This window comes from Spermophilus citellus (genome assembly GCF_964194105.1).
Source record: "Spermophilus citellus genome assembly, contig: SCAFFOLD_180, whole genome shotgun sequence".
NCBI lineage: Eukaryota > Metazoa > Chordata > Mammalia > Rodentia > Sciuridae > Spermophilus > Spermophilus citellus.
In genome coordinates this window covers 118,157-262,335 of record NW_027672918.1, presented here as the reverse complement: position 1 = coordinate 262,335, position 144,179 = coordinate 118,157, and the positions used below count along the sequence as shown (strand labels likewise).

Here is a 144,179-nt window from a genome sequence, read left to right as displayed (position 1 = left end):
TGGAGTGTGACTGGAGGAAGTGGGGCAATGGGGGCATGGCTTTGGGTATATATTTTGTATCTGATGAGTGGAGTCTCTCTACTTTATGAGCTGCTTCCCCTTGCCATACTCTTTCCACTGTGATGCTCAGCCTCACCTTGAGCCTCAAAGAATGGAGCCAGCCTTCTATGGACAAAGACCTATGAAACCATGAACCCTAAATAAACCTTTCTTCATCAACAGTTGTTCTTGTTGAGTCCTTTTAGAGTCACAGTATCGAAAAAAGCTGACTAAAAACAGGGCATATGCTTTATTTATGGATCAGAAATTCAATACCATAAAAATTTCAATTCTCCCCCAAATTGTAGATTCAATAAAATGTCTATCAAAATCTTGCTCTTTTCATACAAACCAATCATCTGACTCTAAAATGTATAGAGAATTTAAAGGGTCAAGGACAGAGGTAAAACAATCTTAAAAGAAAACCAGAGTGGAAGGATTTACCCAGCTATCTTGCAGGACTGATTACAAAGTTTAAGTAACTTACTACTAAGACACACATATGGTAAATGTAACAGAACAGAATTTCCACAAATGTACAGACACCTGACTAGGGATGAGGGGTGAGAGCAATGAGAAAGCCTGGTCATTTCAATAATGAGTGCTAGCCCAAGTAAAGGGCCATAAAAATGGACCATATGTCTAACTATATAAGTCAAAATAATGTGAACCCTCTGGCAGAAGACTAGGTGTATGACCTATTGCAGTAAGGATTTTTTAAATTGGACACAAAAAAGCACTAGCCATAAAGGAAAAGAATAACAAATAAAATAACATTGAAAATAAAAATATGTCCCCATTAAGAGATAACATTAAGAAAGTAAAAATGCACATTACACTGTAGGAAAAGATATTTTGCAAGTAATTAAAAATTAAAGACAATCTACTTTGTTGTACTGGAAAATAGTTAACAATCCATCCAACTAGCAAAGGTCTCATATACAGAATATGTAAAGAATTCCTGCAAACCAACAAGAAAAAGACAACCTAATAATGATTAAGAGATGAAAAAGCCACACAAAAAAAAGAACGTCTAAAAGGTCAATAAATACATAAGAAAATGCAAAAGCTCTTTAGTCATCCAGTAAATACAAAATAAAACCATAGTGGAATACAACTGCATACCCACCATTAAGAATGAATGAAACTAGAAAAGGCAGAAGATGGCTGAATGGAGGGGTCATTTCCCTAGTGGCTCCATGATGAGAACCAAGAAAAGCAGACAGGCAGCTTTTCAACAAGGTGGGTGAATGATCAAGAATTAGGAGAGACTTTACTGGAATTTAATACTGAACACACAAAACAGTTCAGGGACTCAGTAGATCTTATAAAATAAAATAAGGGGGAAGATCACCAACCCCACATCTACGATAGCAGCCAGAGGTGCAAGCCAGAACATTCCCTAGGTGAATGCAGTAAAGCAATAAAGGAATTAAAGGAAGCCCCATTACCAGGAAGACTAAGGCGTGTCAGGGTACGGAGAACTTAGAGATAGGAGACACTGTTCAAAAACAACACAGTGAGCTGTGCTACACAGTATCTATGTATAGGAGTGAAGCTGCATCTCTATCAGTGGCATACCTGAAGGAGAGCAGAACCATTTTGCAGCCATGACACAGGGACTGGCAGCTCAGGGAACTGATTACTGGCAAACCCAAGCCTGGCCTGAAAAACAAGCTGGGCAAACCCACTGGTTGTGGAAACCCACTTGGCTACTCCCTCCTCCTCCAAACTGGCTGCTTGCAAGACTGGCGGGGAGAGAAGCACATGACCGGGAATTTGAAAGGTTGGGGACAGGAGAGATACAGCTCAGAGACTGAATCAGAGATCAGGAATTGTGGGGTCCACAGGCAAAGTATGAGGCTAAGCACAAACTCCTATACCACACGAGTGGAAACCAAAGGAGATTCCTGGGCGCAGTTTTCCAACATGTACTAGCAATTGCTTGGCCTTGGAGGTGTACTGCCTTAAAATCTCCAGACCAACTGGCACCCAGCTAAGAGAGAAGAGCATACCTAGCCCTATATCCTGCCTCCAGGAGCTTTACATCCAGGACTAACCCTCTCACCCTAGCAACCCCAACCATCCTGAAGGTGGAGCTAGCATCAAACTCCAGACAACCCCACCTAACTGCTGAGAAGAGAAGCTCAGAAACTCTAGAACTCAAAAAAAATGTTCAATTTTTTTACTGAGACCGTTTTCCTTTTTCTTTTCTTTTCTCTCTCACATATCTACCATTTTTGAAACCAAGTATTTTTCATGCAGCAGTTTACTGAGGACTAGGATTTCTGAATAATACAGTATAGTTTTGTTGTGTATTCTTTTAATAATACTTTTTTCTATTTCTAATTTTTTTTTATTTTTACTGTATATACATTTCCTCTCATTTATATGTTTCCCTGAATTCACTTTCTCTCTTTTCTCCTGAAAACAGCCAACCTCTATTAATTCCTCTTGCACACTTCCTATAATTCTTTACTTCTATATTCTCTCCTTCTTCTTCATAAACATCACATCCTACACCACTTCTATTTCTGCTTTGTCCAACATTTGAAATTGTAAACTCTTTGCAAACTTACTGTTTATACTGTAGAACAATAATTGCATACATCATTTTTGTCTATTGCAACAAAACTATAAACATCTTAATAGGAGCTATTTTAGTTAAGGCTGTAACCTGTTTGCATTGGGTACTGTGATTATTTATCTCCCCCTTAAAGGTGAAGTACAGGAAAACTTCAAGGGACTCTATACATCCATAGCACAGAAATTGCCCTGCCTCAGATCCATACTGCTAGATGGGTAGACACATAAACAACATGAAAAAACAAGGTACAAATTGCCCTAAACAAATTCAGATAGTCCAATAACAGAATACAATCCACCAACACCACAGTAGAAGCAATGACAGAGAAGGAGTTTAGAATATACTAGAAATACCTAACATACAGAATAAGGATAAAATTTTTAAATGTGGTAAGAAAAATATCAGATTATATATAGGGAGAAACCAATTAGGATCTCAGCTGATTTCTCAACCCAAACTCTCAAAGCTAAGAGGTCTAGAATAATATATCCCAAGCACTGAAAGAAAATGATGTCTACCAAGAATTCTATATCCAGCAAAATTAACCTTTAGATTATAAGATGAAATCAAAACCTTCAATGATAAACAAAAGCTAAAAGAATTCACAAATAGAAAGCTGGCACTACAAAACATTCCCAACAAAATATTCCACGAAAATTAAAAGGAAAAAAAAAAGTAAAGACCAGCAAAGGGAGGAACTAAAGGAATACTCAAAGGGGAAACTAATTCAAAGTAATAATCAAAATAAACCAAAATTACTGGGAATACAAATCATATCTCAATAATAACCTTCATCGTTAATGGCCTAAACTCATCCATCAAAAGACATAGACAGGATGACTGGATTAAAAAACAAGACCCATTTGTTGAAGAGCCTATATTTTCTCCAATGAACGTTTCTGGAACCTTGTCTAATAGAAGATAACTGTAGTTATATAGGTTAGACTTCCTGTCCTCTATTCTGTACCACTAGTCTAACAATCTATTTTGGGGTTAGGGATAGGGTTAGGGTTAGGGTTAGGGTTAGGGTTAGGGTTAGTTTAAGGTCTGGTATAGTAATGCCACCAGATTTACTCTTCTTGCTAAGGATTGCTTTGGATATTCTGGATCTCTTTTTTTCCAGATGAATTTCATGATTGTTTTTTCTATTTCTATGAAGAATGTCATTGGGATTTTGATCGGAATTGCCTTAAATCTGTGAGTGCTTTTGGTACTATGGTCATTTTGACAATATTAATTCTACCTGAAAACCCCAGTCCAGTTCTCGGCGGACACAACATCTTTGTTGGTATGTGGTGCTGAGGATTGAACCCGGGCCGCACGCATGCCAGGTTTGGGATAGTGCTTTGGAATCTGCTTTCTTCATAAGGATCCCAGGTGTAGATGGACACAACACAATGCCTTTATTTTTATGTGGTGCTGAGGATCGAACCCGGGTTCTGCCCGTGCTAGGCAAGCGCTGTACTGCTGGGCCAAAATCCCAGCCCCCAAAACAATAGTTTTTAAAGATCAGATCACTAGGCAATGCTGAGCTGACGTGGATCTGGGGTGAACAGTCTGGGCCTCTCAGAACACACACTGAGCCCAGATCGGCTGAATTCAAGCTCCCGTTCGCCTGATTCCTGCAGACAAACAGCTGTGACTCAGCACTAATCCATCCGGCTGAAACAACTGGTCAGCCCTTCTGATCTAACGGAGGTAAATGCCTACCGAGCCTTCATAGGTAGTGGCCACAGGTTTGAAACGGGGCCTAGGAGAGACAGTAAGGACCCACCCGTTGCATTGGTCACCCGGTAAAGGGAAACCAACTGTCGCCATTTACAAGAGACACCACCATGGCAGAGAACTGACGTCATCAGACTGCGGCGGAGGAGATAACTTCATTGAAACCTGCGGCTACAGGTGTGTAATTCCCTAGCCTTCCCTCTCCACACATCGGGGAAACCTTAAGGGCCCCTCCCAGCTCTCCCGTGAGCCAGCCCGAGGGAATCAGAGGTGGTGCGGGACTCGCGGCACGGAACTACCGCTCCCACCAGGGCTGACAGCTGAGGTCTCTTGCACCAGCTACCGGGGGCGTGGCTACCAGAGGGCAAGTAAAATTCGCTGAGGATTCTCAGCCCCAAGCTCTACAAACTTAGGGTTTGAGGGAATGGCAAACTGGAAGAGTGTGCCCAGTCATTCATGAAAACAGAGCTCCTGGGAGCAGCAGACCTGGCGTGTAGACAGTATTGTGGTGAGCGGCACCCGTGAGAGGGGCCTGGCTAGAGGAAAAGTGGGAAGTGACTAGACACAAGAGGAGGCCCTAGGCACTCAGGATTGGAGACTCGCCCAGTCTGGGAGGAGCTGCTGCACAGTGATTGGTTCCCGCGTATTGACAGGAGAAACTTGGCCTGGTGGGCACAGTGTCACCTACTGGAAGAGAAGTTAATCAAACTCTAAGACTGCATTTATTAGTTTTTTTTTTCTTTTCTCTTTTTTTTTTGATTTGGGTTTTTCTTTCATTTTCATTTTTCTTGTTTTTTTAAAATTATTTTTTACAATTTTTTAAAATTTTTTTTCTTCTAATTTTAATTTTAATTTTTTTTATTATTTTTTTTAAAAAAACTTTTTCTTTTTTTTATTTCCTATTTTTTCTTCTTGTGTCTTTTCATTTCTTTTCAATAATCTTATCCCCCTTCCTTGAATTCTACCTGCTTACTCTCATTCTCTTTAGTGACTTCTTCCCTTCCCTTCTAATACCTTTCCTCCCAAGCATCAAATAAATTTATAGGAGTAAACAGTAACTCAACAGTCAAACAGAACAAGAAGTAACATGAGCAGCTTCAAAAAGCAAGGAAGAAAAGGAGTACAAACAATGCAGGACAGCCTAAATATTCAGGAGGACCTAGAGTCATCAGAAAAATGGTCATATAAAGAACTCAAGGAACACCTTAGACAGATGGAATGGAACCTTAAAGAGGATACAAGACAGCAAATTCAAGCAGCGAAAGAACACATTGAGAATGAATTACATAAACAGATAAAAGAAGAAGTTAAGCATCTTTATCAGGAGATAGAGATTATAAAAAATAATCAAACGATAATTCTAGAAATGAAGGAAACGATAAACTAAATTAAAAACTCAATTGAGAATATCACTAACAGAGTCGAGCAAGTAGAAGCCAGAACATCAGATAATGAAGACAAAATATATCATCTTGAAAAGAGTCTAGCCAACTCAGAAAGGCTGGTAAAAAATCACGAGAAAAACATCCAAGAGTTATGGGATAACATAAAAAAACCAAACTTATGAGTCATCGGGATAGAAGAAGGTACAGAGATTCAAACCAAGGGAATGAGTAAACTGCTGAATGAAATAATTACAGAAAACTTTCCAGAAATAAAAAAGGAAACAGATTTACAAATTGAAGATGCATACAGGACACCGAGCACACAAAATCACAGTAGACCAACGCCAAGACACATTGTTATGAAGATATCCAATATACAGAACAAAGAGAAAATATTAAAAGCTACAAGAGAAAGGAGACAGATTACATTCAGGGGTAAACCAATAAGGTTAACAACGGATTTTTCATCACAGACACTGAAAGCAAGAAGGTCATGGAACAATGTATTTCAAACACTGAAAGACAATGGATGCCAACCAAGAATTCTGTATCCAGCAAAATTAAGCTTCAGGTATGCCAACGAAATAAAAATCTTTCATGATAAACAAAAGTTAAAAGAATTTGCAGCCAGAAAACCAGCATTGCAAAGCATTTTGAGCAAAACACTACACAAGGAAGAAAGGAAAAGCAATAACCAAAACCATCAGTGGGAAGTGCCTCAGTAAAGTCAGAGGGCGAGGGGAAAGATAATCATGGACAAACAAACTAATTTTTTTAAAAAAAGGATAAATAATCAAACATGGATAGAAGTACAAACCATACATCAATAGTAACTCTGAATGTTAATGGCTTAAACTCTCCAATAAAGCGACATAGGCTGGTATCATGGATTAAAAAAACAAATCCAACAATATGCTGCCTCCAGGAGACACATCTGATTGGAATAAGTTCATTACATTGAACTTATTCATTAAAAGAATAAAAAGTCAAAAAATAAATGACTTTACATTATTCTCAAAGCCCTAGAAACAGAAGAACAAATCAACACCAAATGCAGAAGACAGGAAAAAATTAAAATCAGAGCTGAAAGCAATGAAATTGAAACAAAAAAGAAATAATTCAAAAAACTGACAAAACAAAAAGTTGATTCCTTGAAAAAATAAATAAAATTGATAAAACCTTAGCCATGCTAATGAAGAGAAAGAGAAAACTCAAATTACTAAATTTTACAATGAAAAAGGAAATAACACAACAGACGACTGAAATACAGAAGATAATCAGAAAGTATTTTGAAAATTTATATTCCAATAAAATAGAATATCTTGAAAACATAGACAAATTTCTAGAGACATATGACCTATCCAAAATGAATCAGAAGTACATACACAATTTAAACTGATCAATTTCAACCAATGAAATAGAACACACCCAGTGGCTCATGCCTAAAATCTCAGTGGCTTGAGAAGCTGAGAAAAGAAGATCACAAGTTCAAAGCCAGTCTCAGCAAAAGCGAAGCACTGATCAACTCAGTGAGAGCCTGTCTCTAAAAAAAAAAAAAAAAAAAAAATACAAAAATAGGGTTGGGCATGTGGGTAAGTGGTCTAATACCCCTGAATTCAATCCCTGGTACCCCTCCCAAGAAAAGAGCCTACCAACTAAGGAAAGCCTATGACCAGACAGATTCTCAGCCAAGTTCTACAAGACCTTCAGAGAAGAATTAACACCAATACTGAAATAAAAAAGGAGGGGTACCTTCCAAACTCATTCTTTAAAGCTAGTATCATCTTGATACCAAAACCAGACAAAGACACATCAAGGAAAGAAAACTTCAGACGAATATCCCGGATGAACATACGTGCAAAAATCTCAATACAATTCTGGCAAATCACATATAAAACAATTACCATGACCAAATGGGGTTCATTCTAGGAATACAAGGTTGATTCAACATACTGAAATTAATAAATATGATTCATAATGTCAATAGACTTAAAGACAAGAATCATATCATTATCTCAATAGATGTTGAAAAAGCATTTGAAAAAATATAACACCCCTTCATGTTCAAAACACTAGAAAAACTAGGGACAGTAAGAACATACCTCAATATTGTAAACCCAAGGTCAACATCATTCTACATGGAGAAAAACTGAAAGCATTCCCTCTAAGAACTAGAACAAGATAGGAATGCCCTCTTTCACCACTTCTATTCAAGGTAGGCCTTGAAACTCTAGCCAGTGCAATTAGACAGAAGAAAGAAATTAAAGGAATACAAATAGGAAGAGAAGAACTCAAATTATCACTATTTGCCGATGACATGATTCTATATTTAGAAGACACAAAAATTCCACCAGAAAACTTCTAGAACCAATAAATAAATTATGCAAAGTAGAAGGATATAAAATTAACACCCATAAATCAAATGTGTTCCTATACATCAGTGCTGAATCCACTGAAAGAAAAGTCAGGAAAATTATCTCATTCACAATAGCCTGAAAAAAAATAAAAATGTTTGACAGTCAATCTAGCAAAGGAGGTAAAAGACCTCTAATGAAAACTATAGAACACTAAAGAAAGAAATTGAAGAAGACCTTAGAAGATGGAAAGATCTCCCTGCTCTTGGATAGGCAGAATTAACATTGTCAAAATGGCCGTCCTACCAAAAGCATCATATACATTTAACGCAATTCCTATTAAAATCCCAATGACATTCTTCATAAAAATAGAAAACGCAATCATGAAATTCATTTGAAAAATAAGAGACCCAGAATAGCCAATGCAATCCTTAGCAAGAAAAGTGAAGCAGGAGGAATCATGATATCAAACCTTAAATTATACCACAGAGCTATCATCAACAAAAATGGCATGGTACTGGCACCAAAACAGGCACAAAGACCAAAGGTACAGATTAAAAGACACAAAGACAAGCCCACATAAATACAGTTGTCTCATACTATACAAAAGCACCAAAAACATACACTGGAGAAAAAATAGCCTCTTCAACAAATGGTTCTGGGAAAACTGGAAATCCATATGTAGCAAAATGAAATTAAACCGCTATTTCTCACCCCACACAAAACTCAACTCAAAGTGGATCAAAGACTTAGGCACTAGAACAGAAACCCTGCACATACCAGAAGACAAAGTAGGCCCATTTCTTCACCAAATCAGCTAAAGAACCGACTTCCTTAACAAGACTCATAAAACACAAGAAGCAAAATTAAGAAACAACAAATGGAATGCTATCAAATTAAAAAGCTTCTTCATAGCAAAGGAAACAATCAATAACATGAAAACAAGAGCCTGGAAAATTGGAGAAAATCTTTGTCACCTGCACCTCAGATAAAGCATTAATCTCCAGGATATATAAAAAACAGGGGCTGGGGTAGCTCTACAGGCTCAATGGTAGAGCGCTTGCCTCATATGTGTGAGGCACTTGGTTTGATTCTCAGCACTGCATATGAATAAATGAATAAAATAAAGGTCCATCAACAACTTAAAAAATATTTTTTAAAAAAAGCAAAAAACAAAAATAACCCAATCATTAAATGGGCTAAGGAACTGAACAGACTCCTCAGAGAAGAAGAAATACAATCAATCAACAAACGTATGAAGAAATGTTCAACATCTCTAGTAAGTAGAGAAATGCAAATCAAAACTACACTGAGGCTAGGCACAGTGGCAGATGCCAAAATCCCAGCAGCTCAGAAAGCTGAGCCGGAAAAGCACGAGTTAAAAGCTAGCCTCAGCAAAGCGAGGCCCTAAGCAACTCAGCGAGACCCTATCTCTAAATAAAATACAACAGAGGTTTGGGGATGTGGCTCAGTGGTCGAGTGACCCTGAGTTCAATCTCTGGTAAACCCGCCCCTCCCCCACAAAAAATACACTGAGATTGCATCTCACTCTGGTCAGAATAACAATCTTCAAAAATAAATGGAGGAGATCTAAGATGGCAGTGGGTAGGAAGTTAGCACCTCAGTGACCTCACCGCTGCGCTACCAGTGAGCAAGTTCAGAACAGTTGGATGCTGTCTTGTCAGGAATATTCAGCGAAGTTGGGCTACAATGAAACCTAAGGAAGAGTTTAAATATCTGAGGGGCAGTGATGTGGCTCCGACGCAAGTGAATCTGAGCCAACCCGTTTGTGCAGGTTCTGGCCACAGCTGGAGGTGAGTGAGCATTGCGGAGACCTGCCAGCAGCACAGAGAAATGGAACTTCGGATAATGTGAGGATCTGCCAACCACGCCTCTTCAGGGCACCAGACCGAGATATGAAGTTGGGACTTAGAAGACAAATGGCCTAGATCCACCCTCCTCACCGGACACCCCGGCAAGGAAACTGGCAACCACCATATTAGAGAACTGATGTCATCAGCGTTCAGCGTTTAGGATCGCATGGCAGCGAATTCTGCGACAGAACAGGTGTATGACCCTCAGCAACCCCCCCCCCCCAATACAGCTGGGAAAACTCAAAAAATCTCTCCCCAACCGGCGTGAATATCAGAGCTGAGGGAAACAGAAAAGGCACCTGACCTCCAACTCCCCCTCACACCAGCGGCAAAAGTCAAAACCTTTCTACCCAGCTCTATCTCGTGGCTATTAGAGGAAATCCAACAGAATAGGCTGCCGGTTTTCAACTCCCGCGCTCCACAACTGTGAGGTCTGGGTGATCAACAAACAAAGAGGGTGCCCAGTCGTTCAAGAGAGCTGGGCATCCAGGAAACTGCAGGCCCAGAGCGTAGCTACAGCTGTGGAGAAGTGCCCCAGTAAGCAGGGCCTGGCTGGCAATAGAAGCGAAGGGGCTAGAGACCAGGAGCAACACTAAGCAAAGCAACCGGGATTAGACACCCCGGCTGCGGAGGGAGAGCTGCCTCACACAGATTGTTTCCTACATCCTGAGGGCAGAGACTTAGTCCAGAAAGCACAGCTCCACCTACTGGAAGAGAAGAAAATAGAACTCTAAGAGTGCATTTTTTTGTTAATTTTAATTTTAATTTTTTTTCTTTTTTTCTCTTTCTTTCTCTCTTGATTTCTTCCTTCCCTTTTCCCTACCTTTCCTCCTAAGAATTACTACTTCTATCATGTGTAATTTACTAAATGCAAATAGGTGAATATTCTGAGGCTGTCTATAGTGCTCCTAACTCCTTAGCTACCCCCAAATACTCCTGTCTATTCTCCTGTGAATATCCCCCTTCATGAGAGCAATCCTCCAAAGAAGCTAAGACATACTAACCCCCATACCATCACATCTTCCAACCTAAACATAAAGTTCTAAGACCAAACCTCAGTTTTCTATATGCCATCAGAATCTGTATGCCTTTTATGAAACTAATGAATTTACTTTAAATTACAATTAAACCCAACATCTCTAGACATGGTCTCCATCACAAAGGAGAGATCTCGGAGCTACACAAAACCAAAACAAATTTATAGGAGAAAATAAAAACACAGAAGTCAAACAGAGCTGGAAAGAAACTCAAGAATCATGAAAAAACAATGAAGAAAAGGATCACAAACAATGCAGGACAGCTTAAATTTACAGGAGATGCTAGATGCATCTTTATCATCAGATAAAGAATTCAAGACATACTTGATTCAGATGGTATGGAATCTTAAAGAGGACATTAGACAGCAAATGCAAACAATAAAAGATCACTTTGACAATGAATAACATAAACAAATTCAAGAAGCAAAAGAACAACTCTACAGGGAGATAGAGGTTATAAAAAAATCAAACAGAAATCCTAGAAATGAAGGAAATTATAAACCAAATTAAAAATTCAAATCAGAGTATCACCAGTAGAGTAGACCAAGTAGAAGTCAGAACATCAGACAATGAAGACAAAATATATCACCTCAAAAAGAGTCCAGTCAACTCAGAAAGACTGGTAAGAAACCATGAACAAAACATCCAAGAGACATGAGATATCATAAAAAAAACAAACTTAAGAGTCATTGGGATAGAAGAAGGTATAGAGTAAGTAATAAGCAATCTGTTAAATGAAATAATTTTATAAACTTTCCAGACATGAAAAATGAAATGGAAGTCCAAATCCTAGAAGCCTACAGGATGCCGAATGTACAAAACCACAAGAGTATGACCCATACCAAGACACATTATTATGAAGATATCCAATATACAGAACAAGGAGAGAATATTAAAGGCTACAAGAGAAATGAGGTAAACCAATTAGGGGGAAACCAGTTAGATTAACGGCTGATTTTTCATAACAGACGCTGAAAGCGAGAAGATCCTGGAACAATGTATTTCAAATGCTGAAAGATATTGGGTGCCAACCAAGAATATTGTATCCAGCAAAATTGAGCTTCAAGTTTGACAATGAAATAAAAACCTTCCATGATAAACAAAAGGTAAAAGAATTCGCAGCCAGAAAACCAGCACTGCAAAGCATTTTGGGCAAAGCACTACACGAAGCAGAAACAAAAAACAACCAAAACCAACAGTGGGAAGTACCTCAGTAAATGGGGGGGGGGACTAATTAAAGAGGAAAAACAAATCTAATTAAAAAATAATAAATAAATAAATAAATAAATAAATAAATAAATAAATAAATAAACAAACATGACTGGAAGTACAAACCATATATCAATAGTAACCCTAAACATTAATGGCTTAAACTCACCATAAGCGACATAGGCTAGTAACCTGGATTAAAAAAACAGATCCAATAATATGCTGCCTTCAGGCGACTCATCTGATAGGAAAAGACATACACAGGCTGAAGGTGAAAGGTTGGGAAAAATCATACCACTCACATGGCCCTCGGAAGCAAGCAGGGGTGGCCATACTCATATCGAATAAAATCAACTTCAAACCTAAGTTAATCAAAAGGGATAAAGAAGGACACTATATCCTGTTAAAAGGAACTATCCACCAACAAGGCATAATAATTATCAATTTATATGCACCAAATAATGGTGCAGCAACGTTCATACAACAAACTTTCCTCAAGTTCAAGAGTCAAATTGACAAAAACACAATAATTATGGGTGACTTCAACACACTGCTCTCGCCATTAGACAGATCCTCTAGACAAAAGCTGAATAAAGAAACTATAGAACTCAATGACACAATCAATAACCTAGACTTAACCGACATATATAGAATATATCAACCATCATCAAATGGATACACGTTCTTCTTAGCAGCACATGGATCTTACTCAAAGATAGATCATATATTATGCCATAGGGCAACTCTTAGTAAATATAAAGTTGTGGATATAATACCATGCACCATATCTGATCATAATGGAATGAAACTGAAAATCAATGATAAAAGAAGGAAGGAAAAATCCTGCATCACATGGAAAATAAAGAATATGATACTGAATGATCAATGGGTTACAGAAGACATAAAGGAGGAAATCAAAAAATTCTTAGAGATAAACGACAATTCAGACACAACATACCAGAATCTATGGGGCACATTGAAAGCAGTTTTAAGAGGGAAATTCATTTCCTGGAGGTCATTCCTCAAAAAAAAAGAAAAAACCAACAAATAAACAAACTCACACTACATCTCAAAACCCTAGAAAAGGAAGAGAAAAACAACAGCAAATATAGGAGAAGACAAGAAATAATTAAAATCAGAGCGGAAATCAACGAAATTGAAACAAAAAAAAACATTGAAAATTTGATAAAACTAAAAGTTGGTTCTTTGAAAAAATAAATAAGATCCACAGATCCTTAGCCATGCTAACAAAGAGAAGAAGAGAGAAAACTCAAATTACTAATATACGGGATGAAAAAGGCAATATCACAAAAGACACTACAGAAATACAGAAGATAATTATAAAGTATTTTGAAACCCTATATTCTAATAAAATAGAAGACAGTGAAGACATCGATAAATTTCTTAATTCATATGAGCTGCCCAGATTGTGTCAGGAAGACACACACAATTTAAACAGACCAATAACAAAGGAAGAAATAGAAGAGGCCATCAAAAGACTACTAACCAAGAAAAGCCCTGGACCGGATGGGTATACAGCGGAGTTTTACAAAACCTTCAAAGAAGAATTAATACCAATACTTTTCAAGCTATTTCAAGAAACAGAAAAGAAGGAGCTCTTCAAAATTCATTCTATGAGGCCAACATCACCCTGATCCCGAAACCAGACAAAGACACTTCAAAGAAAGAAAACTACAGACGAATATCTCTAATGAACATAGATGCAAAAATTCTCAATAAAATCCTGGCGAATCGAATACAAAAGCATATCAAAAAAATTGTGCACCATGATCAAGTAGGATTCATCCCTGAGATGCAAGGTTGGTTCAATATACGGAAATCAATAAATATTATTCACCACATCAATAGACTTAAAGATAAGAACCATATGATCATCTCAATAGATGCAGAAAAAGCATTCGACAAAGTACAGCATCCCTTTATGTTCAAAACATTAGAAAAACTAGGGATAACAGGAACTTACCTCAACATTGTAAAAGCTATATATGCTAAGCCTCAGGCTAGCATCATTCTAAATGGAGAAAAACTGAAGGCATTTCCGCTAAAATCTGGAACAAGACAGGGATGCCCTCTCTCACCACTTCTATTTAATTTAGTCCTTTAATTTTAGTCCACTATGAAGTCAAACAACAACAAGTGCTGGTGAGGATGTGGAGAAAAGGGTACACTTGTACATTGCTGGTGGGACTGCAAATTGGTGCGGCCAATTTGGAAAGCAGTTTGGAGATTCCTGGGAAAGATGGGAATGGAACCACCATTTGACCCTGCTATTGCCCTTCTCGGACTATTCCCTGAAGACCTTAAAAGAGCATGCTACAGGGATGCTGCCACATCGATGTTCATAGCAGCACAATTCACAATAGCTAGACTGTGGAACCAACCCAGATGCCCTTCAATAGATGAATGGATAAAAAAATGTGGCATCTATACACAATGGAGTACTATGCAGCAATAAAAAATGACAAAATCATAGAATTTGCAGGGAAATGGATGGCACTAGAGCAGATTATGCTTAGTGAAGCTAGCCAATCCCTAAAAAACAAATACCAAATGTCTTCTTTGATATAATGAGAGCAACTATGAACAGAGCAGGGAGGAAGAGCAGGAAGAAAAGATTAACATTAAACAGAGACATGAGATGGGAGGGAAAGGGAGAGAAAGAGGAAATTGCATGGAAATGAAGGGGGACCCTCATTGCTATACAAAATTACATAAAAGAGGTTGTGAGGGGAATGGGAAAATAAACAAGGAGAGAAATGAATTACAGTACATGGGGTAGAGAGAGAAGATGGGAGGGGAGGGGAGGGGGGATAGTAGGGGATAGGAAAGGTAGCAGAATACAACAATTACTAATAGGGCATTATGTAAAATTGTGGATGTGTAACCGACGTGATTCTGCAATCTGCATTTGGGGTAAAATTGGGGGTTCATAACCCACTTCAATCTAATGTATGAAATATGATATGTCAAGAGCTTTGTAATGTTGTGAACAACCAATAAAAAAAAAAGATGGAAAAGTAAAAAAAAAATTGTAATGTACCCCTGAATTCAATCCCCAGTATCAAAAAAGAAAAAGAAAGAAAGAAAATTTGAGGATGGTGAGGTGATGGAGAATTTCACTATCGTAGATGGTTTTGTGGATGTATATAATAAATTGTTCACTTAAAAATATATAGTGACTATCTGTCAAAAATATGTATATTGGGGGCTGAGTTTGAGGCTCAGCAGTAGAGCACTCGCCTAGCATGTGTGAGGTGCTGGGCTGAATCCTCAGCACCACATAAAAATAAGAAAACAAATAAAAGTAAAGGTATTATGTCCAACTACAACTAAAAATAATATTTTAAAATATGTATTGTTGATTGCACATTGTTTAACCCTCAGTAAAGCTGTTTATAAGTGAATTCCACTATACCAACATCCATCAAGTCCCACAATGTAATTATGTGAATATCTTCCTGATACTTCGGTCAGGTAGGCCAGCACTGGCCACAGTCGTTCATTCATTCATTCATTAAATGGAACTTCCATTAAGCAGCCCCACTGGCAGGATAGAAAGATGGACCTGCTGGGTGCCTGCTCTAAGGGGAGAAATGGATGAGGAAACAGGTCCACATGGTGAGGAATGGGCCCCTGACGACCCACACACAGGAAACCACCAAGGCAAGGAGGAATCAGGGAAGGCTTCAGAGAGGAGGAGGAGGCAATATTTTTATGGGCCTTCAAGAATGTGTAGGAGTTTGCCATGAGTAAAAGGGTTATCTATTGCTGTTTAACGAATTACCCACCACTTACAACTTCAAGGAACTATCTTATTATGTTCTTAAGAGTCTACAGATCAGGGGCAGGAGTTGCAGCTCAGTGGTAGAGTGCTTGCCTTGCACATGTGAGGCCCTGGGTTCCATCCTCAGCGCCAAATAAAAATAAATACATGAAATAAAGGTATTGTGTCCATCTACAACTAAAAAAAAAAACAACAGTAGGTCAGGAATGTGGGCAGGGCAGAGTGGAGGGAGCTTGTCTCTGCTTTTTAGAGTCTGAGGTCTCTAGGAAAACTAGAGACTGGAGCAACTTAAAAACTGGAGGCTGAAATGATCTGATATCTCCCGTGTCTTTCCAGGGTGACCCAGAGAGTGGGACTGCCAGCCCCTCTCCCACAGGTGTGGCATGGGCTCTTTCCCATCAGGGTGCCTTGGAGAGGAAGTATTGCACTGGAGAAGAGGCTCTGCACTGCGTTGTGTGACAGCCATGGAAGTCACAGGCAGGACTCACCCTGCATTCTATTAGCTGAAGCATCCTAAGCCCACCCAGATTCCAGGCGCTCTGATTGGGGAACCCTCCACTGTGTTCAGGGAGTGTCGCTGATGATGAAAACATCTGATGTATCCATGGAACACTTATTTACACATGCCAACACCATTCTGAGCGCTCTTTATGCAGGAACTCATGGAGTTCCCCCATCATTCTGAGGCATGGGGAACTTCTACAAAGTCAAAAATTGGGCAAGCAGGAGAGCTGAGGTTTGTACCCAGGCAGCTGGCTCCAATGTCCAGGCACCAGCCATTATACCACACTGCCTCCTATCAGCAGAGACCAGTGTGGCTGGACCATGTGGCGCCACTGGGGAGGGCTGGAGCTGAGTCTGTAGGGGGGCAGGGAGACAGGGCCTGAAGATCCCTGCCAGACACATGGAAGAGCCTGGAGTTCAGGCCAAGAACAGTAGGGAGCCGTGGAGGGGACTTCTGCAGGAAAACAGCGTGACCAGATCTGTGTCTCAGGATGAGCCCTGCAGGGATGGGCAGAGTGGGAACTGAAGGAGCCAGAGACAGAGATGGTGGGCAAATCAGCAGTTGTTTCAACGGCTCAGGGAGGACCTTGATGTGGGGAAGACAGGACGGGCTCGATGAGAAGTCAGTATAATGAGGAACTGAGGCCTCCTACCAACAGCCTGGAGAGACATGTTGCAGCAAATCCTCCAGCCCCAGTCCAACCCTCAGACAAACGCAGTCCTGCAGCCTCACAAGAGACTGATCCAGAAGCACCCAGCTGAGCCACTCTGATTTCTGACCCACAGCCTATGTGGAAGAGGATTCAATGTATTTATTGTTTTAATGCCACTTTTAACTTCCAGGGTCATTTGTAACAGAGAAACGTCACTAATAGAGCGTTAGAAATGGATCCCTAAATTCCAGTTTGGATGTTAGGTTAGATGAGATTCAAGGCCGGGAACTGTCATGGGGAAGAGGGTAGTCTCCGTTTGGGAGAGGTTGAGCTTGGGGGTCTTGGGTGAAGGTGGCCCATGGACCATGGGTATAAAAGTTTGAAGGTTAAAAGAGAAAGATCAGGAGAGGGAGAGGTGGGAAAAGAAACTTAGGGAAGAGTTCATGAAGCAGAAAGAGCACAGGCCGAGGAAGGGCCCGAGAGAAGACCACAGTGGAGGGGGCAAAGAGCTTTCTCAATTTCCTCTTCTTCTTTCCACCCTACTGTCTGGGGAATGAAGTTTAGAGAAACCCACCTCTAAACATACACTCCACAGAAACACACTTATGGATCCAAGTTGGAGGCGGGGGTTCCTCTTAAGATCCAGCCTCTTCTTGAGTAATTTCAGTGGTGGCAACTTCAAGGGGAGGGAAGGCTCCTTCAAAACTCCACGCAGCATCCACGTGGGATCAACTTGCCTTCCCTGGGTTCTCAAAGCCCAATTTAATCCAAGCTTATTAACACATAACATTTGAATGTGCCTTTTCAATACATTCTGCACTGTGTAAGCATAACAAATTTAATAATATCAGAAGTAAGGATGTCATATGTTATGCTCTATGTCTTCAAGAAGCTCCATCCAGTTGGGGGTAACCCCTGTGGAAAAGAGATTGCTGTAAAGAGAGACAGTTTCTGGTCCTTCCTCACCCCATCCCCAAATCGCTGTATTGAAAGACATCCAAAAGGAAAAAAAATAAATTTCTTAGGTACAAAAAATGAGCTGAAATCTCATCTTCTCAAGTGTTTCTGTGTGGGTTGCTCCAGAAGCAGAGAATGACCTAAGGGTTCCAGTGTATGTTGTTTACTTGGGGCCAGGATGTCCCCAAGGGGAGAGGGAAATTAAGGGGGAGAGGGGCCATCAGTAAAAGATGTATTATGTATCTTACTGTCTATCCTGCGGGGAACTCTGGGACCCAGTATAGGACATGTCCCACTTCAAAATTATCACCAGAAAGGCGAGGGTCTGTCAATCACTGGTTAAGAGCTATTTCCAGGGGCCATTAATTCCCTGGCAGTCCACTGCATTGTGGCAACATTGGCCCTAATTCCCAGATAAAGCCACAGACAAAGGCAGGCAGGCGTGGGCAGCAGAAGTTGGGCTGGTGCATGTTGAAGGGGTCAGAGTGGGGGAAAGGGGGTGGGCACAGACATCCCCAGGATGATACAGCGCAGACCCAAGTGCCCCTTGCACAACCTCCAGCCCCAGGATAAGCTTGTTAGTTCCTGGATTGTGTCAATGTTCAATGCAGCTCTGAATTTTCCTGGGCCAGGAGAGATTCTGAATCTTCAGAGCTAAACCAGCTGGCAAATAATTGTGAGCATTTATAAGGCACTAGGTAGATACTAGTTAGGTCTGGAGACTCAGTTATGAGTCTTGATTTTTGTCCTGTACATGCATACAGTGTGCAGACTGTCACCTAGAGATGGCATGTGAACCTCTAGTGGCAGACAGAGTCACCCTAGGGGGTTGCAAGAACACTTTTAATTTTTACTTTGCTATATATTTATTTTAATGAGAATCCAAGATGTATTTTACCATTCAACTCTAGTTTTGTTTTCCTTTTCTGCAGCACTAAAGATCAAACCCAGAGCTGGGCATGGTGGCCCACGCTTATAATCCTAGTGACTCAGGAGGTTGAGGCAAGAAGGTTGCAAGTTCAAGGTCAGCCTCAGCAACTTAGTGAGACCCCATATCAAGATAAAATATTTAAAAGGCTGGATATGTAATTAAGTGGTAAAGCACCCTTAGGCTCAATTGCCAGTACAAAAGGAAAAAAGGTCCTACCCAGGGCCTCATACCTGCTAGGTAAGTAATCTGCCACTCAGCTACATCCCCAATCCTTGGTTTTCATGGATATTATTGCTTAGGATCTGACTGAGTTTAGAAGGTGAGCCAATCCAAAAGGTTACTAATGGGTGAATGGATAAAAAAAATATGTGGTTAACACCAAACCCGGGTAAATATTAGCCATAAAAAAATAAAATTCTGACACACGCTCTAACATAGATGCCTCTTGAAAATGTTATGCTAGGTGAAATAAGCCAGCCTCAGAAAATAAAATCATGGCAAGATTCCACTTGCCTTAGGTATCTTGAGTGGGAATATTCATGGAGACGAATTAGAATAGATATTACTGGAGGCTGTGGGGAGAAGGAAATGGAGTTATTATTTAATGAGGAAAGAGCTTCTGTTTGGGATGATGGAAAGTTTTGGAGATGTGTAGAGGGATGGTTGTGTAACTAATTGCACTGGAACCTGGAGTGAACGATGGCTAGGGGCTGAGGAGGCTGCTCAGTGGTAGAATACTTGTCCAGCCTGCATGAGGCCCTGGGCTCAACCCCTAGAAACACACACACACACGCACATGCACACACACACACTTGCACACATACAGACACGTGCACACACACACACTCATATGTACACACACATGCACACACGCATGGTTAATCTGGTAAACTTTATGTCATATCTTTCTTACTACAGTAAAAAAAGTGTGAGCAAATGAAAACATTGATCTAAATAAAAATACCAAGTAATGTACACCTGGCAGCGCCCTGTAACAAAGGATGTTTGAGGAACTGGCAGGAGAACTTAGAGGAAGGACAGGTAGGTGGCTGGATGAAGGGTCAGGTAGACTCAGGAAGCAGATCCAAGAATTTGCCAAGGTGAAGAGGGAAGAAAGACATGGCAGGGGACATACTCTCCCACCCTGGGGACAGCGGTGCTCTTCTCTGCTGGAGAGGACGGGGCAGAGCAGGTACCGGTCATCCCACTGGAGGGGTAATGCGGCTGGCTTCAGGCTGCTCAGGGAGCACAGCTCTTCCCCACTTCTGGTCCAACTCATGAACAACGTCAAGTGGCCAGAGAAAACCCTTCAGAAATCAAGGGTTGGCAGCCTGAGGCCACGAGATGGGCACGCCCACCATGGTGAGTGCAGGGCCTATGACAGGTGCCGACCGTGTCCGTGACAATAGTACAACTCCAGGCCAGGAGTGGTGGTGCACACTTGAAACCCAGCAGCGCAGGAGGCTGAGGCAGGAGGATGGTGAGTTCAAAGCCAGCCTCAGCAACTTAGTGAGACCCTACTCAAAATGAAAATCTGATAAGGGCTGAGGATGTGCCTCCATGGTTAAGCACCGCTGGGTGAAACCCAGGTACAAAAAATAAAAATAAAAAAGTGGGGTTCCATCCTGGTAATGTTTTATATTGTGACAAGTTCTTCCTGATGTATGGTTGGGGGAGAGAGGAAAACATCATTCCATCACAGGCTGCTCTGCCCACCATACTCTCCAGGAGTAAGCCCTGCCCCTCCTACCTTCTTTGGCCATGGGCCACCTGAGACTGCGTCCTTGCAATGAGGACACTGGTAGAGTTTCAAGATGTATATTCTTCCTTCCAGTTGATCCCTCAATGCAAAACATAAACATCACCCAGTCCTAACTTAAAGACACTGGCCATGTTGGTTTGTTGGGAGAGACCGAGGGCAGGTAGGGAAGGGGTCTCCAACATGGCACCTACCTGAGACATAACAGATTCCTCCTTTGCGGTGTCCATGCCCTCATACTCTCTCTTGCTCTTCGGTGACCCTGTCTCATTTGTCATCACTGAGAGGATGGATGGTCCCCCATGAGTCTCAGCTCCACAGAGACAAGGCCAAGGCCAAGTCAGTCACAATCACTGCTGTGTCACCACCACTAACCTGGGGCCTGAGGCCATGAGGCACTCAGTAACTACCCATCAAATAAACTCACACCACATGCTGGTGCCTGACCCCGAGCCACAGGCTTGATGACCATTCTCTTAACAAATTACAATCACCCTACGACATAGAGCTTCTGAATATTTTTTAAATTTTATATTGATTTGGGGGCTACCAGGGATTGAACTCAGGGGCAGTTGACCACTGAGCCACATCTGCAGCCCTATTTTGTATTTTATTTAAAGACAAGGTCTCACCGAGTTACTTAGCACCTTTTTTTTATCCTTTAGTTTTAGGTGGACATAATATCTTTATTTTTTTATGGTGAGGAGGATGGAACCCTGTTCCTCACATGTGCTAGGCGAGTGCTCTGTCACTTGAGCCACAACCCCAACCCTTAGCACCTTGCTTTTGAAGAAGCCAGTTTTGAACTCACAATCCTCCTGCCTCAGCCTCCCAAGCTGCTGGGATTTCACATGGGCATCACTGTGCCTGGATTTATCTTATGTTTGAGGCGAGGTCTTGCTCATGTTGACCAGGTTGGCTTCCAACTCCTGGGCTCCAGTGATTCTCGTTGTCTCAGCCCCCTGTACAGCAGGGACAGCAGGGACTACAAGGTCATGCCACCAAGACTGGCTGTTTATTTTTTAAACAAGGCTGTTCTGGAGCTGGGGCTGGGGCTCCATAGTAGAGCTGCTTGCCTAGCTTGCATGAGGCACAGGGTTCAATCCTCAGCATCACATAGAAATAAATAAAATAGAAGTTAAAAAAATACAACAACATGATTAAAAAAAAAAAAACAACCAAGATTGTTCTGATGTCCCAATTTTACAGATGAAGCCTTGGAGGCTGGTGCTGGGTAACTTGCTGTAGCAGACGCTGTGGGTGCTCCACCCATGACCCCCTCCCATCCGGCTCAAGGCCCTGATTGTGCGGGTGGACAGAGAGCTGAGTCATGTTATTGGTATAGGCTGGGACACGTATGCTGGCAGAGGCTCAGCCACTTTCCTCAGTTTCCCGACTTGTCCTGGGGAGTCTGTGTCTTGCAGCATGACAGATGAGCCATGTCTTGCAAGCATTGTAGACTGTGTGTGGACAGTCAAGGGGATGGGACTGGAATGAGGGTTAGCAGGAGGAAATAAGGTCCCTGCGGCCCCCAGAGGGAACCTCAGTTTTCCCACTGTCATTACTGAGTTTGGGCAGCCTAAGCTATCCTGTGTCACAGAATCAGAGCCCCAGGCCCAGCACCACACTTGCCATCCCAAGCAATCCTCCCTGGGAAATCTCCAGTGGGGTGTGCTGGCTGGGATTTTTGTTGTTTGGTTTGGTTTGGTTTTTCAAACACAAAGCAACTAAAACAAACACATAGGAATTAAAACCTCCAAGTGAGGGCAGCCACTGTCCTCAGGTAATGGGTGGAGCAGAGTTGGCCCCTGGGAAGCTTGCCCTGTTGTTCCTCAGTGGAACACGCTGTTGGCCAGTGGACTGGTCTGTGTCAATGAAAACAAGTTGACTTACAAAGTACTAAAATCCCAGATGCGATGTCATACACCCACAATCCCAGTGACTCAGAAGGCTGAAACTGGGGTATCAGGAGTTCCAGGCCTGGCCTGGACAACTCAGTGAGGCCCTCTCTCAAAAACAGAAGTGGCCACACATGTGTGGGAGGCTGAGATGGGAGGATTGCAAGTTCAAAACCGGCCTCAGCCTCAGGGAGGTGCTAAGTAAGTCAGTGAGTCCCTATCTCTAAATAAAATACAAAATAGGCTGGGGAGGTGGCTCAGTGGTGGAGTGACCCTGAGTTCAATCCCCTTCCAAAAAAAAAGAAGGGGGTGAGGGTGTGGCTATGTGGTCAAGTGCTTTTCTAGCAGGTGTGGCCCTGTGTCCACATCCAGTACCAAAAAAGAAAGAGGGAAGAGAGAGATAGGAAGGAAGGAAGGAGGCAGAGAGGGACGGAGGGAAAGAGAAAGTCCTGAAGTGGTGTTGAATGAATGGGTTTGAAATTGTTTCCAACACAGACCGTGACATGGTGCATGGATAGGGGAAAGATTTCTGAGTCTGTCACGCATGTGGCCTGCTGAGGGCCATTGCCAAGTAGGAATGACGCATTGAAATTTCCTTGCCATCGTACCCCATGTTGCTTAGAGGAAGGACTCGTGGAAATGGACTTGCCTTGGACATTCTCTGTGACATTGCATGTATGTTTGAGAAAGGTGACCCTGCTCAAGGACCAGGGTGGATCCAGGTTTAAGGTGTATCCTGCAGGTTTTAGGAAGTATCTGCTCCTTGGGTTTAGGGCATTCCCAGTTTAGGACAATCTGGTTTTAGGGCAGTTCCAGGTTTAAGGTTATTCCTGCTGGGAATAGGGCGTATCCTGCTGCCTGAGTTCCCGTTGAGTTCTCGTGGAATTCAGAAAGTTTTTGGGATTCAAAGCCTGGTGGAGTATGTGAATTTTGCAGGCAGAATCTGAATTTCCCCAGAACGTGTTTGTAGAGGGCCAGTGTGAGTTCGGGAATAAAGAATTGCTGTTTGAATCTACAAAGCTGTGAGTGGCTCATGATCTTGTGCCCAGCCAGACTGCGGCAGTGGCCAAACACACAATTGCCTACAACCAGGCAGCAGAAACTAGAAAGTCGGTGGCCTCCGGGAAAGGCAGGTGGGTGGCTGAGGGCTGTTTTTAATTTTATCCCATATGCATTCATGAGCAGCCAGTGTTTTTAAAAGTGTGTGTGTGTCCTCCTTACAACCCTCTTCCCCATCCCCAGTGTGCCCATGTTCCCTTGGGGACAGGGTACTGTGATACTCCACCTCGACCCCCTCACTCCAACCTGTCCCTGCTGGGTGGTGGGACCCTGGAGACATTCTTGGCCTCTCTGGACTCCCATTTCCCTGTGATACAAGGTGAGACTTGACCAGGTTTCCCACAAGAACCCTCCCATCCAAATGTTCCATGTGCTGTGACTTGGTAAACCCAATCCAGGGCCAAAAGCTGGCCTGATGGGCAACAAACCTCTCTAGCCAGCCCACCCCACGACCCAGACCTGGGCCTCTGAAGCCTCCCAAGATGGCAGAACAGCACAGCCAAACAGCAACAGTGCTTGGGCAGGTGTCCCCGCCTCCAGGCAGCCTCAGCCACACCTCTGCTACCAGCACCCTGACTGTGCCCTAAGACCCCCCCACCCTGTGCGGACCTTGAGGGACTCTCCCTGCTGACCCAGCATAGTGCATATGCTTCCCCAGGCCCAGGTTCCACAGCCCAGGGACCCAGCGACACCAGGACATGGGCTTTCCCCACGGTGGGGTTTCCTGGAGGGTGGTCCATTCCTTGGTCCCCTAGGGTCTGGAGCACCCAAGCCCTAGTCCTTCTCCCATCTATCCCAGTAGCTCTCCCCTGACCAGGAAATCCCTCTTGGGCCTAAGTTGTCACCTCTGTCGTGTGCAAACCCTGAACCCTGATGGACAGGAGAGCAGCCCTGTTGCTAAGACAGCAGCTGAGACCAAGCGAGTCTCCACCCTCATCCCATCCAGGAGCCACCTTGGAAGGGTGATCTCAGCAGGCCTGAGAGCCCACAGCCCTCCACTCTGCCCTGGAGAGTCAGGCCCAGGCCCCACCTGGGCGAAGAAAGCAAGCTCTTCCTTCCTGGAGGACGGTGGGGCTCACTGAGCACCCACTTCCTTCCCTGGAGCCCAGAGCGCTCAGGAAGCAGCCAGTACAGGAAGGGCAGCCTGTGCCCAAGGACTGGCTAGAGGCTGCCAGGAGTCCCTGGCTGGGTCCAGGCTCCCCCAGGCCTGGGATGGACGAGGCGTTGGAAACAGTCACAAACCCAGCCCTCAGCAGCTGAGGACGTCGGCCAGAGCCTATAACATTAACCTTTTCAGACATCACCTATAAATGGGGGGATTCAGCCCCTTTCCCAAGAGGGGCTGCAGAGGGAGTGAGCTGCAGGGGGAGCCTGGCAGGGAAGGTTACCCTTGCCCTTTCCATCAAAGGAACACAGGCTGGGAGTGGGCACGGACAGGGGTTTTCCTTTCTAATATAGGAGAACCAAGGCTCAGACAGGACACACTGGGTCCTGAGAACTAAGAAAACCCCCCATTCTCCAGGTTCCTCCTAAACGACCACAACAGCTGTCTGGGCTGCACAATGTGACCTCTGGAGCTCGGTGTAATTATTATACCTGCAAAGAACCACAAGTGTCTTTTGGCTAGATGGGCCTCATGTGCATCTCCGTATCCCATCCGAGGGCAACGCACAGCACCACTGACCCTTGCTGTGCAAGAACTCAGTCCAGGCAGGGCTGCCAGATCTCCTGGTCACCTGGAGCCCAGGAGTGCAGCCCGGGTCAGCCCTGGGGGAGGCAATCTTGGTCCTGAGCACACAGCCAGAGGGGGATTTTCTTGTGTGTGCCAATGTCCTGTGAGGAGGGCTAGCGCAAGAGATTGCAGGGTCTCCCCAGGGCACTGGCCTCCCCTTTGCCGCAGGGCACCTCTCTACACCCACCTCCTCCCAAGCCACCTAAGGGACAGAAACAGTAGTTAGGGCCTCACTGTCTGCAATGACAGAAACCCAGGCTCTTGGCCACTCACAGCTGTGTGACCTCTGGCAAGTTACTCAACCTCTCAAAACTTCAGTTTCTTCATCTGTAAAACAGGGGAGGAGAGCTTCTCTTTGTAGGAGAATAATGCTGCTCAGCAAATCCCATCATTCTTATCAATAAACACATTATGGTTCCAGAAGCCTGGGCGCATGCCTGTAATCCCAGCAGCTCAGGAGGCTGAGGCAGGAAGATCACCAGTTTGAGGCCAGCCTCAGCAACTTAGAAGACCTTGTCTCAAAAATAAAGGAGGTGGAGGCTGGGGATAGAATTCAGCAGTAAAGCACCCTGGGTTCAATCCCCACTACTGCAAAATAAATAAAAATAAGAAAGTATTGTCCCTTTCATGTTCTAATACACCTCACACCCCCGGCTATGGGGTTAACACAAGTAGTTACCCGGGCGTTTTCCAACCCTGGATAAGCAGGGAGTCACCTAAGCAAAATCTGATGCCCAGGCCTAATTCAAAAAGGAGAGAAGGGAGACAAGGCAGCCCACCTCTCAGCCTTGCCCTGGCTTAAAGTGGAAAACCACTGATCTAGTCTACTGGCCTCCAGACAGATAGGGAAACTGAATCACAGAGAGGTGGCATGACTGGACCAAAGTCACACAGCAAGCAGGAAACAGGGCTGGACCAGAAGTTCCATGCTGACTCCTGTGTGCTGGCACAGCTCATCTAACCCTTAGTGGTTAGCAACACTCAAGGCCTCCAGGGCCAGACAAGAAAGGGGCAAAGAGGGCTTGGCTGCACTCGGGAGTCGTGGAAACTGGCAGGACAGCGCCAGCGATCCTTGCTGTGTGAGAACTCAGTCTGGGGCTGCCAGATCTCTTGGTGACTTTGAAGGACAGTTAGAAACCTGAGTTTTTGTGCAAACTTTCCTGAATCTTAAGAATTACGTTCTAGGGCTGGGGTTGTGGCTGAGTGGTAGAGGGCTCACCGTAGTATGTGTGAGGCACTGGGTTCAATCCTCAGCACCATATAAATATAAAATATATTGTGTCCACCTAAAACTAAAAAATAAATATAAAAAAGGATAACTTTCTAATTCCAAGCAAATCTTTTAAATATTTATTTTTTAGTTGTAGTTGGACACAATACTTTTATTTATTTATTTATTTTTCTGTGGTGCTGAAGATCGATCCCAGGGCCTCACACGTGCTAGGCGAGTGCTCTACTGCAGAGCCACAGCCCCAGACCCCAAGCAAATTTTAAACCTGAGCCACCAACTAACAAAAACCTGGAGCCAGGTGTGCTCCTTGGCTTACCAGTTTGCGATCTTGGTTCAGAATTTCAGGGTAGGACCTGGGGATGATTTTTTGGCACCGAGTTAGGATGACATGAGAGGTTCTTGGAAAGTATCTTTCTCTATAAATCAGAGTCTGGTCCTGGTGGCTCAAATTCTGCCGTTAGCTATTTCTTCCTGTGAGCCAAACTGTGCTCTCCCCAGTTATTCTTGCCAAAATATTTCGAAGAGTTTATTACAAATATCCTTGTCTAGAGGACAGATCTAGGTAGTGTCCTGGACCTGGAAGAACAGAAAAAAGTAATATTGACAAGAGCAATTGGATGACACGGAGCAGTTCCCATGCCCCAGGTGCCACCCCAAGACCTAGGGACACAAAGAGCCACCAAAGCTTCTGAGAGGGTGAAGCAAGGCACAAAATTTCAAGATCTCTTCCAAATTATCCACATTTTCCTTTAGCTTTGCCATAACTCTGCTGGGTAAGCTCTGTTTTAGTTATAACTTCCACAAAAGAAAATCAACAAGAAGAGTGAAAACTGCTGGAAAAAAGGTAAAATATGCTATTGGAGGTGAGAACTTCATTTCTAGTATGCCTTGCCTCCTCGAGCTCCAAGACCCAGCTTCACAACCACAGCTATTTTCTGTTCTGAGTTTCAAATCACATTCTTACCCACTCCCTCAACCTTCAACTGAATTCAGTATTTCTATTCCAGGTCTTGAGTTCCTACTCCATACAGAGCACTATGCTACACAATGCCAAAAGACGAAAATGAAGTGGATGGGTTTTATCCTCATAGAGTTTACATCTCAGTGGAAGTAGTAAGATATTTACGAAAAAAAAAAAAGTGAAAGCAAACACCAGCCACATACCAAGGTGACACAGATGAGGCAGATATTCCAAAGTTGTGGGGAATCTGAGTCCAAAAATGAATCATCAAGAAAATAACACATGAAGTGGAGTCTGTTCCCTGAAGCCATACATCAGGATGATTATTTATATGTAAAAAGATTTTTCTCTTAAAAGAAACAGGCTGGATAGGAAAGCTGTGACTGTGAAGACTCATAAAGTATTACATGGATTTCTCTCCCTCCTCCTTGTACTTAATAGCTGAAAGAAATTCACGGAACACACATTTCAACAGCTATGCAAACAAAGTCAAAGGATGTGTCTAATTGAATCTTCAATATGCAAGCCAATTTGTGAAATATCTCACAATTGCCTTTCGGTTTGTACCCCCCGTCTTGTCTGAAGGTGATAATGGTGAGGACTGCGATTGAAAGAGGCAAGCACTTGTCACAATTTAAAAGCCCTTCATTCCTGACATAGTCTAGCACAAGGCGAAAAATGAGCTTGCCCTTTAAACATGGTGACCATTTTCTTCTCATGTTGCTCTTTTATTATACAAATTAAGCCCTCTCCAGTGACTGTTACAGAAGCCAGAAGAGAAAAAAAAATCTCTAGCTCCCACATTCTACAGAGATGGCAACTCATCCTAAGGACTGACAACTTAAGAAATAAGCAGGTTCAAATATCAATACTAAGAGAATGGTTTGTCAACTAAATTTAAGAACAAGAATAACTCTCAAAGCTTCCCAAGTCTCAGGAGAGATATTTGAAGACTCCATTTAACACTTGAGAATTTTATATTATCAAACATAATGAACCCAAGTCTTCCTGAGGCATCTTAATCCTACTCCAGACTATGAGGAAAAAGTTATTTCACTTGAGGGCTTGTTTCTATTTATTGACTCTGCACAAGAATGATGGTTAGGTTTTATCCGAAGTATGAACTAATGGTATGAACTAGTGGTTACCTATTCTGGATTCAATTGGGTGTGTCTGGTTTGGAACTAGAATAGATAACAGTGGTGTCACACTATGGACATTCTAGGTGAGAGTTTCAGTAATTTAATCTGCCCCCACCCCATATGTAGCATATGGGATAGCAATCTAGATTCTGAAACCGAAATGTCTTAAGTGTTAGTCCCTTCTACATGATTCCTCCAAGGCGCTCTGTCCACATTTGTGATGAAGGATCCTAATCTTTATTTGCTGGAGCGACTACCAATTCCACTAGATAAAGCAGGTGAAAACACCTAACATGGTACCTGATGCATTATAGATGCACAACAGTGTAATTATAGTTGCTGCCTTTCTTCACCATTAACATATTTAAATTTTTACAGTTCAGTTTTTCAATGCAAATAAACCATTTTGGTTCCCATCCTCATCATTGTTGTCATCATTATCATCACCTAAATTTACATTTTCCAAAGCATTTTACATTTATTATCTCATCAAATATTTACTGCATGAATGCCTCCAACAACAATAACAGCTAAGACAGTCTCACCCATGGATCCACAGCTTAGGTTAAAGAACAGTTCTTCCTTGCACTGAATAGATACCTATGACCCTGGAGGTTCACTCATTTGTCCTTGGCCTCTGTTGGCCCAGTATTTTTTTTTAAGCCTGGTACCTCTTCTACATAATAGTTCCTTTAAAACATAGTGCCTTTCAGTCTACTCAAGAAACCATATAGAATCATACAAATTCTCATATGGCTCTTATTTAGACATGCAGACTCCTAGGCATTGTCTCCAAAGACTCAGCAATCTGGTGGTTTTGCACATCATCATCTAAGTCCTGACAGGTGATCTCAAGATCAGACCATAAAAAAGACTAGTTTCTTGGATAGCCATAGTATATTTCTGCAGATTTAGTCTCTCACTTCTTTAACTCGTTCTTGGAGATTGAATATGGGCTACATCAATGACTCCTTAGCTTCCTTTTGGGGGTTCCCATGACTGAAAGCACCAGCTGGAGATCAGAGAAGGAATAACGGGCTATGAAATACCCAGGCTCCTCCCATTGGGTCACTCCAGATGGGACCAAGGACAGCTCATATCAGGAACCCAGTTTCCAGCAATCACAGGTTTCCATAATCTCTTGAGGAACTCTCACACCCTTAAATGGACAAGACTCTTCACTTCTACAAGTGCCAGGAAACCACACTATCCCTGGTTATTTCCATACATTGTGCCCCAACATTTCAAATGTTGATTATTAAACTCTTCTCAAAATACCCAGTTTGAATCAAATATGGATACATGCAATATGGATTCATCTCCAAATAACTGTCATGAGAAGCAGAAGCCCAACAGAGTATATATTCTATGTTACTATAGAAAATTTTATATAAAATTTTAGAAAACACAAACTAATGTTTAGTAAGTAACAAAGTACAACAGTGGTTGCCTGGCAACTGGGTGGGAGCAGAAGGGCTTTGGGAAAAGATTACCAAGAACATAATGAATCTTCTCTGGATAATGGATAATTTTATTTTCTTGATTGTGGTGATAGTTTCACATGTGAATACATATGTCCAAACTGATTTAATTGTGCACTTCAAATATAGGTAGTTTATTGCATGTCAATTAGATCTCCATAAAACTATTCAAAAAATAGGTAAGGATTCTTATCCCTGAAAGTAAGGAAATAATAAAAAAATAGAGTTTGTAGAGTTTGTGACTTAGAAACATATCTATATTATTTGAGTTAAAAAAATAAAGAGCAGTTAGACTGCATTATTTCCTCTCTGCAAGATTCCTGGCTGATACACTGGGTTAAAACTGGTTCAAATGCCCTCTTCTTCTCTTATTTGTATAACTCTAGGGAAGCTATATTCTCCAGAAGCTTCAGTTTCATTACTTTAAAATGGGATAACAAGAACACCTACTGCCGGGAGTAACTGCAAGAATGTAGAGGGTGTGTGTTGTTTGTGTTTGTGTGTGTGAGAGTTGCTCACCTAAGTACCTGGTACACAGTAATGACCACTGTCATTTTTTTCTAAATAAACAGATTCTCAGGCAAGGTAAAAGACAAACCTGTTCACAAAAGTATCAAAAAATAGTAATATTAAAGGATTTCTAAAAACAATTATAAAGGTAAAAATTATAAAGATATCAATAAATTAGACTTAAATTTATTTCTCATTTTTAGTCCCAGACATTTCTGAAGCTATAGAAATCCTTTCAAAGTAAATATCTGAGAATTTAGGAACACATTTCATTAAGAGGAGTTAAGATTCTAAATTAGAAATATAACAAGCTTTAGCTGATGTTTTAAAAAGTCCATTAAGGTAAGAAGAGCTTCAATACTAGTCATATTTATTGATTTAGTTTGATGAAAGTTGAAGATAAAAATGTGGAAAAAATAAGGATTAAACCAAATCCTATATAATCTTTCCAGTAGGATTACTTACGTCTGAGGGTTTTTTCTCATCTTAAGATAGCACCTTGAAAATTCTGGGCTTACTGGAAACAAGAAGATAACATGAATCCTTTCAAATTTATTTAATTTTTTAAAATAACTCACATTGGCTACATGGGAAAAAGGCTTAGTCTGAGAATAAACCCTGGGGCAACACTCCGATCCACATTCATTATAGTCTGTGCCAACACCATATCATTACTTCAGGTTCAAAGTGAAATCAATAACAAATCATTTGACTTTATAATAGCAGAAACGCAAGACGCCACCAACTTAATCAAAGAAAACTGTCTAAAAAGAGGTAGCTACATGCACCACATGAAAATACTCTGAACGATTTAAGCATCAAGTGTAACTGCCTAAAATCTAACTTTTATGTGTATGTGAATATAAACACATACATACATTTTATATACGTGTATGTGTACACACACACACACACACACACACACACACACACAGGCACATAACATTTTAAGGTGGATGTCTTGCTATGAATCTAACAATTTACCTCTCCCTGGAGACAATGTAAATTAGTTTTTGCTTTTATAACTTTTTCCAAACCCAAAACAATAATATCTACCTGCCAAACGAGGTCTGTATCTCTCACCTGAAAAGGGTACTTTTATCTGCTAGAACTCACGCATGAGTACATGAGTATAGATGGGCCCCAGATTCCAACAGCTTCAACTACTTCCTCTGTATTTAGTCTATTCATTCAGGTGACTCAATTCTCTAGATTTGGAAAGGAGAGAAAAGTTGGGTATTGGCTGGGATTGGTATTTTTTACCCTTGTTTAAATTTACAATGGGCAAACATACATAAAAAAAGAGGATCTTGAGGGTAGCCATAGACACTTGTCTCCTCATTTGCTTAGATATTTCTATCATTGCTATTCTTCAGAGGACTAGAACTATGTCCCAGATGATGAAGGCAGAGTGGGCCTCCACTCCCAAGTCTTAGGACTAGGAGAGAATGGGTACATGCATGTAGGGGCAGAGGCAGGAATCTTTGGAAAGCTTGTACATTTCACCAAATGACAAATGAAGTGAATTTCAAGGAACTCAAGGTAGCATGCAATTCAACTTTAAGATGAGAATACTGAGGTTCAGGTAGGTACATGACATACTGAAAGGCTTACATTTGTTTAAAATAACAAAGAATTTGGTTAGTTTATTTTTCTTCATTTCAATTGTTCTCTTACCCTCTAATGAACTGCTTCTTATATGTCAAGGTCTTTCCTCTCTGGAAAGACTTAAAATATACTGCTTATCTTCATACACCAGAGTAAATTAACACATTTGCATTTACTATTTCAATAAACAATCAGAAAAAAGTATTTGGTTAATAATTATTCCTAGAAAAAGAGGGACATAAAATTAAGCAATTTAGGTAGCAATTTTTTGATTAAGGAGTGAGGAAGTAATTATATTCACTGGCTAAGTCAGCCAGACAAGAGACAGGTTTTAAATATTCACTTTGTTGCTTCATCCATCCCAGTGATCATTAACCATTACTGAAACTGTTGTTCTTGGGTCTAAGATTTAACAACAACATAAAAGAAGGGTTCTCCTCAAATTGGTCCTGGTCTGTGAAACTTCTTGATTGGTGGAAACTATCAAAAGATCCAAACAGATGGAGAAGTAACCAAGGAAATGACGATCTGGCCTCACAGGCAACAGTGCTTTGTTATTTATTTGGGAAACATTCAAAACTCCTATAATTGGCACAAATTTATTTTTTATACAAAGCTTGTTGTATCTACATTATTTGTAAAGATTTTGAAGTTACTGGTCTTTGTGAGAATCTGGCTCATTCTTGTAATACTATAATGTTTTAAAATACTTTAACATTAGTCTTAAATGGCTATTCTGGGGGTCCCACAAGTTAATATATTTGGTTTATATATTTTTCTAACTTTCAGAAAAAGTTATGAGTACAGTCAGACCCCAATATCCACGGGTTCTGTATCCAGATTCAATTAACCATAGGTTAAAAATATTCCAAAAAAATCATCCACAACCAACACATACAAACTTTTCTTGTCATTATTCCCTAAAAATATAGCATGACCATTTATACAGCATTTACATTGTATCAGGTATTATAATTAACCTATAGATGACTTAAAATATACAGAAGAGGTGGGTAGGTTAGAATAAATACTGTCATTTTATATAAGGGACTTATTCATAGATCTTGGTATTCAGATTGGTTCCTGAAACCAGTGCTCATCAGATACCAAGGGTGATTGTATTACTATTGCCCTTCTATGAATAAGGAACCTAAGGTCGAGTACAATTGTGTAGCTTTCCCATGTCACAAAGCTAGCTGGGGTAACATTTGTATCCTTTCTGCAAGATCGAATCAACTCCTCTATGACCATGCTGCCTTTTGGACATTCTTTTTGTTGGTAAATTGCTTCCAAATTGGGCTTTGAGTCAAGCAGCTAAGTTCAAATTCCACTGCTTCCTACAAGTAATCCTTCAGTAGGTCACTTCCACTCAGTGTATCCATCTGAAAATGGGGGTTCTATGAGAACAGAATAAAATGGTGTATGTGAAGCCACTGGCATAGAACCAGAGTAAAAGTTCAGTAAATGGGAAAGCTCTCCTTATTGCTTTTCTTAAATGTTACAGTTGATAATAACTTAAAGGCAAACAGACTTCTAACCACCCAATAAAGTGTGGTGTGTGGGAATGTATGCACAGAGGGAAAAAAATCTAAGCCTTATAAAAACTGCCAAGGGACATGGGAGACGAATAAGTGAAACAGAAACAAGAAAGACCATCTGCTATAGGAAGGAGGAGAAATGAGACTACTTCTGACTTGCAAGAATGGGGAAACACACAAGGGAAAGAATTAAGGTAACAGAGTTGATAGATTATCAGGATCCAATATCTAGAAGTCAAGTGAAATTAAGGAGAAAGTGTGCCAAATAATAAACTTTCATGGCGAATTTATACTTCAGTCATTCTGTTACTATTCTAAATGTGTTGGTGATGTCCTTGTCTTTTTAGGAAAGAGAACTGGAATGGGAGACAGGAATTTAAAAAAAAAAAGATGTAGTTGAATATACGACAATGAATCTCACCATTATCTTCACAAGACACGAACATAGTAAGAAAATAGCAGAAAGATCAGTAGAGGAAAAGGAATAGGGAGGGAGGAAGAAAGCAGTAACTAAGTACTAGGGACTGAATTGGAGCAAATCATATTCCATGTATTTACATCAAAGTGAATCCTAATATATAACTAATATGAAACAATAAAAATTTTTAAAGAGATGTAGTATACTGAGTGCTGGCTAGGAGTAAGGAGCCTGGGTTGTTGACATGGTATGACAGAACAATTTGTTTAAAATGATAACTTCTCTTTTCTCATCTTTTCTAGGTAGCCATACTCCCCCTTCCCCCATGACAAGATGTTAGTGAAGATAAAGGAGTCATCGAAATTCTGCAGCTCTTGAGACTGGGCTTCACACTGCAATGCATGGGTCTTGGTCCCAGCACAGTTTGAAGGAATGGGGCTACACTGGGCTACTGAGAAGAGTTTAATAGACTTGACAAGTCTCTGAACAGAGTACATGGAAAACAACCATAATAATACAATGCACCAAGACTAGCAGAAGCAAGGGGCTGTTAGTACTCTGAAGCCTGTAAGTCTGTGATCGGGATCCTAAGTCGGTTAATGCTGCAAAGTTCTCCCTGACAGAACCTGTGGCCTTCAGGAGAATGTAGCCAACCCACAGTAACTTAGCAAGGGGTAGAACCCAGGAAATTGGCACTCCAGCCTCACTCTTCTCCCACCCCACTCTCTTATATCCTGCAGAAATATCAAAAGACATTGGATTCCAGGAAGCAAAAGAGTTCTTTGATGCTGGCCATACACCTTGTGCTTCTGGCACACAGATCCACAGGGATAAATGGATGATAACTACAATAAGCAGAAAGAAGAGCAGGGAGCGTCCATCAGTGAGAAAGAAGACAATGCTATGGGTTCCCCCTGCCCTCCGCCCCCAGCTCTCTGACAGTGTTTCAAGCAACAGCAAGACTTCAGAGTGGAGGCACAGACTCTGGAATCCCAAGGATCAAAACTTACAGGTAATCTAGGGTCTTAGACAACCAGAGGACCATTTTTTTTCTGTGTTGCAGAGAAGATACATCATCTGCTCTAGATCACATATCTATTGCTTAAGTGGAACTGCATGAATTTTCATTTGAATGATCTTTCCCCTTGATGCCAAGGTGCCTTGGGAAATTAACCTCTCTGCCCTTTATTTTCCTTTTTATAAAAATATTTTACAATCATTTGCATAATCCATCTTGCTCAATCAGTTGACAAGACTCAATAAAGCATTTGTGTGAGAAATGCAGACTTGGCTGTCTTTCAATACCACGAAGCTTGTCGCCCGAGGGGAGACAAAGAATCAGATAGAAAGAAAATGATAAAAATTTACCCATTAACTAAATCATTTATTTGGATGTTTTGAATTCTTGACATAAAAGGAGAATACATTATGGCAATTTGATTAAGAAATAGACTTGAAATATAGAGATTCACTTTACCAACGTTAACAGTTTAGTTGAAATAGTAATTTAGGCTTCTGGGATGAATGTAAGAGTAAATTTTTAAATTTCTACAAAAGCAAGTAGATTCTTGAGAGAGAGAGAGAGAGAGAGAGAGAGAGAGAGAGAGAGAGAGAGAGAGAGAGAGAAGAGAGTCAAATACTTGGAAAAAAGCAAGGGAGATTACTGGGTGTCCATTCAGCACAGTGGAGATCTGTAAATTCTCTGATGCCGTAGGATAAGCACCTGTAAGACCATTAACTGTGTATTATAACTAACAGATGACAGAAGTTTAGTTGTGGAAAACTGATTATGCAAATGATTATTGTCCATAACAATAAAAATGAGCATGACCTTGTAAGTATATAATTTTCTAATCTGTAGAAAAGTTGACACCACACATTTTATTACCCAATAGGAATCCAGCCAGTTTTATACCTGTTATGTTCATTTCAGCACTGCTGGTTGCTGATGTTTTCTCCATCTCTGAGATTCATCTTTTAACCAATTTTTTAGCATCTTGTTGCCCCATTGATGTTATATACATGAATGTATAGATGTATTCTCTGACAGATTTTCACTTGATATTTGTGTTAGAGTCATGAGTTAACCTTGTAAATTTTACTTTAGATTTCCATGCAATTCTTTTAAATTTGTTTAGTGACTGATGAGTAACATTCATTTATTTGACAGGTATTCACAAAGTGCTGACTTTGTCATAAGTAGCGTGTGAGACATTGGTGAGAAAGACAGGAAATACCCTAGTATTAAAGGATCTTATAATCTAGGGCAAATGTGATGTGTATAGAGTCAGACAAAATTATAACAAATCCCTTTGAAGACCTGACTGGCTTTCATTGTGAATCTAGAATTGAGCAACACCTCATTCTGGAAAACAGAATGAGTGTTCCCATGAGCTGAGCAGAGGAGGTTGAAGGGCTGAAGAGTCAGAGGACAAAAACACTCAGTTTAAAGTTATTTTCCTTTTAGCTTTAAAACATAGGAGTTCCTTATTATGCTTACTTGGGTTGACTGGAATCTCTCGTTTTTTGTAAATGGGCTTGTTTTAAAGTTTGATTTCATTAGTGGCTCATAGCACAAGTCACTGATGTGGTTTGGTCTAGACAACTGGGGCCCAGCACAGGTGGCTACTGCAAAGCAATGACCTCCCATAAACTTTATTTTTATAATACATAGACAACCATTTATAAAAATTCTAAAATATGTAATGGAGGAAATATTAGTAATACAATCAGAATTATCTGGTTATATTACTAATTGTATGTAATTATGTAAATTATAATTATATAATATATAAATAATCAAATAATCAAATAGTGGGTAAATTTTTATCATTTTCTTTCTAACTAAATCATTTATTTGGATGTTTTGAATTCTTAATAGACATAAAAGGAGAATACATTATGGCAATTTGATAAAGAAATAGACTTGAAATCTAGAGATTCACTTTACCAGAGTTAACAGTTTAGTTGAAATAGCAGATTATATGTACAATTGTATTATTTAAATTGTATATTATATAAAATTATAAATTATATTATTAATATATAAAATAATATAAATTATATATTGTATATTATATATAAAATTATAATTTATATCTAACTTATGTATGAAATATATAAATTACTATTATATAAATATTATATAGGCAATTCTACAAGATGTTCTTTCTTTTGTAGCTGAAATCTGGAAAGCCTTCCTTCATTGTGCATTATTAAGGGTCAGGGGCAAGTCTTCCTACATACAGTAATTAACATATGAAAAGACTACAGATGGAAAAGGAAGCAACTTTTGAGCAGAAAGCTAAGAATATGGTATTAAAAGAGGAAAGACCACATAAACCCTTGCAATCCTTGTTAAGTGTTTTGTTCATAAAAATATAGATATGTATATGCTTAAGATTCCATAGCAGATTTCCTTTGTTGTGACTAAAAAAAATACACTTTCTAGCAATACATGGAGGAGACAGTGGAGGGAAAATAGCACAGATGTGGAAGAAGGGCTTTTGGCTGATTTGTGTTTCATGGGAATGACTGGTTTCCCATAGGATGAATAAAAGATGCTCAACAACTTCCTTCCAAGTGGGTATTACTAAAGGGAGTTAACAGTCCACCCTCTATATCTATAGGTTCTGTATCTTCAGACGCAACAAATTATGGAGCAAAATAATTGAAAAATTTTTATCTGTACTGATTAGGGAATAATGACCCCAAAGTATACCTAAACAATATAATAAACACTAATATACATAGCATTTACATTGTATTAGGTATTATAAATATCTAGAGATGACTTAAAGTATAATGGAAGGACATGTATAGGTTATATGCAAAAGCTATGCTATTTTACATAAGGGACTCGAACATACCTTGGTATCCACGAGGGTCCTAGGACCATTAACCTGTAGATAAGAAGGGAAGGCCATATACATACATAAAGCTCAGCCTTTAGAATGCGCCGAGGACAGAAGTGGATACAAGGAAAAGAAAGAATTAAGTATAGACACCTACAGACCACTGCCAACCTCAAGATTTGATCTGTTAATCTTATGTGCAGGAAATCATGTATTTGATAGACCAATAATGAACAATTGGAGAATCGTTGTCTATTACATAAACAACCAAGCAGATAGAAATTGACAGCAGGGAAGCCTGTGTATCAATATCATTCTACACAACCAAGAAAAATGGACAGGTACCCATTAAAACAATTCTAACACAGAAATTAGTGAACCGATGAAATATGCCTTGAAATTCCCTATTGATATCAAATTATCTCAATATAAAACTTATGTTTACAATTGAAATGTCAAGTTTTGGTCTTTCAACCCTTCTTTTCCTACTATGTTGATTTTAGTCATTGGTGTCAGGCACTTTAGTCAAGTCCTAAGTAAAAGTGAAGACTGATGAAAGAGACACTTCCCCCATCCCCTAAAAAGAGTAGAACTTCTTGAAGACAAGACTATTAAAGAAACTTAATAAAGCAATGCACCCCCCATGATTAGAAAAAAACACTTAAAAAGAGAGTAAATTCAAATGGCCCAAAACATAAAAAGGTTATCCATCTAAGTAGCTATTGAGGAAGTGCAAATTATTTAAATCCCTGAGTTAGAAAGTCTGATAACATCAGTTATCGATAAGGTTGTGGAACAGTCAACTGGATCTCTGTTGGTTGGAAATATAAATTGGTATGGAAACTTTGGAAAACAGTTTGGTGTTAGTAAAGTACAAGACAGGCAGCTTGAAAGTGTGTTCTCTGGAGATACTCAGGCATAGATGCACAATAGAATTCACATAAAAATATTTATGTCATTTGTCAAGATGACCTCACTGATCTGTCTATAGGAGAATGGATTAAAAAATCATGGTATTGTCATAAATTGGAATATTAATGTTTTGTTTTTAAAGAGCAGTGAATGAATCTTAAAATATTTTGAAGGGGGGCTGGGGATGTGGCTCAAGCGGTAGCGCGCTCGCCTCGCATGCGTGCGGCCCGGGTTCGATCCTCAGCACCACATACCAACAAAGATGTTGTGTCCGCCGAGAACTAAAAAAAAAATAAATATTAAAAACTCTCTCTCTCTCTCTCTCTCTCTCTCTCTCTCTCTCTGTCTCTCTCTCCCCACTCTCTCTTAAAAAAAATAAATAAAATATTTTGAAGGACATTCTACTGTTATATATAACTAATTAGAACAAATAAAAAGTTTCTAAAAATTTTTTGAAGGAGGTTAGTGATAGACAAATAGTTCATTTATTTAAAGTTCAAAAATATGCAGGAAAAAAACTGCAATTAGGGATGCCTATTTATATGGTCAAAAAACAAAGGTGAGTAAGGAATTAATTGTCAATAAAGTCAGGGTAGTGGTACCTCTGATGGATGAAGAGGTTTATATTTAGGGAGAGGCATACAGAAGCTTCTAAACCAGTAATAATATTCTATTTCTTGACTTAAGTGATGAGCTTACAATGATAGTTGTTTTATAATTATTTGTCATTATAGTTTTATGTAATTTTCTGTATTTAGGTTATATATCACAATTTTGAATAAAAATAAGATGTTTCTATTTTTAATCTTCCTTGTGTTTTATTATTTTCATTGAATAGATGCAAAAGTTTTAGTCATTGATGTCTTATTTCTAACTTGAGTGGGTGTTTCTATGGAACTATATTTCTTCTAATTCATGTGTCAGGGAATAAGGTACTGGCAGCATCTATTTTTTGTAAATTTTACTCTGTGCATCTTTTTCTTCCTTCATTGGACTTGATGATCTCCAGTGTTTCTTCCAGCTATACCCTGTATGGGCCTACTTTGTTTATCTGCCATTCCATCACCATGATAATATTAAGATGAATAGTATGCTGTTAAACATATAATTAAACTTGCATTTGCCTTACATTAAAAATAACTGTAACTTATACCAAGTTGCTACTAACCCACTGGAAGATAAAGAACATTGTTGAGAGCCACAGACAAGTCAAGATGGCGCCTGGCACTTTGCCAAGAGGAGTGGTTTGAGAAGTAAAGCCATCGAGCCATTAAGATGATAGAGATTCCTTACTGATTGATTGCTGTGTCTAGATTATGTCAATTAAGTTAAGCTGTGTGTAATTGTTAAGATGATGAGGATTCCTTATTGGTTGACTGCTGTATCTAGTTTATATTAATTAAGAACAAGCTGTGTATTCAGTTATGTATATATACCCCTACTGTCCTACAATAAAGCGGCTCCCGCTGTATCAACCTTCACAAGTTGCTTGCCCCCCCCCTGCTATTTTGCCCAGCCAGACTGCGGCAGAGCATGAGACTCTGAACAGAGAGTTTCAATATCAAGTGGGTGGTTGCATTAGATAACCTTCCAAAAAGTTTCTTTTAATAAGACACCTACCTGTTATTAAAAAGATTTTGGATGCTGGAAGAAAAAAACTTACTGTTTTCCCCTTTTTGTGGTATTGGGAATTGAGTTCAGGGGCACTTTATCACTGAGCTACATCCCTGGCCCTTAATTTTTATTTTGAGATAGAATCTTGCTAAATGCCCAGGCTGGCTCAAACTTGCAGTCCTCCTTCCTCAGACTTCCTAGTAGCTGGAATTACAGATGCAGGCTACTATGCCTGGTCTTACTTTGCTATTACAAAGATTTCAGATGCTGCAAGAAAAAAAAGGAAAAAATCTTACCCTTTCATTAATATTGACATCCAAGTTTATAAATGTAATTTGGCAAATGGATTTTTGTCAGGAAACTCATTTCTGCTCATTCTCAAAGATATATCCTTGAAATATGCTATGTATTCTCATAGGCTTCCTTGGAGACTTAGAAAAATTAAAGAAGTGTATGCTGTAGTTGTGATAAAATCTTCAAAGGAATAGCTATAAAACAAAACAAAATTTTCTTTGATCACCCTTGGTGGCAACTGGGACACCAACCCCTTTCTCTGTTAATTGGTAATTTAAAGAAAAGAATTATGCATTTATTCTTCCTTTCCTATATAAACTTTATTTCAGAGTAGCCCAATAGCCCTAGTTGATGAGGAGAATACCATTCAATAAATATGGAAGGAAGACAGGATTAGAAAGTCATCATTGTATAACTTTTCTTGATAGAGTTGGTTTAGGTAGAGATATTTAGTGGATAAAACCATTCAGAGGTTTGAACCTCTGTTGTGCCATGGGGGAAAATCTTTGGCCCCCATGGGCAATCTGGGAAAAATAGGGTATTATAAACAACTAAAAGATTTACTAGGCTGTTTACTTAAAAAATATATAACTTAATATGCCACATTCTGAAATGTTACTTGAAAAATAGCCTAGAGTACAAACAACAATATAGTTGTGGTAATCAAACAGACTTAGAGGCAAATAAACATTGTACAGTTTAAAACATGATGGTTCTTTATGTTTTTCTTGCTTTTCTTAGAATACAAATGAAGCAGAACACAGTAGATGACTGGACTTGTAGTGGGGAGGGGACATAGAGGGAAACAGATGGAAACAATTAATGACATCTTTGGAACTGTTGAGTAGGACATTGTTTTGGACTGTTTGCTTGATGTTTAGATGTTTCCAGGTATGGCTGACCTAAGCTTCCTCTGTAGTTTTCTTTTACAAGGATTTCTAAATAGTGACTGCTTAAGGCAGCAGTAACAAAGAAAATGTTTTACAAATTTATTGTTTTAAATCAGTCTTTTCCTAGAATATTAGGAAGTCAGGGTTAGTGAAAACAGAAGATTCTTGGCCTGCAGATAGATTTATACCTAAACCAACTGATACATATTTAAAGATTTTTCAGAAAAGATATGACATTTTCAAGAATAGGGTTTTCAAAATCAAAGAACAGTCATATTTGTATGACTGGCAATTAAGGGCGTTTTGGAAAATGTGTTAATATCAGTTAAAAATGATTGAGCATCCCTAATCCACAAATCCAAAATCTAAAACACTCTGAAATGTGAAACATATCTGATCCTGAACATTTTGGGGTATAGGATATTCAACCTGTATTTGAATGGTAATTTTCCATGAGGGACTTATAATGCTCAAAAGATGCCTTATTGTAAAAGAGAACCATTTTAATATAGAACAAAATTTACATTGTCACCGGAAAGCTTTTTCTTGGGTGGAGCAGAAGTTATTTTATCTCATACTTCACAGGCAAATAAAATACACAGTTTACTAACTTTACCAAGATTGCAATGATAGCTACAGTGTTGCACAAGAGGTATACTGTTGCATGATGATTGCCATAGAAACTTCTGTGAGGATCATAAACTTCAGGAGTGCAATAGCCATGCTGTACTATTAAAATATTAGTTAGGCTCATCCCATGAGAAGTCATTTGTTCCCTTAGAGACTGTCAGCAGGAGAGTTAGCCCCTGTACTCCATGTTTGCACCTGAATCATCATTGTCAGTTGTCAGTGTCATCATCATCATCAACTACAGCATTAATTAATATTTATGTATATTGATTGATCAATGAGCTAGACACACTTATTGGTTAATTTTTATTGATTGCTTTCTATTTGTCTAGCTTGGTAAATGCTATGTAGAATAGCAGTTCTTACCTATGTATAATGAATGATCACTTACGAGATCTGTACAAGTAATTTATTAATAGTAATAAAGAACCAAAGTTTACTAGTGCTTCATTTTAAAAAGTAAATTGAGCATGTTCAAAAGTCACATGTTGGGGCTGGGGATGTGGCTCAAGCGGTAGCGCGCTCGCCTGGCGTGCATGCGGCCCGGGTTTGATCCTCAGCACCACATACAAACAGAGATGTTGTGTCTGCCGATAAAATAAAAAAAATAAATAAATATTAAAATTCTCTCTTTTCTCTATCTCCCTCTCTCACTCTCTCTTTAAAAAAAAAGCCACATGTTTACTAATATCCCTCTCATTCCTATCTACTTTTTTTTCTTTTAAAACTCTCATTGAAGTATAATATATTCTCTTGTTTTTTATTATGCTTTCTTTAGTGGGAGTGAAATTACACTTACTATGGCTGGGAATTATACACAGTCCCAGATACATACATGGGAGTATATGGGGCATGTCATACATATGAATTTTATTTTTCTATGTATTATGGAGAAATAAAGGTGGAAATTGTGGCTGCAGAGGAATTTTTTAAAAGAAATACTTTAAGTTTCAAATCAAAATCTGTAATACAGACTGACTTTGTAATAGGAATACAGAGAAAAAGACCAACATTAGAGGTAGGAATAATAGAAAAAGTCTCATGTAGGAAGTAGGATTCAGGAGGACAGAGAAGGTAGAAAGGATGGCATGAGCAAGTCATGGGGGCCTGTGAATCCAGAACTAGTCATGATGGGGTGCTAGGAAATAAGCTTTGAAGGTAAGTTGGGCCAACTGATGAAGGTCCTTGAAAGCTTGGTAAAGCTCTTTAGAATTGAGCAGCAGAGAAGCTTTGCAGTTTGTGAGCTGTTGAATGACAACATGTAAGTGATTTTTCAGGAAGATTCATAGCCAAATACACAATGAATAATTGGTGCTAGTGCTGTAATGAAGGAAAATAAGTTATATGTCAAACCTACCAGAATAATTTCTGTCAATGTGGATTTGCTTTTAATTGATTCTGTGGGAAATATTTACGGTAATTTTATTTGCCTTTGAAAAATTGCTTATGCTGTCTTCAATGAATTTCATCCTTATTTCTGCAATAGAGCAGGAATGAATAAAGAAGGCAATTCTTGGATCCTGGCCAGGATTATTCAGTATCTGAACATATCAAAGGCGGTGGTCTTGTGATATAAACTCCTTGAAAAGGGCATAGTATGTGTTGTCTGTTGGCAGGCAAATGACAGTTTTATTTAGAACTCTAAAGTGTTGTCACATTCCGCCTCAGTGCTGTTTTGAACAGTCTGCTTGAAATCATCAAAACTTGGATTGATTCACTAGCTTGAATTATTTTTAAAACATATTGAAATGTCTAGGCCTAGTGAATAAAATAATGTTCCAAAAATAGTATATGAAAAGGTACACTATTGCTACATGTTTGCCTTTAATCATGTTTCCTGCATAATTACCTTATTTTAATCCTTAAACTTTAGCTAAGCACAATAATGGTATATACTTGTAAAATTTTACCATGATTTGTATTATTGTACAAAGAAAAAACCTTTAAGATGATCAAAACATGCTTATACTTAATTTTGACCTCTTAGACCTGAAGTAATATTGTCACATTTTTAGATCACCAGCACTTACATTTAGTTTTTTCTTTGCTTTTGATCTTGAGCACTCAAACTAATTGTGATGTAATTCTATTTTTAAACACTTGTGGGTGGAAGTGCCCAGAATATCTTTATTTTGAATTGATTTTTTGATCATATCACTCATTGGTTTCTGTTTATCAGGGGTTAATGCATGCTTCTAATGTTTTGGTTAATTTGAGTTTTTTGTGATCCTTTCCATTGTCATTATACAAGAAGATTTTTGTCTATTAATGTGGATGACCAAGTGTCTTCGAGGTAATCATTCACATCTGCCAGTTGTCTTGCTGCATTTTTGACCTAGGGCAAGCACTCAAACTTTAAATAGTTCACCTTTGGACTTGCCACAATTAAATGTAGTTGGGTACTACTGTTTTGCACAGACTTTCTCAAACAAAATGATTTGTGAAGTTTTGAATCTTTTTAAAAAGAACCAAGTCGTTTTATAAGTTTGTAGACAAGTTTTGAATAGCTTGACATATATTGAATCTTTGGTTTACTTTGTATACTATTCATGATTAAGAAATAAGCATATAACAGGCTGGGGTTGTAGCTCAGTGGTGGAGAGCTTGCCTAGCATGTGCGAGGCACTGGGTTTGAGTCTCGGCACTGTATATAAATAGATAGATAAAAAAAAAAGATCCATCAAAAACTAAAAATATATTTTAAAAATTTTAAAAAGAAATAAGCATATAAAACTATAAACATGTAATACTTCAATTTCCATTTTCTGCAGAGTAAACAAAATCATATGAGTGAAAAGAACTCAAGGTGCCAAGGGAACTCATTTATTGTACACTTACTATTGAGCAAGGTAGATATGTTTGTATTTTCTTACGTAATTCTAAGAATACCAATTTCAAGATAATAATAAACTCCTTTTCCAGATAAGAAGACTGAAGTTCGACAAACTTATTTAACCTATTCAACATCAGTCAACTAGATAAGTGGCAAGACAAGTGTCTTTATTGGTGGTCTCATGGCTTCCAAGTTTATATTCTTTCTGCCATCTGATCTTCAGAGAATTGTATAGTCCATCCCTAGCCCTCCAGGCAGAACTTTGTATCAGTTTTAGATGAGATAACAATTTACACTTTCACTCACTATTTCCAAAGAAGGAATAGTACAAATAAAATTTGCCATGTATTACATTGTTTTAAAAACTAGAAAGAGGTTGAAGTAATAAAATTTTAAAGATTTAAAGAATCATGGAGATTATTTTTTTTAATTTTTTTTTAATATTTATGTTTTTCGTTTTCAGCAGACACAACATCTTTGTTTGTATGTGGTGTTGAGGATCGAACCCGGGCCGCTCGCATGCCAGGCGAGCGAGCTACCGCTTGAGGCACATCCCCAGCCCTCATGGAGATTATTTAACCAACTGCTTTATTTTTAGATGAATTGAGCATCAGCTATACCTTATAGATGGACTTATTTTTGCCATGATTGCCTATTTTTGTTAAATGCCCTTTCTGTATCTATTGATACATGTAATTTTTATCTTTTTTTTCTGTTAACATGGTCTGTGATCTTATACATAAGTAGATTTTCTGATAGTGGATTATTCTTGTATTTCTAGTGTAACCCTATGTGGTTCTGATTTTTAAAAAACTACAGTGCTGAATTAATTTTGCTTACATTTTGAAAGGATTTTTGCTTCTTTGTCCATGAGAGACCTTGATCTATAATTTCCTTTTCTTGTATTTTTTGTGTTTAGTTTTGCTACCAAGGTTATTTTAGCTTCATAAAATGAGGCCTTTTCCTGGTCTCTGAAACAGTTTATTTATATACAATAAAGATTATCTGCTCTTTGGCATAACTTGTACTTAAAACTCCATGAGTCTTTTTCCAACCTTGCACATGACTGAGTCACACACCCCGGCTGGGTGCTGAGGTGCTCAGTCACAGAAATGTGGCAGAGCTTTCCCCACCCTTCTTGGGTTCAAGGATAGGTGTCTCGTGCATGGGTGTGTCTTGCTACAGTCCCATGGGTGAAGCTATGCTCACCTGTTCCTTTGTAATATAACCCCTTGCCCTGTTTAGGATAGAATCTTCTATGGAAGTGCCTTGTGTGTATCCCCTTCTCTTACTGTGCCCTGGGGTGTGGCCTACCCAGGTGCCAGTCAACCTGCTGACAGTGGACATCATGAAGACAGACTCAGCCCCCTGAAACCTGACCCCGTGCCTCATTTGAATAGCTTCTCCTTAATAAAAGGGGTCAGCGCAGCGTGCTCTCCCTCTCTCTCTTCCTGCGGACCCTTAAGGTCAGAGGAGCCTTCACAGGGACCCCAAAGAAAAAGGTTAAAAAAAACTCCATGAGTCTTTTGGAAGGAGAGACTTGATTCCTCATTCAGTTTCTTTTTATTATCTAATTCAGATTTTAAGATTGTTATAAGTTACTTTTAATAATATGATACTTTTCTAATAAATTATCCATTTCATCTAAACCCCCAAATTTATTAGTAAAACATTCATAGTTATCTGTTATTATCATTTTCATCTCTCTTGTATCTCTAGTTTTTTAAAAAAAATTTAGTTGTAGATGGACACAGTATCTTTTTTATTTATTTTATGTGGTGCTGAGAATTGAACCCAGGCCTCACATATGCTAGGCAAGTGCTCTACGGTTAGCCACGAATCTCTAGTTTTATCACACTTTTTTAAACCTTTTATTTTATTTATTTATTTTTATGCGGTGCTGAGGATCTTACCTAAGGCCTCACACGTGCTAGACGAGTGCTCTACCACTGAGCCACAACCCCAACCCCCGTCTACCTTTGTTTTAAAGTGATGTTGGGAATTGAACCAAAGGACTTGTACTTTCCAAAGTTTCTTATTTTAATAGTTTGTCAATACTTCAGTCTTTATGTTTAGTCTTTCATATACATGTAATTTGTAATGTATATGTATATATATTATTTTTTATTTTTGTGTTACCAGGGGTTGAACCTAGTGGCCCTATACCACTGAGCTACATTCCCAGCCCTTTTTATTTTTTGAGACAAGCATCTCACTAAGTTGCCCAGGCTGACCTCAAATGTGGGATTACATGCATGTGCCACCATATCTAGCACTTTTTAAATGAACATATTTAAGTTTTTTTAAAATTTTGCTTAAGTCCTACTACAAGTTAGGCTATAGCTGCAGATACTTAAGTATTTTGTAATTTTGATTATGAATTGCTCTTTAACCAGGAGTTCATTTTAAGGTTTCAAAACTCTTTTCACTATCTTTTTGTTATATTTCAAATTCAATTGCACATGCCTACAAGATAGGGTTGGTAGGATATCAATTATTGAAAATTCTTTTTTTTTAAAAATGGACACAATATCTTTATTTATTTTATTTATTTTTATGTGGTGCTGAGGATAGAACCCAGTACCTCACAAGTGTGAGGCAAGCACTCTACCACTGAACTATAACCCCAGCCCCCAATTATTGGAATTTCTTTTGTGACATGATTAATGGTCAGTTTGGTAAGTGTACTATGAACTCTTCAAAAGAAAGTATATTCTCTTTTTGGGTATGGGGTCCTATTTATATTGATTAGGTCAATATATCAATATTACTGGTCAAAATTTTTATAGGCTTAACACTTGTCAATGAACTATCAGTTTATGATTAAGATATGTTGTGGACTGGGGTTGTAGCAGTGGTAGAGCACTTGCCTGGCGTGTGTGAGGCACTGGGTTCTATTCTCAGCACTGCATAAAAATAAATAAATAAATAAATAAATAAATGTTCAGCGACAAATTAAAAATATTTTAAAAAATAAGATGTTAAGGACTGGGATTATGGCTCAGTTGCAGTGTACTTGCCTAGCACACAGCAAGCACTGTATTCAATCCTCAGCACCACATACAAAAATAAATAAAATAAAGTTATTATAAAAAATAAGATGTTAAAATTTCCTATGCTAATTTTAGATTTGTTAATTTTTCTCTTAATTATTGATGTTAGCTTCAAAATTTAAAGTAATGTTATTAGCTAGTTATAAATTGGTAATTCTCCTGGGTTTAAAATTCTCTTAATGATTTGTTTATTACCCTTTGGTTTTTAAGAACAACTATTGATTGTTGTTACCCTGTTGTTGGCTTGCATGTCCAGACTTTGTTCTTTTTTTTTTTTTTAAATCCACAGGCTCGTTATTGGCAATTTCCTTCATAAGTGAAAATATGCTCTTGTTTCTATTCCATTTCATTTTGTATTTAGATATCCAAATCTCTAACTCACTGATTACATTCTGCTATAGAATAGTGATTTTTTTCAGCATAAGGGCCTTTGATAATAGCAGATAGATTTTTAATTATTAGTTGAGAACAGGAAGATAACATGAGTTTAGTAATATTTAAAATTTTAAATTTACAATAGCATCAATAACATCAACATATGTTTGAACACTACTAGTATCTGTACAACACATTGGCTCTGTGCTTGATCTGTTTCTTCCATAACCCTGGCGTTATACGGAGAAGAACCACAGGAGCCCATAGACCTGTAAGCAGCAGTCTCATCAGAATCTCTTCTCCTTGACCTGATGCCAGATTTGAAAAAGCAGGTGAAGAAAGGAGGGAGAAAGAACAGGAGTAGTATTTCAAGACTTTAAGGATTCTAAGGTTGTGACTCATATTCTTGTCTTTCAAATTATCAGCTTACCAAAACTGGACGTGCATTCAACTTGAGCTTCTGGAACACTTGAAACACTCCAACTCCAACATACTGCTTCAATTTAGTTATCTTTTTTTGGGGGGAGGGGGGCGAGGGTAGGGAGGCATTGGGAATTGAACCCAGGGTGATTAACCATAGAGACACATCCTCAGCCCTATTTATTATTTATTTTGAAACAGAGTCTCCCTAAGTTGCTTAGGGCCTTACCAAGTTGCTGAAGCTGGCTTTGAACCTAATGATCCTTATCTCTTGACTTGGGCAGAATCCTGTTATGTTTGAAGATGAAGTCAAAACTGACTTCAAGCCCTCTTAATCTCATCTGAAATAAGTTAGTGAGCCTGTGTGTGTGTGTGTGTGTGTGTGTGTGTATTTGTGTTTTAGTTTTGTTATCTCAATATATATGCTCTAGCAAAGTAGGGTTTGGTGTTGCCCTTTAAGAGTTTTGATTATTTTCAGTGGGTCATTGTGGTTTTTAAAAAATTTATTTTCCTCTCAGCTTTACTGAGGTACAGTTGACAAATGAATATATTTAAGGCATATTATTGTGTTTCTAATTTTCATTTTAAGTATATACATGCAGTGTCTGTAATACGACTGTTTGATAAGAATGAGAAGGCCACTTTGCACTGTGTTGTAATTTAAGAGAGTAGGGACAGGGAAAGGAATACTTTGTGGATGAGGTCTGTGGGATCTTTAAGTCTAGTAGCACAAGGTTGGAACAGCTTGTTTTGGTATTATCATGCAGTGGGTGAGTTGGTTCTGTGCACTTGCTACTTGAACTAGATTAAAATATGTCATTGTACTCTGTGTTCCCGACTGCCTCCTAAAAACTATGCCTGTGGCCTTCACTCAGGTTTCTAGATGACTAATGGCTGAGGATCCTTGACCTTTCTCAAAATATCAATGCCATGAGCAAAGCATATTAGCTATTACTGTGATGTCACAGAACAAGTCTATATCTGCTGTTTTATAGTTAAATTTGTGCCAAATGGCCAGTATGTAACATAAAACTTTTATTTTTATGCATTTCTCGGAGTCTTTTGAAATCTTCAGTTTTATTTTTTAAAATCATGTGCATATACACAAAAAGGTTTGAGGAGTGAGTGAATTGATTATAAAGGCAGAACTTTCTATTTAAGGGATACTAGAATGGCCAAACCAATTTATGATGCCTGAAATTTCACTGGAGCTCACTCCTCAGATTAACAATGTAAATCTTAAATACCTAGTGAAGGGAGAATTCCTTCAGCCTTAACAGTTATTTTTTCTTATCTGATAGGTAGGAAAGCAGAGGGAGTGTGAGTGCCTGCCCTGCTTCTCCCAAGCCTCAGTTCTCACTCAATCCTTATACTATGAAGGACTTTAATATTATCTTCAATTGAGGCCATGTATGTAATCACAGAGGAAAAAAAGGAATCTTAAAATGTTATCATGCATAATAAGATTATTTATCATGCAATAAAAATTGTTAAATATAAGAATTAAATATTCCACCACTTTTATGACTCTCTCAGCATTTCTTCACTCTTAAATATGATGGGTTACTCAAACTTGGAAATGATCAGGGCCTTTTGTAATCTCTGACTAGATGGAAAGAGAAGGAAAGTTTCAAAAGGGTTCACAAGAGAGCAAGAATAATAGTTAGTCAGTTTTGCTGGCTGAATAATTATGCAAGGGCCTGACTGGTTGGAAATGGCAGCAAGGGAGGTGCTGGGTGTGGTAGCCACAGTGGAGAAGACCTTATCAGCTGATTGCATTTCCAACTTCCTTCTACTTGTTTCCTTCTCCTCTCTTTGGTGCTGTTAGTGCTTTGTATGTCAAACGTTTGTGGTCTTTGAGTACTTTGATGTCCATGAAATTACATTTTCAGCGTCTGCTCCATAGCACTTCAGTCTTTAGTGAACAATACATTTTTTATGACAATATTTATAACCTAAGTATCTGTACTGTCTAAGGTCAGTTTGTGTTTTTATTAAAACAGTGAATTTTATATAGGATGAGTTGCATCTATCCTTCCCTGACATGTTTTGTTTTTCTGGAGGAGTAGGTGGAAAGCTTAACTTGTTGAATGCTTTAGAGAGCCTTTTAGTTTTAAATTATGGACCAGTATATGTCTAAATAGACCTATTATACTATCTCCTTTATGTTATTTTCTCTAATGCTTTCTCTCTCATTTCCATGGCTAAACCAGTGAGCTGAGATATGATGATTGATTTTTACAGAATCAAATTGAGATTGTGTGGCTTCCCGGTGAGTGTGCTACCTGCTCTTTATGACGGTAGACTGTCCTCTGTAGTCAGTTAAACTAGGCTCATTGTATGTTATTTTTTTCACAAAAAAGACAGTGTGTGTGTATGTGGGGGGGAGGGTGTTAGAGGAGATATACCTACTAGAAAAAGAACTCAAAGAGATATGGTGATAACTATCATTTTTATAAAGAGTGGCAAGTTTGTGAAACAAGAGCAGTGTCTTTACTTTCTCCATTACTTTAGTAACAGCTCAAATAAAAATGACCACTCCTGCTTTTATGCCCTCTCAATTTTTGCTGGACATACTTATAAATACTAATAGGTACTTGTTTGTATATCTACCTCATCCTACCAAGGTGGTTGCCCCTTAAAGTAGGGTTTTTTTTTAAATCTTATTTCTAGGAATCATAGTATGTAGGTCCTCAATAAATTAGATGAATCAATAGAATATATATGAAAGAATTCAATAAAAGGAATTTAAGATTAGTATTTCACTTTTTCTGAGCATAGTCTGAAAGAAAAAGTCTTTTAAAAAGACTAGTGGGTTATTTTATTCTAGTGGGGGTAAGGACACTGTCTAATCTTGCTTGCTCTATGTTTGAGGTTTCTGCCTTTGGATATGGTCACTGTGGGGATGAATGGTTTACAACCAGACACTGTATGTATAGGATGAAATTATTCCATATGACACTAAGAAATGAATATGCTGATTTGCATACTCAGAAACAATATAAAAGTATTGGTAGCTTCCCAACATCCAACTTGTCCTAAGGGAAAATTTTCAAAGAGAGAGAGAATATACATATATATGTATGTACCTGTATATATACATAAATATGTTCAAACACACAGTGAGTAAGGGGGAGTTTAGGTTATCATTTGTTTTCCTTGGGGGAGAGACTTGTGGAAATCTTTTTATAATCTCTGAATCTGTTTTTTATTTTTTAATAAAAAATTTAGGGCTGTGGTATATAGTTCAGTGGTAGAGCACTTGACTAGATACATGGTTTAATTTCCAGCACTGCATAAAACAAAAACAAAAACTGAGCTCAAGTTTGAGCTTCTTTTTTTTTAATTTTTATTTTTCAGTTTTCGGCAGACACAACATCTTTGTTTGTATGTGGTGCTGAGGATCAAACCCTGGCCGCATGCATGCCAGGCGAGCGTGCTACCGCTTGAGCCACATCCCCAACCCTCAAGTTTGAACTTCTTAATTGGTGATAATTAAAATCACATCGGGCTGCGGTTGTGGCTCAGTGGTATAGAGTGCTTGCCTGGCATGTGTGAGGCACTGGGTTTGATCCTCAGTACCATATTTAAATAAATAAATAAAATAAAGGTATTGTGCCCATCTACAACCAATAATAAACAAACAAACAAACAAATAATAAATCACATGGAACTGTGAAATTTGGAAGCTTCTCAAATTGGTTCACACAATGTCAGGGACTAATTCTGGGAAGCAAGTCATGAGTGAGTATGCTTAGGGATTCTATGAGGCTGTCATTTTGTATAAAGCATAAGAATTTTCTGGTACTTTTAGGTTGAAAATGGAAAGGCAGAGAGAAGCCTTAATCTAGTTGTTTGATTTTGTGTGTGTGTGTGTGGTTGCTGGGGATTAAACCCAAGGTTTGAAACATTCTAGGCAAGTTCTCTACCACTGAGCTACATCTCTGGCCCCAGGCGATTGATTTTAAGTCTCTAAATCAATATTATTAGCATATAGTCAAGATACAAATTATTTAGTAATTTGACCACATCCCTAGTTATTCTCTAAAAATTTAGATTTCTATTTTAAAGATCACTTTAAGAAGCCAGCAGCTTGAATGTTTAAATAAAATCACATTTTCCACAGACAAGACAGACTCCTTCCTGTTTCTGATTGCTGGTTAGTCATAGTGGGATTTTTTTGGCTTTTATGAATGCCATTAAATTTTAATGTACAGATCAGATGTCTTATTGTACGAAAAATGGTGCAGTGTCTGTTCTGGCCTTATCATTTTACCCCACAAGGGAACCATTAGTGTAGAATCAATTTGATTCCTGTAAACCTTTTTCATTTCACTCCTCTTTTTCCAGTTTCCTTTTTCTCTAATGATTATTCCTAATGTTTTAAACTTCTTTTTTTTTTTAATTTAAAAAGCTTATATAGTAACTGGATCCTTGTGAATAGATGTAGCACAGGAGTTGCATTCTGTGATGCTTATGTTTATTTGCTATAATTTCATCTATGTTTAAGTTTCTTAGAAATAAAATCAAGTTTGGGACTCTATAGTTAAAAATTTCTATGGAATAAATTATTTCATATTGAAATAGACTTGAGCATTAATTATGTGTTAGGCTGTGAACTCTATGAATATATTAATTAAAAAGACAGGATCATTGGCTTTGTTGAACTTTCAGTCTTGTGAGAGAGACAGCTAAACTGAGAAACTGTGATAAATTCTTTAGGAACACATAGGTATCCATAGATTGGGGAGACGAGTTATAACTTCCTAAAGGAAGAGGCATTTAAAAATGGAGTCTAAGAACAGGAAGGGAAAAAAAATCAAACAAAAGAGGGGTGGAGGACAGGTTCTTTAGATGGAGGAAATGACTGTAGAAAGCCTGAAGCCATGGTATCAATGGTCTTCACAGCTAGTGGTCTTCAACTGAGTGAATGTCTATCCCTACAGGACTAATAAAAAATTCCTCTTGAACATTTTTTTCATTGAAACATTTTAGATTAAGTTTAACAAGTTGCTAAATGTGTGTTTTCTGCCATATTGTATATTATATACATATCTAAAATATATTTTCATATAAATTTAACTTATTTAATATTTGGAATATGTCTGCCATAATTATTGGGAAAGCCAGTCTTTGATTGTCCAGTGTCAGCCAAGTCAGGTTACTTTTTAAAATATTTTTTTCCTAATCTGTCAGTTATATTTTATTTATTCAGCAGTACTTGGGATTGAACCCAGGGGCACTTTACCACTGGACTATTTCCCCAGCCTTTTAATTTTTTTTTTTTTTTTTTTGAAACAGAGTTTTGCTAAGTTGCCCAGGCTAGCCTCAAACTTATGATCCTCCTACCTCCAGCTCCTGAGTCAGGCATGTGCCACCATGTATGACTATTAATTGTATTTTAAAGATATTTAAATAGAAAAAAATAGTCTTTTATATTTTACCTATATATTTACAGAGCTTTCATCCTTTTGTGTAATTCTAGATTTTCACCTGGCATTATTTCTTTTTTCCTGAGGGACTTCGTTTAAAGTCTCTTATATAGTTCTGCTGGTGAAGAATTCTTTCAGCATTTATGTATCTGAAAATGTCAAGTATATTTTCAATTTTGAAGTATATTTTCACTGGATATAGATCTTTAGGTTGATATATATTAGGGTATTTTTTTTGGGGTGGGGTGGGGGACGGTCAGTGCTGAGAATTGAACCCAGGAACCTAGCACAATGGTAGGCAAGCACTTTATGAGTTATACCTCCACCCTTTCCTGCCTCTCCACATTTTTTAGAAGTTTAAAGATATTGCTTCATTGTCTCCTGGCTTGCACTCTTGCCAGTGAGAAGTCTGCTGTTCTTTGTTTCTTTAAGAGTTTCTCTTATTATGGGTTTTAATGAACTTCATTATGATTTGCCTTAGTGTAGTTAGTTCTTGATATTGTTATATTTGGGATTTATTGAGCCTTTTGGACGTAGGACTTTATAGTTTTCTTCAAATTTGGAAATATTTTAGCCTTTATTTCTTCAAGTAATTCCCTTTACCCCTGCCGCCTTCTTTCCTTTGAGGCTTCATTTGTACAGATATGAGGTTCTTTGGAGTTGTTCCATAGCTTACTGATGGTTTAATTTAAAAAAATTATGTTTTGACCCCATTTGATCTTGGATAGTTTCTATTGTTATGACTTCAACTTCAGTAATTTTGTGTGTGTGTGTGTGTGTTATCTAATCTGCTACTAATTCACATTGTATTTTTGTATCTCAGTTTATTTTTACATCTACTTGTTCTGTTTGGGTCTTTTTATGCATTTAATTTATCTATCTAAGGTACTCAATCTTTTTTTTTTTTTTTTTTTTTTTGTACCAGGGATTGAACTCAGGGGCACTAACCACTGAGCCACATCCCTAGCCTTCTTTTGTATTTTATTTAGAGACAAGGTCTCACTGAGTTGCTTAGTGCCTCAACTTTGCTGAGAGTGGCTTTGAACTCAAGATCCTCCTGTCTCAGCCTCCTGAGCTGCTGGGATTACAGGCGTCCGCCACCATGCCCGGCCTCAATCGTAAATATAGACTACAGCTGTAATAACTTTTAAATATTCTTGTCTAGTGATTCTGTCATCTTTGAATTTCTGAGTTGGTTTTGAATGATTGTTTTATTTTTCATTACAGGTGTTATTTTCACATCTTTTTGAATACCTGGTATACCTGGGTCCTAGGACAGAAGCTTCATTGTGAAAAGACATAAACATATTTGGATTATGTTAACAACAGGGCTTGTTCATAAAAGTAGTCAAGTCAGACAGAAGTATAGGTACCTTAGGCACCCAATACTTGTGATTAGTGTCTGAAGTGAATGTTGTCTTGGGCCTGAGCCCTTAGACTATGGAGTCAACACTAACTTTGGATTGTTAATGTTATAACAAGGACTTAAAGGTTGCTTTTTCTAGAACCACTGACTCTTCATTTGGCCTGAAAATGTAAAAAACTTGGTATCTGTTTGCATTTTGAAATCTGTCTCCTTTGCTTTCTGAGTCAGTTACCTTGTATTCCAGAAAAAAAACGGATCTAATCCATAAATTTCTTATGATAAGTCAAAACTACCCACTGGGCATAGCAACTTTCTTTTCTTTTTTTTTAAATATTTATTTATTTTTCTAGTTTTCAGCGGACACAACATCTTTGTTTGTATGTGGTGCTGAGGATTGAACCCGGGCCGCACGAATGCCAGGCAAGTGCGCTACCACTTGAGCCACATCCCCAGCCCCAAATAGCAACTTTCTTATGGATTCCAGTAAGGTCCTGCCTGACTAATCCTGAGAAAATGATACCAAGACTGCTTGACTGTGCATATTTCTGGCTCCCCCTTGTCTCCCTAATCTGGGAGCTCATGTCAGTACCGCTGAAGTCAGAGTTGGAAACACGGTTCTCTGTTGTCTTTCTAGTATAGTTATACTGATTAAAGTTCCTTTCCTGCTTTTCACCATTACTTTTTTCTGTTTGGTTTTTGGGATGAGTTGTTGTACTTGATAATTGACACTCCCAGAGTTGGGCCTCTGTTCTAGGACTCTGATAACAGTGTCTGAGTTGCACCTCAGCCTCCTGGATATCTGGTATCACAGGCATGTGCTATTCACAAAGCTTTTATAATTTTAAAAATATGAAAATCTCTTCAGCTTGATTCATAATAAGAGGAATGAAAGTTAAAACTATGTTGAATAAAAAGACAACCAACAAAATAGGAAAAGGTATTTGCAAATTGTATATCTGATGAGGGTTTAATATCTAACATATATTAAGACAACCAAATTGAAAAAATAGCCAAAGGACTTGAATAGACATTTCTTCGAAAAGATGTCAAAATGGGCAAGCATATCAAAAGATGTCCACCATCATTTGTCATTAAAGAAATGCAAATAGAAACCATGAGATACCGTTTGGCTGGCATTTTTTTTTTTAAATTTTTATGTGGTAGTGAGGATTGAACCCAGTGCCTCACATGTGTTAGGCAAGCACTCTACCACTGAGCCACAACCCCAGCCCTTGGCTGGCTTTAATAAAAACAAAATGAAAAATAACAAGTGTCAGTGAGGATGTACAGGATTAGGAACTCCTTTGTTACTGGTGAGAATGTAAAATGGTGCAGAGTTGGTAAACAGTTTTACAATTTCTCAAAAAATTTGAACATGGAATTAATATATTACCTAGAATTCCCTTAATAGATGTAATAACCAAGAAAAATGAAAACATATCCATACAGAAAGTTTTACAGCATTATTTATGATTGCCAAGAGGTAGAAATAAACCAGATGTCCATCAGTGCATGAATGGATAAAGCTAATTGTGACATATATATGCAAAATAGAAAAGAGTATATAGCAGAAAGATCAGGAGAGTACAGGGAAGGGAAATAGAGGGAAAGGAGGGAAGAGAAAAGGCAAATATTGGAGACTGAATTAGAGTAAATTGTATTCTATGCTTTATAATTATGTCAAAATCCTAATGTATTGGGCTGGGGATGTGGCTCAAGCGGTAACACGCTCGCCTGGCATGTGCGGGGCACTGGGTTCAATCCTCAGCACCACATAAAAATAAAATAAAGATGTTGTGTCCACCGAAAACTAAAAAATAAATGTTAAAAAATTCTCTCTCTCTCTCTCTCTTTCTCTCTCTCTCTCTCTCTCTCAAAAAACAATCCTAATGTATGTATAACTAAAAAGAACCAATAAAAAAAAAGAAATGAGATACTTATAAAAGCTACAACTTGGATGAATCTTGAAAACATTAGGCTATATAAGAGAAAATAGACAATAAATGTTACATGGTATATGAATTTTTTTATAAATATATAAGCAAATCTACAGAGATGGAAAGCAGATTAGTGATTATCAAGGGATGGGGGAAGGGGGAAATGAGGAATGATTACTTAATGAGTGCTTGGTATTTACTGAGATGATAAAGCATTTTGGTGCCAGAGAGAGGTGGTAATTGAACAACATTGTGAGTACTAAATGCTATTGAGTTGTACCATTAAGATGATTATTTGAATGGTTTTATGTTATGTGACTTTCCCTTTAATTGAAACAAACACACAAACTATATTGGGATCCAATCTTTGTGTATCACTAGTGAAGATCTAAAAGTTTGATTATATACTTAATTGGTGAGACAGAACCTTTGATTTAGCAATTCCATTTCTAGAATTATCCTACAGATAATTCTGGGTAAAATGATGAGTATCCAAGATGATTCATTGAGGCAGGCTAATAAATTATGAACTATTATGTAGCTGTATAAAAGAATGAAGCAACTCTTTATGTATTTTTAATAGAACATTTCCAAGTTAAAAAAAAAAAAAAACAGAAAGCAGAGTGTGCTTAGTGTGATCCTATTTGTGTAAAAAGGGAAAATGCTTTCATATACCAAAAATGTCTTATGAAGACATACAGAGGAAATGCAGCATTGAAGGAAACTCAACATTGATTTCAAGTGGAATTGACTTTGAGTGCTTAGAAGATAGATAAAGGAGGGAAGATTTTTCACCCTATGCCCTATTAGTTTTAAATGTGTATATGTTTGTGTAATATATCTGAATATACATATTACACAATTTAAAATTAAACCAAAATTTTAATTTAAAAATTAAAAATAATATGAGCTGAGGGTGTAGCTCAGTGGTAGAGCACTTGTCTTGCATATGTGAGACACTGTGTTTGATCCTCAGCACTACATAAATAAATAAATAAAATAAAGGTATTTTGCCCATCTACAACTAAAAGAAAAAATAATAATAACAAACTACTCAGGCCCTTGAGACTGACCAAAAGCCATATCAAATAAATCTTGTTCTTCACTGATATTTGTTAGTTACTATCTTATGGCACCAATATTTGTGTTTTAGCTTAGGAAGGTATGCTTTTTGAGAGTTAGAATAATGCTTTTTACATCTTTATATACATACCTGCCATTTCTGTAGCCCAGTGCTTTTTATGTAGTTGAAATTCTTATGCTGGTTTAATTCTTTTTATTAATAAGGCAACCCTACTTTATACTTGTAAAGTTTTGTGTTATTTCATTTGATCCTCAAAATAACCTTGTGTGGTAGTATTTTTTTTTTGCATGTGACATTTATTGTGTTTTCAAATGAGAATGTGTAATTTTGGCTAAGCATTTTAACTTTTTTTTTAAAGAGAGAGTGAGAGAGGTAGAGAGAGAAAGAGAGACAGAGAATTTTAATATTTATTTTTTAGTTATTGGCGGACACAACATCTTTGTTTGTATGTGGTGCTGAGAATCAAACCCGGGCCACACACATGCCAGGCGAGCGCGCTACCGCTTGAGCCACATCCCCAGCCCCTAAGCATTTTAACTTTAAGGAATTTATTCCTTATCTTTATAAGTTACTCAGTGATAACTGTGAGTACACTGAATATGAGATTAGAGGATCTGTTAGGCTCTCTGTATGGACGGTTAATTGAATGAATGAGTACATTTCAGTAGTGCAGGAGGATCCAGGAGAAATACTTTTTTTTTTTTTGCATTTTGGATTCTTCTTTTAAATTAATTTACCCCACCCTAACCCACCATTCAAACCCTTGGCTGATCTTGTGGTCTGTATTAAACTATATTGCTATTAATAACTGGTTTACTGATCTTTTTAACAACATAGTTTTATAGGCTGTTTGTAAGTGGGCCAATGGATTTGTCAAACAAGTCTGTTTAGGTCATGAGTGAAAAATTTGTATTCTGTTAAATCTGAAAATACTATCAAGGATTTCAGTTCTTTATTCAGTGCCTTTTGATGGCAGTATGTATAGAATGGAGAGGAAGGAGTAAAGAAACAAGGAGTTACAGAGAGATAACAACATAATGTAAAAGGTCCTACATGTGTTCTCAACATTTTTTTGTTGCCAAGAAAAAACAAAGAACAAAGATTTGGTGCACTGAATGAAAGAATGAATGAACGAGTGTTCTCCCATTAACTGCAAATAATCTAGAAACCTAATCAGATTATCAGTTGGTCTTGGATATTTTTCATGTAGAAAAAAAATGTGAATTTACATATATTTAAATTCTTCATGATAGTCTTCTGCTTGGTTCTGCTAGTTAACCCATGTTCTTTCTCCCAGGGTTGAGAATGCTTGCACCAAGCTTGTCCAAGCAGCCCAGATGCTTCAGTCTGACCCTTACTCAGTGCCTGCTCGAGATTATCTAATTGATGGGTCAAGGGGCATCCTCTCTGGCACATCAGATCTACTCCTTACCTTCAATGAGGCTGAGGTAGGCAATCTGAGGCCCATGCTGATTCTCCCAGAAAAATAAATTAGTTTTACAGATAATAATGGAACACTGATAATTGGTGGCTACACATTCGCATTACCATGTTTTCTATGTATAATTCTCTCACTTGACTGAATACTGAAATATGTTTTCAGGTTCGTAAAATTATCCGAGTTTGCAAAGGAATTTTGGAATATCTTACAGTGGCAGAGGTAGTGGAGACTATGGAAAATTTGGTCACTTATACAAAGAATCTTGGGCCAGGTTAGTCATATTGAGTTTTTATAATAATTTTTTTTGTGTGTGTTTGTGGGTTGTCCATGTTGGATCATGAGGAAAGGATACTTGTCTTTTTGCAGAAGATAGGTGATCATGCACTGGGCTTTCAGGTGTGTCTGTTCTGTTGATGGAGCTTCTGCTGAGGAGATGTCTTTGTCTATCAAATCTGAATCTGCTTTCTACAAATTCTGGCCCTGTGGAATAAATTAAACCAACATTGCAAATGTTGCTGGAGAACGTAGAAAATACTTTTCTATTACTGTAATGCTGAGGGTCACCATGAATCCTGACCTCTTCATTTCACATTACACAGCATTCCTTCACTGTCTGCCAGCTGGCTTTTAGCTTTTTCTGATCTCTTAACTTGCTAATTAGCCTGCCTACTATTGTGGATTACTGCCCTAGCCCAAGGCTGCCTAATATAATCAGATCTAGGAGAGAAGAGCTGTGTGGTTAAATCTCATTTTGAAATAATTGTTTAAGCATCTGAGTATTTAATATTCAAAATACACAAATAGATACCAGCTTTTGATGTTACAGACAGGTAACATGACCTTGAGAATCATTGAAGAAGAAATGATAAACTTGATATTTATCACCTTATAAAATTCTTCTGTTTTATGTAAAATGTTGGATTTTGCAAACAGTATTTTTTCCTTCTGTACTAGGGATTGAACCCAGGACTGGAATATGCTATACCACAGAGCTATTTCTGTAGTCCTATTATTAAATGTTATTGATTGATGTACTGGGGATTGAATCCACAGATGTTCTACCACTGGGCAACATCCCCAGATCTTTATTTTTTATTTGAGAAAGGTTGTCAATGAGTTGCTTCGGGCCAGCTTTAAACTTTCGATCTTCCTGACTCCTGAGTCATTGGGATTACAGGCCTATGCCACCACACTAAGTTTTTTTTTTTTTTTTTTTTTTGGTTGTTGTTGTTTGAAACTGATCTTGTTATGTTGTGGAGGCTGGTCTTGAATTTGTGATTCTCCTGCCTTTACCTCCAAAGTCACCTGGATTATAGGGATGTGCCACTGAGCCTGACTCTTTTAATTTTTTTATTTTGAGACAAGAGTCTCGATAAGTTGCTCAAGCTGGCTTTGAATTTATGATCCTCCTGCCTCAGCCTCCTGATTATAGGCATGTGCCACCATGCCCTGATACTTACAGTATTTTAGGTTCCAGTATAGTCATTTTTTGGGGGGTGGGGTGGGGGTTCCAGGGATCGAACTCAGGGGCAATATTCTCCAGCCCTATTTTGTATTTTATTTTATTTAGGGTCTCACTGAGTTGTTCAGTGCCTCGCTTTTGCTGAGGCTGGCTTTGAAATCACAATCCTCCTGCCTCAGCCTCCCAAGCCACTGGGATTACAGGCGTGAGCCACCATGCTGGCCAGTATAGTCACTTTAATGAAATTTAAGAAGATCACCTGGAAATGTTTTTTGTTTTTGGTTTTTTTTTTTTTTTTTTTTGCTTCAGAGCTGTATTCTAAACTTTCTTATACTGTAAAATTTTTCTGTTTCCTCAAGTGGAATTTTATGCATAACAGACAAAAGGAAACTATTATGGATGAAAAAGAGGTGGCCCCACCTTCCTGCTTCTTTTTGGATGGTCTGTGAGACAATTTAAGAAATCCTCGGAGTAGCCTGGCATAATCCCAGTCACTTGGGAGACTGAGACAGGAGGACTGAAAGTTCAAGGCCAGCCTCAGCACCTTACTAGACCCTATCTCAAAATAAAAATAAAAAGGACTAGAGATGCAGCTCAGAAGTAAAGCACCCCTGAAGTCCTAGGAGCAATTTGAAAATCAAAGCTTTAGAAAATCACATAGCACCTTTGAATAATAACCAAAAGTTCTAGCAGACTGATTGCAAAACACCAGATGCTTTCAAGCACTATCATAACTGTGATTATTTTTATAATATTTCTATTTGTTTCTACTTATAAAAGTGGTATATGCTGGGGTTGTGGCTCAGTGGTAGAATGCTTGCCTAGTATGTGTGAGGCACTGGTTTCAATCCTTAGCACCACATAAAAACAAACAAATAAAATAAAGTATCCATCTACAACTAAAAACTTATTAAAAAAGTAGTATATGCTTATTTTGGACAAATTGGAAAGTAAAAAAATATATATATGAAGATGAAGACAAAACACACCACTGAAATTCTTAGAACTTTTTTAGTCACTGTATTCAGCACTAGGCTCACATGGGATTCTTACATAGCACATCATGGTGGCCAGATATATGGTGTGATACCTGTATGTGTAGTAATCTGGTAAAATATTTTTATCCCACTTATCCATTTATTTTTTTTACAAATAGGTATTAATTTGTTTCTGTTTCTAATATTTGTGAGTATATTTTTGTCAAACATGAAAATTATATTGTATTTAGAGTTTTCATATAATAAATTACTTTCATTAAAAGGAATAAACTTGCATAAATGCTAGGGTTCAGTGATTAGTGGTTTGGACTTTGATAGTAATTCATAATGGATTTAGGCTTAGAGAGCCAGATCCATGCTTGTTTTACTACTCTTCCTGCAAAATTTCTTCCTTGTGCCCCAGGAATGACTAAGATGGCCAAGATGATTGATGAGAGACAGCAGGAGTTGACTCACCAGGAGCACCGAGTAATGTTGGTGAACTCAATGAACACTGTGAAAGAGTTGCTTCCAGTTCTCATTTCAGGTATTTCCTGCTTGCATTTTAGTTTGTAAGGAAAATAAATGTTAGTATGTTCTGAACTCTGAAGTTCATTTTTTTCCTGCTTCCTTTGATGTCCTTTAGCTTGGGTAAAAGTGAGATTTGATTGATTGGGTGTTACATGATGGTGCATGATGCTAAAAAGGATTCATCTCAAATGCTCTCCTTCTCCTGTACTTTGTTTGAACTTGCCCTTTCTGTGGCCTAGTCTGTTCTCCTAAAACTCTAACAGGACCTTTTCCTTGAGAGGTGGAATCTCCTGTAATCATGGACATTGATTTTTTCACACCTTTACTTGTGTTATATAAAAATAATTAGAAACTAGAATGGCTATATAGAGCACTGTATAATAAAGAAATGAACTCAGAGCCCTTTTCAGTGTTAGCACAATTTTCCTAAAAAGATATTTAACTGTTTTCTGTACTGTGAATAGATCAGCTCTTTGGCCACCAGCTGGGACCACTTTCACTTTGAGCATAGCCCCAAAATGCAAACATGATGGCTGCTTTCTCACCTAGCAAAAGGGATTTGTACTTACTGAGTGTTTAGTATGTGCCAGTCCTTCTTTTATTTATTTATTTTTTGGTATCAGGGATTGAACCCAGAGCACTTAACCACTGAGGCACAACCCCAGCCCACCCACTCCCCACCCCCTTTTTTAAAAAAAATTGAGAGACAGGGTCTCACTGAGTTGCTTAGGGCCTTGCTAAGTTGCTGAGGCTGGCTTTAAACTCATGATTCTCCTGCTTCAGGCTCCAGAGTGACTGGGATTACATGGGTGTACCACTGTGTCCAGCCATGCTTGGTTTACATAATTATCTTAATCTGATTGTTAGTTACTTAGTTTAGCTCTAAGAGGTCAGCTTCATTTTTAAAATGTTATGAGGCATATCACTGTGACCCTAGTTACCTGCTCTGATGGTTTAGATAGAAGCTAAAAAAGGAGATATGAATGTAAGAGTTCAAAATGCTCTTACATGCACTACAAAACAAAAATTTGTAGATAGGATCCTATGTGGAAAGTATTTGTGGGGTGGTGCTGGTGGTGGTTTGTGTTGTGTGAGCATGCATATTTTGCTAGGGATTGAATCCAGGAGGGTTGGGGATGTAGCTCAGTGGTAGAGTATGTGCTTAGTATGAGCAAGGTCCTGGGTTCAAACCCCAGTACCACACATACACACACATACACAAAAGGAGGGGACTTGGGGAAGGATTGAATCCAGGGCCTTGCCTCTGTGACCCAAGTACTCTACCACTGAATGATCTCCCTAGCTCTAGGAATATGTTTTGAGGCCATGTGTTCTATGTGCATTGGAAGATGGTTTCTTTCTAATCTGGGTAACTCAATAAAGTGTTAATTAATCTTTGCTTATGAAATTTTTAATAATTTGATGGGAAGATATTCTTTCTCTAATGCTCCTTATTATCATTCTTAATTTTTTCTATTTTACTTCTGGGAAAATATCATTCTTAATTTTTTCTATTTTACTTCTATTTTACCCTGCTCCATAGTGAGAGAAGTCCCGGAAGATAAATTGATTCTTTGGGGTCTTCTATTGAGATTGGAGGCAGCAGGATACTCCATAGTATTATTGATGGTTTTCATCTTGTCCCATTAGGTTTGCAGTGGGTGGAACCAGTTTTAGGGTGCAGGATAATAGCTTATTTAGAAGGATATTAAGAATATTAGATATTTTATGATTATAACTCATCAGTATATGCATGTTAATTAGTTCCCTAATCATGTAGTGGTGATGTTTTGTACCTTTAGATTTCTTTGCAATGAAAGTTGTAATATTGGAACTTTATTGGCAGATTTGTAGTGTTTGTTTTTGTATATTTCTAAGACTTTAGAAATTCAAAATATGTGTTCAAAGTGTAGAACATCTTGTATGAATATTGTCACACAACAAGATTTAATTGCTGATCTTTTGTTTATTTTTATAGCTATGAAGATTTTTGTAACAACTAAAAATTCAAAAAACCAAGGAATAGAAGAAGCTTTGAAAAATCGCAATTTTACTGTAGAAAAGATGAGTGCTGAAATTAATGAGATCATCCGTGTATTACAACTCACTTCTTGGGATGAAGATGCCTGGGCCAGCAAAGTAAGTCTTATTGGAGGAGAAATAAGCAAAATCCTGAATTCTCCCTTCCTAGGTGATTTTGATTGTTACCTGTTGCAGATTTTATCTTGTAATTGTGTATAGCATAAGAGTACTTATTGTGAATGTAATTTCTTCTTTACTTTTGTTTCATGGGTTACTTGCTACCTTTGCAAATTTCTTTGTTCCAAGGTAGAATAAATAAACAGTCATGTGGAATGAATATTGGTTGAAGGCTGAGGTGGGTAGCCTTTCTTTCAGGTTGGCTGATGAGGAATGTTAGTCTCCTGGGTGGGATCTCTTCCTTGTATGTGGGTGATTGTAGCCAGGTGACTAAGAAAGACACAGAATATGCCTATAATTTTAAACTTTATGGAAAAATTTCCTTTACCCAACCTTTGATTCAGAGGAATATACAGAGGAACATCTTAGCATTTGTACATGTGTCTCTTCATTATTCCCTTTTCTCTAAGGAAATTTAATTTAAAATATTTGTCTTTACATTTGTCAGTTAGTTTGTGAAGTCCCTTTCACCCTGTCTAGAATCTCTTCTTGGGCTTAACGGGATTGGTGGATTCCTTTTAGAGTCTGTCAGCAGTGGTTTTGTGTTACTGCCACTCTGGTCCACTTTTTCCTATGTAGTGACTATGAGCAAAGCTTCCACATCTGGAAGAGCAGAGACATTTGTGTTTATACTTAGGAGCCCAAGATGCAGGCAAAGATGCAGGCAGTTTGGGGAATATACTGCTTTCTCTAGGATCTAGACCCAAATGTTTCCAGGGTCACCTAGCAGGCTGGTAGCTGACTAAAGAGGGGATTTTATAGTTTGACTTTTGTTGGTTGTTTAGTAGAGATATATATGTTTTTCCTTCAGGACACGTAAAAGGTAGGGTCAAAGCAGGGACCTAAAAACCACCAGCACTTTCTCTTTTACCCAGAAAGGTAATTTAACAATGGATATTACATTAGTTTACTTCAACTATGGATTTGTTTAACAGGCATTTTCTCATTGATGTGCAGTTCTTCAACTGGTTCTAAGATTATATTTTAAATTTACATGGTAAAATCATTTTAAATTTTTGATATTGATTTAATTTTGCTTTTGCATACTTGACTTTTACTTCCCTGTTGTGACTTCTTTATGCATCTTTTTTGTTGTTGTTCTCTTGTTTGTTTTATTCTTTTTCTCACGTTTAGAAGGTAAGCTTTCTCTTGCCCTTTAGTTTCTTTTTTGCTTAAAAACAGAAAAAGCATGTCCATGGGGTTTTCTTGTGCTGTGTGCTGTGCCTTATTCTGTATGCCGGTGTGTAACACTGTGCTTGACTATGCGTTAGAATGTGATTTAATATGGGACTCTGGCTGTGCTGCACATACTGTTTGACTCTGCTCATATTGAGCTATTTCTTTGGGGAGAAACAAAAGGAAACACATTACTATGGGCCATCAGGATTTCTGTATTTGGTAGGTGCTTTTTTAAATCTGTTTTCAGTAGGATCCTTAGGACTTATTTTGCCTGGTCATTCCCACTGACTTCATGTGAAGCGGTTTTCCCCAGGTAGCTGGGTAACCTTTGAGTTACCTGTATGTAGACCCTGCTCTAAGGAAAGGATACTTCCAGCTGATGCCATCTCCCACCAGTCTTCTTGACCGGCTCTGAAATTTTGCTTTTGGAGTTGTGTAATTGGAACTTTTAAGTCAAAATGAAAATGAGTAGGATAGATAGCTTAGCTGAGGCACCTGTCCTGCGTAATAATCCTTTGATTTGTTAAAGTCCAAAGGACAAAAGAAGCAAACTATGTATACCTAGTGATTTTCCTAACTTCAGTCCATGGCTTACTATGTGAACTGTCTAAGCTGTGAATCAGCCATAATTTTCTGAATTCATGTTCCCCTAATCTCTTTCCTTTGCTTTTAGTGGACGAGAAAGTAGTAAGGAGGAACAGGCATTTAATTTTAATGTTTCTCTAGTTTTGAGAGGAAAGTCATTCATCATTTAGTAAATGTGAGTAAATGAATAAGTGCTCAGCTTTATTTTGTACTGTGATCCAGTGCTACATCTTTAACAAAATAAAACAACTTTCATTGAGTTTTTCAGGACTTGGGAGGATATATAAGGAATAGACCTATTCCTCACCATGTGTGGTCTTAAAGCTGTCCCAGTTTTATGTTCATCTAGGAGAAAGTAAGTTGGCTAGGATGCTGCAAAACTAACTTTATCAGGAGTGAAAGAAAGTAAAATCAGTGAGTTCAAGCAAAAAGAAGCTCAAATACATGACATCAGAATGAACAAGAAATTTTTAAACCTGTTTACTTTTGTTATACATTTAACTGGTTCAAAAAAATAAAAATACTGTAAAAAGAGATACAAGGCAACTCTTCCTCCCAACCCTGTCCCCATCCACTCTTACCTCTGCTCACTCCCTAAAAAATAATTTTTATTAGTTACAAGAATATTTAGCAAAAAAAATTACCTTAAAACTGACATTGGTAACTAGGATTTGGGCTGTTTTTCTGTTTATTAGGGTTATGCATCTTTCATTACTCAACTGTAAGCAGTGAATTAATCAGACCTTGTGTCTGTTATCACTGAGTTCCTATTCTGTTCAATGCATACAGTGTCTTTCACCTCCTCTTGGCCCTACTAATATATAATTAACTTTGTCTTACCATACTTGTTTCATGCTTCCCCATTGGTGCAGTATTCTTCTGGAAAGTGATGGTTCCTCTAGAAAAATGGGGGAAGAAAGTAAGTGGAATGAATTCTTGATAAAAAGTGTGTCTTGCCAATTAAGTTCAGGTTTTGAAGAGGCAATGCAATGGCTATTTGACATTTTATACCTATATTCAAATTGCAGATTTACAAATTTAAAAGGATCTTTGACTTTAAACACTATTTCTTTTAAAAATAAAAAGTGTCCCTTTCTTAAATCAACAATCATAGTGATCATTGAAAGTCAAGTTAATATTTTTTCTTAGGAATACATTATAAGCCAAAAGAATTTAAGTTAAACATAATTCTAATACTACTCTTTATAAATTTAATACTCAATATTATTTTTTTGTATTAATAGTACTTGTATTTTGTTGCATGTTGGAAATTAAGAAAAAATGAGACAAAAATTTGAAAAGCATTTCACTGCTAAGATAACTTGAGTCATTAAATATGGTTATTCAAAATGAGTTGTGGGGAGTTTCCTCCCACTGTGGTCCTAAACTGGTGATGAGTAAAAGCAGTGACTGACTCAGAGGTCCTGCATATACTTTACCAAAGAAGGAAATATTGGTTAGAACATGCCATCCTGTAATACTATCCCTTACTGCAAACCGTTGAGATTTAAGGATTTTATTTTATTTTTCCTTTTCTTTAAACAGATACAACTTTTTAAAAATGCCTTTATTTTATTTATTTTTATGTGGTACTGAGGATTGAACCCAGTGCCTCACACATGCTAGGCAAATGCTGTACCACTGAGCTACAGCCCCTGCCCCTATTTGATTATTTTTAAAAAGAGGTTGTATATGAACTTTTAAAGAGTGTTTTAGTGTTTTGTTTTAGCAGCTAATAGAATGAAAGATTTTTCTGTTCAGGATAAATAGTTAATTCAGGTATTTATGATGTGTTATTCTTTCCCCTCCCCCAATAAGGAGAAAATCCCCCAAAATGTCAAAGGAGTTTATGTTTCCTTTCTGATCTGTTATCTTCAGCTAGCTGATTCATCTGGTTGTGTGCTCATAGGTGGCCTAGATTTTTAGAGCTGGGAAGGTATTCTTAGAGATGAGAAATGAGAAACCGAGGTCCAGAGAAGATAACTTGTCTGAAGTCTCAGGACTAGATAAGTTATGATAGTGAAAATGTTATCAGAAATGGAATGCGGTGGGAAGGGAGGTGTTAGTGGAAGAAGGGAAAAGCAGCTTGGGGAGTGATATAGAGAGGTCCTTATTCCCAATATTTAAAATTTCCAATTTTAAATTCCTGGGATTGCAGGACATCACTTTCCTAATGATAGCTCTTCTTGATCCTGTATAGAGGATCTCAGTATTATTCACAGGTATTTTTGAGGCCTAAACATATATTGAATTTTAGGAGTGTTTCAGTTCCTGGAAAATCATGTAAATCAGTATTCTCTTAGGATGACCTTACATCTTTTGGTTTGTGGGGAACAGTGCCAAGGCTGTATTTTTTCATTTAAAACTTGATCTGATAAGATTTTTGTAATAAAAGGGATTATAGAGGAGGGCAGAATACTACCTGCCAGCTGTCCCAAAGCTGCATGACTAGATCTGGTCTTTTTTTACTCTCACTCTTTGAAAAAACAACAAACAAATAAAAAACAGAAGATTGGTGGAGGCTTTTTTCCTAAATTTGAATTTTTATAGAGAAGAATTCTCAAAAGATTGTTGTTATTTTTTTCCTTCTATTTCATACTCAGATTGTACTCTGGGTACTTAGACTTATGTGACAGAGTTTAACAAAGTGCTCGGGGCACATATTATGGTTGACCACAAGATTATAATTAGTTTATATAATTAGATTATAATTAGTTTTAAACCTCCAAAATGGTCTAAAATTCATTATTAAAAACTGGTAACTGTCAGGTGCAGAGGCTACTGAGGAGATTGAGGCAAGAAGATTGTAAATTCAAGGGCAATTTATCAAGACTCTCATCAACTGAGACCCTGTCTCAAAAGTAAAAAATAAAAAAAGGCTTGGGATGTTTAATCCCCAACACAGAAGGAAAACAAAAACAAGAGCAAAGAAAAACCTGCTAACTAGTTGAAATTCCCAGTTGTAAAATGTGGCTTAATTTCAAAATTTCCCCTGTTTTTATTTAGGGAAAAAGAGTATCTCTTAATTTTAACTTCTTGGTGGTGTCAGATCTACTATTCAGGAGTAAATTACTCAATTCCTGAGAATCATAGTCTTTTTTTTTTTTTGGTAGTATATAGAAGCCTTTTGAGCTTTATTGGGGAGAAAAAAGAAATGATTTTTGAGGATACTGAATAGAGCAAAGCTTATTTTTCCATTGTGTTTCAAATCATTTTGGAGCATTGGAGGATAAAAGCAGCTATTTATGTTAGTGAGGATTATGAATTTGATGTCTACATTTTATTTTCTGGTCAGTATCAACCAAAGCCAAAGTTGAAAAAAGAGATTTGCGACTGTTGTAGAAGCTTAATGACATCATTGGCAACTCTCTTTGGTAAAAGAAAAAAATTCTCAAGTTTTATCTGAAATAAAAGAATAAAATCTGGAGTGAACAAGCCAGAGATGGCTGGGTATGGTGGGATACATCTGTAATCCCTGCTGCTTGGGAGGATAAGGCAAGAGGATGGTGGGTTCAAGGCTGGCCCGGGCAACTTAGTGACACCTTGTTGCAAAATAAAACAAGGATTGGGGCTGTAGCTTGCCTAGATGCTTAAGGCTCTGGCTTTGATTCCCGGGACTATAGCAAAACAAGACAAAGCCCAACAAACCCGAGTGATTCCCTGTTTCTTAATTTGTAAAATCAAATTATATTTAAATTTGAGATTCATTGAAATAATTGAGGGGGAAAGTGGCAAAACCAACATCTAACATGGAGGGCTTTCCCTCCCTTTTGAATTTAGGTTTTGAAATGTAATACTTGGTATCTATTGGTTTTCTCACTGAAAATGAAAATGTGTTAAGGAAATGCTATTAACAGGTTTTAAATTAAATATTTTTACATTGACACAATTTCTCCTCTCCAGAGTGTTCACATACTTTCTAAGTAAGAGCTTGTGTATGTGTGTGTTTGTGTTTTAATCTGTACCTAAATAATTTGTGTATTATACCTAATAACTTGTGTTAAACCCTGAAGGCTATCTGTCTCCCTGAGGTTAGGAGTTACCTGAGATTTTCTTTTAAGAAGATATTGTTTTGGGTCTTGCTAATTTGGGATTAAGTGTTGCATTACTTTTGGAGGCAAGGTTTGCTGTACAAATTAATATAAAACAAGGTGAAAGAGAAGAACAGATATTTAAACCACTTAAAATCAAAGCACTCAGAAATACAACTTGTCTATTTGTACTGGTTACAAATGGATTTTCAAATCTCACAATGCTACATTTTATGGATAGCTACCATAATCCCATGTAACTTGATAATAAAAATATTTTACGTCCTTTTTTTAGTAATTTAGTTAACCTCTTTTTTGGTGCTGTGGCTGAGAAATAAGGTTAGAACAGAACAGTCTATCTGTTTAGATGGGGAAGGAGGGAATCCTAACGTTGGGAGCCCCATCATTTGAATAGGGACTTTGAAAAACCTGGGGTCAGGCTGCTAACTTTAAGCCTGATTATGAATGCAGCCAGTGCTTTTTATTTGTGCTAGGGCTGGTCTCCTTTACATTGAAAGTGGGAATGCTCCTCGTGCCCCCTTGTGGAAAATTGGTGGTATAACACCACTAAGAACCTCAGTTCTTTAGGATTGGAAATAGAGGAAAGTTAGGATAATAGGACATTGGCTAGAATTTTAGAGGTTAACTCTGTGCTTTGATGGATTGACTCCATAGGAGTCAATTCCTTGGAGCAAGAATGATATAGACTTTCTTTTGAGATGTTAAATAGATCCTGAAGAGGTGGCCAACCTATCAATTCTGAGAATGTGTACATGGGTATTTGTTGTGCTGTTCTCTGCATTTTTCTCTGTTCAAACAAATTTTATGAATACTCAAAATTTTAGAGGAATTAATATGTTGTCTCCCAGCTGTATCCTGGGAGATTTTATGCTTATCATCATGAATCCTGTTTGTAAACAATCAAGACCCATTTATTATATGTTGCCTCTTTTTCCAGATTAGGGATTATAAAGAAACTAAGGATGAGATGTAGTAAGGAAGAGCTGCAAAAAATTTTTTTCTTGTATAACTTTAAATGTTTTTTTTTTGAGAATTAAAACTGCTACATTAACTTTTTAAATATCTTTTTCCAACCAGTAATTCCAAGTTTTTCAGATTAATTAAAGTGAAACATCATCCAGTTTGGGCGTATATTTCAAAACAAGATGTAAAAGAATTGTGATTTGTGGCACCACATACTAATGAGGCTTCCCTGAAGCGGGGAGGGCTCTGGCAAGGCTGCAGTAGATGAATGTTGACTAGTAGAAAGGCTGATAATGAGGCATGTGACAACAGAGCTTTTTTCTGTTGAAGACATTAAACATCTTTTGGCTTGAGCAATTTTACCAGTTTTCACAGTTTTAGCAATAGACACAAGGAAACAGAATAGAATTAACTAAAGATTTGCATGCAAGATGCTGCATTTTGATAGCAATAAGAATTGTGTTGTGATGAGACTATTAAGACCATTGTAGGACTACCTTAGCTTTTGTATGTTAGTGCTGTAACTACTCCTTTGTTTTATGGTACCTCAGTGATTGCAAAGAAAATAATTGTGGGATTTCTCTTCAAAAGGACACTGAAGCCATGAAGAGAGCATTGGCCTCCATAGACTCCAAACTGAACCAGGCCAAAGGTTGGCTCCGTGACCCCAGTGCCTCCCCAGGTAACCCTTTAGTTTTGCTTTTCTGATACATAGAATAAAAATCTAAAATTGAAGCAAATAAAAGAATAGAATAAATCCTTCAGAATTTTGCAATCCTGAGATTACTACTATAACATTTGGAACATAGCTCATTTTCTGATAGTTTTAACTAGTGGAAGCGTTATTGGACCTTAAAAGAATGAAGGGCATAAGCCATATCACCTCTTACTGTGGAGGAATAAACAAAGCAAAACTGGGCATTCTTTGCAAAATTATTTTTTCACCCATTCCCCAAATTGGAAAGGTAATTATTTTGAATAAAAGCTCTTCTCTGCTAATTCCCATTGGGTAAACTTCCATTTATGTCAACAGAGTACTTAATTAAGTAGATTAAATAGTAATGTCAATAAAAATTGGAAAGTGAAGTTGACTATATAAAGATAAGATCCAAGTATGTTATTGAGTTTGGCTTTGTGTACTCTCTAATTTAATATTTATTCAGTTTTAGATTAACATTTGAATGAGCGAAAAGCTTAATGGAGTTTGGAGGTGCTAAGTACTATTAAATTAGAACGGCCTATTTTCATCATCCACATTATTACCACAAGCTGCTTAGTATCTCCAAATGGATATGGTTCCAAGTATCTATTTTAGCAGTATCTGTGGTTGAAACCTCAGCTGTAAGGGCATCGCTTGGCTATTAGCTATCAGATGGATTGTCTTCTGTTCACTTGTCATTTAAAATTATCTATTCCTTCAGGAATGAAATGATGTGTAAAGTATCCTCTCTAAATGTTTAATGGGTCTACAATGCAGGTATTAACTATCTTTTTATTTTAGGGGATGCTGGTGAACAGGCCATCAGGCAGACCTTAGATGAAGCTGGAAAAGTTGGTGAACTTTGTGCAGGCAAGGAACGCAGGGAGATCCTGGGAACCTGCAAAATGCTAGGGCAGATGACTGATCAAGTGGCTGACCTCCGAGCTAGGTAAAGTTTTTCTGCTCTTAACAGACTTGTAGTAAGTAATTCACACAGAAAGCAAGTCTGTGCCAGTTTTACTGAGTTATCTTTGGCTAGTAGATAAAACAGGTATTTCATTTTATTAGTTTTTCTGAAATTGAGGTGAACTTTCCTTTTTCTAAACTTTTAATATATGCAAGTGTATACCTAATAAAGTTGTAACTTATTCTATAATTGAAATAGAAATAGAAATTGGATTTTTAGTTTGTAGCCATAGATTTTTGAAAAATAAGGGGCATTGTTGAAGTCTGGCTTGTTTAGGTATATATTAAGAAAGATGGGTAGAAAGAAATATAAAGAGTGAAAACATTGAAATTATTTCACATCATTTTAGAAATCAAATAGATCATCCTTTAAGCTGGTAATTTCTGGGCTCTTTTTTTCTTTTTGGCAGAGTGGGTTCTAGGAATTGAACCCAGGAGTGCTTTACCACTGAGCTACATCCCCAGCCCTATTTGTTTATTTATTTATTTTTAAAAATTTTAAAATTTTTAGTTATAAATGGACACAATAACTATTTTATTTACTTACTTTTATGTAGTGCTGAGGATCAAACCCAGTGCCTCACACATGCTAGGCAAGCACTCTACTACTAATCCACAACCCTAGTCCCCCATTTTATTTTTCATTTTGAGACAGGATCTTGCTGAACTGCTTAGGGCCTTGCTAAGTTGAGGCAATCCTCCTGCCAGAGCCTCCCAAATCCCTAGGATTACTGGTGTGTGTGTGTCACCATGCCCAGCTATTTCTGGGTTCTTTATGAGTTTGTATTTCCGCACTAGTTTTTGGTTTTTAATTCTTTTAACTACCTTTTACCCTCAGTAAGTCTTGACTTTTGGAACTTTCCCCCTCATAACTCAAATAAATGTATAATTTATTGTTAAGACAAATCAGTATGATATGGATTTATTTGGAATTCTTCCACGTAATTACTAAAGTTCAAAAAGTTTCTCATTTTTATGGAATTTTATGCTATGGGCTTTTAGAAAGTAGAAGTATTCCAAGACACTAGTGTACATGAAAATTAATTTTGCTTTGAGAATGTTGTGAAACCTCTTAATATCATTCACATACAAAGGGGCTCCATTATACTTGATTTCAAAGTAGTCACCCTGAAGAATACACATCTAAAAAGGAGTGATTCTTTTTTAAAAATATTTATTTATTTTTTAGTTGGACACAACAATATCTTTATTATTTTTATGTAGTGCTGAGGATTAAACCCAGGGCCTCGCATGTGCTAGGCGAGCGCTCTATCACTGAGCCACAACCCCAGTCCCTTAAAGGAGTAGTTCTTAATCTTTTTTGGACCAAGATCACTTTTTATAATCTGATGAAAGCATTTATCCCTACCTAAAAAGATGCCAATGAACATTCCCATTCAATGTTTCCTATGGTTTCCAGGGATTCGTGGATTGACCATCGTCCTGGAAGCTTGGGGCCTTCAGATTGTGTCCCTATCTTGACAAGGAGAAGAAACAGCTTAAATAAATGTGATCTCATTGAGTTCAGGGAGCCCTTCTCCTGCTGAGAAGCAGTCTCCCTTGTCATGAGCATGGCACTAACTTTGCTGAAGGGACAAAAAGAAGTTTTGTTCCCATTCAGAGAAATGCCAATGCAATTTGACAAGATTCTTGGCTCTTTTAATTTCTCATTTCTGGCTCTTTTGTTTACAGCCTTTTCAGAGTGTGGTAGACAGTTTTCACTTGGAATTCTCAAATACACAATTGTATGTGTTTAGAGAGATGAATATGAGCAAGAGAATGAGGTAATTGTATGGGATCAACTATTAGTCTTTAAAGCAAAAAGGCTAGAACAGTGATGAGTGGCTTTGGGCCTGTTTCACAGTGGAGCCTACAATATCCTTTCATGAGGAAAGATTGGAAAGCTATCTTCCTGTTGTTCTTTCTTAAACATAACTACTCAACTATTTATCATTTTAATGACTGAAACACAGTGACCTTTTTTTTTTCTTCCATTGATATTCTTCTGGTCATGAAGAGTTTCTAGATTTTAAGAATATAATTTTATCCTCATGGGACTTAATGAGTTTTTTTTTTTAAACCAAGAGCAAGAGTGCTTTTCCATGAGCTATATTCTCAGCCCTTTTTAATTTTTTAATTTGAAATAGGACCTTGCTAAGTTGCTGAGGGTCTAGCTAAGTTGCTGAGGCTGGCCTCGAATGTCTTCCTTAATTAACTATTTTTTTTGGCACTGGAATCCAGGGGCATTTTAACCACGGAGCCACATCCCCAGACTTTTTCATTTTTATTTTGTGACAGAGTCTTGCTACATTGCTTAGAACCTTGCTAAATTGCTGAGGCTGTCCTCAAATTTGGAATCCTTCTGTCTCAGCCTCCCAAGTCAGTGAAATTACAAGTGTGAGCCACCACACTTGGCAAACTTTTAATTTTAATGTAGCCTATACTTATTTTTACTTTTTTTGCAGTTGTATTCACATGCCAAAGATTCCTCATCATGAATTACTAAATTTGAAGGGGGAAATAGCAAATTAAATAATAAATATTATGTTTCCTAAGTCTTCATTCTTCTGGAAGGTAAAGGAAGTCTTCAAGTACATGAAAATGGAGAGAGAGAGTGTATGTGTATACCTTTTATATACCTGGCAATGAATTTATGGAGTTTATTACTTCAAGTATTGGTATAGATGAAAAACAGATGTATTTTTTTTAAAGAGGGTAGATAATTCAATGATAGGTGCATATTATTATTAAGGGAAGCAAAGATGTTTTAGAGTTCATTCTAAAGTTAGAAGCTCAGATTAGGATGAACCATGCCATTCTACTGAATGATAAAGTTGCCATTCCTATGACTGAGCTAACCAAACTGGGCTAATTAAAAAAAATCTGAACTTGTAAAAAGATGGCAAATCTTCCTTTATGACCGGGAAAGTCTGTTAAGGAAAATAAGTTTCAGGGCTGGGGATGTAGCTCAGTGGTAGAGTGCTTAGATTGTGGTACTAGGGATTGAACCCGCAAAAAAAAAAAAAAAAAAAGAAGAAGAAAAAGAAAGAAAGAAAGACATGTACAAAGGAGAACAAGTTTCTGCAAACACATTATTTTTTGTAGTAATACCATTCCATTTCTGAGAGAGGAAAATAGTGAAAATGGTTCTTTAGGAACTTTATAGGAAAATGATATACTTCTTGTCACCATGTACTTCCCTGCTCAGTTCTAACTAGTTTTGTCTACAAATGGATTAAGGTAATTAAGATCATCATTAGGTCATTAGGTTTGTTACACAAATGATAATTCAGTCATAATAGTATACTGTGATATTTACATTGCTTTGTTGTCAAAGTGTTTTCAAGTATATTATCTTGATGCTTGATACTCTGTTAAGTAAGCAGGGCAAGTACCGTATTATTGCTTTCTTTCATTTTACATTAGTTTTATTTTATAAGAAAAAAAAAAACTGAAGCCAAAGGAGGTTAAACATCATAAAGTCCCTGAGGCACCAAAAATTAGGATTCAAACAGATTAAATTTGTCATTGTGATGCGTTTTCAATTACTCTGTATGTATTGCCTTCTCAGTGTATTCTCGCCCATAAATAAGACAATTCAATGGCTACTTATTTCTAAAGCACACATTACTATGATAACAAAGTCCTCCATAGCAATGAGATCCCCAGTACATTTTCCCACTGAAGTTTAGATTTGGTTATATAATCACTACCTAGAGGCGAATAATGATTATCAAAATTTGCTGGCCTGACTTCAAAGTGGTTATGCAGTTCCATAAAGCTCATGTGTATTTTTAAAAGCAAAAGAGAAAGATGGTTTGTGTATCTTGCTTTGTTTAGCTCTGTTTTCTTGTGTTATCCTAGATTAATGGGGAAAATGAAAAAAGACAAGCATGCTAACAAAAATGGCATGTACTGTGGTGTTAAGGAATATTTTGTTATTAAGTATTTGAGAAGGTGCAATGACAGTATCTTTGTCTGAATAGAGGTCAAGAAGCTTCACCAGTGGCCATGCAGAAAGCCCAGCAGGTATCTCAAGGTCTAGATGTGCTCACAGCAAAGGTGGAGAATGCAGCTCGAAAGTTGGAAGCCATGACAAACTCAAAGCAGAGCATAGCAAAGAAGATTGATGCTGCTCAGGTAAATGTAATGATTTTCAGGAGGGGTGGGAAGTAAAAGAGAAAGAGAAGCATTCCACAAATATCCCCAAGCTCTTCCTTTCCCCTTCTTCCTTTTCTTTCTCTCTACGCCTCTCATCATTTAGTGTGAGTAGATAATGGGTGTTCCTAAGTGATGACTGACTGACTTGTTCCCAGCAGTTACCAATGTTAACACATCCCCTACCATCACAGTTTACACTAATATTTATCTATAGTTTGAAATGAAGGTCTTCATTTTGAATATTTTGACTAGTTAAAAGTGAGCACTCTGACTTCCAAGAGAATCCTAATTCCTGTTATAGATTATAGTACATTGAAACTGTTCCTTTTCTCAGAATTCTCAACTGTATTTCGTCATAGAAGTGTAAAGAGTCAAAGTTTTCTGATTCTACTCATTTTTAAGTTATCAATGCACCTTTATTTGTTTGTTTGTTTGTTTGTTTGTTTGTTTATTTATTTATTTATTTATTTATATGTTGTGCTGATAATTGAACCCAGTACTTTACACATAGATCTACTCTTACATAAAATCATTTTCAAGTATGTCATAAACAAATGTTTGATAAACTTAAATGTTTCTGATTAAGGATGAGATAAAGGTTTATGAAGATATTTTATGCTAATAGATAGGAACAAAGTTGTTTTTAAAAAGATGAAGGAGGGGTTGGGGATATAGCTCAGAGGTAAAGCACATACTTAGCATGCACAAGGCCTTGGGTTTGAGTTCCAGCTCCCAAAGGAAAAAAAAAAGATGAGAGATTGATTCGATCTTACAATGAAGCCAAACACCTCTATAAAACAATAATAATTATCACTCTAGAAAACAATTACTGGTGTGCTATGGGATTTAGATATTTTTTTTCTGATGGCTTTGTTAAGGTTAATTAAATGTGGTTCATGAGTAGACTGCAGTATTCTCTCTTTCTGTCTGTAGAATTGGCTTGCAGATCCAAATGGTGGACCTGAAGGAGAAGAACAGATCCGAGGGGCTTTGGCTGAAGCTCGGAAAATAGAAATATCTGCTCTGACTTCTAAATTAGCAGATTTACGAAGGCAGTATGTATTCAATCCTTTTAATTGTCCTTTAATATTTTTCTCTCTTTCCTATTCCTTTTCCCCTATTGAACATGTAAGTTGAATCCCCATAGGTTAAATGCATGTATGATACTCCTCCACTGTAGTATTGGCCAGATCAGATATTACCTTTATTGTATCTGTGACATGAGGCTTATTATTACCGATCATAGTTTTTAAAGTAATACTTTTAGTGTGCTAAGAACTCCTTAAAAATATTTATTAATGTGGTGCTGAGAATTGAATTCAGTTCAATTTGCTAGGCAAGTGCTCTACCACTGAGCCACAACCCCAGCCCAAGAACTCCTTTTTAAAGTTAAGTTTTTCTAATTTATAAGCTAGGATATTCCTGCTACATCATGTTTATGACATGTCTGTTTCTCAGATATATGAGGAAAATAATTTTTGTAGCTAGCTATGAATAAAACCCCCATGTGTTTATGTGTGTATGTGGAGAAGGGGAGAATCATAAGAAAGTACTTTCTTCCTTTCTTCACAGTGTTATTTCTTAGGTAGCAATTATTAAAGATCTTTTTCTGGGTGATTGTTCCTTTAACACCAGTCTTATCATAGATTCCTTTCTTAAAGGCTTTTGTGTACTTACTTTGATTGTATGGAAAAGAGGCATTCCTTTGTTCTGATAAATATGTTCCTGTTTGCAACACATGCTAATGAAGGGTATAATGCCATAGAATAATTCTATTCTACCTAAGTCCTCCATCCCTAGTCTCTGAGGATATTTTGCTTTTCATTTAACCTGCATGTTTCATTTTCTGTCCTTCCATGAGACAATGCCTAATTTTTTTCCCTAGTGAGAGATACTTTAGAGTTCTTTGAAGTTTTATGTTGACTGAAAGGATAGTGTTGGCTAAGAAAACAAACTCCTGCCTAGTGCTACAAAATAAATTTGTAGACATACTTTAGGCAGGAGGTTGTGTTGACAGAGACCAACTTGAATAACAGCTCAAATTTGATTATATATCAAGGTCAGTCATTTGAACACCATTGTCTTATGCCCCAAATCTTGATTGTGTGTCAGGAAAAATGGTAATTTACCAATTTTAAAATATAATGTTCACAAAGGTCTTTTGTTCAATGTTAATTCATTAAAATAATGTGTTACTTTTTTTTTTTTTTTGTACTGGAGATTGAACCCCGGGGTGTTCTCTATCTTTAGTCCTTTTTATATTATTTAAATTTTTTTTGTAGTTGTAGATGGACACAATGTTTTTATTTTATTTGTTTATTTTTATATGGTACTGAGGATTGAACCCAGTGCCTCACGCATGCCAAGCAAGTTCTCTGCCACTGAGCTATAGCCCCAGCCCAGTCCTTTTTAGTTTTAAGTTGATATTGAGTCTTGCTAAATTAGAAGTCTCACTAAGGCTGGCCTCAATCTTGCTATCTTCCTGCCTCAGCCCCACCTCCCAATCTGAGTCACTGGAATTATAGGTGCATATCACTGTGCCCACTGTTTATAATTTATTAGATTTTAAAATACTCAAATGGAGAAACTGTATTTTGGGAGCTAATACAAGTCTATATACATAGTAGGCACTCATTAATGTTTCTGAGTGATGAAGAGATAATTAATGGTAGAGTGGTAACAGTAGATCTTCATGTGTGGTCACTTGTGCCATTATTACACTTATTATAACATACATATACATAACCTCCAAGCATAGGAGTAGCCATGATCAGAACATGGCAAATAACTTCTTTGTCTAGTTTTGTCATGGGGAAGGCTATAAAATCTTAAAATTATAAAGGAACTCTTAAAAAGTATCTTTTAAGCAGATGGGTTAATATTTTTACAGGTGAGATTAGTCTTAAGGTTACTTTTCTATGCCTGAGTAGTCTGATATGTAAAAAATGTTGGGTTTTTGTTGCTGGGAATTGAATTCAAGGCCTCACACATGCTAGGCAGATAGTACTTTTAATAGTGAGCACTCTATTATTGAGCTATATATCCAGCCCTTGATACATAAAATTAATCAAATTCTTTATATTTTCTTGGTAAGAATCTGAAATCTTTGGAATAGGTTTTAATAGGTAGTTATTGCTCATTGTGACATAATTTTGTGGTTGTCTTTTAATTTTTGTGTTGATACTCTGTTGAGGTTCCTTGGTTGCAAGGAACTAGCTCAAGTAAAAAGGTGGATGATTATTGAAAATATATAAAGGTATCTAATAGAATCTAACAGCTTGAACTGTGGCTATACCTTATTAGATTTTTTTAGATAACTAAAAGCGCCTCCCTCTACCTCTTAGCATCCTGGAAGCTCTATCGTGTCTTCTAAGTCTGCTGAACTCTGGGTGCTGTCTTTATTTATTTGGAGGTTCTTTTTCTGGCTTTGACCTACCATGGCCCAGACTTAAAATAAATTTTTAGCTCCAGATCCTACCACAGGTTGGCCATGTGATGTTTTTGCAGCATGGACCAAGGATTATCTGAGGTTGTTTAAAAATGTGGACTCCATCACCAGACATACTTAATCAGAATCTCTTTTGATGGTGGTCATTATCTGTATTTAAAGTTAGATCCCAGATGACTCTTTTTTGGGGGGTGCTGGGGATTGAACCCAGGGCCTTAGTGCATACAAGGTAAGCACTCTACCAATGAGCTAATATCCCCAGCCCTCCAGATGACTTTTATTTATACTATACTTTGAGAACCAATTGAGTCAATGGTTTACTGACAATGGTTAGTTGTCTTTGAGTTAAATAACCACTCAGTTCAATCATTGGGTATTATTAGTAATGACATAAGGTAACACAGATAATACTTTTAATAGTGAGCATTCTAAAGTCAGAGAGCCATGTTTGAACCCTGACTGACTCCATCAAAGTAAGTATGACAAGTTTTTTAACTTTGTGTCTCTTTTTTTAAAAAAAAAAATAATATTGGTATTTATCTTATAGAGTTTTGGCGAGGATAAGATAATAAAAGAAATGTGATTGCAACAGTAACCTTGCAGGATTAGGACTCAAAAGATAGTATTGCTGGTTCTACTATAACTACTTCAACTACTATTACTACTGCTACTACTACAACATCAGCAAATATGGCTATCTAAGCACTTCTAGTTCCACGAGTAACTAGTGTTTTCAGGACTGGCAGACTGGTTTTTGATTGAGCTCAGGTAACCAAATGATTGAACTTGGTTGGGTTAAATTGACTCAAACTCACAATTAATGCCTTAACCAGGACAAAAATTTTGAATTTAAATTAATAATTTCTTATTTAAGATCCAAATAAGCCACTATTTTCAATCAAAGTTAATAATAATCATTAGCAATTTGTCATCTCATTACCATTTTCATTAGCAACGAAGTCATCTCAATGTAAACAGTCTGTTTTAACAGAATGGCTGTTCTTTTCTCTGTAAGGGGAAAGGAGATTCCCCGGAGGCTCGAGCATTGGCCAAACAGGTGGCCACGGCCCTTCAGAACCTGCAGACCAAAACCAACAGGGCTGTGGCAAACAGCAGACCTGCCAAAGCAGCTGTCCACCTTGAGGGCAAAATCGAGCAAGCACAGCGATGGATTCATAATCCTACAGTGGATGACCGGGGAGTCGGTAAGGACCTTAGCACAAATAAGCAGGTTGTTGATAGGGGTCTTGTAACATTTGTAATAAGGTGCTGAAAGGGTTCTTCAGTCATTGGTGAGTCAGGCATTTTTCAGTGTGTTTCCATTTCCAAATATAGCCAATATAATCCCTATGATTTATCAAAGAAGCATTAAAGAAAGAATGATTTTGATATATGCAAATAGAAGAATACTCATAGCAGCAAGGAATGGTGGTGCCCACCTGTAATCCCAGCAACTTGGGAGGCTGAGGTAGGAGGATTACAAATTCAAGGCCAGCCTCAGTAACTTAGTGAGACCCTGTCTCAAAACCCAAACAAAACAAAACAAAAAAGTGCTCAGTGGTAGAGTGTTACATAGTGTAACATATAAGAGGCCCCCAATCCCCAATATAATCCCCCTTCTTTTCCCCAAAATGGACACATGCATTTGTGCACATGTGCACATGCACACACATGTGCACACACACACAGGAGAGATATTCATATCAAAAGTGAAAATTTGAATTAATATCAGTTCTATGTATACTTCTATTTTATAGTATTTCTGTGTTCACAGTCCTTGCCAAGTATCCAGATAAATATAATTTTTGAAAATAGTGAAAGGCACTTAACATTATTTTAGTTTGAAGTCTCTTTCATCACACAATCAACCTGAAAAATTTTTAACTTAAAATTTTGACTTTGGGGATATTTTAAGAATGGTTTTGTAAAAATTTATTTTGTGATAGCAAGTCTGCTAAAGCTGAAAGATCTATTTACTCCATTTGCCATATTTGTTGGATCAACAGATAAATTTTTAAATTGGTGATGTCTAGTGTCAATAAGGGGCTAAGGAATTGGGCAGGCACATATCTTACAGATATAGGAATAAATTAGTATAGACTTTATAGGTTTGGTATTATGTCAAAAACTTTTAAAAAGTTCATATTTATTGACTCAGCAATTCAAGTTGTAGGAATTTTTCCTAAGAAATAATTTTTTTCTAAGGAGTCAAAACAAGAATATTTGTTAATAGTTTGAATGTTTAATACTAAGTATGTCAATATGATAAAATGCTACATAGATTTTTAGATTGTGTTTGTTACTGTTTGCAGTGCTGGGATTCAGACCCAGGGCCTTGCACATGCTAGGCAAGGCTCTACCAGTGAACTACATCTGCTACTACTAGATCATGTTTTTAAAAGATATTTAGTTAAGTGGGAAAACACTTGGGTTAAAGAAAAGAATCAGGGAACAAAAGTTGGGCTTGGGGTGTAGCTCAGTGATAAAGCCCTTACGTAGCATGTATAAGGCCCCAAGTTGGATCTTGAAGACCACAAAAAGAAAGAAAGAAAAAAAAAAGAATAAAAGTTAACATATAGGGGCTGGTGATGTGGTTTAGTGGCATACAGCCTGTACTTAGCATGTATGAAGGCCTGGCTTCAATCCTCTGCAAACCCCCCCCTTTGGAAGAAAGCATAATTTATCTGTTCTTACTTATGCTTTTTTGTATTTCCAAAATGTTTTCTTTTGTCTGGAAACGATCACTCTACAAAATATTATTTAAAAAACAAACAACTGGAATGCCATTGTGGTTACCGTTTCTAGGTCTATGTGAGTTTTAGTGTTTTCTTCTTGATCCAGGTCAGGCTGCCATCCGGGGGCTTGTGGCTGAAGGACATCGTCTGGCTAATGTCATGATGGGGCCTTATCGTCAAGATCTTCTTGCCAAGTGTGACCGTGTGGACCAGTTGACAGCTCAGCTGGCTGACCTGGCTGCCAGAGGGGAAGGGGAAAGTCCTCAGGCCAGAGCACTTGCATCACAGCTCCAAGACTCCTTAAAGGTAGAATTTAGGAGCACATGTCATTAGTCGTTTTATGCTTATCATTACTAAAAAATGATGGATGGGAGAGAAAATAATTAAAAATACATAATTTCTGGAGTTTAGAAAAACAAAGAGTATGACCAAAGATATAAGGAAATCTAGAGCTAATTATTAGGAAAAAGCTCACCAGTGTGTGGTAATGACTTAAGTTGTTTTCCAAATTTCACTCAATGAACTCTTTTATGAATTTTGCTCTGTTCATGTTTCACTTGTACTTTTATTTATTTAACATTTTTCTTAAAATGGACTTCTTTTTAAAACTTAAATTAAAAAAAACCTTGTAATAATTCTGAAATCTTATGCTTGATGAGCTGGTTGTATTTTTTTCCCTACTATTTTAAAAAGAAATACATAATTATTAAAATAATTTGTCTACATAACACCTAAAATCATCTCCAGTATCACCAGTCAGTATTTGTCACCTACCTTGAAAAATGGGGTGATGGGGATTTCTTTGTATAAATTGAGAAAACTTAACTTGGACTAAGTGAAATAACTATGAAAAAGAGCATGTGACTTCTAAGAATGCTCTTTTTTAGACTCATGTTAAGAAATCTATACATATATACTTTGTTTTTGAGATTTCTTAATTTCCCGTTCTTGATTTAGTACTTCCTAAAATAATAAATTGCTTAGAAATTTAACATTGCATCCACCAGATAGTTACCATGGTCATCATCAGGCCTCTCCAGCAGTGGGAACAGTGAGGAATTCTGTCTTCAAGAACTCAAGACCTTTTTGGGCTCAACCCCATGATTTTCAGTGTCATTTCATGAAGACCACCAAGAAAAGAAGCAAAAGTGCTAGGTGCAATGGCACATGCCTGTAACCCCAGCTACAGGAGACTGAGGCAGAGAACGGCAAGTTTGGGACTAGCCTCAGCAATTTAGTGAGACCCTGTCTCAAAATTAAAAAGAACTGGGCTAGGGTTGTGGCTCAGTTTTAGAGCGCTTGCCTGGTGTGTGTGAGGCACTGGGTTTCATCCTCAGCACCACATTAAATAAGTAAGTAAGTAAGTAAGTAAGTAAATAAATAAATAAGGAAGGGTGTTATGTCCATCTACAACTAAATACATAAAAAAAAAATTAAAAAGAACTGAGGATGGAGCTCAGTTAAAGCACCCCTTAATTTTAATCCTCAGTAAGTCCTCCTCTCCCACCAATAAAAAAAGTAAAATTCCTTGGGGGTCCTATCTGTTTCACTAAACATTAATCTCTTAGAGGATATGATTCATAATTTTGACCTGTGCTAGCTCAGTGTTTTGTACACAGATATTAATAAATATTTATTGAATTAAACTCAGAGAATGAATATTTTAGTGAAATAAGGACATTAACATATATGCTTTGGGGATGTTGCTGGAAATTTTCATTTTTAAACAATAAAAAATAAAATAAATTTTTATTTTTTAAGGATCTGAAAGCCAGGATGCAGGAGGCTATGACTCAGGAGGTGTCAGTTGTTTTCAGTGATACCACAACTCCCATCAAGCTATTGGCAGTGGCGGCTACTGCCCCTCCTGATGCACCCAATAGGGAAGAGGTAGGTATCTAAGAGCTTCCATTTCTTCTGTTGGGCAACTCTTTGTAAAGGTAAAATGTTGTTACAGGGTACACAAGCAGCAGTGGCTGGGAAGTTGTAGGTGGAAGAGTAGAGGGGGATCTTTTAATCCACGAAGTATATTAGTTATGAAGGTTTTTAATTGCAAACAGTAGAAGACTTGACCATCAGAAAGTTTAGTGACATCACAAGAAACATGGAAGTAGGTAGCTCTGGCCTTGCTTGATTCAGAAGCTAAAAATCATGAAAACTGGCATCTCTTATGGTTTTTTTGGTCTTTTCCTTAGGGTATGTGATGACTTTTACTGCCCCAGGTGTCATGTTCAAGGCAGGAAGATATAAGGAATTGGGGTACTCCAGTTTCAACTGTTTATTAGGACATTTTGTTCTCAACACAGAAATCAGGACAGGCATTTTAAATCATTTGATGTCATTATTCTACTCTAAACCTTCCAGTAGTTTCTCCCTGTCCCAAAGTGAAATCAGAGTCCTTACAGTGAACAGTAAGGCCAGTGATGTGCTGGTAAACCAACTCTCCAGTAAAATGAAAAACAAAAAAATCTGACTTGTAATGTTTGTAGAATTCATGATGTAAATACTCCCAGCATGGCTGTTGTAACATGAAGTCATTGAAAGCAAAGTTGGGAAGAGATAGGCATATTTTACATATTTGGTAAAAATGGCTTCATCACACCACTGAATCTGGTTCCTTGTCTACTTTTCTGAATTCATGTTGGTATTATTATTCTCCCTCTGCATATTCCTCTCTATGAGAACAAAGCTTCTTTTGTATATGTTCTAAGCTTGAGGCCTTTGCACTTGTTTTCCCCACAGATTTTATTTTTCACTCACTTTCTTCAGTTTTCTATTGAAATATCATTTTTGGATTACTACCTAAAATAGCAACTCCAATCCCAGGGATTTCTTTATCTCCTTATCTTACTTTTCTCTATAGCATTTATCAACATTTGATATAGTTTATTTTTATTGTCTGTGTCACTCAAATTAGCACGAAAGCTCCATGTGGGCAGAGACTTCATTTTGTCATTGCTTTATTGCCAGTTCCTAGTGTAATACCTGACACACAGTTAATGCTGAATGAAAGAAAGTAAAGGCTTTCCCAGAAATCCTCCAGGATACCTTCACTTATGTCTCCTTGTTTAGAACTCTGTTGCATGGTTACCTCAGCTGCAAAAGAATCTGGCAAAGCAAGTATTTGGTTTTTCAGCCTTTATAGTATTGGCAGCAAAGAAGAGATTTTTGGGTCAGGCAAACTAATCCAAAGGTGAAGGTTTGTGTTATTCTTATTTGCTACTGACGCCTATTTTCTTTCTCTGGCCTCAATTACTAGGCAGTTCAATTCATGGTCTCCTCAGGCTAGGAGGATTTGCTACTCTTTTGTTCCAGCCTTCTTTGATTTTTGGACTAGTAGATCCAACTATTTGCTCATCCTTTCCAGCTAGATGCTTCATTAGTTCCTCAGCATATGTTGACCTTCTGTTATCCCTTGGTAATTTGCATGTCACCATGGACTTTCCTTCTCCCCATCTTCTCATATCAATAAATAACTCAGGCATCTTAAGTTGATCTCACAAATATATCTTAAATCCTTTCTGTTTTCCATTGGTATTCTCACAGCTCTGATTCTGATGTTTATTCCTCACTTCCTGCATGCCTGCATAACTCTGACTTGTCTTCTTTGAATCTGTCACTAGCCCACCAATTAAAAACAAAACCAAATCTGATCCTGCTGTTCTCCTGGTTAAATGCATCAGTGAGACTTATCTTCAACATAGGATAAAAACGGAGCTCTCTGATCTGGCTTTTAATATCCTTTCTATGTCAATTTCCTACAAACCCTTGATTCTCAGTTTATGCCCCAGAAATACATAGTTGCTTGTAGTTTCTTGAATATTCTGCCCTTTCTATGTCTTTGTTTTGTCTACCCCTTCTTTTTTTCTACCTTTTCCCTCTTTATTATGCTTTACTTCCTGGAGAGTTAATTACCTTTTCCTTTGCTCCATTAATATCAGTGTATAGCTCTATTTTTGCACATAGAATACCATGTTGCAAGTATCTATTGGCTCTTTTCCCCCCACTAGGCTGTGATCTCCTTAAGATGCAGATATTGTTTCATTTACTTTGGTATCTTCAGCACCTATCCCAAAATTTGTTATGTAGTAGATGGTCAGTAAACTTTGGTTGAGTGCCAAGAAAATTATACTAAGCAGTCAGTTAAATCAGAGGGAGCATGATATATGGTTTGGGAGGAGATGCCAAAAGACCAGTTATTTATTTCAATAAAATGGCTCAGGCCGGCTAGGAAAAACTTCTCCTTTAAAAAGTAAATATAGCAACTTCTCTAATGAAGATGTTAAGAGATGACATCAAACTACTGCTGAAAATATAGTCAAATGCAAAATCTTGGCCACAATATACCTCCTCATAAGTTTAGCCTTAGCCACTAGCATCATGTATACACAAACAAGGGTTGAGCCAGTTGTAGTGGCTCATGCCTGTATTCCCAGCTGCAGTTCAGTGATAGAGCACTTGCCTAGCATAGGATGTGCAAGGCTTTGTGTTCAATACCCAGTACCACCACCACCAAAAAATAAAACACTAAAAAAATAATAATAATAATAAAAGAAAGAAAGAAAAAGAAACAAGGACTGAGACCAGGAAAAGGGGACTAGGAGATCAGAGATTTCAGGCAGAAGTTTTGAGCATGAAATGGCAGGAATTTAGAAAACTAATTCTAACCAAGAGACCAGGATAGGAAAGAGACTCAAGAGGATAGACGTAGGCTGGGTATGGTGGTATAGGCCTGTAGTCCCAGCAAAACAGGAAGCTAAGGCAGGAGGATTGCAAGTTCAAGATCAATTTAGCAAGACTGTCTCAAAAATTTAACAAAAACAAGAACAACCCTCCCGCCCCCCCCCAAAAAAAAACCCCACATAAATCCCAGAACATTGGCAATGAGATCGGAACTTGTTTGAGCCAAGAAACCTTTAGAGATTATCTGCCTTGAATTTGAACTGGGTGGGCAGACCCTCAGGAGGAGGTAAATAAAGAGGATGTATTCTGTAGGGAGTTCCTGACATCTCTGTGCATAATGTAAGCCTGACCCAGTGCTATTTGGTATGCCTTGCTTTTTCAAGTGTCACTTCTAAAAACGTTATCCAAATAAATGATGGAAGAACTTGTCATTTCAAGTAGGTTAAATAGCCCTATTTGTGGTATATAACCTTGCATGGTATTCACATTGAAGGAAAAGTTAACTTTTTATAATTTGAGAGCTGAATAACAAATAAGTAGATAATTTTGCATTTGGGATTAATAAAAGTCATCTATCCTTACCCTATGTCAGGTCCAGAGTATGAGCACCAGGTTTCATTTTTTTCTATGAAGGTCAAGGGAAGAGTTTTTACAACATTAATGGTAATGGGATATATGAGGGATACTTTTTTTTGGAAGCTAGAACTCAGTTTAGGACTTTTAGTCCTAAACTTGTGATGCTTTCAACTACCTATAGTAGCTGAGTAGGTTTGTATGTCTTCTTCAGATTAGAGGATAAACCTTTTGGAAACTGGCCTTAGTCTTTATCTTTAGGGATGCACGTGTGCGTGCGTGCATGTGTGTTTGTGTGTGTAGTGTGTATACAGGATGCTTGTGGCTAAGGCTAAATCTCTGAGGAGGTATATTGTGGTCAAGATTTTGCATTTGACTATAGTTTCAGCAGTAGTGTGATGTCATCTCTTAACATCTTCATTAGAGAAGGTGTTACATTTGCTTTAAAGAAGGAGTTTTTCTTAGGTGGCCTGAGCCATTTTATTGAAATAAATCTTCTTTTTATTTTAATTAGTTATACATGACAGCAGAACTTGGAGCACAACTTTTCATGAAATAAATATTCTTAATGTCTTTGTATTTTCCTCAAGGTATTTGATGAGAGGGCAGCAAACTTTGAAAACCATTCAGGAAGGCTTGGAGCTACAGCAGAGAAGGCAGCTGCTGTTGGTACCACTAATAAATCAACAGTGGAAGGCATTCAGGCATCAGTGAAGACTGCTCGAGAACTCACACCCCAGGTTGAGTTTTGCTTGCTCTTTATTTCAATACTCATTATACAGTGTTCAGTAAAGAAAGTTAATTACAGAACACTTTCTATACAATTGTGAATACCAACTGTATGATCACATTAAAAAATATTCATAATTTAAAACTTAGTGATTTCTAGAATTAGTATTTTATGGGACTTTTAACTTTATACATTTATGTATTGTTTGAATTTTTAAATAATGGCCATATATTAGTTTTGAAAGTAAAAATAAAGCTGGGTGTGGTGAAACATACCTGTAATTCCAGCAACTGGGGAGGCTGAGGCAGGAGAATTGCAAATTTGAGGCCAGCCTTAGCAACTTAGTGAGACCCTAGGCAACTTAGTGAGACCTTGTCTCAAAATAAAAAGTAAAAAGGGCTGGGGAAGTAAAAAGCTCAGTGGTAAATCCTCTTGGCTTAAAGCCCAGTGCTTCCCTGCCCACTCCCCCAAAATAGAAGTAGAAAAAACTAGTAAAGCAGCTCTTCTAATGAACACACATATATAGTTAGGAAAATTCTTAGATGATCTTGAGAGGTTAGTTTGCTTATATTTTAGAGTTCATATCTTTTCCCTGACATCTCTTTGAGGGAATTAAAAACGAAAAGAAAAAAAAGCCTAGTTGTTTCCATAGTGTGTTTTCTTTTTTTTACTTAATTGTATAACCAAGGTGTACAATGAATTATATAATCAAAGTATAGCTAGTACATTTGGGAGCAAAGAAAATTGAGAAAAAAAGAAAAAAAAATTGCACAGGAATTAAAGTCGTAACAGGTAATAGATTTTCTTTAAAAATCAGTTCAATGTGATTTAGCTTGATGTTTGTGCAACTTCTATTCAGATTATAGAAAATTTATTTTTTTTCATTCATTTATTCAGCAGATATTTATTAAGGGCTTGAAATACACAGGGAACCATATTAGGCTTTATAAATCTATAATACTGAATTTCATAGGAACTTGTGGGAAGAGAGCATATCTTATTAATTATTCAGCTTTTGCCTATGTCACATGTTAGCAAATTAAATTCATACATTCTGTCTCCTTCTCTCCATATTTGTGGTGCTGGAGATCAAACCCAGAGCTTTGCATGTGCTAGGCAAGTATTCTACCACTGAACTACATGCCCACCACAAATTAGACCTTCCTGAAAGATTACATTCATCCAATTAAAAAAATCATAAAATACATATATGTCTAACTTTCTTGAAAAACTCCATAAAAATGGAACATAAAACAAACTTTGAGTATAGAACAGATTTCTAAAAAAGAGAAAAAGAAAACTAGGCTTTAAGTTACTAACTTTAGAGACGGGGGTTGTGGCTCAGTGGTACAGCATTTGCCTTGCACGTGTGAGGCACTGGGTTCAATCCTCAGCACCACATAAAAATAAATAAATAAAATAAAGGTATTGTGTAAAAGTTACTAACTTTGGAAAAAATGAGAACCAAACTTGAATCCTCTAAGACCTTGAAGCTTGGTTTTCTCACTTTAGAAAAATGAAACTAACAAATCTAATGGATTGCTCTTGGGAGTAAACATATGCATGTATAGCCTATATTTTACCAGATACTTATGTTATTTCCTTCTATCCCCAAAACTGTCACTGACTAGTCAGGACCTCTTGAGCAACCCACTTAAATTTTCTTTTCTTTTCTAAACAATTTTTTTTTCTTAATACTTATTTTTAGTAGTAATCAGACACAATATATTTATTTTATTTATTTTTATGTGGTGCTGAGGATCGAACCCAGGCCCTCACACATGCTAGGTGAGCACTCCACCTCTGAGCCACAGCCTCAGCCCCAACCCACTTAAATTTTCTGAGTGTTGGTTTTTGCATCTGCAAAGTGAGATATTGCACAGGTTGTTGTTGTCAGGATTAAGTAAGAAATGGATGTGAAAGCACTTTGTAATTTTCTTATTTCCTTAAAATCAGACTATAGGAGCTATGGCTGTGGCCTGTAGTAGAGTGCTTACCTGGCATGCATAAGGTCCTGGGTTTCATTACACACACACACACACACACACACACACACACACACGGCCATTGACATTTTTCCCCCTCTATGCAAAGAGTCTACTCTGGGGAGCCAAACCTAGTGTGTTCACCCTAAAGAGACCTGTCAGTTTTTGGCTTTATGGTGCCATCTCTTGGTGAAGAGGAGAAGGCTTCATTGCAGATTTGTAATTTGAGTATGAGGGTACTCTGCTGGTGTTGAAAAGTTGTTTTGTCATTGTCAGGTCATCTCAGCTGCTCGCATCTTACTGAGGAACCCTGGAAATCAAGCAGCTTATGAACATTTTGAAACCATGAAGAACCAGTGGATTGATAATGTTGAAAAAATGACAGGTAGAGTTTTTGTAAAGTTCTTGTCTGATCCATGAGGAATGAGTTCTGAGAGCCCCAAGAGGGACTGGTTCTATTACTCAGCTATAATTGGATAAAGGGACAGTCATGTGCTCAACAGTGTTCTTGGCCCTGATTAAGGCTGCTGAGCAGTGGCAGCTTCTCATTCAAGCCTTGCAACTTTGTCTGAAGAGAGATTGTTTGAGTCTCTTTTATTTCAGTGCCACCCTCCCATTGTGATGTTTATTGTTACAGCTCCTATCTTCACTTTGAATAGTGTCTTTGCCCAGTCTGAGGCAGAGTTCAGTTTCAGAGGCTAGGAGGCGGTGTTCGTGGATACAGTGGGTGTCCCTGTCATTTTCAGTGGGTTCACATTTCAAGGAACCACAATAGCTACTATTTAATAGAACTTGTCTCAGAGTTTCCTTCAACTTATCAACTACGTAGTTTAAGAAAAGAACAGAAGAAACCAACCACCAACAAACCCGTGTCTGTACGACTGAAGTAGCAAGTAGCACTTCTGAATCTTCTTCATTCTCTGTGGAGGGTGAGATAGGAGAGAAGGGACGAAATGAAGAGTGTAGGCTCTTCGTTGTCCCTGCAGAACCCGCTGACAGGGGTCTATAGCAGCCAGAGATGAAAGTGGAGCTCCCGCAGTGTCTGAAGAGAGGTAACAGAAACAAGAAACAGGCTTTTAGGGTTATTGGAATCCTCTGCGTGGCTCATCTTGGGCACTGCATGCTGCCAACAACCAACAGATGGCTTGGGAGTGAGACGGGAAGAGAGAAAATGTTATTAACAGATAATGTGGTGATGTGGTGAAGGTTTCAGACATGATCTTGGTTTCCTCCTGATGTCTTTGCATTTCTGGTTGTCTGTGGTGGATACAAGACCAGCGACCACGGTTGGTATAAATATTGCAAATCCATATAGCCTACCTGACTGTGTCTTCACTTTTTTCTTCAGTGGTGTTTACCTGGAAGCTTACGGTTGTGTAGGGATAACTTTTAGCTGAAAGATAGAGTATTGTAGTTTATTATGAGAAACAAATAGAAATGAATATTTTGGAGTCTCTTATTCTTCTAAAACAGAAATTAAATTCCATTTTTGGTCTCTTGACAGGGCTGGTGGACGAAGCCATTGATACCAAATCTCTGTTGGATGCTTCTGAAGAAGCAATTAAAAAAGATCTGGACAAGTGTAAGGTAGCCATGGCCAACATTCAACCTCAGATGCTGGTTGCTGGGGCAACAAGCATTGCTCGTCGGGCCAACTGAATCCTGCTGGTGGCGAAGAGGGAGGTGGAGAACTCTGAGGATCCCAAGTCCCATGAGGCTGTGAAAGCTGCCTCTGATGAATTGAGCAAAACAATCTCCCCTATGGTGATGGATGCAAAGGCTGTGGCTGGAAACATTTCTGACCCTGGTAAGCAACAAAGCATGGTGGTGAGATAAGGTGCACCTCACAACCGCCACATACAAAGTCTACACACACTTAGTCTGAGAATACTAGGCTAATCATTTTCTGTCCACACCTCTGCAGTATTGGCAGGTGTGTAGATATACTGGTTCAGCTTCACTATGCTTTCTTAATGTTGTCTGGCTAAACAGTTCTTAACCCTGTTCAATCATTATTTTGAAAATTTCTCAAAAGATGACTAATCAGTTTGCCATATATATAATATATAAGCTTATGTTTATAAGCTTATATAATACTGTTGTAACTTCTTGTGTATTTTTCTCTATAAAGCATTTTATTTTTCTGTCAAATATGGAGGGCTAAAGTTAACCTCTCGTCTCTTAGGCCCTAAAGAATCTGGGTTTTTATCAGCTGAATTTTGATCATATTTTCAGTATCACTGAAGGAGAGTGTAATTGGAGCCACTCCTTTGGTTGGAATCATCTGAATTCCTTCCTGTTTTGAACACCCAATATTTCTATTCTCATTTGTGAGTAGAATCCAGTGAGAGAGTGGAAAGGAAGCGCTGGTTTATCCACCCCTGACTCAGGCAGAATCTTTCTGATGTTCTTAACCCACCATCATAAAGGACATAGTTGGTTCACTAATTGGAGTTTCTCATATTTTGAAGATTCCTGAATTCCAGCTCAGCATAAATGGCTAACATGCTGAATGCCAAATAGAGCAAAGGAGTAGGGAGAAAGGTGGGAAGTACTCTGGGGAATGTATGCCCAATCTGAAACTGACATGTCCCACATTCTGCATTGAGCAGATAACTCTTGACTGTGTCATCATCAGAGAGGTGATGGGTACCACCTGAGGCCAGAGTGTTCATGCCCAAGAATCTCTTGATTACTTGTTTGTTGTCCAGTGAGCAGGCACGCTGAACACTATAGGAACAGCTGGTTTATGAGACTTCCTACTCTTTTCAGGCCTCAGGGCATCTGACTTACCCTATCTCCCTTCCCCTTTAGCCACTGCCTACGATGCTTACTGGCAGCTTCACATTCAGCTTTTGTTGATAGAAACCAGTTCTTTTGCTAGACAGACAGTGCTTTGGGGCACTGACCTACCCAGCTGAAAATGAGAGTATCTTTTGTTTAGGCCTGCAAAAGAGCTTCCTGGACTCTGGATATTGGATCCTGGGAGCTGTGGCCAAGGTCAGAGAAGCCTTCCAACCTCAGGAACCTGACTTCCCACCTCCTCCACCTGACCTTGAACAGCTCCGAGTAAGTAAATTCAGAGAGATGGGGAGTGTTGAGCAGCAGGATGTTGAGAATGTAACGAGAGAGAAGTAAACTGTATTTTAGATTTTAAGAATCAAGTGGCTTGGTTTAGCTTTTACTTGAACTTAAGTCAGAGGCTTATCTTGATTTTTATCCCCAAATTTAGTAGAGTCAAAATCCAGTGCTTATATATGGGTTGGTAGGTATCTGTGCTATTGGCCTCCTGTGATGGGGTGTGCCTGGAACAGAGAAGCTGGCTTTGGTAAGTGTGGATGTAATGAATGATGAGGTAGTGAGCTATGGTAAAATCCTTGTACAGCTTGTGAGGAGGAAATTTCATGTGTTCCCAATTGCTAATGGTGTTTAGAATCTTGTATAGGTTCTTTCCTTTACTTGACCGTTATTTTTTCTTGTTAGAAAAAAGTAATATATGCTTTTCTAAAAAAGTTTTATCAAACCTTAGTTTAAAATCATTTGATACTGGCGAGGAGTATCAAAGTACCTTGAATCCATGGTTTAGCAGCAAGTTCAATGTGCAATATCTTGCAAATACAAATCCAAGAAATAGAAATAGTGATTATATTTAGATACTTACTCCAACTCACATTATTGGGAATACCTTGATATAGGGAATAATTTATCAAAACAGTAATTTATTTATTTCTTTGACTTATTTTCCCATATTTAATATCAGTAGAATATGTTAAGTTGGTCAAAGACAGAATTGGATCATTGTGCTCATAACTGAGAAGTAAATATTGCTTCCCTAATCTCCAACAGTTCTTTGATTTTTTTCCACCCCCCCCCCACTTGAGCTCTTGGTGAGTGGTTGGGGCAGACAGAGGGAGATATTCATGACATTAGGTAGTCATGACTTTCAGAATCAGGATCTTGGACTGGGGCTGTGGCTCAGTAGTAGAATGCTTTCCTAGCATGCACAAGGCCCAGGGTTCAATCTCCAGCACCACAAAATAAATTAATAAAAGTTCTTCTAATTTAAAAAACAAAACAACAAGTAGGTTCACTAAAAAGGTTATAAAAAAGGAATCAGGATCTTAAAGGTAATTTGAGAGATGAAGAACCTAAGGCCTAAGTGAGAAGTTATTTGCCTTTCAGCTGCCCCTTCATAGAACTTGACCTAGAACCCAGAACTTCAATCTTGTGTGGGGATCATCTTTGAGAATCCTTGATCCCGTAGTGTTGTGTATGCCCCTCTGGGATATGACCAACACAGTAACTGTTAGCTATTTGTAGAGTGAAAAAAAATGCTTCTGTTGAGATTGCAGCAGGTGGTCCTTGTGGCTCAGTGTGGGTGGTCTTATTTGAAGTCAATGTGGGTGGCTTTTCTAGAGATGCTTTTTAGAGGAAAGGAAAAAATCTTAAGGGGGAGTAGTTCCTAGGATTTTACTTACAAACCTGTTTATTCTCTTTCTTAGCTAACAGATGAGCTTGCTCCTCCCAAACCACCTCTGCCTGAGGGTGAGGTCCCTCCACCCAGGCCCCCACCACCAGAGGAAAAGGATGAAGAGTTTCCTGAGCAGAAAGCCGGGGAGGTGATTAATCAGCCAATGATGATGGCTGCCAGGCAGCTCCATGATGAAGCTCGCAAATGGTCCAGCAAGGTAAGTAATGAAGCTCTTCTTGTCAAGAAAGGATGTCTTTTGAGAAAAAGATGAAGAACTATGCACAAAGCCCAGGAAGAAGAGTCCAGATGGAGTCACTCTCTCCCTCTGCTTTGGTTCCTGTGTTGCCAATAGCATGTTCCTGCCATTACCTGTGATTTAGTGAGATATTTCTGGTGTTTGATAGTTTCTCCTTCTTGCAGCTCAAATGAAATTTGGGATGCCTGTGGTTTGAGAAGAAGGTTCCTTTCTTCTTTGTCCATTAGAATGTCAGCTGCACTGACCCTGGATATTTAGGGTCTTTTAGAATTTGCTTATCTTTCTTTTAAAATGTTTTTAGATGTTCCATTGTTAATTGTTGGATCTCCAAATACCAAACTGTCTTTTGTGGGCTGTGCTACAACTAGATGAAATGTTTGCATTCACATTAGAAGCGGATAGATTGGTGTTAGAAGCCGTGTGCTTTGTCTTTTCTCAGAATCATTCTACCTCTCAACTCTAGACAGCTCCAGGCTCACTCCAGCTCAGTGTAAATGTTAATGTGGGGGATGAAAACTTGGATGCCGCAGCAGTTATGCCCCATGAATAACTTACCTGTTTCCTCCTATATGATAATGAGTGGTAGCTTTTCTAGATAAGAGCAATGAAATATAGTTCTTAGTTCTAAACTGTTTCTAGTTTAATCCTAGATCTTTATTTTCACTATCTATTTACCTTTATTATTTTCATATCCTTCTGTCTTTTAACTTTTACATTGAATGTAGTCCCCAGGACTGCCTACACCTGTAGCTGACCTTGGATTATTATTTTTTTTTCAGGCTGGGAAATTAATCTTGGTTTTTGCTTTGTTTTGTTTTTGTGGTGCTGGGGATTGAACTCTGGGCTTTGTGCATGCTAGGCAAGCACTTTAGCATTGAGCTACACCTAGCCCTTAACTTTGGTTTTTAACTGTGTTTTTCAAAATGCTTATCTGTGCATTCAGGTTCTAAGAAGGAATGAAGACTTTGTAAGTGTTGGACTTGATCTGTGCAATTATTTATAATGATAGCTTTCCAACTGGGGCATGCATACCCTGTTGACCGTGTGGTAGATTCCCTTGTGTATAAAGAGAGTGAGGAATGTGACAGTGAGGGTTGATTTTACTCAAAGGAAATGGAAATTTCATTAAATTTAGATACATTGTACAGTGAAACAAAATATTAATAAATTATGAAGATAAAACATAAAAGGGGCCGACAGTACTGGCCTACATATTTTCCCCACTCTGCCATTTGTGACCAGAAAACTTGAGGTCTGAGTGTCTCCTGAGGTCTAAGCATTAGGGGTTTGCCGACTTTGAGTTATGTGAAGTCAGGAACAACTTGAACGGTGTATGTGTTGGGGAGGAATATGTATTTGTGTGTGTGTCAATCTGTTTGTCTTTTTATACTTTGTCACTCATCCCTAGCTGCAGTGAGTTAGCCTTTCTGCTCACTACAGAATGGGGTTGAGTCTTGTTGAGACAGAGTTTAGGTGAAAGGATTTAGATGGTACCTGGACCCCTTTTTGGCCCTGAATCCTCCAACTTAATTTTCACCTTTTGGTGAGACAGATTTTATATATAAGTTGATTGGTACTTTATGTATAAAGATTGATAGCAATCTCAAATATAATTCCATACAAACTCCTACTTCCTTTTGGTTACAGATGCTTGATGTATAGGACCTGTGGTCACTGTCCTTCATGTGAATGGTTTGACTTCATTGAAGCAATTCATTTTGTTTTCTTTTCCCCTCAACCTGTTTTTCAGCATCTGATCCCCCCGTCTCTTCCCTTGATCTCTTACAGTACCCACCTCTGTTACTAAATTCATGTTCTTCCTCTCATGGTCCCTATTCTTTTCATAGGCACCCATTTTGGGCTCCTGTGAGGGTCTTCTGAGCTGAGCCTCATTCATTGGTCAAGTCCATGTGTTGTCCAATCTGTGAATTAGATAAGTCAAGTTTGAGATGAAAGAATCTATTTTGCAATAGGAGAGAGATTTAGGTTGTATTTAAGGAGAAGCTTTTGAGGTTGGTATTAGAAACAGATGTAATAAGATATTGTGGAAGCTTTCTCTCTAAAGACTTTGGGGGGTGGGAGAGCGAGAGCGAGAGAGTGAGTGAGTGTGTGTGTGCCTGCGTGAACGTGGTTTTCCCTGCAATCCAGACAGGGTATTTTCTTGGGGTTCCTATAGCCGGACCATTGAGGGGTACTTAATGAATCCTCTTCACCCATCATTGATTTCCTACTTCTTTCCTGGTTTGGTGTTTCTTACCTTTGACATATTGTTTTAAATTTTGGATCTTTTAGCTGCAGAGCTGACCTGTCACTTCTTGTGTCCCAGAACAATGTTGTGACCATACAATCCAGAAAAGTGTTCATTTTCTTCTGTTCAAAGCAACTTGTGTGGCTGTATTTACTTTTCCCTTCTAATTCCTTTTAAAGGTAATAAACTACAATTGGGTTTTGCTCCTCAAAATTGTTCTGACATGAGAATTACATGTGTCAAGTTTAATTTTAGTAGTTAAGTGTATAAAAAATATAACTTGCTTTCTTAATATAAATATCTCTGGAAACCCTTTGCTAGTAGAGCAAGACCCTTTTCTTCCTTCACCACAGGGTGACTTGGGCTGAGTGCTGCTGGAGTTCCCCCTTCTGTGGACCCTGGTTCCTCTAGCTCCTGGAGTATGCCATTTTCTTTCCCATCCTAGGCAAGCTTTGGTTACTAAACTAGCTAAAACTCAGTTTCCCAAGTCCTACTGCTCGTACTAACACTATCCCTGTTTCTCATCCTTCCCGCCATCGACAAAGCCGGGTATCCCAGCTGCTGAGGTGGGTATAGGAGTTGTAGCTGAGGCAGATGTGGTTGATGCTGTTGGGTTCTTTGTCCCCTCTGACATGGAAGACGATTACGAACCTGAGCTACTGTTAATGCCATCCAATCAGCCTGTCAACCAGCCCATTCTAGCCGCGGCTCAGTCCTTGCACCGGGAAGCTACCAAGTGGTCTAGTAAGGTACTGATTAGCACTCCCAGTTGGGGACTGCTCCAAATGCATCTGGCCATGTGCAGCCTTGACACATTGCATCACTCATGATCTGTGCGGGTCCTGTGAGTCTGAGCAGGGTGGGTATCTGTTTGTCTGCACCTTGTTGTTAGGACTGGCTTCACAAGTTTGGTAGGTCTGCTAATGCCAGATTAATTGGATTGCACTTATGTTTGGGAGATGAAGAGAAATGGGGTCACTTTTTGAAAGGATTCTTTTTCTTACCAACTTTGTGGCCCTTGCTCAACTTTAAATCTCTTGAGAAGCTGTGGATGCACCTCTCAATGACTTCTAGGTCAGGAATCATTCTCCACCATTAAGAGGTCCCCTGGCCTGACCATTGAGCTTTGGCCCCTACCTCCTGCCCCTGACTGCTCACTGATGGATGGTTCAGGCTTATTTATCAGGGTGAGAAGCAGCTTTATATTGCAGGGTCTGTGGGGAGGACTACTTGCTCCCTTGCACTTTCCTGTGTGGCAGATGTTGGCCTTGATGGGAGCCCACTTGGAAGGGACGTCACTGACTGCTTGTTCAGGTTTCTCAGTGGGAGGAGGGATAGATAGCAACAGAGGGGATTTAGTGAACCAAATGCCAAATCTAAAATAAACTGCTATTAATTAGAATGGGGTTTCTGTTTCCTTCTCCAGCATCCTCTTAGCTGAGGTTTTGGGACTGAACCAAAGCTAGTTTGGGGAAAAAAGGGGTTGGTACTGGTCACGTTATTTCCTTTGAAGGTGGCATGTTGCAAGAAGAAAGATTTGAAGAGTGATGGATAACAACTAACCCTGGCGCTACACTATTTCCTAACCAAAGTCTTGAAATTTGGAATGATTCTAGGTCTGTGCTGGAAAAGGTGGTTCAGAGGGCCTCATCTAATATACCCTCACCTCCTGGCTTCTTCCTGTATGTGTTCTCTTCAACCTCAGTTTACTGCCTGAGACATCACACACCTACCAGCATAAACAATTAGCCATTTCATGGTGTCTGTAGAAGTCTCTCACAGAGCACCCTGTAGTGGCATGATTTGCATATGCCTCACTGCATTGTTTATAAATTGAAAAGCAAGAGGGGAGAAATGAGTGGGGCCTGGCCTTTTGAAAATAATGTAGTTGCTGTGATTTTAGGTTGTTTTATGGGCGTAAAATAAATTACTTGTATATATCTTTATTATGACCCATGAAGGTTTTAGTGAACCAAATGCCAAATCTAAAATAAACTGCTGTTAAATAGAATGGGGTTCTGATTCCTTCTCCAGCATCCTCTTAGCTGAAGATTCCATTAATTGGAGGCTTCACTTTAACTGAAGGGGCTGAACAATTGATTCTTGATGTTTTTACATGTGAAAGATTAAAATGATGTTATATTTCAGGCTGACAGGACAAATGAGACACTTGAGGAAAGGCAAGAGCATATTGGATCAGAAAATTATGCTCCCCTTTCACCAGCTGTGAATAGTTACTTTAGGTTTTACATTCTAGTGAAGTAGTGAGAATTTTGGCTGCTATTTGCAGCCAGGGTAAGGATGAAGAGGATGATTTCAGCATCTGGAAAGGCTCCTCTGTATTTTTCCTCTCTGGCCAGTTCTACTGCTTTTTCTCCTATTACAGAATGAAAATGCCTGTTTCACCAACTCCTTGGCCATGGCCCCATTTTATTGACCCTATTAACCTGGAGATGCTTAAGTGCTTGTTCAGTGCTATGCCTGCAGTGCACATGTTGCCCTTTCTGACTTATATCCAGGTCTTCCTTTTTCAGTCAGGAGATTCTCTGTCTGTCTCTGATCAAGTGTCCTGCCTCATCCTTCTCTGTTTCTCCAGTGCTATCCATGTCATTCATGAACCGTCCTTTTAATCTTCTTCTCATCCTTCCAGAGGGCTGCTAGAGCAGCAGGCTCTCTCCTCTCCTGTTTTTCTGCTCCTTCCTTAACTTGGCAGAGTGTGGGCAGAGCTCACACTGTATGTTTGCTTCTCTCTAGGGCAATGATATCATTGCAGCAGCAAAGCGCATGGCTCTGCTGATGGCTGAGATGTCTCGGCTGGTAAGAGGGGGCAGTGGTACCAAGCGGGCACTCATTCAGTGTGCCAAGGACATTGCCAAGGCTTCAGATGAAGTGACTCGGTTGGCCAAGGAAGTTGCCAAGCAGTACACAGATAAGCGGATTAGAACCAACCTCTTACAGGTACCTGGGAAAAGAGGGTGTGTGTTTGGCAGGTTGGGTGGGGAGAGTTGGGAGGAATATGAGGATAATGAGGGAGAGAGCAGCAGAGAGAAAACTGGGTGAGTAGGGGAAATGGAAAAAAGGGGAGTTTGGGAAAGACAGACTCAAGAAAGTTTTATTTCTTAGTCAAAGGAAAGAATGTGAATGTGTTGGCTTCTGTATAAAGGGACTGGACTAACCCCAGGAAGAAAAAAAGTGTTTTGTTGTAATTTGAGTGCCTTCTGCATGCTAGCCATTGGAAGTAAAGAAGTGGAAGTCCTCGCCTTGAGGAACGTGTGGGCAAGACAAATATGGACACGTACCAAATTAAACTTTCTCTTTAGGTATGTGAGCGAATCCCAACTATAAGCACCCAGCTCAAAATCCTGTCTACTGTAAAGGCCACCATGCTGGGCTGGACCAACATCAGTGACGAGGAATCTGAGCAGGTATGTATTTGCGGCTTTTGGTTTCTTGCTAGCAGCTTCTGTGCTATTCACTTTAATTCTGTTTTAAAGACATTTTAGCTCTGAATGAAATATTCAGCATGGGGGATGGAGTCTTATGACTCACTTTCTCAGGAGGAGAGTCTTTTGTTATAGAGCTGCATCAGAAATTTGGGACTGGGGGGTTGGGATTGTGGCTCAGTGGTACAGTGCTTGCCTGGCACGAGTGAGGCACCGAGTTCGATCCTCAGCACCACATACAAAGTAAATAAATCAAATAAAGGTATTGTGTCCATCTACAACTAAAAAATATAATTAAAAAAAAAGAAATTTGGGATTGAAAGTAAAGCACTTGGGCAACGTGTTACTTTGCAGATGGGAAAATGAGGCATAGGGAGGTTAAACGGTTGAGGTAGCACCATGAATCTGTGCCAGTTAGGCTTCTACTCAGTTCTTTTCTCTCCTACAAAAGGCTTGGCTCTTTTAAGGCTTCTGCTGCCTGTCCACTCCCACGCACTCTGTCTTTTTTGGCTGGAGAGAAGACTGTCTGCCTTCGGGTGATTTTACAGCCTTGGGGGAATGAATCATGCAGAGTGTGCAGGAGTATGAGGTGGTTAGGCCTGTTCTGAGACTTAAGTGACAGCTCAAGGTGGTGCTTCTTTTGCATTTTCTTTAGTCTTCTCACAGAGAAAGAACGATGGGGGGAGGGTTGTTCTTAACAGTTTGTCCTGTTTCTCTCCGTTGTGGAACTGTGGCCCAGATCTTTCAGAAAACTCTCATTTGCTGGGATTGGTGGTGGGTGCCTGTAATCCCAGAAGCTCAGGAGGCTGAGGCAGGAGGATAGCAAGATTTAAGACCAACCTCAGCAATTTATTAAGACCCTGTCTCAAAATAAAAAGGGCTGGGGGGTATGGCTCTGATAGAGTGCCTCTGGATTTAATCCCCAGTACCTAAAACAAAACAATCCATCCTCATTTGAGCACCCCTTCCTCTTCTTATTTCCCCTCTGGAAGATCCTGCTGTGAGCCACATTCCCCTTTTCTTCTTTTGATGAGGAATACATCTTTGTTGGACTGCCCAGACAGCGCTCATACATGGAGTATGAGGCAATATATATCAGGTGGTTTGGGAGTTAAGAAAATAAGAGACACCATGTTGCCAGGCATGGTGGCGCATGCCTGTAATCCCACCAGTTTGGGAGGCTGAGGTAGGAGGATTATAAGTTTAGGGCCAGCCTCAGCAACTCAGCAAGGCCCACAGCAACTCAGTGAGACTCTGTGTCAAAATAAAAAGTAAAAAGGGCTAGGGTAGAGTATCCCTGGGTCTAATCCCCAGTACCAAAAGCAAAACAGAACAAAAAGACACAATCCTTCCTCTTGGAGAACTCACAAATAATTTAGGTTTCTAGGCCAGTAAACAGAGGGTAGGAGCACTGTAGAAGATACAAGAAGGCTACTTTTCTTGGTTTCATTATTGCTGCTTCCACTACCATATTCTAATCCAACAGCTCTCACCTAACCTTCTCTTCTCCCAAAACAAGGGAACTGGATCTTCACCCCTAACTCTCATATATTCTAGGTAGCATTTGGGCATTGGGCTGTTTTCCTGTCATGTGATCTCTTCTGCCTAAAGGTGGGAAAAATTGGAGAAATAAGGATAAGTTTTGAGAGATTCAGGTCTTATTCATTTAACCAACAAAAATTTGTCTTGGGAATATCTACTCTGTTCCATTAAACTGTCTAGTAGTCCAGGTGTGGTGGCATATGCCTGTAATCCCAGCTACTTGAGAGGCTGAGGCAGGAGGATCATGAGTTCCAGGCCAGCCCAACAACTTAGTGAGACCCTGTTACAAGAGAAAAAAATAAAAAGGGCCAGGGTTGTAGCTCAGTGGTAGAGCATTCCTGAATTCAATTCCCAATTGAACCCACGCACCCCCCCAAAAAAAATCCAGGGAAAAAAGGTAGAAAATGACAGTGTGGTAGAATGGAATAAATACACGACTATAAGTGAGAGGTCATGAGTTTTCATCCTGACTCTGTCAGGATGAAAGTTTGGATGGCAATCTCTAGACCTCTCTGCTCCTAAGTCCTTTTGTTGATAAGTGCAAAGATTTACTAATCAGAAATTCAAGCCCATAGTTATTTCTCCCAGAACTGTGATCCCTCTGAAGTTTCATGCATAAATTTAATACACATGAACATTTTTCTCGGGAGAACCCACAACCTCCATTTAAATAGTTATTCTTAACTCAGCTAAACAATCATTAAGGTTTCTGACTTTATGTGAGCAGAGTACCAACATTCCATTCCTATATCGTTGTGTTTGGAAGATAAACTTTGGATTTCCATAGATTGATCAGGTGGTTGGTTTATTCATTAATTGAATATTTATGAAATGCCTCCGAATGTGCCAAGAACTGGAGAACAACTGTGAACAAAAACTGACAAAAGGGGCTGAGGATGTAGCTCAGCGCTTGCTTAGCATGTGCAAGGCCTTGGGTTCAATCCTTGGTGCCACGCGCGCACACACACACACACACAACCAGGGCTGGGTGTGATGGCGCACACCTGTAATCCCAGCAACTTGGGAGACTGAGGCAGGAGGACTGCAAGTTCAAAGCCAGCCCCAGCAACTTAGTGAGGCCCTAAGCAACTCAGTGAGACCCTGTGTCTCTAAATAAAACATGAAAAAGGGCTGGGGATGTGGCTCAGTGGTTAAGCACCCCTGGGTTCAATCCCTTTTACAAAAGCAAAACAAAAAAACTCAACAAAACAAACAAAAAACATGACAAAAATCTGTCCTCCATTATGGAACTTAAATTTTGTATGGACAAACAACCTATCTCAGAGCACAATAATCTAGATAAAACTTAAAATGTTTCAACGAGTGATGATGGATTCTATGGAAAAAAATGAAAGAATTGGAGGTGAGGACTATTGCAAGTTGGGAGGTGGTTTGTGATGTAAAATAATGGGAGAAAGGAAGGCCTCACTGTGGTGACAGTTGAGCTAAAAGATCTGAAGGACATGGGAGGGAAAACCAACATTTACCTAGGGGAAGATTATTCCAGGTAGAGGGGATAAATATCAAGAGTCTGGAGGGGGAGGAATAACTTGAAGATCAAGAGGTACAGACTATACGCCATCTGAAGGCACAGTACAAGATCATGATAGTCTAGTTTGGGGTCCTTTTTGGTTAATACAGCTAATCCATCAGTGATGAAAGTGAGTACAGGGAATGGTTGTAGTCCATTCTTAGCTTAACCCTATTTTGGAGACAGGATTGCATCAGGGACTACTGTAATGGAGAGTTCTTCTTTCTTGACAGGCCACAGAGATGCTAGTTCACAATGCCCAGAACCTCATGCAGTCCGTGAAGGAGACTGTAAGAGAAGCAGAAGCTGCTTCAATCAAAATTTGAACAGATGCTGGATTTACACTGCGCTGGGTCAGAAAGATTCCCTGGTACCAGTAGGTACCCAGCCAAACCTGGCTGGTACGGAAACCCCTACTGAAAAGAATAATCCAAGTTCCAGAAGCCATCTGGAGTTGCTGGGGGTTGAAAGCCACATCCCAGCCTGACATATCAGAAAGGAATGGGGTCTCTTCACATTACGAAACATTTATACTCTTTGTCATGGACACTGTGAAATATGTCTCCATATAAATTCTGTATTCTCAAACACAGTTAAACTCATGTATACTCTGTCTCAATAGGTGGACTGGGTTTTTAGCCCATGGACTTCACATAAGCTCAGAATTTAAGAGTGAAAACACTAGCCAGACACCCTAGGGGACATTTCCCTCGTTTCCTTTTCACCAGCCAGTTAAGAAAATCTCTGCTTCCAAAAAATTGTTTGGGCTTTCCATGTTGCTGCTGACCCCGCCTGCCCTGGGTTGTACTACCTGGGTCCTTTTCAGAAGTGAGCTTTGCTGCTGCAGGAAAAGGTAGCCTTTGGGAGCCCCAACATATAGGCCTGGATTCATTTCCTGCCTCTCCCCAATTTAATTCAATTTTCCACACACTAGCAAACTTCACTGTCAGGAGGAAATCACAGAATCATGATTCATGAGCAATGTCTGTGCTAGGGAAACTTCTTGTCCCATGGCAGTCCTCAGCCTGCCAAGGTAACCATCCCATGAATACACTGTGTGCCCTGGTGCTCTCTGTCACTAGAGGGGCAGAGTAGCCAGGGTGTGGCCCTGCCCATCTTCCCAAGGGGGTCATGCCCAGGCGTTCCATGCTTTGTCACTGCCTGCAAAGGTCTGTGCTGAGGACTTATCATTCATTCTTAGCTCTTTATTGTTCTTTTTTAAGCTGAAATGCTGCATTTAATTTTTAAACAAATCATGTTCTGGCTTTTGTAGTCTTCCCCTAAACCCTTCCTAAATAAGATTTTTAAATATATGTAGGTGTTCTTTCTTTTCTTTTTTGGGAAATTGGAGTCTCACTATGTTGCCAAGCCTGGTCTAAAACTCCTGGGTTAAAGGGATACTACTGTCTTGACCTCCTGAATAGATGGGACTACAGGCATATGTCACTGTACTTTGGTTTGTATGTAATTTCGAAAGATCCTTTTTATCCTTTGGAAATTCAGTTCATAAGAATTAATACTAGACCTCTGAGATTGTCTAATGAAAAGGCAATCCTGTTAAAGGACACTTCTATCTAAGGGAGAGTGGTATTTCCAGACTAGAATTTGAATGCTTCTGGGACTAAATCAATGGTAAATACTCCTGGAATTCCTACTTCCCTTCAACCAACTAAGCCAAGCCCCTTTATACTCTCCTAAATATAACTGAAAATAATGAGCATAATATTTAATCATCACCATAGTAAATTTCCTATTACGCAAAGTTAAAAGGCAATTTTTCCTCCCCTCCCCCGGACATTTATCACTGCTGCCTAAGCATTCTCCAGCACGTAAACCATATTTCTTTCCAAACCCAAAATGAAAAAAGTAAAGGAGTGAGACCCCTTGTCTAAATATGCTTTCCTTTCACCCCCCCCAATGTGTGTTAGATCCCATCATCAAATGTATAGCACTTGTCTTAAGGTGGTCCTGCACACTCAGGCTACCTCTATTTCCTTTTAACTGATAAAAAATTATTTTAAGGCCCTCAACATATTTGTATAATTGCTTACCTGATATAAATGCAATATTAATGCCTTTAAAGTATGAATCTATGCCAAAGATCACCTTTTGTTTTACTGAAGATTACTTAGAAGAAATAAGAAAAATCTCTGTTCTTCAAGTTCTTCTGGTGTTGAGACACTGGTTTTACACTTTATGCCAGATGTGCTTTTCTCTAACAACAGTGCTCAAGACACAGTGAAGCAAACAAAACAAAACAAATCCCTGAATGGTAGAGGTGTCACCACTTTAAAAAAAAATACATTTGTAAGCTAGGATTTGTTATATGCAAATATTTTCTGCTTCCTCTTTTTTGTGTTTAAAACAATAAAATGCATTTGTATAAATAATGCTCTAAAGTTGGATGTTATTTTAGTAAGAACTTTTAGGTCAAGTTTTTCCTTTATTTTTGAAGAATAGCCAATTAAACTAATCCTTAAGACCTGGAAACTAAAGATGTAGAAATCGACAATAGTATTTTAACTTAACAAGGATCTGTGTGATAAAGGACAACTTTGGGGATTATATACTAGAAGTAGCAGTGACAAAGGTTAACAGAAGGCAGAAAGCAGCCAGATGATACAGATCACCCACTGGTTGAAGAAGTCTTTCTATTTAATAGGAATGACCATCACTATCCCTTAAAAAGCCAAAGTTATTAAATGTGCAGAACCACAAATCCATTTTTTTATATTCTAAAATTCAGCATAGGAAGGTTCTCAAGGACCTACCAGGGCTCTGGGGCAGAACTAGCTTTTGGAGACATATTCCTCTTCTTAAGCCCCGACTAGAACAGTACTAGGAGATTTTTTAAAAATATTTTTAATTGTAGATGGACACAACATCTTCATTTTTTTAATATGGTACTGAGAATTGGACTCAGTGCCTCACACATGCTAGACAAGTGCTGTACCACTGAGCCACAATCTCAGCCCACACTAGGAGATTCTTGGACAGAGCTGGAACATAACAGTTTTTGCCTGATTTTTCTAGATCTGCAAAGGTTAAATATCATTAAAGGTTGAAACGTGGGCTGAGGCTGTCGCTCACTGATAGACTGCTTGCCTAGCACGTGTGAGGCACTGGGTTCGATCCTTGGTACCACATACAGAAATATAAAGTCATGCTGTCCATCTACAACTACTAAAAAAAAAGTGATACTTAAAAGTGTTGCTAACTGCATTTATCACTGCTTTTATCACCTACCTACAAAAGCTTCCAACCATACAGGTGGATTCTAGCCTGCTTGAATTAAAGAGAAATGTCCGAGGCTATTAATTAGGGCAGCAATCTCTAACATTGCCCCATTTCTGCTATTTACCTTATGTTCACTGCTGCATTGTAGTTAGTTGTTTTCACAAATCAGTTGCCTCTAAGGATAATGAGATCAGCACATTCCAAGGGTTCTTCTATAACACTATTTAAGGAATGTACCTACCAGATGAATGCCCTCTGAATACAATGATGGGGACTTCATCAAGCAGAAACTAAACATCTACTTTCATTTGCTCTTAGGATATACTCCCTTCACAACTTGGAAAAAGGGAATATTATAGGATTAGCTGGACCTCTGTGTTTAGTAAGTATTCTGATATTACTGAATATTCATGTATATATTAGTAGATGGTAGTGATAAAGAAGGGAATTTTGAATGGCTGTGAACATACTAAGTTAAGGAAAAGAGCATTTGAAAGTGTTTTGCAGCAAACTTTACATCATATATGTGATACAGAGGAAATTCTGATCATGTTCAGCCTGTTGACATTGAACAGTGCCCATCTGGGAACATTCAATTAACAGTTAAGCTTAACAACAACAAAAAAATAATAAAAAAATAAAAAAAAAATCAACCTGTTGCTTTCATTTTTTTATTGACAGTATAGCCAGAGCTATTGAAAGAATTTATTGGACTCTATCAAATTAATAAATACAATAATTTAATTGTAGAAGGAAAAAGTCTACTTGGACATTTTAGCAGAAATTGATAGAGGCAAGGGACTCTTGGCATACATTCTACTTGAATATAAGACAGCACAGGAAGAAAATTGTACAGTGCAGGTATGGAAGGTTGAGATTAGGGATTCCGAAGAAAGAAAAGGAAATGTTCTGATTGCTCTTTTGAGGAAAGAACTCTAAGATAATAAAAAATAGGACAAGCAATTGAATAAAGCAATATTAGATAAAGGGAATAAATATTTGGCAACATTTTGACTCTAGCTGCCAATCTGAGATTGGTTACTCTACAAATTTATAAGTTGTAAAAAGTGCCATTGTTACTATGTGAAAGGCAGACTGGATGCCCTAGGCAAGCAAAGGTAAGAATGCTACTGTACAATGGGTGCACCAACCACCAGCACTTGACAAAATAAATGAGATGACTGTAAGATAACCCTAAAGTGGCAAGGAAAAGAGAGTTATAAGCTGAAACAATAAAAGAAAACAGAATGGAGCCACAAGGAGAAGAAAACTTAATAGCACAAGTAACAACAAAGAAACAGGAAGAGTACTTCAGTACTTAAGTTTTAACTTCTAGCCTCCCTTCATTTTTTTCATGTCTAACGAGGCAAAATAATTGGGCAAGGACTACTAAACCAATGAAGTTGATGAAATGGTAACAACTACAGACTGACTTTCTAATCATGATGATCAATACGGTATCATAAATGTTACTAAGAATTTTGTTTCTGCCTCAATAAGGTTCTTCCACGTACTGTTGTCAGTATGGCAGAGTTATTAAATTACTGCACTGACAATTGTGCAACAGTTTTAGGAGGGAGTCATCATAATAGCCTTGAAATGCACATGGTATGAAATGGAGTTTCCTCTAAAGAAAAGGGATGCACGCATATTCAACAAAAGATAAAAGATTTAAAAAGAAAAAAAAAACGATAATGAGGTAGATACATTTTCCTCCTCTTGCTGAACTAGGGCATGAGGCATTTAGGTTAACTGTGGGATAAGTGATGTTGGATAAAGCTGTATAAAGCATGAAGATGGCTAAAGTTTCACCTAAGTTTCTCTTTTCTACCTTAATTTGCTTAAAAAGCACAAACACTTATGCTTGTAATAACTTCCTGAAAGCAAAAGTATGTTCCCTTTTATTACCATAATAAAGCATTTGCCCCTTTGATACAAATGATTTTTACTGTGCTAACAGCTGAACCGGTGGCACAAAGTCGAGATGGTATTTACTGTAGCAAGGTCCTTGTAAATCAAAATCTTGAGGTTTACATAAAAATCTTATTATAAAAAATACAATACCAAGTACAGTGTGAATGGAGCATGGAGCAGTAGTGCTCCCTGCCAGGGCCATGTGGAAGTGGCTTTTGCTACAGTGCTTGCTTAATGGCACAAGTGAAAAGCTGAATAAGGCAAACACTTGAAGAGGCAGTTTTTGTAAACTTCTTGGGTGGGGGGAATTTCCTCTGTTAGGACAGATAGGACTGGGATGGCTAAGATCAGGAGGTGTGACATTTGGCTGCACCTGACATGTCACATCACTGATTGAGACAGTTCCTGCTGAATAAGACCAATTCACTGGCTTTAGGAGAGCAAGTGAGGTTATCAATGTAGTCTTCTGCCTTTCCTGTTACAGTGTGCAGCATCCAGCTGGTACCCACCTTTGGAAGAAATCACCTCCATAATCTTCCTAAGTGAAAAGATACAAAATAAGCTAAGTCATTAGAAAAGATCCCTTAGCTTAAAGCTCCTTAAGAACCCTACATCAATTTCTAAATAACTTTGTTAGTGGTGTATAGCTCAACACAAATGCTTTAACTAGAATATGTATTCCCACCCATTTGGTACCTAATAGTAAATTGTAATGACACTTGAAAACAAATTGATCTTGTTGAGGAATTTTGGCCTCTTCTCATGTCCTCACTTGAAACTTTCCAGCTTTCGTGACATATTTGACTCCTTTAAATGGCTTATACTTCTCCCCATACATGTCCAAGCGGTTTACTTTTAAGCCTGTGTCATAAAGAATGAAACAAAAAATTGTTATAATTCCAACAATAATATAGTACAATATTTGTTGAGCAACAGGTATTATGCTGTAAATCTGACACTAACAAATATCCCGTTCACTATTTAGAAGCAATGTCTCTTCTACAATACGTGAATTACTATACTTTGAAGGTATGGATTTAGTTAAGATAACCATGTAGGAGGGAATGGTTTTTTAAGGCTAATTCTGCTTCTGTGAATATGAATGACTCTGTTGCTGCTTAAGTGAGGGTGGGGGGTGAAGGGATGCTGTGTGAAATAGGAGGTCTCCAAAGTCCTTGATTCCTGGAGGCTGGCCCTCTAGTACTGTGTAAAAGGCAAACTGACATTTCTGTTCTTTCTATAGTGGGAAATGTTTGTTACTTTTCTAAGTGCCTAATAACTGAGCTCAGCAAAACTTAATTACACTTAAACACAAGTAAAACTTACCTGAAATAGCAAGCTGCTGGATCTTAAACTGTATGTTGAGGCTAGGATTCTCTTCTGGCTTGGGTGCTCCAGACTGTAAATTTACCAGTCCTTTAAGACTTGGAAGCTTTTGTGGAGTGATTTTCCCCACATCCCATGTTAATACCTTAAAAGGACATTGAAAAAAAAACAAAAAGACAAAAAAAAAAAAAAAACAAACCCTCAACCATTTATTAAAGACAAATGCTCAAGGATAAGGTTAAAAGACAGGTCACACAGGTGAACATAAGCCTATCTGATTTCAAGTATTCTTTCCATTATACTGCTTTCATGGCTTTTCTCTAGGCCAGGTTCTTTTACTATAAAATGAAAAGACTTATCTTGGTGTTAAAACTTGTAGCCATAGTATCCTTTGTTAAAAAGCAACTGTTTCTGTGGAAGCTCAATAACAGATGAGAAAATGAAGCTCTTAGAGTTGAAGCTGTAGGGTGGAGAGCCAGGGATGTGGAGCTTCCCTGCTCAGTCTTAAATGGTTTCTGGGAAGGTTCTCTGAATCCTTAGAACACAGGGTTAGATGATCTTTAACATTCTTTGACTTTATTAAAAAATAAGCCTTTTAATTTATCAGGCAGCTGATTGACTCTGCTGTTAAAAACAATCATTTTCTACCAAAGTAGGAAGATGACAGAAAAAGTCATCTTTTGGAATTCCACTAGAGGAATGTGTAAGTAGATTAGGAAGCAGCTTTCTTAGCCAATATCCCCCATGGAATAATATATGATGCTTTTAAGTTAGAAAAGCAGAAACAGGTCTTAATGATCAATTTCTACAGAAAAATCTAACAATTACTAACTATATTATTTTACTCTTTTTAAATTTTTTAAAAGTTGTAGTTGGACACAATACTTTTTATTTATTAATTAATTTGTTTATTTATTTGTAGTGCTGAGGATTGAACCCAGCGTCTTGCACATGGCTAGGCGAGCACTCTACTGCTGAGCCACAACCCCAGCCCTTATCTTCCTCCTTTATATATGTATTTTTTGTTGTAGATGGATACAATACCTTTATTTATTTATTTTTATGTAGTGCTAAGGAACACATGCTAGGCAAGTGTTCTATCACTGAGCTACAACCCCATCTTCTTATATCCACATAATGTTTTTCTCTCTTTAAAAAGCTTTTCTTTTTCATTAGATAGTGGGGAGAGACTCTGCATTATCAATGGATGAGTAAGTGTACACTGTGAAAGTGTGCACAGAAGTGATGAACTCTTCTGTTCATTTACTCAGTGGTAGATGCAGGATTCTTTCCACAGTTAGCAGCAGAAGCACAGCACAATATTATCTCCAGTTTTTTTTCTTTTTAATATATATATTTTAGTTATAGATAGACACAATACCTTTATTTTATTTTTATGTGGTGCAGAGGACTGAACCTAGTGCCTTCCATAAGAAAGGCAAGCACTCTACCACTGAGTAACAACCCCAGCAGTATCTCCAGGTTTTATAGGAACTTTCTTTTAAATAAGTCATTAAACACTTCCCCCATAATCCCCAATCACAAAATAGATTGCAGAAACACTTGCTCACTCTTGATTTGAAGTGGCTGTACCTTGGTGACTGGATAAAATGTATAGCTGCCTTGTGTTGGTGTCAGGTTCATATTCAGCACAACTTTTGGCATGTGAACTGTCACTGTAATTCCTTCAATAGTTTTTCCCATATTTTGCTTTGGTCCAATTGTTATATCAAATCTGCCACAAGAACTGTTCTCCTTAAAGCTGATACTGTGTTTCACATACACTGGTATTGCCACTAGACTAAAAAGAGAAAAAGACAGGAAAGCACAATACACACAATTAATGGTGTGGGGCAGCTCCAGAAATGGACTGAAAAAAACTTCAGTCCAGAGTATTCTACCCTGCCTCCAACTCCACAATAGGGCTTTATACCTCTAGAACTGCAGATGCTATATCTGCACAAGGGAGAGTTGGATACAACATGTTTTCATACCAGTGTGCTAGAAACTGAGTTCTCATCTGTAAGTATACAAACCAAGACAGAAACCTGAAGTTTAATTATTGTATAAATAATTTAGGCAAATGGTTCTAGTTTAAAAAAAATAAGAGTCCACTGAAAAATAATTTGAAGTTATATATACCCAAAAAGTTCCTGAGTGACAAGAGTCAAAAAACAATTCCTCTGCCTTTGAGTCTTACATTACCCAAATGCTTCTAACTATATACATATACATGTATACATACATATTACATATATGTGTGTGTGTGTGTGTGTGTGTGTGTGTGTGTATCCCCCAGACCTGGGGATTGAACCCAGTGCCTCACACAGCATAGACAAGTTCTCCACTACTGAACACTAATCCCTAGCCCCTGCTATGCTTTTTCTTTTTTTGCTTCAATGGCGACCAAACTCAAGGGTGCTCTACCACTGAGCTGTATCCCCAGCCCTTTTCATTTTTAAATTTTGAGATAGGGTCTCACTAAGTTACCCAAGCTTGCCTTGAACTTGGAATCTTCCTGCCTCAGCCTCCCAAGTTACTGGGATTTTACAGAGATTTTACTAGGCTTGGCTTCAGCCCCTCCTTCTCATATTTTCAAAGGACAAACTAACTACAACCTATAATGTTAAATTAAAATTAATGTTAATTTAAAATTCAGTTCAGACAGCAAAGGAATCAACAATGTGAAGAGAGAGCCTATAGAATGAGAGAAAATTTTTGCCACCTGCACCTCAGAGCCTTAATCTCTAGGATACAAAAAGAACTTAAAAAACTCAACACCAAAGAAACAAATAACCCAATCAACAAACAGTCAAAGGAACTGAACAGACACTTTACACAAGAAATACGAATGGTCAACAAATATATGAAAAAATGTTCAACATCTCTAGCAATTAGAGAAATGCATATTAAAACTACACTAAGATTCTCATTCCAGTCAGAATGACAATTATCAAGAAAACAAGTAACAGTAAATGTTGGCGAGGATTTTGGGGAAAAGGTAGACTCACATTGCTAGTGGGACTGCAAGTTGGTGCAACCACTCTGGAAAGCAGTAGGGAGATTACTCAGAAAACTTGGAATGGAACCACCATTTGACCCAGTTATTCCACTCCTCAGTCTATACCCAAAGTACTTAAAATCAGCATACTGCAGTAATGAAGCCACATCAATGTTTACAACAGGCAATTCACAATAGCTAAGCTATGTAACTAACCTAGGGCCCTTCAATAGATGAACGGATAAAGAAAATGTGGTATATATACACAATAGAATATTACTCAGCCATAAAAAAGAATAATTTCATGACTTTTGCCTCAAAATGGATGGATCTGGAGACTATCATGCTAAATGAAATAACCCAATCCCCCCAAACCAAAGGCTGAATGTTCTCTCTGATAACACACACTTTCATTGTGTGTTAGCAACTCTCTGATATGCAGTTGCTAACACACAATAAAAGTGGGGGGACGAAAGAATAGACGTTCAGTGAGTAGACAAAGGAAAATGAAGGGAAGAAAGAGGGGACGGAAATAGGAAAGAGAGTACAATAAATCAGACATAAATTTCCTATGTTCATATATGAATACAGCACCAGTGAAAGTCTACATCATGTACAACCACAAGACTGGGATCCTAATTAAAATAAGTTATATTCCATGTATGTATGTCAAACTATACTCGTCAGGAATATCTGACAGAGATAAAAAATAAAGAACAAATGAAAAATAAATAAATAAAATTCAGTGCACAGAAGGATGACTTGAAGTTGGTAAGTTGGGGAGTAGCTTGAGAAGGGTCTGTCTCCTCTTAGTCACTAAGTCACGGTAAAATTATGGCACTAGTTCATGATTTTTCCCAGGTTACACTTGATCCAAAATGCCTGCTCTTGGCTACAGATTTTACTATAGCCTCATTTATTTTTTACACTCTTATATTCAAAGTACTCTGGTTATTTTTTTTTTTTAGGCACATATTTTCACCAGTTCTCATCGGGTCTCCTGGTGAGCCATAGTCAAAGCGAGCAAGAATAAACTCAAACATCAGACTGTCAGAATGAAACAGGGAAAGTAGAGTTCTATTCAGTACATTGATTATGTGATGGCAGATTTTGGTTGATGTATCAACATACTTTTGTGAGCTGACACGATATGATATGAGTCGGAAATTTCCATCTGCAGGGATAAATGACAAAACTCGTTCAGATTCCCAACGCTTGAATCTGATGCAGGGGTGGAAACTGACATCATCTAGAAGCCTTGGGTTCTGCCAAGAAAATAGAAGAACCATACACACAGAATATAATGAGTATGGCCATGCTACTCAGATATTATGAGAAATTAGTATGCTCCTTAAAAAAAAAGCAGTCTGTATTATAACAGTTTATTATAACCACATCAACACAACTTTATAGCTTTACAGTTTACAATTTTATATATATTACTTGAAATCTAATAACTATGAGGGAGAAAAAGCAATTATTATTTTCTTCCCATAGCTGAAAAAAACGGAGTTTCAAAGAATTTAAGGTCATCCAGGCACAGTGCTATCTATACACCTAAAATCCCAGATACTTGGGAGGCTGACACAGGAGGATTACAAATTCAATGACAGCCTTAGAACTTAATGAGATCCTGTCTCAAAAGTAAAAAGAGCCAAGGATGTAGCTCAGTAGTAGATCACCCCTAGGTTTAATACGCAGTACTGCTCCTCCTCCCCAAAAAACTCATGGAGAAATTGGTGACAAAACAGTACCAGAACTCAATTGTCTTAATTGTTAGCAGTGTGTCATGCTGAATCTAAAGTGATACAAAAGACCAGTGCCTGTTCATATCAGCAAAACAACTAATTATTCATTAAAAGTAACCCTGCAAATTTGCAGAAGCCATCAGCTAACTTTAAGCCATTTCTAGCACACTTAGGTAAAAACCTCTCTTCTTTAGCTTTTCCATAAAGGCTATACTCATCATCTACTGTATTAGGACATTGTGCTAGGAATATTTGAGATAATCTTCTACAACCTAAAATACAAACTTATCTCAGTATTTATTTCTTAGTACTTCATTTGAATTAGGCACACAAGAGGCTACAGAACAGGACAACAAAACTTACCACGAAAGAGAGAGAGAGATCGGGCATTCCAGATAGCTTAATGCAAGCATCAATGACTCCTTGAATTTCTGCAAAGACTGTAGATCCTGAAGAAAGAAAGAAAAAGGGTGATAATATCAATGGACTCTGGGTCTTTACTGGAGCTGTCACTATATCTAGAGTAATGGGAATACACCCTGGGTGTCAGACTTAACCAAAGCTTTGCATCCTTATAAACACGTCAGAGGTTCCATTACATCAATCCAGACAGCTTTTTCAGTGAGTGCTTTGTCTGCACCTAACTGGGTGGAATATAATTCTAAGGAATTCTATGGAAGAATCAAACCTGTCTCCTTTATAGAGTCAAAAAAAATTTGTAGATCAGAATTCATGATGCCTTACTTTAAGCCAGTTACCCTCTATTCCTCTCCCTCATGCTATGTATTCATTTTAATATTTATTGTACACCTGCTGTATTCCATACTTTTTTTTTTCTTTTGTTACCAAGGGGCACTTAACCATTGAGCTACATCCCCAATCCCCCCTCCCCCACTTTTTGTAGTTGTAGATGGATAGAATGCCTGTATTTTATTTATTTTTAATTTTTATGTGGTGCTGAGGATGGAACCCAGTGGCTACTTTGCTGAGGTTGGCCTCGAACTTGTGATCCTCCTGCCTCAGCCTCCCTAGTTGCTGAGATTAGGTGTGTGCCACTATACCCAGCTACAGTCAATCTTTTTGTTTTTTTTTTAGTTGCAGATGGACACAATATCTTCCTTTTATTTCCTTATTTTTATGTGGTGCTAAGGATTGAACCCCAGTGCCTCACATATGCCGGGCAAGTACTCTAACACTGAGCTACAACCATAGCCCTATAGTCAATCTTTTAAGGCTCCTGGATATAAGTCCAAAATATTTTAAATATAATTTAAAAATTAGGCAGGTTTCTTATGAAATGGACTAAACTACCTGTTAACTTTTAAGAAAGAGGGCATGGGGTTGGGGATGTGGCTCAAGCGGTAGCGTGCTCGCCTGGCATGCGTGCGGCCCGGGTTCGATTCTCCAGCACCACATACAAAGATGTTGTGTCCGCCAATAACTAATAAATAAATAAATATTAAAAAAAGAAAGAAAGAGGGCATGATCCATTATTCTGTAAAATTAACTATTGTAATGAATTCTCCTCGGCTCAAACCCCTGCTGGGATCAATCCAGGGCTTTGTGTATGCCAGGCTAGTACTCTACCCCAAAGCCATATCCCCAGCCCAAAACCTACAGAAATTTCTGTGTATCTTTTATTCTTAACCCATTATGTCCACTGTACTATATATATGTAGAAAAATTTTATAGGACACTTATAACACTGATCAATTAAAGTTTTTATAGGTGTCCTATATATAGTACAATGGAACATATTAATGTTATAATGGAAGGGAATTCATGAAGAAAAAATATTGGCTATAATTCACAATGAGTCATTATCACAATATCAACTAGATGTGCCACATTGAATAGGTCGTCTAAGTCTTGTGAGCCTCAGTTTCCTTATGTATAAATTGTGAGGATAGGAGGTATTTTTAATAAATAAATTTTATGATTCTAACACAGTACCACTGTTTTATCTTGCTAAAAAAATAATCAGAGCTGGGCGTGGTAGCACATGCCTATAATCCCAGTGACTTGAGAGGCTGAGCAAGGACAATTCTAAGTTTGAGGCTGGCCTGAGCAACTTGGTGAGACCCAAAGCAACACAGTGAGACTGTGTCTCAAATAAAAAAAATTAAAAGGGCTGGCAATGTAGCTTAGTGGTAAAGTGCCCTTGGGTTCAATCCCTAGTACAATCAATCAATCAATAATCAGAAAAGGGGTTTTACACAGGAGGATTACAAGTTCAAGGCTGGTCTGGGCAACTTAATGAGACCCTGTCTCAAAATACAATAATAATAAGAGCTGGAGATGCACCTCAGTGGTAGAATGGTTGCTTAGCATGTGTGAGTCTCTGAGTTCAATTCTTGTTATTGTAAACAATAACAAGAAAAAAACCCAAACAAAAATGGATGTGGGGGGGATGGTTCCTTTAACAGATATACTGCACAGAAATTAAGAGCAAATACAGTCAGTATACAATAAATGTTAAAATGAATACATAAGCATGAGGGAGAGGTGAGGTATACAGGATAACTGGCTTAAAGTAAGGCATCATGAGTTCTGATTTACAAATGTTTGGCAGATCTAAACTAGTGGTTATGATAATTATATGTAACCTCTGGGCAAAATAAACAGATTTATAAATCATTAGAAAACAAATGCCTTTCTGCTGAAACCACACTGCCAAGGGACTTCAATTTTCTATTCAGCTTGTGTCAGCTAAACTGTTTTTTCCCTATAAGGCCATGTGCACACAATTACCTGATTTATCTATAATTGCATCTATTTCTTCAACGACATCAAAATAGGCTTCATTGTTTGTGTATTTTACTCCTGCACGGCGCCATGGAATGTTGGACAGCTGCCCAGTGGGGAGTGTGTCCCCAACATTACTTCTGCCTAGAAATGGGAAAAGGAGAATATAAAGTGGATGTGTAAAATGGTCATCAGAAAAGTTATTATTTGAAAGAAGAAAATGAATACTTTCGTTGCTTTTTCAATGCTGGATTTTTCTTCATGGTCTCCAGGATTGTCAAACACATATCCTTACCAACATTATCAAATTTCCAGAAGACAGAAATAGGCCATGTGGTCCTTCGTCTACATGCCAAACAAGGATAAATGCATTCACTTATCTTTTGCATCCTGTGTGTTAGCAGTAACCTAGCTAATTCCAGTAGTCCAACAATGATCCCACCCTGCTGCTATAGAGCAAACAAGAGGAAAACCTTCAGTTGAAAAATGTCTCCACTGAGAATACAGTGATAACTCAGTTCTTTCGCATTCAGCTGAATTCTATATGAGACAATGCCAAGCAGGACTCAGCGGAGTACATGGATGAATATACTCTAGTATTTCCCATTCAGCTACAATATGGGTAATGTTCAATATTTGGCTACTTTCCTGGTAAATTATGTTGAAAACAAAATTATCAAAAACACATATCCTTGAACTGTGACTTATTTAACTTTTGGTTAATACTTCTAATTAATTTAAAAGTAGTATATGCTTTATTAAAAAAAGTTCAGAAAAGTGAATTTTAAATAAATCAGTCTATCTTCTTACTGCCAAAATACAACTATATTAACATTTCTTTAGACATTTCCCCCACAAATAGGTTGCAGTATTATGTTTCTATTTTGATTTTTTTTGCTTTGATTTTAAAATACAGTTGCAATCATACTGTATTTACAGATGTATAGTCAATTTATGATTGATATTTCTGCAGCCAACCTGTTGCCTTCAGAAGATTTTCTGAAAAACAGCGCTCCAATCATGTTATTTTTCTGCTTGAAACTCCTCAATTTTCCCCCACTTGCTTTATGAGAAAAGCAAACTATTTAGCACTATAGGTGAAACTCAATGGTAGAACACTTGCCTAGCACAAGGCCTTGGGTTCAGTCTCTAGTATCACAAACTAAAAAGACAAAACAAAACAAAACACAGCTAAATATTTAACCCAGCATTCAAGGACTTTCCAAACGTATTTCTCACTCAACTAAAAATATAGCTCTGCTTCTGTTAAAGGAGTAGATACAACTCAAAGTTTTTCACTTATTTTGTTTTTCCTCATCTAGTTCCATCTATGAAGAATGATCTTATTCTCCTCTTTCTCTCTTTTTGGTACTGAGAATTTTACCACTGAGCCACATCCCCAACCCTTTTTATTTTTTTTTTATATTGAGATAGGGTCTCACTAAATTGCTTAGGGCCTTTTTAAGTTAATTAAGGCTGGTCTTCAACTCATGGTCCTCCCTGCTCAGCCTTCCAAGTCACCTGTGCCATCTCTTTCTATACTTCACTGATTCTCTAGGGGTACCAACTACAGTTTTTAAAGGATTCTCTCATCCACTGAACCATTATTTTAAACTTTATAATATACTGCCTTATGAATCTGTATTTTTACATTTTGTCTTTTAATGTTTTTCTGACGATAAAATGCATGTTCATTTTGGAAAGTTAAAAAGTAAAAATCACCAGGCATAATATTGCATGCCTGTTAATATCAGCAACTTGGAAGGCTGACGCAGAAGGACCCCAAGTTCAAGGTCAGTCTTGGCAACTTAGAGAGAACCTGTCTCAAAACATAAAAAGTGCCATTCTGACAGGAGACGAAATTGGAGTAGTTTTAATTTGCATTCTTCTAACTGCTAGAGATGATAAACATTTTTTCATATATTTGTTGATTGATGGTACATTCTTTTCTGAGAAGTGTCTGTTCAGGTCCTTGGCTCACTTATTGATAGGGTTATTTGTTTTTTTCTTTTTTTTTGATTCTTAGCTTTTTGAGTTCTTTATATACTCTAGAGATTAGTGCTCTATCTGATGTGTGAGAGGTAAAGATCTGCTCCCAAGATGTAGGCTCTCTATTCACCTCACAGATTGTTTCTTTTGCTGAGAAGAAACTTTTTAGTTTGAATCCATCCCATTTATTGATTCTTGATTTTACTTCTTGCAATACAGGAATCTTATTAAGGAAATTGGGGCCTAATATGACATGATGGAGATGGGGCCTACTTTTTCTTCTATTAGATGCAGGGTCTCTGGTTTAATTCCTAAGTCCTTGATCCGCTTTGAGTTGAGTTTTGTGCATGGTGAGAGATAGAAGTTTAATTTCATTTTGTTGCACATGGATTTCCAGTTATTATGAAAACAAAAAACAATAAGTGTTGGCGAGGATATGGGGAAAAAGGTACACTCAGATATTGCTGGTAGGACTGCAAATTGATGCAGCCAATATGGAAAGCAGTATGGAGATTCCTTGGAAAGCTGGGAATGGAACCATCATTTGACAGCTATCCCTCTCCTTGGTCTATACTACAGGGACACAGCCACATCAATGTTTATAGCAACACAATTCACAATAGCTAAACTATAGAACCAATCTAGATGCCCTTCAGTAGATGAATGGATTAAAAAAAGTGGCATATATACACAATGGAATATTACTCAGCAATAAAAGGGAATAAAATCATGGCATTTGTAGGTAAATGGACAGAGTTGGAGAAGATAATACTAAGTGAAGTCAGCCAATCCCCAAAAAACAAATGTTGAATGTTTTCTCTGATATAAGGAAACTGATTCATAGTGGAGTAGGGAGGGGGAGCATGGAAGGAATAGATGAACTCTAGACAGGACAGAGGGATGGGAGGGGGAAAGGAAGGGGCAGGGGGTTAGAAATGATGGTGGAATGTGATGAACATCATTATCCAAAGTACATGTATGAAGACACAAATTGGTATAAATATACTTTATATAAACCAGAGATATGAAAAATTGTGCTGTACATGTGTAATATGAATTGTAAAGCATTCTGCTGTCATATACATATAAAAAATTAATTAAAAAACCGATTTCAATACAAAATGTGATACAAGTAAAAAACAAATCAAAACAAAACAACAACAAAAAACATAAAAAAACCTGGGCATGTATTTTAGAGGTATTCTTTATACTTTCATTTATTTTGGTAGTGCTGGGATTGAACCCAGGCCTCCACCACTAAGTTATATTCCTGGCCCCTATAATGCTATTCTAAATATGAAAATGCCAGTCAATAAATAGGCTAAATTCTCTTTTAAGTGGCCACATATACTGGCTTTTTTTTTAAGGACTAACTAGGATAATTTATTCAACCTTATTTACTGCTAAATAAAATTATTGTGGTTTTGCAGAAAACCCTACATAACAAGAGAAGTTCTTTATCATTTAAGACCTAGACTCTTTCAATAAAGAGAAATATATATCCATTTTAACATTACAGTAATTTTAATTTTGGACATACTGGACTATCTTAGTCTGTCAGATCATAAGCAACAATGAGCTGTTCATAACATTTTAATTGCTCAGTTCCTAGTAGAGTATGTTTTTATCTTACCTGTAATAGAGTTGACAACAGAACGTAGAATTGTTGGTGGTTTAATCAGTTCTTTCAAAATGTTAGACTCTGTTGCCAGTGGAAATCCGTTGTCTAACATTTCTTCCAAGAGCTCATATACTATGACCACATTATCCTTAATTGCAGCCTCCGAACACTCACCAAAGTAGTCCTAGCAAAATATTCATAATATTCCACAACAGAAGGCATGAAGGCTTGTTAAATACTTTTATGTTCTGAAAAATAAACTTACAGTACCATAACTTATTGTTTAAGAAGTCAGATATAAAGAGAATAGGAAAAAAAAAAAAAAAAAAACAAACCCTCTCCATAATCCAAACAATATTCCTCAGTATTTTCTTTTTTAAAAAATATTTTTTAGTTGTAGTTGAATACAATACCTTTATTTTGTTTATTTATTTTTATGTGGTGCTAAGGATCGAACTCAGGGCCTCGCATGTGCTAGATGAGCGCTCTACCACTGAGCCACAACACCAGCCCCTCTCAGTATTTTCTTAATATTTTTAGATTGAATTCCATTCCATGTTACTCCCCAAAATACTGAAATGTTAAACTGGAAGGTCAGTTATGAACTTCATTATCCCTGATTAACCTACTCCAAAGCACACAGGTAAGTTTTAAATTATATGGTATATTCAGCCAGATGAGTAAAATCAATGAAATTCGAATATGGAAGAGTTCATAACAATAAAAATTTGGGGACCATCCAGAGAACGGTATGTGGAAGACATTACTGTTTCCTGATGATATATTTTGTAAAACATATAAAAACAGAGAACATAGGAGCTGTGTGTGCCACTTTATACTCTATAGAAAAGGGTTTATGAATGTATGCTTAGTTTAAAAGAGGAAACATACCAGCCATTAAAAGCTGGGTAATTAAAAAATATAATCATGTGTTCTCCTCTAACTACCTTGTGTAATTTAAATTAGAAAGGTTTGATGGAGAGCCAACCTGAAAAGTGTCAGCAACTCGATGTAGGAACTCAATAACAAAGAGAGGTGGCACTTCAGTCTGTATGACAGACACAAAGAAGAGCTTTTCCCGGTAGATACTGATGAGGTAGTGGTGAGGTGCTGAAATGACAGGTGGTACATTTTCAACATCAGCAGCTTTCTCCTGAGCTTCAAAGAAATAATCACAGACAGATTGGCTCACAACACTCTTCCAGTGCTTCTCTAGAAATATGTCACTGGAACAGTTTATGAGAAACAGACTGTGGATCATTTTCTGTGGGGAAAAAAAAGGGTTTAAATTTATTATATCAAAAAAAATCCTTGTAATGCCCCAGCACAAAAAACAGACAAAGGTAATACAAGAAACTATAGACCAATATCACTTCAGAGAACAGATGTAAAAGTCCTTGACAAGACATTAGTAAACTGAATTCAGCAATATATGTAAATAAAACGGAATTGATTCTAAGAACACAAGGTTGGTTTAACATAGGAAAGCCAACAAACGTAAAATATTAATAAAAGATTAAAACAAGTAATTTCAAAAGGTACAGAAAAAGCATGTGACAAGACCCAACACCCTTTTATGAAAAAAAAATGCTTACAGTAGGAATAGAAGGAAACTTTCTCAATCCAATAATGTTATCAATTATAACTTCACAGTTAACATCACATTTAATGGTCAAAGATCAAAAGATTCTCCTTTAAAACCAAGAACAAACAAGGATGTCCATTCTCACTACTTTTATTCAGTTTGGTACCAGAGATTCTAGCCAGGAAAATTAAGAAAGAAAATTTAAACAAAAGCATTCACTGGATTGTGTATTATGGTCGTTGTGCAGGGTGGTACCGAGGGTTGAACCCAACGGTGTTTAATCACTAAGTCACTCCCCAACCCTTTTTATTTTGAGTCAGGGTCTCACTAAATTGCTTAGGGCCTTGCTAAGTTGGTGAGGTTGATCTCAAATTTGTGATCCTTCTGCTTCATCTTCCCTAGTTACTGGGATTACAGGTGTGTGCCAGCACATCTGGTTCACTGGAAAGGAAGAAGTAAAACTATCTCTATTTGCCGAAGACATCATATGTAGAAAACCCTAAGGAATCCACAAATAAAACAAAACTAATAGAGTTAACAAGTGAGTTTAGCAAGGTTACAAATATTAAAAAAAATCAATACACTTATAATAAATAATCTGAAAATAATTTCATTTACAATAGCCTTGAAAAATTCAAATACTGAGGAAATAAATTTCACAAAAAAGTAGAAGTCTTGTATACTAAACGCTTTTCCAAAACATCACTGAAAGAAATCAAGAAATCTAAAATGTGGTAAAACATTAAGACAGTACTGTAAAGATGGCAATATTCCCCAAATTGACTATGTATTCAATGTAGTCCCTATTAAAATCCTAGCTGCCATTTAAAAAAATTTTGGGGGGGTGAAAATTAGTAAGCTAACCCCCAAATTCATATGGAAATGAAAGAGATCAAAACAGCCAGAACTTTGGGTGTAGTAGTGCTCATGCCTGTAATCCCAGAGGTTCTGGAGGCTGAGACAGGAGGATTGCAAGTTTGAGGCTATTTTCAGCAACTTAGCAGTTTAGTGAGACCCTGTATCAAAATAGAAAATAAAAAAAGGGTTGGGGATGTGACTCAGTGGCTAAGTGCCCTGAGTTCAATCCCTGGTGCCAAACAAAACAAAAATATACAAACAAAAAAAACCCCCAACAATACTGAAGAAAAAGTTGAAGAACTCATGCTACCAATTTCAAAACTTACTATAAAATTAATGCATGATATTGATACAAGGACAGATTTATATATCAATGGAACAGAAGTGAGAACTCCAAAATTAACCTTTACATTCATGGACAATTGATTTTCAACAAGGTGCTAAGGCTGTTCAGTTGGAGAGAGAATAGTCTTTTTATTAAATGGTGCTGGGAAAATTGAATTTACACACAGGAAAAGAACAAAATTGTATCTCTACCTTACAATGTACACAAAAAGCAACAAAAAATGTATTGAAGCTCTAAATATAAGTGTTAAACCTACAAAACAATTAGGAAACACATGCATCCATCTTTAAACTGTAGAATTAGACAATGCTTTTTTTTTTAAGAGATGACACTAAAATATAAAAGAAAGAAAAAAGTAGATAATCTGGACTTCATCAAAATTAAACTTTTGTGCTTCTAAAGGACATTATCAAGAATGTGAAAAGGCAACCCAGAGAATGAAAAAGAATATTTTAAACCATATATCTCATAAGGGACTACTCTGCAGGATATATAATAACTCTTATCATGTAATATTAAAGAGAGAATCCAATTTTTAAAAAATGGATAAATGATAGACATTTCTCCGAAGAAAATAAACACACAATTGGCCACATGAAGAGATGTGTAATACCATAAGTCATTAGGGAAATACAAGTCAAAATCACAATAAGATAATATTTCATATCCTTTTAAGCTAGCTTTAATAGTAATAATAAAGAAGACAGATAATGGGCTGGGGTTGTGGCTCAGTGGCAAAGCGCTCACCTAGCACATGCAAGGCCTTGGGTTTGATCCTCAGCACCACATAAAAATAAATAAATGTATTGTGCCCAACTATAAGTAAAAAATAAATATTAAAAAAAGATAATAACAATTGTTGACAAGATGGAGAGAAACTGGAACCCTTAAAACATTGCTGGTAGGAATGTAAAATGTTGCAGATGTTGTGGAAAGCAGTTTGGATTCTTCAAAAAGTTAAATATACTCACTGCATGAATCAGAAATTCTATTTCTATATATATAGCTAAGAGAATTGAAAGGACATGTCCACACAAAAATTTGGACATGAATGTTCAAAGAAACATTATTCACAATAACCCAAAAGGGGAAATGATCCAAATGTGCATCAACTAGTGAATGGATAAACTAAAAGTGGAATATTTACACAATGGAATATTATTCAGCTATAAAAAGGAATTAAGTACTTACACATACTACAACATGGATAACCTGTGAAAGAATCCAGACACGAAAAGTCACATATTGTATGATTCCATTTGCAGGAAAAGTTCAGAATAGGTAAATACATTCAGACATAAAGTAAGTTGATGGTTTCTAGGATGGGTAGAGGGGAAGGTATGGGGAGTTATGATAATGGATTTGGCATTTCTTTTTTTGGTGATAAAAACATTCTGGAATTAGGATGTTGGAAAAACTTTGTGACTATGCTAAGAACTACAAAATTGTATACTTTAAAATAATGAGTTTTACAGTATATTAATTATATCTTGACTCTTAAAAAATAGTCTTAATTACTTCTGGCACAAATGCACACCAAAATATGTGTAAAAACATTTGTAATAGTGAAAATCTGCTACTCAAATATTAATAAAAATAAATTGAAAAATATTTATAAAATATTATATAGCAATAAAACTGAATAAATGATTGCTACCTGAAATGTAGAAGAATTTTACAAACACAATGTTGAAGAAAACCAGATATAAAAGAATATAAATGTCATAGTTCCATATATATGTTGTCTTATAACAGGAAAAATAATCAATAGCATAAGAAATCAAACGGTTTCCTTTTTGAAAAACAATCAGGTAGTGACTGATAGGGGGACAAGGCTAATTTTCTAAGGTACTGGTAATGTTTTAACTCTTGACCTGGATGATGTTTACAAGTTATTTTCATTTTGTGATAATTTGTTGTGCTTTACATTATGATTTGTATAATTTTCTGATTTATTTATGCTTCAAGTAAAAGTGTACTGCCTATGTAGTATGGAAAATATGGGAATGGTCTATTTGCCAAAAATTTTTCTTTTCTGTTTACTTCTATCTTTTGTAGGATAAGCACCAGAATCAGGTGTTTAGCCCAGTGGTCAATCATTCAAGTAATAGTATTGTATGATAAATGCTACCAAATAAGAAAAAATTTTAAATCTACAAATACAGTTCTTATGCATGAAGATAAATTCAGAAGAGGAAAGGAAATTCAGAATCGATGAATTTAATTCTGTAGATACAGAAAACAGTGACATCAACCTGATCAATTCTTTTCAGAGGAAATCATTTATTTTATGAAAGCAGGTGACATTTAAAGACTATCTGGTTATCATTTCCCCTTTGTATTTGACACATGTTCAATAGTTGCCAAGTAAATAATATTGATATATTTTAGCAATTACTGTACTAATAAACTAAAAATGCTAGTAATAGTTTAGTGTTCCTGTATATCAGAAACAACAACAACAAAAATGTACCTTTGTCCAAAGCCATTTCTATTTAGTCAAGCAATTAACTTGAGTTGGCAGCAATAAATTCTAACTTCAGGGTTGGGAACTGGGAAATTTGTCTATTTTATCTAGTCAACTGTTTTGCTTAGCATGTTTGCTTTGTGTCAGCCTTACATTTCTGTTTGAATGTTAATATTATAAGTTCTATTGGAATATATAGACTTGCTATATAGAACCTGGTGACTTTATAACCTTAGCTGATAAAACTTTTTTTTGATACTGGGGATTGAACCCAAAGGCACTTAACCACATCCCCAGCCCCTCTTTATTTTGAGACAGAGTCTTGCTAGGTTGAGTTGCTGAGACTGGCTTAGAACTTGCAATTGTCCTACTTCAGCTTTGCAAGCTCCTGGGATAGCAGGTGGGCACCACCATGCCTGGTTTGGCTGATAAACTTAATTTTTAAAATGCAGCAGGAATATCCAGTGATAAAATATGTAACCAAACTTATATTATTTCACCTTTTTCTTGTAACAAAATCTTATAAAATGTGGACCCAGATTTGAGTACCTCAGGTATATCAACTATAGAATATGACATCCTTTAATCCAAAAATTAATCTTTCAACTCTGAAGTATTTTACTCATTAAGGATCATGGAGTTAGTAATATCTAAAATGTCAGTATGTACTACAGGCCACACACTATGCTAGTCATTTCAACTACATAATCTTATTTAATCTTCACAATGCCATGTTATAAATACTGCTTTCATCTCTATTTTACAGATAAGATAATAAAAATCTCATAAAAGTCAATTACCTAAGATCATTTGGTCAGATTTAAGACTAGATATAGTTGAAGCATTATCTCTTACTCTTAACATTGCAGACTAATTATTAAAAATATATTCTGGGACTGGGGTTGTGGCTCACTGCTAGAGCACTTGCCTGGCACATGTGAGGCACTTGGTTCAATTCTCAGAACCACATAAAAATAAATAAATAAAATAAAGGTATTATATCCATTTATAACTAAAAAATTATTTAAAAACATTCTAATGCATATTGATTAAGATTTTTTGCAGTGAAGAAAATATACTTTGTGCTATCCAATATGGTAGCCATCAAACACATGTGGCTACTGAACACCTCAAATATGATTAATGCAACTAATATACTGAAGTTTTAATTTTAATTAATTTAAATAACCACATGAGTTTATTACATTGGACAGAGTAGTGAACACTGTTTCAGCTTATGATTTTAAGAGCAAGGGTTAAAATATGTTTTTTATGGGCTGGGGTTGTGGTTCAGTGGTAGAGCGCTTGCCTAGCATGTGTGAGGCACTAGGTTTGATTCTCAGTACCACATATAAATAAATGAACAAAATAAAGGTTCATCAACATCTAAAAAAAATTTAAAAAAATGTTTTTTGTATAGTTAGAAGTTCTACTTTTTATGCTAAGACAGTTTAAAGAATTAGAGTAGAAAGTACATTTAATAGGGCTGACACTGGTTATCTTAAGCATTGATTCTATGGCAAGGACAGTTTACACGGATCTATGCTATTCCCTTATCAAAATACACTCTAAAAGAGCTGCTTGTTCTTAAAGCAAGTGACTTTGTAGTTTCCTTGTTTTTAGGGCCAGATACTCTTAAGCTGGTAAAAAATTCTTTTCAGGAAAGTTTCCACCAGTTGTTTTTATTGGCAGTAGTTCAGGTTTCAGAAGAATACAGTAAGTTAAACCAGACCATTGGATTTATTGTTGTTATCCTTAGTGCTTAGACGAAAGCATAATATTTGCAGCTCTCGACAGTGCTTAGCTTTAAAACACATCTTAACCTTCTATAACAGGTAAAGAGAGCTTATTTCTTTTATTCATATTATGACCAATTACCTAATGCATATAACAATTAAATTAAATAATGCCACACAGAGCAGTATAAATTTGTCTGTCTTTGCTTTTGTAGCTGTAGTTACTTTTATTATTTTAACTCATTAAGTCCCAAGTGTTCAATTCATTGAATATTTTCAATGAAACTGATACAAGTGCATTAAAAAAGGTGGGGAAATTTGGAGCTTATATATGCCACTATATTAACTAATATTATTATATCATAATTATTATCACTATGTTCTTATTATGTAATTATTTATAAACATTATTTAAATTTTCGTAGGTGTTCCATATTTGGGTCGAAGGGATAAAACTGGGTTAATAAACTTTATGGGAAAGCTGTACACCACCACAACCATCCCTGTGTTCTTACTGATCTTTTTTTTGTTGTTATGTCTTCTTGTTTTGTTTTTTTTTAAGATATTTATTTTTGGGGGTAGTTGGACACAATACCTTTATTTTATTTATTTATTTTTATGTGGTGCTGAGGATTGAACCCAGGGCTTTGCATGTGCTAGGCGAGTGCTCTACAGCTGAGCCACAACCCTAGCCCTGGGTGTGTTTCTTCTTGGTATAGCTTCCCCCCCAAAAAAAAAAAAATTTTTTTTTTCTACAAATTGGTACATAATAATTATACAGAATAGTGGATTTCAATTGTGGCACATTTATACATGTACATAACATACTTAGATCAATCTGATTCTCTAGTATCTCCCTTTACCATCCTTTCCTCCCTCCCCCGTTTTCTTTCTTTCCCCTACCTGTCTCCCTTCTATTTTCAAGAGATTCCTTTTTCTTCCTTCTTTTTTATTGAGATAGGCTGGTCTTGAACTCCTGGGCTCAACTGATCCTCCTGCCTCACCCTCCCAAGTAGCTTGGACTAAGGCAGGTGTTAACAACCAGCTAAATGTATTCCTTCTATATAAAAGAGAATGGCGGCACAGATGGGCCTATATCCAAAGTGAGCAAAATGTAAGACCAGAAACAAATCTATCTCCTCTGATTATTAACCAGAATCTTGCCCATTTATTTACTCAACAGTTTTGAATGTTTATATACTAAGCACTTGGGGCTACAAGGGTGAACAAAATAGAATTTCTATAGTTACAGAATTCAGACTTCAGCAAAGAATACAAGTAAGATATAATTCCTACTATGATAGAGGAAATGCAATGTACTATAGGAATCTGTAAGGCTTGAAGATAAAGAGAACATGAGAGAGATATTCAGTATGAATTCACCAACTTTGGAAGGTGGAGGGAAGTTGTACGATGAGAGTGAAGGAGGTAAACAGAGTGGTTTATGGAGCAATGCTAGCCTTGATCAGAGTTTGAACTTTATTTTCAGTACACAGTAAGGTAATTTTTTTTGAGAGGAGTCATGCAATCCAATTTACATATTTAGAAAGATTACACTAATTATATTGTGGAAACTGGATAACAGGACACTAGATACTGTGACACTGGTTGAGAGATGAGTGAAGGTAGTGGCCTGAACTAGGGTTTTGGCGATAGGGATGGAGTAAAATGACAAAAGACGACAAACACTTAGTAAGGCTTTGAATAAAAATATACTTAGGTGTGTGTGTGAGTGTATGTAGAAGAAATGCAAGATGAGGCATTTAGCCCTGATTCTATATAATTTAACCCAAGGCTGAATTTCTAACTCAAATGGATATATTCAAACAACTACTGCACATAGAAGTCTGGTACTTCAAAGAGACAACTTTTTTCTTTTCTTTTTTTTTTTTTTTGTTAATGGGAACTGTAATTAGAAACTGAAACCAAAGAAAGAAAGTGCATAGTAAGAAGAGATTCTAGAGATAGATGGAACTCCAATATTTGAGTAGCAGGTGGGTCAAAGAAGTGGGCTTAAAAAAGACTAAGATACTGCTTAAGATAAAAAGAAGAGGGAGATGATAATTTTAGTAACTACAGTATGTTTCTAGAAGTACGTTTCTAGAAGAATAGAGTAGTAAATACTATTAAATGGCACAAAGAGGTTAGGGTACAAGAACGTAAAATGTCCAAAGGTTTAATAGTGTATTGCAATTTTCTTTTCCTTACTTTCTGCTGAAAAGCCTTTTTAGAATCTATTCTCAAATCCTTACGCCATAAATTTAAAAATAATTTTCATTTTTAAATTGTAAATTGACAAATTATAGTTGTATATATTGATAAAGTGATAGTATGATTTATGAATAAAAGGTGGAATTATTAGATTAAGCTAATCAATATACCCAGAAAAATTTTATGGAGCAGAATATTGTATATCTGTTTACTTACTCTAAATGTCAGTGCTTTATACATAAAAAAAGTATAGCTGAGGTGAATTCCAAGTTTGAGGCCATCCTCAGCAACTTGGTGAGACAATTAACAACATAATGAGAGCTTGTCTCAAAACAATAAATAAAAAAGGTCTGGGAATGTAGGTCAGTGGTAAAGTACCCCTGAGTTCAATCCCTAAAACAAACAAACAAACAAACAAAAAAAGAATACAATTTTCTTTGCCTTACATGATACAGTATCTATCCACATTGAGAATGCATGACTTTTTTGGAAAAAAAATTTTTCACAATACCTTTATTCTTTTTATTTATTTTTATGTGGTACTGAGGATTGAACCCAGGGCCTCACATGTGCTAGGCAAGTACTCTACTGCTGAGCTATAGCCCCAGCCCAAGAATGCATGAGTTTCAAAAAAAAATTTTTTTTAAATTGCAGATGAACACAATACCTTTATTTATTTATTTTTATGTGGTTTTAAGGTTTGAACCTAGTGCCTCACATATTCTAGACAAGCACTCTACCACTCAGCCACAATCCCAGCCCTGAGAATGAATGACTTAACACACAGAGAACATTCAATTTCTTGGTGAAAATAGTTTCAGTGGTAGTTTAGTGAAATGCTGGAAAAAAGCCATTTTAGTAGGCTGAGAAATGAAATAGCAAGTAGGAAAAATATGGATAAGTAGTTCTGAGAAGAAAAGAAAGCAAATGGTTAATTTTGGAATGCACTGTGATAGACTGCTTTTCTAGGGTACTATGAGGCCCTAGGTTTGATCCCCAGCACTAAAAATACACACACACACACACACACACACACACACACACACACACACACGAAGTCAAGCTGGGAAGGGAATGAAAACATTAAAGTAATAAAGCAACACATACACACATATTTTTTTTTTCTTCTGTGGTACTGGGGATTGAACCCAGGGCCTCATGCATGATTAGACATGCATTCTACCACTGAGCTATGTCCACAGACTGTCCTTTTTATTTATTTTTAATCTTTAAAAAATATTTATTTTTTATAGGTGAACACAATATTTTATTTTTATGTGGTGCTGAGGATCGAACCCAGTGCCCCATGCATGGTAGGCAAGCACTCTACCTCTTAGCTACAACCCCAGCCCCTTTATTTTTAATTTTGAGACAGAATCTCACTAAGTTATCCAGGATAACCTTGAACCTGAGATCCTTCTGTCTCATCCTACTGAGTAGCTGAGATCACAGGCAGGTGCCAATATTTTTAGGTGTAGATGGACACAACACAATGCCTTTATTTTTATGTGGTGCTGAGGATTGAACCCGTCCATGCTACTCTACCGCTGAGCCACAATCCCAACACCCCATCAGAATATTTTTAAATGAAGAAGGGAAAGTGTAATAAGGAAGAAAATGCTGAGGAAATCACTGAAAGAAAGAGGACTCTGAGATTCAAAAGAGGATGGCATTGAGAGACTAGGTGAAAGGATCTGCCTTCTCTAAGGATAACAAATACCTTTTCCCCTTTAAATAGAAGGAAAAAATTAAAATTGGCCCAGTGGCACATGCCCTTAATCCCTGTGGCTCGGGAGGCTGAGGCAGGAGGATCGCAGATTCAAAGCCAGGTCCAGCAACTTAGCCAGGCCCTAAGCAGCTCAGTGACCCTGTCTCTAAATAAAATACAAAAAAGGGGTGGGGATGTGGCTCAGTAGTTGAGCACCCCTGGGTTCAATCTCCAGTACCCAGCTCCCACCAAAAAAAGAAGGGAAGAGGGGCTGGAGTTGTGGCTTAGTGAAAGAGTGCTTGCCTTGTATAGTGAGGAACTGGGTTTGATTCTCAGCACCACATAAATAAATAAAATAAAGGTCCAACAACTAAAAAACATAAAAAAAGGGAAGAATGTATGTTTGGCTGCAGGAAAATAAGGGCTTCTATTTTCTCTGTGTAATGGGAAAGACTGTCATTTAAACAGGAGAGAGTTCCTCTTCTCTGTACATGCCCTTTTGCTACTCATGAATTAAGATCTGAACTACTTATGAATATCTAATCTACAAGAAACACCAATAGCATATTAGGTTGGATTGTTAGAAACATTGTAAAAATATCAAGATTCTGTAAGAAAAATTAATCCTGTTTTAAGAGAGCGAATTATTTTTAAATAATGAATTATTTAAGATATCTACATATGAATTTCAGGTAATTCTTCCTTCACCTCACTGGCTTCACTCTTCCTATGGTCTCAACTTAAAATAAGGACTCCCCCCAAGTTAATCCTTCCACTCCCTTCTATCTCCTCCAGGATCTTATCTCCTCTTTCCTGAATTTTTACTTTATACATTGATTACTTGCTTTTTGCTCCTAAGCATGTCTTGTAATTTTTACAACGAATAATTCCCAAACCTTTCCTCCATGCCAGCAATATTGCTTCATGCCTCAAAACATGCAGGGTTTAATCTACATTTCCTGTCTTTCCTCAGTCACTGATTGTTAAACGAGTTCTCTAAAACTAACCAATGACTTTCTAGTCATCAGATCAACTATCTATTCTGATTTCAATGTTCTTCTTTGACTCCCTGATAACTTTCACCAAAACAAAACAGACGTTTCTTACCCTATTATACATTTGTTTGTCTCTTTTCTCATCCTGAAAGTTGCCGACTTAATTTTCAAGACTTTTTTTAAAAAATTAATTCTTTCTACCTATTTCCACCTAAGCCATCGTTTCAAATTCGAAAAATCCAAACTCCACAAAATTTCTCCCCCTCCTGTGAAAGCTACTTATTTTATCATGGTACCAACTTCTCAACCATATAGTTTGGAAGCTTCAGGTTCAAACATCTAACCATCACATCTAACCAGGCCCATCACTCTTCACTTTTCCGTATTCACTCCCACTTCCTCAGTTTATATCACCTCTCTTCAGAAGAAATGCAAGTCCCTCCACCCCAAGCTCATCTAGGAGGCATTCTCAGAACGTCCGCTCAGACCCATAGGGGTTTTGTTCCTTAAAACGGAAGCCTTGAGTCTGAAATTAAAATCGTTGGAATTTCAGCTCACTGTGGTTGCAGGATCTTTTATCCGCGCCGGAGCACGGAGAGGGACCCCAGTGAGCTTGACCTACTGGGGCCAGGTGTTTGAGAATACTGGGTTGCAGGTGTACCTCTCCCTTTGGGCCCAGCTGACAAGAAAGCCCGGAAGGCCGAGCGTCGGGGAAGGCGCGGCCCTGGTCCACAACAGCAAAGACGCTCCCGAAGCCCAGGCAGAAGTCTCGAGCTCCAGCTCTTCAGCGGACTCCCTAGTTTTTTGAGCAGTCCCCAGTTTGCACACTCCCCGCCCCTCACACTCACCCCGACACCTGGGAAAGTCAATGATTCGGCGCCGGGTCCTCTCCCGACCGAAGCTGAGGCAGCAGAGAAGGCCGCGAGGACCCCGTACTTAGAGTGCCCCCGTAGACTGCCTGATTAACAGCTCCAAAGACACAAATTCCGTTTACAGAATTAGATTAAATCAGCAGAAAGACGTAAATGCGCGGAAACACGTCTCTTGAGGTTGAGGATCCAAATCTTCTAAATTACCCAGGATCTAGAAGAATGAGGAGTTTCGCACCATCTGGATGCAGGCGCTCATCCGCAGCCTAAGGCGCTCTGGGGTCCCTTACAGTAGGCTAAATGGGGTCACAAGGGGCGGGGCATTTGCTGTGGGGCTGAGAAGGTAGAGCCAATGGTTTTGAACCCAAGAGTCCCAAAATAGGCGGAGTCGGGGGGCGGGGTTTAGGGGAGAGAAGGCGGTGATGCGAAGAGGGGGCGGAGCTAGGTAGCTGAGGGGCGGGGCGTGCGGTGGAGTCTAAGTAAGGTGGGAGTACGAACATGGCAGCAGCTGAGGAAGAACCGAAGCCCAAAAAGCTGAAGGTGGAGGCGCCGCAAGCGCTGAGGTGAGCGCTGCCTGATGTGGGGAGGAGGGTGACGGCGCTTGCCGCAGGCCGGGACCTACGTGGGGTTGCGCCAGCACCCACGCTGGCTTCTGTCGTTCTCCCAGCATGGGGCCAATAAGCAGGACCTGCTCCTCTGGGAGTTGCTCTTTTGGCCACGACCTCTCGCCTGGCGCCTTCTCAGTTTGGCTCAGTCTCCTCTTACTCAGGTGCGGCTCTGCTCTGGCAGCCCTTGACCAATCGAAAGCAGCCGGCCAAGGGGCCTATCCTCCTGCCGGCGCCACGTGCGAGTCCGCCCGGACTGGGCTGGTGCGCCCCCAGAGTACCAGTCTGGAGCACTGTCCGCCGCTGCTATCTTCTCTTGGCAAGGAGAAAGCGGCGAAACGGCCAGCGCCTTCCCTACCTTAGAGCAAAGATAGTATTTTGGGGGACTTTTCGGAAAGTGTTGGGGTTTTTTTTTTCGCAGTTACACACTCTGAAAGTCGGCGCCTTTGCAGACCCTTTACCAGGGATCCAGACCCAGAACCCAGCTCCCAGGCCTTGCGGGGGCGGCATTTGGCTGAATGTATAGGAAAGGTTGATTTTTCTTTTTTATTTGCATTCTTTTGGCAGCATCGGAGACAGTTCTGCCCCCAATACCTGCCTCTTACGTGATTGATGTTGCAACTTTTACTCATAAAAAATTCTTTGTTAAAACATTTCTTCCTAATAAGAATAAAACGCAGCACGCAAATCTTTGATGATTTTGAAATGTTCATTGGAAGGCCGTGATTTTTTTTCTGGGTCCAAAAATAGACATCACACATTTAAAACCTTGGGGACACTGCTGATTATCCATTTCTTCCTGCATCACTCTTCTTCATCTCAGAATGAATTATTCACAATTGAAAAGAAAAGGTCACTTAGGGGTTTGGTTGTGTGTTCATGTTGTTTTGAATGGAGAATGACCAAATCCCTATCAGTGCTTTTAATGTATTCCTACCTTATATCAAGACCATAAAACTTTTAAAATAACTTAGGATGTTCTATTTCTGTTTTAAGCTTCCAAACCATTTTAAGGTAGAATAACGCAAGGGCATTAGAATCAGATCTACCTGAGTTTAAGGCGAGCACTTTCTCCATTCAGTGCTTTATTAGAATGCTTGCTTAAAAGGCACCTCTTTCACCAAGCTTCCAAATTGGAAGACAGATGCATCTTTTCCCTATGATTCTACTAATCATACAGCCTTTCGATTTTGTCTTAGTAAAAACAATACTTTATATATAATGTTGAGCGACTTCAAAGTGTTTTCCTATTTATTTAATCTTGTTGGACAACACTATAATTTAAGACAAGAATTACTCCCATTTTACATATGAGAATAGTGAAGCCCAGATGAAATATTGAAGAACACAAATATGAAGTCAGGGCATCTTTGTTATTTGATTCTACTGTGCCTACTTTTATATAAATATACAAGATAGTATTTGCTTGTGCATCTTTTAAAATAATGATAAATAATAATGTTTAATACTTAAATATGTATATACCAGGTACTGTTTTGGCATTTTCACATATTTTAGCTTAATTCCATGACAGCCTTTATAAGGTAGACACTATAATTGTCTCCATTTTATCAATAAGAAAACAAGCACAGATATGTCTTTAGTGTCTATTATAACCCTCATAAAATTCTTTAGATAACTAAAGTATTCACTTTATACAATATTAACCTAGTGATTAGACATTTTGAGTACTGGGACAAATTTGAATTTGGTATTGGCCGTTCTTTTTTACTGTATTGGTTTGGCTTCAGGTTTGCAGTGTAATAGTGCATTGAGTTATACTGAATAACTCTATGACAAGTTGCTTAACAGATAAGGGATAGCTACCAGTTTTGACTGTTAAGGAGAATGACTTACACATTCTAAACATTATATTTATTTTTGGTATAGGGGATGAACCCAGGGGTGCTTTACCACTGAGCTTTATCCCCAGTCCTTTCAAATTTTTTTATTTTGAGACACAAGGTCATCAAGTTGCTGAGGCAGGTGTAGAATTTGTGATCTTCCTGCCACAGCCTCCCAAATCTCAGATTACAGGCATCCACCACTATCCTCTAGGTGTAAATTAATGTGTAGACTCAGTTAGTCAGTATAGAATCTTTTTTGTTTTGTGGTATTGGGGAATTAATCCAAGGCTTTATACATGCTAAGCAACTGCTCTACCTCTGAGTTATATTCCTAGCCCTTTTTTATTTCATTTTGAGGCATGGTCTTGCTAAATTGCCCAGGCTGGCCTCCAAATGTAATTATCCTGCCCCAGCCTCTCACGTAGCTATGATTAAAAGTGTTTGCCACCATGCCCAGCTGGGAACAAGTAAATCAGTGAGATTTATTTGTGTCAGATAAAGAATTTAGGTATTGTGAGAATTTCAGTTAGCTCCAGGGCAATAGTTCTCAACCATGGGAAATTTTGTCTCCAAGGGGAAATTTGGCAAAGACTGAAGACACTTTTCTAAATTAATTAATTAATTTTTATATGGTGCTGAGGATTGAAGCCAGTGCCTCACATGTGTTAGGCAAGCGTTCTACCACTGAGCTACATCCTCAGCCCCTGAAGACATTTTTGGTGGTGAGTGTTACTAGTGTTTTTTTTTTTTTTTTCCATACTAGGAATTGAAACCAGGTGTGCTTTACCACTGAGCTATAATACCAGCCCTTTTTACTTTTTATTTTGAGACAGGGTCTTGCTAAATTGCTCAGGATGGCCTTGAAAATGCAATCTTCCTGCCTCAGCCTCCTGAGTTGATAGGACTACAAATGCATGCCACTGTGCCTTGTTAGTGGATAGATTTTAAGGATGCTGGTAACCATCTACAATGCACAGGACATCCCCTTACAATAGAGAATTGTTTGACCATGATTGTTAAGATTGTTGAGGTTAGAAAACTCTGAGGGAGAGCATCAGATAAGAGTAGCCTCTCTTTTTCATATATATTTTGTTTTAGAAAGGCTGGGTTGCTTTTCAGGGTACAGCAGTTGCTAAAATTGCAAAGAAAGACTTTAATATATTTTCAGCTGGATTTGGGGAGAGGGGTTCAGTAATGGAGTGCCAGACATACTAGGTGTCTTAGATAGGTTATTATATTTAATTTTCCCAACAATTATGAGATAGGAGTAATGGTTCTTGTGTTACAGGTGAAGTAGATAAGGCTGAAAAAGGGGAAAATTCATTTTTGGGAAATACTCCCTAAGTGAAGATACTCCTTGATGATTACCTATATTTAGGACTACTTAGATTTCTTTTTTTTCCCCTTGGAAATCTATCTAAGTTCATTTCTTCTGTGGTCACCTCTACAAGGATACAACGCCTTCCAAGGCTTATTGGGCACATGCCAAATCTGTTCTTTCACTCTGTCCTTCAAGTACATGCTATTTTAGGCATGGTACTAAAAACTGGGTTTAAAGAGTAAGACCAGGTTCCACCCTCCTATTTGGAATTAAGTGGGGTTTGGGAAATTGATTCCTGGAGCATTTTTTTTAACACAATACCTTTATTTTTTATTTATTTTTTTATGTGGTACTGATGATTGAACCCAGTTCCTCATGCATGCCAGGTGAGTGTTCTACAACTGAGCCTCCTGGAGCATTATTAAAGATGACTGGAAGTTAGAACTAAGTGTGAAGTAGGGTATCTGCCTTTATAGGAAAGTTAGTTTGGAGACAGAACTGGTAGAAAGTTTCCTCTTTGGGGAACTGCAGATGTTTTGGCCTGACTGGAGCAGAAAAGGTAGAGGGCCTAGGCTTCATATTGGGCATTTTGACATGTGATCTTTCTATCTCTGTGTCTCTTAGGTTGAACAGCCTAATTTTAACTGCTCTTCTGAGTAACTTACTGATCTTCAAAGTCAAAACCAACTAAATCCATCTATTAGCTTAAATCTGCACCTTTTCCCCTAATTTCAGCGTTTGTTAGTGGCATCATTAGCCTCCTTTTCTCCATAGTTTAGACTTTATCTTTTGCTTAGATTTTGTACTGTCTTTCTAACTAGTCTCTTCACCTCCAGTTTCAAGTTCTGTCTTCTTTTTCTCTTCTTCCTCCACCTCCTCCTCCTTTTCCTTTTAATTTGTTTGGTGGTATTGGGGATTAAACCCAGGGCTGCTCTACCAGAGCTTTTTTATTTATTATTTTGAGATAGGGCCTCACTAATTTGCCCAGACCAGCCTTGAACTTGTGATCCTCCTGCCTTAGCCTCTCAAGTAGCTGGGATTATAGGTGTGTGTCACCATGCTCAACCTACCTTATCTTCTTTTAAAAAAAAAAAAAAATTAAAATATTTTTTTAGTTATCAATAGACTTTTTAAATTTATATTTGGTGCTGAGAATTGAACCAGTGTCTCACACATGCTAGGCAAGTGCTCTACCACTGAGTCACACCCCCAGCCCTGCCTTATTTTCTTTAGGCACAGTTCTACTTATTCATCATAGCAAATATTTTTGATCTGTGAAGTTGATATTAGGAAGGATTGAATCCTAAGAGCCTACTTCCTTACTACCTCTGACATTAGCAATTAATGATGTTCAAGAGTCATATCTCTTTAATAATACTGAAAATAAACAGGCCACAATTTTCAATCAGCAAATACTGAGTTTTTTTTTTCCCCAACACAGCTTCCTACGTGTTTCACTTCTGTGTCTCTCTTTTATTAATTTCTTTCATCCCTCACCTCACTCTGGACCCTGTGTTTTAAAATTCTAAGGACGGTCCATTATTAAGTGATTTAGCAACAATTTCAGTAATCCCTTCTTCTCATCCAAGTACTAACCTAGGCCCAAGTGGTGAGGATTAAAAGGAAACTAAGGGCTGACTAGTAAAGAGAAAGTATGATGGTTTTGTCCCTAGTGTGTTGTACAGTGCCTGGTCCTTAAGAGCTATTTGTTTAATATTTGTTGCATGAAATGGAAATGATAATGTTCACTTTTATAAGCCCTATATTTTTATTACTGAAGCTTAAAATTGATGGCTGTTTTTGGATGGTATTGCATGCCTTATATTCACAAATTACATTAAGGTTTTGGGCTGTGAATGAATTAAAAAAGCCACCTGAGTTACTTTGTATGAATGTCTTAAGTTCCTTTTCTGGGTATTATATATTAGGGCAGAGTGAGGGTAGTGGAGACAAAGCCAGAGGAAAGCTTGCATGGATGGTTTGGGCCTCCCATGGACTGCATGGAAGTGCTTGGTGCTCAGGAAAGGTGGGAAGGGCTCTAGGAAAAAGTTAGGGATTGAAGACTCTATTTCTGGTTTTAGGTGTAGGCCTAGACTGTGTAACACTAAATAAAACATCAAGCTGAAATGCTTTTTTTCAACCTGGAATGTGGCTCCACTTTTCTTCTGTCAATTAAAATTCTGCTTGTGTGCAAAAATGTTCACAGTTAAGTGGGAGAGAAAAGAAAGAAAGAAAGAAAAAAGTTATAAAGAGCTTTCTAGTCAGGATGGAAGCCAGTGTTTAAGAACAGTCTTTGGAATTAGACCTGTGGTTTGACTCTTGGTCCTTATTAGCTGGAGATCTTGGGAAGTTTGTCTGCTTGCCTCATGTCTCTGATTTTTCACCTATAAAATGGGTATGATAAGAGTATTTACCTCATAAGATTATTGAGAGGGATTTATGAAGAAAATAAATGTAAAACTGGCAAGTGTAAGTGTTCAATAAGTGTTATCTCTTATTGTTATGGTATTGTTTATCCTGCTTGGCTGTTTACTCTGCTCCAAATGTAGAAATAATGAAGTTAAAAAGAAAAGGAAAAGATATATATTCAACAAGATAAACATCTCCAGGAACTAACATGGAAAAAGAAATATGCAGTTAAGATTCTGGGTTCAGTAGCTGGTGGAAATAACTCTGTGCAGGGAACTGGAGCCAGATATCCTGGATGAAACTTGGAGCTGTGGTGGCTTGGGTTGAAAGAAGGCTGAACTCATTTGCTTCAGGCTATTGCTTTAAAAAGCTATGGAAGACACAGAAATGGCCTAGCTGCCAAGTGGCTTAGAGTCAGGAACTGAAATTTCCCCACTATCACCTAATGCAAGAGCACTGGTCATGGGCTCTACAATAGGAGTGGCCTACCCTAAATTACTGGGGAAGTCAGCCTGTGAAAACCTGAGGAAGACCTTTACTTAGAAAATAAATGCACCAGAAGATAAAGTAACTCAGAACTGTAATGGAAATAGTAGAACCATTTCTAAATGACTGTAAATATTTTAAGGATCTTTCAAAAAAGATAAAAGAAGTAGTGCCCAGCTGAGTGGGGTGGCACATAGGTCTGTAGTTCCAGCCACTCAGGAGGCCGAGGCGGTAGGATTGCTTGGGCCCGTCCGTGAGTTCAAGACTAACCTGGACAACATAGTGAGCCCCTGTCTCAAGGAAAAAAAGTCATCAAAAAAATTTTTATGAATCAAAAAAATAGGTAGATTTGAAATAGATAGCTCTATAAAAGAAAAAAAAAATGGAACTTAATGAAATTGAAACAAAAAATATTTAACTCTAGACCAGATGTATTTGAAAGGAAAATTAATGAATTGGAAGAAAGTAGTTTATTCAGATATGACGCAGAGAAATCAGAGAAATTAAAGGATATAATTTTAAGTTGAGAAGCACCAACTTATGTAAAACTGGGAGTTCTGAAGAGGAAATAATGTGAATGCTGGATAAACCATATTGAAAGAGATAATGAGTGAGAATTTATCAGCATTATAGAAAAACTAAATTCCTCAGGTTGAAAGAATATGCCATTTAGATTTGAATAGGATAAACATTCACATTAAAATTTAGAGATTTTAATCCTAATTATATTAATGTATATAGAAAGAGTGAAAATTTGGATACCAGAAATTACATAGTGATAGTTGGATATGGTGATGTGTGCTTGTAGCCCCAGCTACTTGGGAATATGGGATGGGATCACTTGATCCCTGAATTTGGGCCTAAGGGCTCTATAAATAGGAGTGGCATACCCCAAACTACTGGGGAAGGAGCTGGAAAGTCTGAGCCTGTGAAAACTTGAGGAAGACCTTTATTTAGAAAATAAATACACCATCAAGACATAAATTTACTCAAAATATAATGGAAATGTTAGAACCATTTCAAAATGACTATAAGTATTTTGGTAACAAAGCAAGACCCCACCTCTTAAAAAATTAATATTGGTTATATGTAGTTGGAGGTTTGTGGATTTTTTGTGTGTGTGTGTTTGTGTTTTCTAACTTTTCTGTGTTAAACATGTATATTAGGACTTCATTTTAAGTTACAGAAATGCAGTATGCACTG

The 144,179-nt window shown here is 37.8% G+C and overlaps 1 protein-coding gene and 1 pseudogene across 2 annotated transcripts; one reads left to right on the top strand and one right to left on the bottom strand.

Moving 5' to 3' along the window:
• Positions 1–55,806: 55,806 nt before the first annotated feature.
• Positions 55,807–106,332, top strand: LOC308640360 (vinculin-like; annotated as a pseudogene). The gene is made up of 21 exons: positions 55,807–55,841; positions 60,389–60,539; positions 60,695–60,803; positions 63,396–63,518; positions 65,481–65,641; positions 73,072–73,162; positions 73,982–74,129; positions 78,133–78,286; positions 79,241–79,363; positions 82,771–82,960; positions 84,597–84,796; positions 86,252–86,380; positions 90,337–90,486; positions 92,738–92,846; positions 93,966–94,268; positions 95,406–95,530; positions 96,964–97,149; positions 99,982–100,185; positions 102,191–102,394; positions 102,757–102,861; positions 106,186–106,332. The product of its transcript is annotated as a vinculin-like (transcript).
• A 5,531-nt stretch (positions 106,333–111,863) lies between these two features.
• On the bottom strand, positions 111,864–136,303 carry LOC308640359 (AP-3 complex subunit mu-1-like; the record flags this gene model as incomplete). The annotated part of the gene is made up of 9 exons (XM_081312295.1): positions 135,998–136,303; positions 124,522–124,797; positions 123,546–123,717; positions 119,930–120,067; positions 117,542–117,627; positions 116,562–116,695; positions 114,023–114,230; positions 112,430–112,574; positions 111,864–111,964 (listed from the first exon to the last, which is right to left on the bottom strand). The coding sequence occupies exons 2-9, from the start codon at positions 124,792–124,794 to the stop codon at positions 111,864–111,866; spliced, it is 1,257 nt and encodes a 418-aa protein (XP_081168421.1). The 5' UTR covers positions 124,795–124,797; positions 135,998–136,303.
• Between the last annotated feature and the right edge of the window lie 7,876 nt (positions 136,304–144,179).